Raw genomic sequence first — 144,179 nt, forward strand, 5'->3', positions numbered from 1 at the left:
CATGTCTTTTCTCTCTGAAAGTTTTGCGAATTTTGATACCACACGCTAACTAACTAAATCCTCGAGTTATTTATTTACAGAATTTTAACGAAAAATTTTTAATATTATTTATTTTAACAAAAAATAATTAAATTTTTATTCTAAACAGTCAATTCTAGTACTATTTATTTACAACACATCTTTGTTCTTTTCATTAAAACTTAAAATTTTCAAGCATTTTTCATTAGTTCCCTTTTATTTAATGACTAAATTATACTTTAATCAAATTGGAGTAATGGTTTCTCAATTAAAAATTCATTACCATTGGTCCTTCAACTCATCAAAATGTGTAGCTATGGTCATTTTCGTCAACTTTGTTAAAATTTTGTCAAAAATAAGTTATGTTGAAAGGACTAGTGCCACAATTGGGGTCCATCAACTCATCAAAAGTGTAGCTATGATCATTTTCATCAAATTCGTCAGAATTTGTCAAAATGAATTATGTTGAAAGGACCTCCGCTCCATCCCTCAAAAGGTGTAGCTACAATTGGGGTTCATCAACTCATCAAAATGTGTGGCTACAATTGGGTTAAAGTTGAGGGACCATTGATTCAATTGGGTTAAAGTTGAGGGACCATTTCTCTAGTTGAATTAAAGTTAAGGGACCAATGGTAATGGATTTTTAGTTAAGGGATTATAGCTATACGTTTTAATGAGTTGAGCAACCAATGGTAATGGATTTTTAGTTGAGAGACCATTGCTCCAATTAAGCTAAAGTGAATAGACAATTGCTGGAATTTACTCTTATTTAAATGACGAATATACCCTTGGCATTGTGACCGCACCAGAACGCAACAAAATGCTCCGTTTCGAGGTTCATAAAAGACAAAAACGAGGTTTTCATTTTCATTTTCATTTTCCCTCTACAAAAATTTCGGGGTTTTTTTCTGATCGAGTTCTCTACGTTTTTGCGCCAAGAAAGAGAGGGTTTTTGAAACGATGGTAGAAGAAGCACCAGCGTCGGCGTCGGCGACGGCGACGGCGAGCGAAACCCTAACCCAAACCGCCGCGCTGGAGGCACAGAGGTCGAATGAGGCCACCATCACGGAGGTAGCTCAGGGAGGCGCCGAGTCCACTTGCAACAACGACCGCGCGGAAGCTTCAGCTGTCAGCTCCGATGGAGATCGTGAAAAGTCGCTCGAGTTCGCCGACGAGCTGATTGAGAAGGGCTCCAAGGCGGTCAAGCACTCTAATTACGGCGAAGCCACCGAGTGCTTCAGCCGTGCCTTGGAAATCAGGTTAGGGTTTTTTATTTCCCTGATTTTCCTTGCTTGCCTTACGTAACATTCTTCGTGTTTTCTTAGAAATTGAGTATTTCGGGTGTATGTGATGCTGTAAATATTGTTGCTTTTGTTAATATTTCTTGGATTTTGCTTCCCTCATAAACCCTAACTTTTGGTCAGTTTTGATTTGTTGCGTTGCCGTCGGTAAAGGTGTTAGACTCTGTAGGGATTGTACAATTTGAATTATTCTTTTTCAATTTGCATTTCTTTCGTTAGTCAAGCCAGTGTGCCGGTATACTCATTTTCATATTTTGAAGATTTTGTATTGTGCTGTTGAGCCCTGCTAATACAACTATTTGGTTGCCAAATTGTGCATTTGTTGGAGTCCAATTCCTTTGCCCTGTTATATCGTATTGCATTTGTTTAACCATGGCTTAAAAAATTTACATATTCGCAAGATACATTAGTTAAGGTCTTAGACTCTGTTATATTGTATTGCATTTGTTTAACCATTGCATTTCTTTCATATTCATGTTGTAGTTAAATTTTTATTATTATTTGTACTCTCATAAAATCTGCATTAGTTAATTCACAGATTGCCTGTGTGCTTTTCTTAGGTGCTCCTCTTTTTCAGAAGCGCATTAGGTATGCTAATCAGTAATTACTATTGATTATGTCAATAAATCCAGGGTTGCACATTTCGGTGAACTTGCTCCTCAGTGTGTCAGTGCGTACTATAAATATGGATGTGCATTGCTTTACAAAGCTCAAGAGGAGACTGATCCATTGGGTGCTGTACCCAAGAAGGAGGACGAGTCGCAGCAAGAATCTGCTAAGAATGGTGTAAATGGTGAATCTTCCACAGCTTCTGTTTCATGTAATGCCGAACAGGATGCAAGTTTGAGTAATCAGGAGGGAGCAGCTGATGATGGTGGTATGTCATTTGTAATTATTGTTGAGTATAATTGTCGAATAGAACATTTCTCAATCATGAACATTTATGAATGATTGGGCATTGAATTCCAAACCATCTTAACTAAAAGTAAAAGCTATTCAATGTAGCTCTTTGTTTTTTGCATAAATGTTGCACATGTATGAATATGATGTCTTCATCACATATAATGTAATGAGATTCTAGTCATGTACTCCTGTAAAAATTGGCATCGTTGACTACTGTTGATACACATGAGACACTTTGTCTACCTCTCCTGGTGGCACCGTAGCTGCTCACACAGATCTGCTCCACTCCAACTCTTCAACTTCAAATCCATTGGAAAATCAAATGAGTCATGCCTTCTGTTTGGGAACAGATCATGAGTCTCATATCGTATTTTAGTGTAGGGATAATAAAATCTGTCAAGAGACACTGTTTTGCCCATTGATAAACCGGTAGAAAAAATCTAGACTTCTATCCTGTGTTTGTGTTTGTGTTTGTCATGTCTTCTAGTTTAGATATTTGAGGAAACGTAACATCATATTGTCAATGTTTTAGATAGTCATTTAGTGTGTTTAAGAAACTCATGTGACATTAAATTCCATGGAAGATATGGAGAAATAGAGTCTAAATAGCTGAGAAGGATATAAGGACATAAGTTTAGGTATACACAGATTGTATCAGATGATACTTTCTGTCCCAAAACTGATTATTGAGGATATCTCATCATTATTGTTATCATTGCATTATGAAGTTTAACAGTTCATTTCCTTTTCTGATGCAGTTTCTGGTGGAAAAGACCAGGATGAAGATGGTGAGAATAGCGATGATGCGGACCTGGCTGAAGCAGATGCAGATGAAGATGAAACTGACCTTGATTTGGCATGGAAAATGCTAGATGTAGCAAGAGCTATTGTTGAAAAACACCCGGCTGACACAATGGAGAAGGTGGACATATTATCAGCTTTGGCAGAAGTTGCATTGGAAAGAGGTATGTTATGTGCTCAGTTTAGTTGAATTGAGATCTGTATATCGTAATCGAAGAGATTCTTGAACTTCACTATAATTTTTTGGTGCATTTCTTTTGAAAATACCTTATTTGGCTTTACATTGTGTCTCCTTGTAGAGGACATTCAAACTTCTCTCAGTGACTATGAAAAAGCACTTTCCATTTTGGAGCGGTTGGTTGAGCCTGATAGCCGACGTATAGCTGAACTGTATCCTTTTCAAGATCGACATACAGCCTTTGAGTTCATAACTGTTACTAATAACAGATCCTTTTCTATATTTTTGTTTTATTTTATTTGGGTTTCTCCCGTTCCCACTGGGTAAGGGACTCATGACCTTAACTGGAGAATTCAGAAATTTTCGAATATGTTTGTGTCTAGAGATTGGCTCCGAGCCTGAGGAAGCCATTCCGTATTGCCAGAAGGCTATATCAACCTGTAGGTCTCGTGTGCGGCGGCTCATGCTTGAATCAAGGAGTTTCTCGGAGTCCACAACATCGTCGTCTGCTTCTGTATTGGAGCCTGGTGTCACGCTTACCTCAAATGTTACCGAGTCTGATAATAATGTGACGGATAAACAGGCAGAGATTGAAACACTAACTGAACTCTCTGGAGATCTGGAAAAGAAGGTTTCTAATAATTTTTTCAACCTTAATTTTAAAATTGGAAAACATTCAGGCTTATATTTTCTGATTTTTGTATTCTTGAGCATGTAGCTTGAAGATCTGCAACAGTTGGCGTCAAACTCAAAATCCATTCTCGCTGAGATTCTGGGATTAGCATCTGCCAAGGCAAAAGGGACTGAGAAAAGTGAATCTTCAGCAGTGGTGAGCTCTTCAAGGATGGGAACTGCTGACAACAATGGAGGTTTCGACTCCCCAACTGTTTCTACTGCTCATACAAATGGAGCTTCTGGAGTCACACATCTTGGTGTGGTGGGAAGAGGAGTCAAGCGAGTGTTGATGAACGCAGGCTCGGGAGAATCAAGCGCATCGAAGAAGCCTGCTTTGGATTCATCGGAAGATAAGGGTGAGGGCAACGTGTCGTGAAGGTCATGGATTCCGGTAAATGTATGGACAGAATTGAGAAATCTTGGTTAGATTCTGGATTCTAGTATTATATGCGGAGTAATTCCTATTAAAGTTTAAGCTGACTTGTAGATTTTTGTATGATGATAGACCATACTATTTAGATTTGAGATTGTGAACACCTCACTGCCCGTGTTTCCATTTGACTAAAAGTTCATGCTGGTTTGTGTTCGATTTCGAAGAAATGGTAATGTACAAGTTGGAAGGTTAGCATACCATCTCTTTCTCATACTAATCAAAGTTCTAGAAATGCTCTCTTTTTTCAACGTTCTTCCTGGTTGATCATAATCTTGCAAGCTCCATTTACTTAGGGTTTCGTCTTCAGAATTTATCATGTCTATTTACTGAAGAAAAAAGTTGTTACAAGTTCATGAATCGATGGGCGAATTTAGCCTTTATTGTTTGTGTCCAAGTAAAGTATCATTTAGTTTATAAAATTTAGTTTTAAAATTTAGTCTTCCTAGTATTACCCTTTTATATAATGTAATCAAGAAAAGTTAAAGGGAGAATGAAATGTGAAATGAAATTCTGCAATTTTTCTTTCATAGTACATAGCACTGAGTGATCTAGAAAATCAACATTTAGATCTTACATATAGGAATTAATGGATCTTGTAACGATTATATCTTATATAAAAGTCGTATTACTAAGCGGTACGTTGTACCAGGACCCAAAAGTTTGGACCTAAAACTCTTAACGATTGTCGCACTGGGCAACTAGTAGGGGGCAAAGAACCGGCTAATCGGTCAAACGAATTGAACTGGCCTGAAAATCTCGTTTTTTATTATAAAATACATTTTTTATATTTTCACGGAACAATCAGTTTGTTTTTGGTTTTCAATTTTCCCGAACCAGGCCAACCGGCACGGGTTTTCAATTTAGTCGAAGTTTTAATGAAAAGAGCTTGGGTCAACAAATATTTAACCAAAAATCATCTTAAAATGTTATTTAACAAAAAAAATTCAAAGTTTAATAAAAAAAAAATCATCCAAAACTATTGTCTACCTATTCCGTGCCCTTATCCTCATCTTCCTCGTCATCGTCCTCATCCTCATCTTCTTATCAGCACCATGAACAATTTATAGTGTTATTATTTTATTCCAATTAGATCCAATAAGGACCTACAGTCCCGGTGATGTACGTACATATCAGACGTCTGTAAATAGGGAAAAAAAATAAAAAAACCAAAACATAAAACTGTTTCTGCAAAACCCAAAACATAACACTATTTCTGGAAAAAAAATCAGATACAATGTTTGTTTTTTCTATGCACAAACAAACATTGTATCTGGAAAGAAAAGAACCAAAATCTAGAACCAGTGACTTAAATTCCAGAAACAGTCTATGTTTTAACCTTTGATTGTTTCTTTTCTTTCACGCATCAATTGTTATATTTAAGAAACATGATGCTTATTTTGCTTTGAATCCAAATACAATAAATTTTACTATTTCTTTTCTAGCTTACATTTAAGAAACAGTGTGTCTATTTCATTTGGATCCAGAAACAGTTTATTTTTACAGTCCATAAACAGTGACCCGTCGTTATTATTGAATAATATGCATACCTCAAATTTATTTTCTGGAGAAACAAACGATGAACTCCACTAACGAAGAAAATTGAAAAACAGTACCTCGAATACTTTATGAATAATAACGATGATCACTTTTCAAGGAAATAAAACAAAATATAAATTAAATAGCATGAGGATCTATATTTTTGTTTCAAGGAAAAAGAAAAAGGTCTGCAAAAGAACGATGAACTCTATTAACGACAAAAATCTGGGACTCAACCTACAAAAGTTAGGGGTAAAATCGACAAATCATAATTTATTATAGTTAGGCTATTTTTAGTTGAACTACTTTAATGTGGGCCTTGTACTAATCATTAAACAAAACTTATAACATGGTTTTTTATTAAAACTAAAATTTTTTAAGCCTTTTTCATTAGTTTTCCTAAAAATTAAATTATAGCCAAAAGCCCATCCAGCACAAATAAGAAAGATGAAACAAAAAACCCTAATCTCCAGAATCCCTAATCAAATTTTGCCACTAAAATCACCACACGGGAAGAGAGCCAACGAATCAGAGCCACCATCAAATGCCCCTACAAGTAGAACCAAAAACAAAAAATAATGGAAGGGGGATGGGGATCGGGCTAACCAGCTAAGGGGGCATTTAAAACACAACACACTGGCCCCGATTTTCTGGCATGCCAGTTGGGGTGCGGAATAGTGAAGGGAGGATTCGAATCTAATTTCCAAAACAAATGTGTTGTTTCTAGCTTTGAGCAGAGGTTGAAGGAGGGATGATATGTGAGGAGCAACCAAAGGAGAAGATGACAAAAAAATAGGTGTTGGGGGTTGAAGATAGGGGCTGCATGTTGGAACCTAAGGATGAACACTCAAGAAAACTTGTAAATAAATGTTTATTTGTGCACTCAATAGCTGGGAAAATATATGTTATTCAAGTGAAAGAGCAACAATGGCGTTAAATAACCTTACAAGAAAACTGAAAGCTAGAAATAAGCAGCTCACATTTTAACAAACCTAATAACGTGGTACACGACTAAAGTTAGAAGCAAACTAAACAACTTGTCCCTAAAGAATTGAGACTGCTAACAACTACTGAAAACAATCCTACAAACTAGGAAACCTAACCTTAACAGCTAGGAAATCTTAACAACTTCAACATCCTCCCTTAAACTGAATACTATCAACAATCAGTTTACATCTATGAGTGAGCAAACACTCATTAACTCCCGCAGTTTCAAAAACACATCCAGCTTCAATGGTTTGGTCATGATATCCGCTACCTGCTCCTGCATAGAACATTGAACCAGTTCCACGACTTCATTCTTGGTGAGCTCTCGAAGAAGATGGAAGTAAACATCTATGTGTTTGCTGTGACCACGCATCACTAGATTCTTTGAAAGCTTAATAGTAGAACTATTATCGCAATAAACCCTTCTGGATTTGCACTGTTCATGACTAAGCTGCTGCAAAATCCTTCTTAACCTAATTGCTTGACACGCACTCGATGTTGTAGCTATAAACTTAGCTCCAGTGGTAGATAAAGTACCACAGGTTGTTTCTTCGAAGACCATGAAACTTCCCCTGAACTCAACATAAAAGCATACCTTGAAGTACTCTTCATATCATCTTAATCTACAGCATAATCACTATCTGTGTACCCAATGAGTTCTTCGTTTCCTCTCTTCTTATAGAATAACCTAAAACTCACCGTGCCCTTCAAGTACCTCAACACTCTCTTCGTTACTTTAAGATATAGCTCAATAGGTCGTTCCATTAACCTACTAATTAAACTGATAACATTCATCATATCAGGTCGTGTGGCAGTCAGGTACATGAACTTCCTACAATTTGTTTGTGCAGAGTGCTATCAATTTTTATGCCTCATTCATCTTTCATCATTTTGAAGCCAGGAATAATAGGATTATGAACTCCATTCATTCTTTTAACAAACAAAGTGTGTTCATGTGGGGACTTCTCGAAACCTTCCTTCGTGAAATAGGTCTCAATGCGGTTGTACCAACCTCGATGAGCTTGTTTAAGACCATATAAAGCCTTTTTAAGCTTATATACCTTGTGCTCCTGCCCTTTTTGTTCATAGCCACTAGGTTGTGCAACGAACACTTTTTCATTCAAATCTCCATGGAGGAACGTCGACTTGACATCTAATTGGTAAACTATCAAATTATTATGAGATGCAAGTGATAATATGACACGAACTGTATCCAAGCGAGCTACAGGTGCGAACGCTTCAGCATAATCCACTCCTTATTTTTTACTATACCCTTTTGCAACCAAGTGAGCCTTGTATTTGTCCACTTCACCTTTCTCGTTAAGCTTTGTTTTGTAGAACCATTTTACCCCAATCACTTTTCCTCCTGATGGCATGTCTGTCAACTCCTACGTATTATTTCTTTCTATGACCTTAATTTCTGAATCCATAGCCTTCTTCCACTTGTCACTTTTCACTGCTTCCTCATAAAAGATGGGATCAATATCAGCAAACAAAGCTAAGTGAGCCATGTCTTCCTCCTTAAACAGACCGTCTCCCCTTACATAGTCTCTCATCCAAGCTGATCGTCTTATGACTCGTCCTTCAATGTTAGTGTCTTCTGGTTAGTAATCTTGATATGATTCCTCACTCTCTAGTACTACTTCATCAATCTCATATTCCTTTACATTGTTATCATCTCCTAGACCTTCTTCTTTATCTATTTCCTACTCAAGATCAGCCATGATTGCTTCTATGTGATTGTCGCTCCAGTCCCAAGCTTTATCTTCTTCAAAAATCACATCTCAGCATATCACTATTTTCTTAGAAATTGGATCAAATAGTCAATAAGCCTTGGATTCTTCGCTGACTCCAAGTATGATGCATTTCATACTCTTGTCATCAAGTTTAATCCTCTTACTATCAGGAACATGTAAGTGTGATAGACACCCAAAAACGCTAAAGTGTTTTACTGATGGTTTGGAACCACTCCAAGCTTATTCTGGTGTCATGTTTCTTAGAACTAGCATTGGACTTTTGTTGAGTACATGGATGGTCCAATTGACTACTTCTGACCAGAAAGTTTGTGGATTTTTTTTTCTCTGAAAGCATGCTTCCAACCATATTCATAATGGTTCGATTTTTTCTCTCTGCGACGCCATTGTGTTGGGGAGTATAGGCAGTGGTCAATGGCCCTTGAATTCCATGCATGTTGCAAAAATTTGTGAACTCGAATGAGGTGAATTCACTTCCAAGATCTATATGCAGACTCTTTATGCTTGAACCAGTTTCTTTTTCAACCCTAGCCTTGAAGTTTTTGAAAGTACTAAAGGCTTCTGATTTGTCAGCCAAGAAATATACCCATGTCTTTCTACTGTAATCATCGATAAAGGTAATGAGATACCTTTTCTTACTGTTGGAGATCGGATTAATGGGGCCACATGCCAACATGTACAAGTTGAAGAGTATGAGATGCCCTTTATGCATTCTTCTTCGGGAATGGATCTCTCTGCTGTTTCCCCACCAAACCCTCTTCACAAACCATTGCGTGAACCTTGAACTTTGGTATGCCCTTCACCATATTCTTTTGTTAAAGAATTTTTAGGCCGCTCAAACTCAGATATCCATATCTATGATGCCACAGTTGGGGTTGATCTTCTACAATAGTGTTAAAACACTTCTGTTCTTGTGGTTATGTGCGAGCAAACAAGATGAACATTTTGTTCGCTGCCATTGATGTTTCCCAAATCAGTCCTCTCTCAGGATGATAAATCTTGCACTTGCAACCTTTTATAAAAATGGCAAGACCTTTCTTGCAGCTGCCTAATGCTCAGTAAGTTGTTTTTTAAATTCGACACATAAAATACCCCAGTGATGACTTGCATGATCCCATTGACTTTCATATGAACATTTCCCTTCCCTAGCACAACCAAGCTTGAATTATTCCCCAACTTCACAAATTTTTTGAAGGTTTCATCAAGGTCTGTGAATATATCCTTATTGCCACACATATGGTTGCTGCATCCTGAATCCAAGAACCATAATTCCTCTCTGTCAGCTTCCTCGAAATCCACATAAGCCATCAACAACATTTCTTCACTTGTCTCTGTGTAGAAACATTTTGAATCCTTCCCTTTCTTAGGGCATTCCCACTGGAAATGCCTAAGTTCATGGCAATTGTAACATTCAAGGGTAGACTTGTCAGGTCCATTCCTACCTCTCATTCATCCTCTTCTTCTGAAACCGCTGCGTCCATCTCTCCCACCTAGCTAGATTTCATAAGTCACCTTCAGAGCTTGTTCATCCACCGTATGCCTGCCCATTCTTTGCTCGTGCACTAACAAGTTACTTTGGAGTTCATCGATGGACAAGATGTCGAGATCATTAGACTCTTCAATAAAGCACACCACACAGTCATATTTAAGAGTCATTGATCTCATAATCTTTTCGATGACCACCACATCTACCATCTTTTCCCCATGAATGCTCATCTTGTTGGCTATGGTGAGAGTTCGTGCAAAGTACTCATTTACTAATTCCCCTTCATTCATGTACAGAACTTCAAACTCTTTGCGAAGAGCTTGTAGTTATGCACGCTTAACTCGTGCTTTACCTTGGTACTTCTACCCCAAGGAGTCCTAGATGTCATTCGCAGTATCTTTCTTCAGTATCATCTCTAGAATTGATCGATCAATAGCCAGGAACAAGTAGTTCTTAGTCTTCAAACCTTTGATCATCAATGGTCTTCTTCTATGCATCAGTAAGATCCTCCTTGTCTGTTACTGCAAGAATCCCAATCTCCACCAAGCTCTAATATTCTTTGAAGCGCAAGAAATTCTCTATAATCATGCTTCAGTGATCATAGTGTCCATCAACCGTCGGAATTGCAGGTTGCACAAAGCTACTTTCAATGGTCATGGTGTTGTTGTTGAACGATGAAACTAGCTACAATTAGGCCCTGTGATGGGGCTCTGATACCAGATGTTGGAACCCGAGGATAAACACTCAAGAAAACTTGTAATTAACTGTTTGTTTATGCACTCAATAGTTGGGGGAATATCTGTTATTCAATTGAAAGAGCAACAATGGCGTTAAATAGCCTTACAAGAAACCTGAAAGCTAGAAATAAGCAGCCCATGTTTTAACAAACCTAATAATGTGGTACACAACTAAAGTTAGAAGCAAAGTAAACAACTTGTCCCTAAAGAATTTGGATTATTAACAACTACTGAAAATAATCCTACAAACTAGGAAACCTAACCCCTAATGGCTAGGAAATCTTAACAAATTCAACATTGCAGGATTGAGATCTGATTTACCTAAGACAAAAACGGTGAGAAACATTGAAAAATCAGCAAACAATGATGCATATATGATGAAGAAACCGAAAAAACAAAGCTAAGCTACTAAAAAGGAGAATAAAAAAGCAGAAAATAAGTAGGGATTGCCACCAACCCCATCCAAAGGAAGGGGTCAGTGGCGAGACGGAGGCTAGAGTGGTTAGGGTTTCTTTCAAGAGAAAGGTCTAGGCTCGAACTACTCCACCTTTCACGATTTTTAATTTAGTCAATTTTCCTTCAAATTCTGAGTCTGAATTTCTCTTTTTACCATCACTTGTATAGAAAAATGTCAATTTTTTGTAACCAAGAAAGCATTCATTTACAACCAAAAACATTGAAACCATAATTATTATGTTTGACATTTCTTATGAACACAAGCAGCTGATGATTATGTGAGACAGACTTGTTCTTAATTAGTTCCTACCATCTTGATGATTTGTGGGTCCATTTCCATTTGCCTCGGATGTTCAAATTGGCTACAATATCAAAAGAACATGGGATGAAGATGAAACCTAATAAAGTGATGATGAATCCTAATTATTTCTATAACGATGTGTTTCTGTTTTTGTTTTGACTGCCTTAACTTTAACCATCATAGTATAATTAGGTTGTGAGTTACCAACTTTGGCGGAATGTGAATCCTAGCTACTTTTTGCTTAGTAGCTTTCCCCTTCAAGCTTATTCTCACTACCAGAAAATACAGGTTGTCTTCACGGATGTTTGAGTTGGTAGGGCTAAAACAGTGAACATATAGGGTTTCGGAAAATCTTTAAACAATTGCACACCGTTGTAGGGCAACAAATCTGTCATCAGCCGAACTTTTGTCATGATCGGATTATGAATCCTAGCTACTTTTTGCTTTGTAGCTTCCCCTTCAACCTTCTCGTTCTCATCATGTAGTGTGTTTTGATGATTAGAAAGTCACCCTTTAACAATCATCTTCGCAAAAATTGAACCTAGTTAATTAGAAATCGCTTATTAATCTTAGTCTTTTATCAAATAAAAGTACAAGTCAAATATATTGCTAAACACAAAATTATTACATTGTTAATCAAATGACTGAACGATTTTTAATTATGTTCATTCCTCGAAAATAAACGGTTTAATAATTATACATTGTTGGAATATCCTAAAGAAGAAAAAAATAGGTAAAACCCTAGGGGAATAAAAGCATCTTGACTAAAACACATTGTAAGATTCGAAAACATGTGCCGAAATTATTCAAAATCCATTGGCTATTACTTAATAAAGTATGTCAACTACTATGCAAAGGGAATAAAGCGATGGCTTCAACGCCAAGTAATGAGGGGCATTTGAGGCAAAAAGAAAAACAAGTCGATGACAGCAAAGCAAAAGAGACTGCATATACAACCGCAATTGGATAAGATGGAAAACAAAGCAAGAAACAAACATCCACCCAATCTCCACAGAAAGAAAGAATAAAACTTGGAGTCGGGATCAAGGGTTGTTGTCGAAATCAAAATCGAAATCGAAACTGAAACGATGTGCTTCAGAGTGGAATGCAAGCAATGTGGGAAGACGTCGTGGGGAGGATGTGGGAAGCACTTGACGAATCTGTACGCAGGCATCGAGCAGGGAAAGCACTGCATGTGCCGCTCATGGCCTGGTGTTGTCGTACCAAACCAGCAGCCGGGGACGACAGCTACTCAGCAACAATCTCCGGCTTCTGCTTCTGCCTCTGCCTCAGGTATGTATGTGCCTAATGTGTTATGAAGAAAAATTAGATTATTCATATTGTATTGTGGAGTGGTGATGGTATATATGTACTATGTTTGATATAATATTGGTATGTTTGAACTAATTAAATAGGTGATGTTCTCTTATCATATAGTTTGACAATTTAACCATATGTGTTGGTACGTTGTGAATCTGAATTCAGCCTAACAACAACAACACATGTTATCTATATGTTATCAGACTATCTAGAAATATAGGGATGTTACCACCCATTGTTACTATACATAAAATTTCCCCTATGGCTTCCATGGGGACCACTTATTCAAGAAAATGTCTCAAAGATGTTGAGACATGGTAATTAGGAGGCAAGAGCAACCATAACAGTGACGCAGATGCTTATTTTTTCCCCTCGTGAATAAAATTTTTTGAACCCGTCAACAAATTATAGCTTATGCTCATCCAACAATCTAATGCCTATTTTGTATTGTTGATTAATCCATGGTGTTTCTATGTGCAGGCAAGTAGGTAGGTTGCAGTTGCAGATGTCTCCTGTGGTAGCATCAACAAATGGAGGTTTGGAATAATGGGAGCCAAAAAGCCTTTAGATGAATATCATCTTATCATCCAGGGTTTTGTTTAATTTAGATTTGGAATAATGATTGTGCAGGTTGTGGTCAAGACACATTTGACCCAACTCCAACCTGCCTTTTCTTTTCTAGTGTTTGGATTTGAATAATGTTTAGGATTATATGAAGATGATGAAGGATATTATTATGAAAAAATATATTATGTTACGCAATTGGATGTATACATGCCTGATTATATAATTCGTTACAAAATTTTTATTATTTTTAACCAACTTAATATTTTATACAAGCAATATTAAATAACGAAAAATTCGAAACTAAAACCTTGAGTTTGAATTAAACGTTGAAAACCACCTGTAAGCTCTATTGCATTTTCTTCAATTTTGGTTCTGCATAGCTTGGCATCTTATTGTTTTGTCACCTAGCATGGCAGGTTAGTTGGTGTGCGCCCAAATCGGCCTCCCCAATTCCCATCCTTCTTTATGCATTTTGCCTAATCACTAGTCACCAAACCACGTGAAAACAAAGGGCTAATCACAAGTAGTCAAACATTTGTATCATTGATTACTTCCCTTTCAACTTAAAAATCATTCAAAAAAGCAGGTAATTACTATTAAATCACTCACAAGATTCCGTCAGAAGCAAATTACTATTAAATCACTCACAACATTTAAGTGGAGGGACACTTAAATTTTTTTTTTTTCTCTCTGCTTGTATAATAACAATGACGTAAAAGTCCGTATTTTGGGCATATTGAAAAGGCTTAAATGTCAAAATAGTCACTGTGTTTTACTCAATCGGCCAATTTAGTCTATGTGTTTTTAATTTGGCCAAATTGATCCTTATGTTTGCATCTGTTAGCCAATGCAAGGACAATCTATTACAGAATCGTTAAAATTGACATGTGCTAGGCACGTGAGAGGACAAAAACGTAATTTTATGTACACCCGCTAAACATATATAATGCCCATCTTTAGAAATTGATATTTTGATCAATTCACTTGAGTATTATGGGATTTAGGACATGTCAATTTTAACTGTCTTTTAACGGATTGTCTTGAATTGGCTAACAAATGTGTTTACAAGGACCAATTTGAACAAATTGAGAACACAGTGACTAAATTGGCTGATAGAGTAAAACATAGGGACCGCTTTGACATATAAGCCTATTGAAAAATAAGGATCCAGATCTAATTCAGATTCTCTTTATGAGGATTTCGGATATCCATTTATTGTACATCGTACGGGAATAAATTATTTTAATTTTTTTATTTAAAATTAAATACAAATAATACCGGATAAAAACTAATTGCATAATATATAATAACGAACATGATTCACGAACATCAGAATTCTCAAAAAGTTCCGAAGTGAATCATGTTGGAAAAAATATCTCGAGACAGAGTCTGCTTGTCTTCCCCTTGGCCCCTACGAGTGACACATCATCACCATCTCACATTGCCTTCTAATCAAAATAAAATAATTCATTAGATTTACTCAATAAAAAACCAAAACTTTAACTAAGAAATCATGTTTAATTAGACAATTTTGATTACAATTAAAATCAAAAGATTAGTAATATTATAATGATCCGACCAATTTCAAATTTGAACACCTCTCAGTTTCCCAACGTGTCCATGAAAACATTCAATGCACCCTGCTTTGCTGCGTCTGTTTCATTAATGCAAAAGCATTAATGCAAGACCAAACAATGGTCCAAAACTACTTGGAGTAGATGTGTTGTTATAAATGCACGAGGGTTCCCTTTTTTTGGCTTTCAGACACAAATCTATGGGAAAACAGTTGGTATCATTGCTCAAAAACTGAGGAAGCTCCCTCACATTTTCAATTTTAATCATGAATCAACAACTGAAATATCACAATCAACGAGTAACTCAAGCAATTAAGAACAACCTCACTTAATAAAAAATAAATATAAAAAAAGGCCTTTTCCATGTATATCGGATAGAAGATGATAGAGGATCATATCATTGCACTGGACAAGACGGTATTGTCTCACGTAAGTTAGTTGAAACCTAAATTTTAGGGTTCGTAATGTAAAAAAAATGAACTATTCATCTTAGTAAAGGTCCACTAAATTTTAAAGAAAGTTGTACACAATGAGACAATATCCCCATTCATTTTATCTTCTGCGCACTCATGTCAAAATTACAAATACAAAAGGAATTTAATAGTAAACAAATTGTAAATATTCTGGCCTTCACTATAAAACCAAAGACTAGAGTTATCAAAGACAGCTCTTGTAGCACATTCTGCTATGACTCGTGAGGCCCGGCCAATTTGAAAGCGCGACTGCAGTCTCGTGACACTCATGCGGGTAGTTGAGAATTTGTTTCGGTCTCACCAGAAGTAGGTTGTTCTCGATTCTTATGGATTTTCCACAACAAGTTCCAAAAACTCATAATTGCTCTATCACTCTTCATTAAGAATTTAAGATAACGGCTAGATAAACTCGTTTAAAGTGAGATTAGGTATCGTTTGGTATGCAGACGGGACGGGACGGGACAAGACGAAACGAAACGGAGCTGGAGCAAAGATGTCTTCGGATGGAAACAAGGAGGAAGAAGAAGGAGACGGAGAGGTTATAATTTTGTGTTCCACGAATGTGGAACGAGTCGTTCCTGGGGGGGTGAGGTGGAACGAAAATTCACCCAAAACTCGTCCCGTGGAACAGCTCATTTCACCCGTTTTAGGCGCACCAAACGTGGGACGGAACGTCTTGTCCCACTCTATTCTGTCACGTTCCACGTACCAAACGGTACCTTATATATGAACTCTTTATCACTTTACATTTCAACATTATTTTTCATAGAGAGTATTTTTGCTCATCATTCTATTTATCACAGTTAGATAGATTTAAATTTTAAGATTCTTGTAGTAGATAAATATAAATTTCAAAATTTAAACCCATCTGACGATGATAAATAAAATAATAAACATACATTACATTAAATAATAATAAATAAAAATACATTTATTTCTGATGTTAATATTATAAAACATCGTAAAAAAACACAGGAGATCATTTAAAGAGTTCAAAAACATGAGGTTGACACCAGATTACGAAACGATCAAAATTGAATTAAAATATCACTCTATTCCATCATTTGCGCCAAAAAGCAAATAAGGCCCCGTTACAGTTGGCACGCAACGTAATGTTTGGCTAATTTATATTTATAATAGGTCGGGGTGCTCTTTTTTTAATGTCTCAAAAATAAAAAAGAGAGAATTTGCCTCAAAGACAACGTGCCTTTTCCAACGCCAACCCCATTTCTCTGTCTCAGCATTTGGAGGAGAGAGAGAGAGAGTCAGCTGGGAGTGAGTGAGTGAGATTCTTCTTCTGAATTCTGGATACCCTTTTTCGAAATTTGATCGAGTTAGCTCTATTTCTTTGTCCTCTCTCAGTTTTGTTGGATTCCAATCCCTCTCTCTCGTCTCTCCTTTTTCTTTCGTGGTTTCTGTTGTCTCTCTCCCCAAATGCTGAATTGATTCTCACAGAATATCACAACCACCCAATTTCTTCCACCCTTCCATTACCTGGTCGAGAAAATGGCAGCATCAGCGGCGGCGACGGCCACGGCGGCAGCTGAGAAATCAAGCTCCAAAGGCCAAGCATGGTGAGTTCAATGTTCAAATTCAATTTAAAAACCTCACCTTTTCGATTTTTCTGCCGGATACCCATTTGAAAACAATGCACCAATTCGCCAAAACTCACTTCAAAATCTCGTCTTTGCAGGTTCTGCACTACTGGATTACCGAGCGACATTGTCGTCGAAGTCGACGACATGACCTTCCATCTCCACAAGGTCATTTCATCAAACACCTGGAGCGCACATTCTACATTTCTACTTCTTCCACCGCCAAAAATTTTAGCTAACAGTTTCTGATTTGTTACAGTTCCCTCTGATGTCGAAAAGTCAAAAGCTTCACAACCTGATCACAGAGCAGAGGCGAACCCATCAAACCCCCACCAGCAAGTTGATAACGACGTAGACGACGAAATCGAAGAAGTCCAGTGCCAAATATCCCTCTCGGACTTCCCCGGCGGTTCCGAGATCTTCGAGATCGCCGCCAAGTTCTGCTACGGCGTCAAGATCGACCTGAGCTCCTCCAACGTCGTGCCGTTACGTTGCGCCGGAGAGTATTTGGAGATGACGGAGGAGTACTCGGAGGACAACCTTATTTCGAAAACTGAGAGGTTTCTTACTCAGTCGGTGCTGAAAAGTTTCAAGGAGTCGCTCCGAGCTCTCAAGTCCTGCGAGCGAGTGGCGCCTCTGGCGGAGAAATTGGGGATAACGCAGAGGTGCATAGACTCCGTCGCTTCCCGCGCCACGTCCGCCGATCCCACCCTGTTTGGCTGGCCGGTTGGTGACGGTGGACCCAATCGGAATACTAATGCCGATACTGTTTCGGCTTCTTCTGCTTCCAAACAGCAGATTTTATGGAATGGGATCGACGCGGGCGGCGGACGGAGAAGATCTAAACACGCGGATTCATGGCTTGAAGACTTGGTCGTTCTGAGCTTGCCTCTCTTCAAGCGGTTGATTTCCGCCATGAAATCTGGAGATCTGAGCTTGGAGATGGTGGAGACGTGCTTGATGCATTATGCTAAGAAGTACATTCCTGGAATTTCGAGAACGAATCGAAAGCCTTCGTCTTCTTCCTCAGGAGTCGCCGCCGCCACTACCGCTGCCGCATCATCGGGTTTAGCTTCGGAGAGTCAGCAGAGAGAACTTTTGGAGACCATCATCTCCAATCTTCCATTGGAGAAGAGCTCCAGACCTTCGACCGCGACTCGATTCCTCTTCGGGCTTTTGCGAACCGCCAACATACTCAACGCCTCCGATACCTGCAAGGCCGCCTTGGAGAAGAAGATCGCGTTGCAGCTCCACCAAGCCACCTTAGACGACCTTCTCATCCCGAGCTATTCCTACCTGAACGAGACGCTCTACGACGTCGATTGCATCGAGCGGATCCTCGGCTACTTCTTGAACGGCTTGGATCAGGGAAACACCGTCGGAATCGAAGACGACGACGGTTCTGGCGGCTGCAGTCCGATCTCCGTCGCTGATGCTCGTCGGAAAACTGATCGACGAGTTTCTCTCCGAAATCGCCTCCGATGCGAATCTCAAACCGGATCGGTTCTACAATCTCGCGATTTCTTTGCCTGATCAAGCTCGGCTCTTCGACGACGGTCTCTACAGAGCCGTCGATGTTTATCTCAAGGTGTGTACGCAATTCGATACAAATTAGAATACGATTTCAGAAATTAAGCCTAATTAATCATAATTAATTTAGAAATGAAGCTCAAGACGGTGTTAGTTGCAAAATATTAATCGTTTTCTCTTCTCTCCAGGCTCATCCATCGCTATCGGAACCTGAGCGCGAGAAGGTTTGCGGTATTCTGGACTGCCAGAAGCTGACGCTGGAGGCGTGCACGCACGCGGCGCAGAACGAGCGATTGCCGCTGCGCGCGGTGGTGCAGGTTCTGTTCTTTGAGCAGCTCCAGCTCCGTCACGCAATCGCCGGAACTCTTCTCGCCGCCGATGTCGCTCCGCGGAGTCGGCCAGGCCGTCGGTGCTGCGACGCGAGCCAGAGGATGAGGAGGAAGAAGACGATGATGACGCGGCGGAGGCACGCGGGGAGGAAGAGGAGAATAGAGTGGTACGTGCGGAGGAAAGTGGCGGCACGTGGCGGGCGGCGGTGAGGGAGAATCAGGTGTTGCGGTTGGACATGGATAGCATGAGGACGCGGGTGCACCAACTAGAGCGGGAATGCTCCAGCATGAAAAAAGTAATCGAGAAGATTGATAAGTCGGGTCAACCGGGGATGGACGGTTCGGGTTGGAAAAAGTCGTTAACCCGGAGGTTCGGGTGCAAGTTCAAGACCCAGGTGTGCGATTCGCACGAACCTACGGTCGTCGATACGAGAAAAGGACGGCGACACCATCACCAACAGTAGGCCCGCCCGTAGCGGATCACTTATTTTCACTGCCACGTAGATGAATGAACCTTGGATTGGATTCGCTTATTTGGTACTGAGAACTCGACTTTTGAGGCGATGTGTCTGAGAAAATATGATTATGTAAAAGCAAAAGCCGAAAAGCGATTTTACAAATGGTGCAAAATGCAAACTTTTTTTCCATATCTGCTTTTGATTTTTCGTAAAAGCAGTTTTTGGTATGACTTTTGGAAGCTGCAGATATGATAACAGCTTGTCTCTCGTCTGGGGTTTTTGTTAAGTTGATTGAGATGATGAGAGGGGAAGGACAAAGAGAGAGAGCACGCACATGTGGTTCTTGAATATTCATGACTCATGATGATTAGTTAAAAAGATTATCTGTTGGATGGTTGAATTGTGTCAAAGGAAACATTACGAGATGGAAAGTTTAAGTAGACTTTGAAGTTAGGGGGGCCATTTCTACTCATTCATCATGAGCTCAAGCGTTGGTTTTCAACCTTGTAAAAAGAGAAGAAAAATTAGGGTTTTGGTGGAATTAGTTGCGCACGCTTGAGTTGGTAATGCCCCACATCAATGGTTGGGAGTCGTCTGCATTTGCTTTGGTGACTCAAATAAGTTTTTACGATTGTTTGAGTCACCAAAGAGGGCAGTGCTTGCCCACTAGCAAACAATGGTTCTTCAAATTGTGCTTGGATAACTTACATGTAACTTTTAGAAACTTTGGCTACCTTGATACTTGATAGAGAATATGATAAACAAGAGTGTTTTTTAGTTCCTAACCAAGCATGATGATTCCTTGGGCCTAATCACTTATTAGGAACTTGGCGCAAGCACCTAGCATCGGGAGTTACGAGGATGGGCTTGAGATTCTAATCAAATTCCAGGTGGATTTAGCCGAGCAATATAGAAAATGGATAAATAGATGAATCAAAGTTTCCAATGGCGTTATGGTTTAGTGATATTCTTCTCTCTTTGTAAACTAAAGGTTTCAAGTTTACGCATTATGTGACTTAGCTAAACCGCTAAGTCTGATTTGAGGCATGATTACTAAAATTAGAATAAGAAGCAAACGTTGCACGTAGAGAAAAGCTCACAAAATTGAGGACTACACTTCTGATTGGACCAATTCGCCAAGCAAAAAAGAGATTTCACTTCTCCTAAATCTCAAGTTCGAGTCCATGGGCTCGTCATCGAGGTGAGGGCGCACGAGCGGCCAATTCTTGGACTACGTGTAGTGTTGGCTAGTACAAATAGTGCTAAGGCGGTCGATTTAAGTGGTCCTGTCACACCCCGATCCCAACATACGTTCAGGATCGACACATGACGTCACCAAATATCCGTATGTCTAACATACCCCACCTCCGGGATAGATACAAAGCATAAATCAATATTCGAATTGCGTTGTAATTTTCGTATTTTTTATGGCTGCATCTAACCTCCTCGTTAAACTGCCTATGTACCCTTAATAGGGATCAAGCCATTCGTAGTTCATCTTCAATAAACTACTATCACCACTGCAAGTCATTACTACACACATGTAAACATAGTAACCCTTATGAGACATATAGGCACATAGCTTCAGAACGTGAATTGTCAAATTGGTTTTGATTTCAGTGTAGTAATGCATATAGATATGTCTACTTATTGAGACACCCATATAACATTCAAACAAAGAAAGTAATGTGTAAACGTGAAGCACTTAATCAAAATAGTAATCACACCGAATCGGATTTGTCAAACTATTGACATATATACCAGCCCTAACTTTACCAGCCAATATCATTTAAATACAATCATAATCAATTACCATATGCATAGCCCTTTCAAATTCTGTATCAAAACATAGAGCCAATAGTACATATAAAAGCAAATAATCTAACTATGGTTTGATAATAATTAGCTGGACTGATTGTAGCAAATAAAATAGCTTGTTTTCTTCAAAGCCCAACCGATTGGATTGTAAAAATTGAGTGAGGAAGATATGCAGGTACTTTGATACATATGTAGACAAAACCACCTGCCTATATTTTCTCTTCATAACTATTATGTATTCAGTATACAGTCGTTTGGAAAACAACCAGCTTCCCGAAGTGGACTAGTTGAAATACTTTGCCAAGGGTAGTAATACAACAATATAGCTTTCTGAATAATACAAGTCTTCAGAAACAAGGCAATTGAACAAAACATCCATTGCGGCTTTTATACCATTCTAGAGTTTAGGCATTTGCATACACACACACACACACACACATACTGCTAGTTTTGCAAACAACAGATTAACCGAAAGAAATATTAATAAGAATTAGCTAAACGGAAAGGATAAAGAGAGTTGAGAATATGAACCCATACTGCAGGTTGACATCCCAAGCGAGAATGATATGAATATCTTCAACTCCCTTCTCTCAGCTCTTATTTAATTTCTAATCCCTTCCTTCCATTTGTCTTTTCTTCTCTTTATTTTTGGGTCGACTAATGGGGAGAAACCAATAAGCTCGTGAGGCTACTCGTCAAGTCTATCTACACCTCTTCTCCCGGTTCTTTCTTTCTTCCTTGGTAGTGTTTTGGTGATTAGACTTGCAGGACTCGTTCCCCATGTGTGTCATCTCAAACCGCCCCAGAAAAGTCAAGAGAAGCGGGAGTCCTCCCGTCCTCTCTCCAGAAAAAGAGAGAGATCCCAGAGATCCCCCTCCTTTTTTCCCTTCTTTCCTTTTTCTCGATCCTTCTCCACCTTCCCTTTTTTCTTCTTTCTTTTCTTTCCTTGCATCCCAGCCAGACACTAGCTTCATAGATCTTTGCTCCAGAAATATGGAGCCTTCCCAATTGAATAAAATTACCAAAATATCTTTAACTTTAAACGTTAATAATTCATTCGTTATAGCTTTGTTTCACAAACAGTTTGCGCCTACACATTCATAATATCGAGTTCTATTCGAAAATATAATTTGTGACCTTGAAAGGCCTACGAATTTTAAATAACCAATTTCCAAACTTCACTCTTCGTAACTAGTTTAATTCAAATCTAAATTCAAATAAGTTAATGTAAATTCCCAAAAAAAATAATTTAAAATCTCAATAATACCAATACGTAGATTATAACAATGAAATCCAAGAACGAGATTTCACAGGTCCACCCCTTAAAACTAGGCTACTTCAACTAAGTTTCTAATATAAATTGAGAACAAGGTTACAAATAGTGCTCAATCAGAATAGTACAGTTTCTCTCTCAATTCATCCAACCCCTCCTTTACGGAAGACTCATCCCCCTTTTATAGACATTTTTCTGAACTTTCAGACCTTATGTTCAAATATATCTCTTCCTTTACATTTAATGTGCCTACTGGCGAAGCAACATAGGGGTAAGAAGGGGCAGCCGCCCCTCCGGTCGTCGGAAATCGTCATCCCCTGGAAAATTCCTGGATTCACCACTGAATGTGCAGAATGCACATACTAGACTGGCTAGCTATCTCTCAGTTCTTAGGCCGACATGTGGCAATGAGGGGACACTAGAGTACGGCCACTTGTGTCCTTTCTTGGGATGACGTAGCCAAGCACCTTACTCAACCCTAGGTTGGTGAGAGCTTATATCTGAACACCCTATCTGTCAGCCTTTATGTTCCCTTGTCTAGGCTTGCCCTCTCTATTCCTGGGACCTCGTGCCTTAAAGCTATTAGTAGCCAACTTGCCCTTTGGTGCTTAGAAGTGCTTTATGAAAAAGCACTCAGCTTGACTACTACTAACATAGACTTCTTGAAGCACTTGACTTCCTCTTTCCTTTGGACTTGTGTCCCCATGGGTCTGTGTTCTTCTAGGCCTGTGTTCCTTTGGGGCTTGTCGGGGTCGGAAAGAATCATTTGTTAACAATCATTTTAAGTGTGTTTTAGAACCCAAAAGAACTTTTAAATTTCTTTACCTAACATGATTAGAAATACTTTTAGTGATCTGAAAATTCTTTTTACATAAAAAGAACTTCCAAACATGTCTATGTCTTCATGCAATAACGTGTGAACTCCACCTCGTCGATATTTAAGCCGAACCACATCACGCGAGTGAAGCCCAAAGTCCAAAGTCCTCATGTTCGGACAAAGCAAAGCCCAAGTGTCCTCATATCAAAACTAAGGCCCATGGGCTATGACTGCGCTCTATTCAGCCGAAATGATGGCCGATTCGTAAAACCCCCCAACACCGAAAACCAAAACCCTAACCCTAATTGAGCCCTATAAAAACAGCACATGAACTGTTTCACGGAGACCCATCGCAAGCAGTCGAAATGGCAGTCCCGTTTTCTTCCTTCTCCTTTTCGCTTCTTCATGGTCATTACTCATTAGGTTAATCATTCTGTTTTTTATTCTTCTGTCGATTGTTTGTTCCGTTTTTCTCAAAAAAATCTTCCTTTCTTTTTTGGTTGGTTTCTTCCTTCTGAAATCTTTATTTATTTATTTTTTTTTGAATTTGTTATTTGGGGTTTTTCTCAGTGATGATCAACAACGATGACGAGTCCGATCCATTCATATATAAAATCGTGACGACAAAACGAGGCATTTGTCTGAGAGATTAACACCCAATTACCATTTTTTCCATCTATTTTTCTGTTGCAAATTTTTCTGGGATTTTATTAATTTGTTTGGTTGGGCTTTTGAGAGTAGGCATGTGTGTGGATGATCCATTCGGCGTTCCCTTCTGAATTTATCTGGGTTGTGGTTGATTTCTTGGTGTTTTTATTTTTTTTCGTTTTTGCAAAAACAGGCATGGTGATGATGTGTATTTTTCTGATTTATTCTTGATGAATTAATTACCTCCTACTCATACTGAATGCCTGCTACTCAAATTTTAATTTAATTTTAAGTAAAGTTTTGATCGTTCTTTTTTTCAAAATTGGGTGAAAATTGTTTTTAGTTTGTAATTCTTTTTTAATTTTGAGTTGGTGTTCGAGGAGAATTCTCTTCCCTACTATTATAGGTCTCTTTCATCCTCTCCTCTCATATTTTTCTTTTTATCTTATTCTTTATGTAAAAAATTTAAAATAAGATGTAAACGTGATGTAATGCTTAATCTTTAAATTAAAGAGGACTGGAAAAGAGAAAAATTTAAAATAAAAGGGTAATGTAATCATAATTGTTTAAATAAAAGGGTAATGTAATCATAACTGTTTAAATAAAAGGAGACGGAAAGAGAGAGACTAGGAGGGTGATAACTCATTTAAGCATTTGAGAGAGAGAAGGATGATGAGGTAGCAATGATGATAAAACTCAATCTACAAGTCTAGTTTTCATTGAGGGAGCATCCATGATTTTGTTTCAAGCACTTTTGAGCCTCTCTATCATTTCTCAATTTTTTGTGTCTGTTTTTTCTTGTTTAATTTCTTAATTTCCCCCAAACAATACCAAATCTGGAGGATGAATGCAGAATTAATGCAGTAATTAGGTTTAGTATTGCCATGAATTCGCATTAGCAGCATTTAATTGCTACAACATACAAAATTAATGCAGTAATTGGGTTTGGTATTGCTATGAATTCTGAAAATAAAAGGATTCTGCCGATATTCAACGGAGCAGGATTCTTTACCCTCCTAATCTTTTTACTTTTCTATGCCTTCTTATTTGAACGGTCACGGTTAAACCACGATAACATCTTATATTGATTTTTTTTTATAGAGATAATAAGACAAAAAACAATATGAAAAGAGGGATGAGAATAGGAAGGTAAAGAATCCTCCTTTATATTTAACTATGAACTTCAGAAATCTTGAATAACTCAAACTTATGACAAGTGATTTTACCAATAAATACGAAACCTTTTGGAAATAATTGAAGGTGTTGAAAGAATGCCACAATCCATATTTGGAACAACTGATCTCTCTAAAGTATCTAAAATATAGATTGGATCCCTGTGATCTCAGAAATCTGCGAGCCTTGAAATTTCGAAAGTGGTTTTCTCCATTAGGGGAAAATCTTGTGGAATATGAGGAGTTGATTGATATAGTTGCAGTGGCGGTCCACCAAAGGGTCAAGTGTTATTAGGGCAATTTTGATGTCCTCCGACTCTCGGTGTGTATCATCTGTTTGACAAAATGCTTGAATGAAACGTTAAGCTGCGAACGATCTTGAACTCCTGGAATTTAAGCTGAAATATGACATGTTATGGCAAATTTTGATGGATTTCCATAGCATAAGTTGAATTGGAATGACGACAATGACAAGGGGCACTCAAAGGATATCTGAAATTTTGGATGCCTTGATTGATCTTTAGAAATTGAGCAAAAACTGAAATATCCATTCTTTTGAATGTCGGAAATTTAAACAATTCCCTGCATATTATAAAAAAAATGGAGAAGAAATTATATATTACTCACACAGCAGACCACACCTCAAAAGAACAGAAGTAAAAAAAAAAACAATCGTGAACATGGCTTCGCCCGGGTTCGAACCGGAGACCTTCAGTGTGTTAGACTGACGTGATAACCAACTACACCACGAAACCTTGTTGGCGATTCTTTTTCTAAAATGCTATTTCTTTGTACCATTAAGTTCTGTATCTCAATATCTGTTTCGGTACTCTTTCGTCTAATATGGATAATTCAGAAAGTTGAACAAGATGGCCTATTAGCTCAGCTGGTTAGAGCGTCGTGCTAATAACGCGAAGGTCGCAGGTTCGAGACCTGCATGGGCCAATTTAGTTTTTACGATTTTCGGTTTTTAAGCCTGACATTCGAGAGAGCGAATTGTTTTAAGGTGGCAGGTTCGAAACTTCTATGCTCTTCTTTTCTTTTGGGGGTTTTAATTGGATTAATGTCACATCCCCCTTCATTGATTGAATTGTTTTAGAGTCTCTAATAGTATCTTCTTGTTTTTGGGAACAAGCTGAAGTTACAGCGATAATCCTTGAAGGATATTTATTGATCACACACAGTACATGTATCTTTAAAGTTTACTAAGAAATTTTGAAAACCAAATACTATTATGACGATAATGTTGTCCTAATGTAGTTACTGCATCAACTACCTAAATCCTAAATTTAAAGATATGCATGAGCGATAGTAGTGAAAACTTCACCCTTGAGGTGGTTGATATCTTGGATGACATAACTAATTCTCCCAGAAAATTGTGTTTTGCCGTTAATTATGTTGATGAGAACTTGTATATTCCTTCCACTTGAACATGATTTAAACCCTAGATGTTAATATCTAATTGTCTATTTGCAGAATAGATCTTATATAATGATACCTAATTGAAATTGAGAGTGAAACAAAAATCTTTAACGTAAAATCTTCTAACTTTTTCATTCATTATGTGTTAGTAAACGTTAAATACGTCAAAAATTAGAACGACACTCCTACATTTTATATTGTCATTCTGGATAAGTAACCACGTACTAAGCCTAATGTAGACAAATAAAACGTTGAAGTTTAGAACCTGTGGAGTAGGAGGCCAAGGATATATGAACTTGCTTGTCTGACCACTAGTATCTTTATCCCAAATGAAAAACTTGCCACTTGGCTTCCAACACAGCCAAACCCTCTACCTTCATACCACCAATCACAGCAAGCCTTATCCTATCCATTTTATCTTACTCCCACCAACTAACTCCCCATTTGCCACACAAAAACGCTTCCAAATACTCAAATTATTGTGTGAGAGATCACAAAAAAATAGTGAACACAACCATGGCAGCCTCCCTCCAAGCAGCTGCTACGCTCATGCAGCCGACCAAGGTCGGCGTGTCTGCGAGGACCAGTGTGCAACTGAGGTCCTCTCAGAGTGTCTCCAAGGCCTTTGGCTTGGAGCCATCTGCTTCTGCTAGGCTCACTTGCTCTTTGCAATCTGATCTCAAGGACTTGGCTCACAAGTGCCTTGATGCATCCAAGATTGCTGGATTTGCTCTTGCTACTTCCGCTCTCGTCGTTTCGGTATGACATGCTAACTCCATTTCACTCCTTAGTTTCTTGCTTCATGTGATTGAAATTGTGGTGTACAAGTAGAACAATGACTAAGTTGTTTGCATTTGAACTTTTGTGAATTTATGTTTACAATATCGACATGTTCTCCATTAATTTGTTAGAATTGGATCGTCTCACCAGACGCGAGTAATATTCGTTTTAGATATATGACATGTTATGTTGTTTGGATCACAATCTGAATCGCATATCATATGTACCTATGCTCATCTAATAAGTGGGATTGAAAACCTATCAAAAATAATGCAGCATCACTTGATTTTATATAGTATGGATATAAATATCACTATTTCAATTTAGATTGACAGTTTGACAACAACTTAGGTAACGTGATCATCGGATTCCTTTTTATTATTAAGTAAGATTGACATTTGGTCATTCTTGGCCAACACTTCGTGTTTCAGGGAGCAGGTGCAGAGGGAGCTCCAAAGAGGTTGACCTTCGACGAAATCCAGAGCAAGACCTACTTAGAAGTGAAGGGAACAGGAACTGCTAACCAATGCCCAACCATCGATGGAGGATCCGAAGCATTTGCCTTCAAACCCGGCAAGTACACTGCCAAGAAGTTCTGCCTAGAGCCAACATCCTTCACTGTCAAGGCAGAGAGTGTGAGTAAGAATGCTCCACCAGAGTTCCAAAACACCAAGCTGATGACCCGCCTAACCTACACCCTCGATGAGATCGAAGGACCTTTCGAAGTTGCCCCAGATGGCACCATCAAGTTCGAAGAGAAAGACGGAATTGACTACGCTGCAGTGACAGTCCAGCTCCCGGGAGGCGAGCGCGTGCCCTTCCTCTTTACCATCAAGCAGCTTGTAGCCTCTGGCAAGCCCGAAAACTTCACAGGAGAGTTTCTAGTACCATCATACCGTGGATCCTCTTTCTTGGACCCCAAGGGAAGAGGAGGATCCACCGGTTATGACAATGCGGTCGCACTGCCGGCAGGAGGCAGAGGAGACGAGGAGGAGCTGGCAAAGGAGAACACCAAGAATACAGCAGCATCGAAAGGGAAGATAACACTGAGTGTGACAAAGACCAAGCCTGAGACTGGTGAGTTGATTGGGGTGTTCGAGAGCCTTCAGCCATCCGACACTGATTTGGGAGCCAAGACTCCAAAGGATGTAAAAATCCAGGGAATTTGGTATGCTCAGCTTGATTAGTTTCGTTTTCCTCTATGTATTAATGGTGATTCTGGGTTTCAGATTTTGCTATAAATTAAAAGGTGTTGCTCAACTCTCTTTGTAACCCAACTGAACAACAAGCACTGAGATCACTCAGATCATTATCTTCTTGTATATTATCTTGTATGTATTATCTTTCTTGTATATTATCTTTTAAGGAGTCAAACTTCTTTGACGGTAAATCATTATACGTCAAAATTTGACGTGCGCAAAAACTGTTTCTTATAGATGCGCCAGACAACGATTTGCAGCGAAAAAGTAACGAGCGATATTGATTAGAATAAATTATGGCCATCGACATGATCTTTTTACGCTAAGTGCTTTCTCATGTCCTTTTATATGGTTGGTGAGCCACACAAATTTGACATTTGGACCGAGTGGCATGCATTTGGTAGTATTCTCTTCAAGATTGTCAAACTTTTAAAAGAAAAAAAAAAAAAAAGAGTGATTATAATTCTCTGTGTTTTGTATGGCAAAACTTGAAAGTAATTATATTATATTCATATATGAAATAATATTTAAACCCTCTATGAAAGAGACCATTGAACCATGATATTTGGGAAATTATTATATATTAGATTATCTTAAATGAAAAGCAACAAACATTTAATTAAATATTAATTCTTCAATGGACGTTGTTTTCGTCTCAATTTTTATAATATTACTAGTAAAATGATGTGGTTTGGGTAAAAAGATAACATGTTGACAAAGCTAGATTCATGTAGACTTTAAAAATAATAGAGAAGAAAAACTAAATTAAAAAAAACAGTTTAGTAATATTTTTTTTGTCGCTCATAAGTAGAGGGTTAAATTTTGAATTACATGAATGATAAAGATGTATAATATCAATGTTAAGTTTGAAATCTAATTATATTTGACTTATCGTCTTCTTTCACTTGTAAATGACAGTAAAGTCATAAACCAACTAGATTGTGTTCATGAAGATTAAATACATGTTAAGTGAGAAATGAAGTTTGTCAAGTTTCATTTGAGCTTTGTACTACTTTTTGGTTCTTTTGTATCCAACATGTATTAAAATACACTCGGCAATTAATCATGCAAAATAAAACAAAGACATATAATAGCAAATTTAAGGTCAATTCCCTTACTTTAGATGCTTTGATTCAAAGAACCTTATTGGGGAAAAATAAATAAATAAATAAAGAGAAGAAAAAAAACACTATTTTTATCCACCTAATAATTTTTGGGTTTTGCCTTAATGGTTGAGAAATTACTGATACATCATCGCGTGCCAATGAAATAAGAATATATAGATAAAATTTACATATGTTTTTATTTCATTGGCGTACGAACGCCACTATGATTGTATATCTATGTCATATAGTCACTCTCGATGATTAAATTTTTTTAACTTATTTAGGATTAAACCCTAAGTAAATAAAAATATAAAATTCGCTTATAATAATAATAATAATAATAATAATAAATGAAGTGGGATGAAATGGAGGACAAGATGCCACACGCCCTACCTGCCGGAAAAGAACATTAAACTACTTATGCCCAAATGAAGGAGAAGATGCCAAAGCCAACGCCAAAAACCCACCAAAACTGCGTAACCTTTACGTCCCTCTCACTTTTCTTTTCTTTTCTCCCAAACACTCCTTTTCCTTCACAATTCACCACAACGATTCACATTCCCATTACCATTCTTCCCACCAGAGCAAGTCCTCCTCTGCCCCTTCAAAACCCAGTTCCCATATTTCCCCACAATTATTTGGAACTCCACTTTCGTCACAATTATTTGGTCATGTGGCTGAGAAGAATTGTTCTTGAATTTCGTTTACCATGAGGAGTTCTTGTTGCTGGTGCTGCATGCAATTGCAAACATGGATGAACTGCCGGGGTCGTTGGGAACCAGCGCCAGCTTGGCTCTGCGATTCGGGCAGACCATCTTCTCCACTGCCTCCCTTCTCTTCATGTGCTTGGACGTCGAGTTCTACAGCTACACCGCTTTCTGGTACTTTCGAATTCTTCGAATTTGGAGTTTCTTAGTTGAATTTCATCCGACCCTTTTGTGATTTTGACTTGTTGTTCAATACCCATGTCTCTGTTTCTGAATTTGATGGCAATTCTGTTGTGACTTCTTGGACTGGATATTGACTTTTGGCTTTGTTAAGAACTGGAAACTGTGTTTCTGTAAAGATCATATGGAGATTGAACTGGTTAAAATTTAACATATTCTATACATGCAAAAGATTATAATAATATATAGTTGGGCTTACTGATGAAGAATCTTCAGTATATGCTATTGTTTCTAAGTTTCTCCTAATTGAGCAACTAAATATGTTGGAATTTTTGTAGAGAATGAACTGTTTAGGACTCTGTAATTCACTATCGAATTTTCTATGTCGATGGGAAGGTTTACTTTGTATGTTTATTTGAATCAAACCTAGAGATTATGTTAGTTCTAGTTTTTAGCAGCTTTGAAGTCATTAGAACATTGTAGAGCATCAAAACTGCTTCTTGATAGAGTTAACTGGTTTTATGGCCCGTAAGATGTGAATCTTGATTCGAAACAAGAAACTCTTGAACCGAGAATTGGAAGCAAAATCTTTCAGCCTTCAAACATTATAGTGTAAACTCTCATGGAAATGAAAAGACTGTAAACTCTCATTGTAGAACATTGTGGTATCATCTGCTCTTAGTTGACTTTTTTTCCTTTTTCTCACAAAGCTAATTTTGCACGTCTGTTTTTGTTGGTCATTGACTTAGTCTTTAAGAATTTATGCTCTAATGATATGTCCAAAGAAGTCTACTGTGTTCACCTGTATGTGTTTGCTTCCATTGCTCCAAATGTACTTCCAATCAATAACCTCACCCTGAACTTGTCCTATTGGTGTCTTCTCGAACCTGTAAAATGTTGCCATCTCTAAAAGTCTTCTGGTGAAGAGCTAGAAATTTTAACAGTTAAGAACTTTTCAACTTCTAAAACCTAACGAATTCAAGTCACTTTTCCTGCAACGTTTGTTTCTTCATGTGCTAATCTGTAAACTGAAATGATTCTATGGTGCTATTTGAATTGTCCATTATAGCCATTATCAGATTTATGTTGTCTCGGTTATTTCACGTTTGCAAAATGAAGGAGATGAAAATGCTCAACGAGAACTCTTTTAGTAATATATAGTAGTAACTCTTACCATTGCTTGTGTTGGCGTTGCAGCTATTTGGTGACGGTAATGGGTTTGGTAGTTCCGTGGAGCATGACGTTGGTGATCGTTGATGTCTACTCTGTCTTCTTTAGATGTTTGCCTCGTCGACCAAGAATAACTACAGTAATTATTTTAGGAGACTTGGTATGTGTTTTTGTCTATAAACTTATTTATCTCATTAAGAACAAATTCTTCGTTTTCCCAACTTAAGAATATATTATGTTCGTTTCATCACAGGCAGTTGTCGTATCTCTCACTCGCTGCAGCTTGCTCGACGGCTAGTACCTCAAATCTCCTACTTTATCTTGGTAGATCCTACTGCCCCGCCAAGTTATGTACTAGATATCAGTTATCTGCTGCAATGGCTTTCCTTTCTTGGTTTCTTTCACTAGGTTCCTCTCTATTCAATCTTTGGCTTCTTCCTTCTTTGTAAAGGTCTTGCCGGCTGTTGTCATATACAGAAAATGAGCTCCGCCGAGATTGAAACAATCCTGTTATATGCAGAAACTTTTAGGAGATACAAATAGGGTCGTTCTGAGATGAAGCTTAGAGAAATGTATATTGCAAAGTTATTTTGTTGAGTCGTATTTTATGAAGAAAGAATAAGTTTTTCTAGTCACTTGTAAATGCAAGTGACACCTGTAACCATATTTGCAAGAAGCTTTTGTTGAAATATCCCATATTGACCATATCTTTGTGAAAATAAGGGTTTAAATACCCAACTCTACTCCAACTAATACTGAAGCCTTTTTTTGTGATAAATCCCCACACCTGTCGGACTGTGCAGGTGGTAATTAACAAGTTTGGGACAATACTGAAGCCTTCTTTGGCCCGTCTTTCTGATAATTTTTCATGGTATCAGAGCCAGGGACAATGATGGTGGGTCCCTTGGCCTCGCGTGTAGGGTGAGTTCCCTTGACTTCACGTCCTACGTGTGACCCACTAATTGATTCCACGTGAAGGGGTGTGTTGAAATATACTCCAAGATAGTGGGTCCCTTGGCCCTGCCTGTAGGGTGAGTTCTCTTAGCTCTATATGGTTGCCGATGTGTGAATCTTCTACGTGTGACCCACTAATTGGGTCTCACATGAGGGGGCATGTTGAAATATACTCCATGATGGTGGGTCCCTTGGCCCCATGTGTAGGGTGAGTTATCTTGGCTCTACGTGGTTGCTGATTTGTGGATCTTTTATGTGTGACCCACTCATTGGGTCTTATGTGAAGGGGCGTGTTGAAATATCCCACATGGACCGTATTTCTGTGAAAAGAAGAGTTTAAATATCATAACTCCACTCTAACTAATACCAATGCCTTTTGTAATAAAATCTCACACCTGACGAATTATGTAGGTGGTAATTATCAAGTTGGGGACAATATCGGTGTTGTTGGAAGTGGACCTTTAGCCCGTCGCTCTGATAATTCAACAGGTTTACATATGGGTCATTTGGTTTAGAACATATAACACTAACATTATGAATGGCACCATTGTGGGTTGCACTTTCTTTATATTTAACATGTTTGGTTATTAGACTGTCAATTTAAATCTTACATTCAAATAAAAATTAATAATATGGCTTTGTTTTTTAGGCGATAATCATTCGGTTATAATAATTAGATATCAAATTTAATCATGTGAGTTTGGAGATCTTCCATACAAATTAAAGGCTAGTTGTTTTTGCAACATGATATTTTTCAACCCAAACAAAAAACAAGGTATCTTGTAATTCATAATACCGTTACATTTACCTCCAAACCAAAATTCCAACGGCCATGTTCTTCACTCCCAAAAATCCGACCGTTGCTTCCCGCTTCTTTCACTCTCTACACCCCACTCTCCCTTCAAAGCCCACCAATTTCGCCCACAAATTCAAAAACTCCACTCACCAAACCCTGCACCTTCTCCTTGAGCAATGCTCCTCCATGAGAGAACTCAAACAGCTCCACGCCCAAATCATTCTCCACAGCCTCACAAACGAAAACCTCACGCTCGGAAAACTCATATCATTCTGCTCCGTCTCCGATCCCAGAAATCTCCACTACGCCCAGCTTGTGTTCGACCAAATTCCTGAACCAAATAAGTTTATGTACAATAGTCTTATAAGGGGTTACTCAAATAGTGATGACCCATTTAAGGCTTTTTCACTCTACTGCCAAATGGTTGGTTCAGGTCTTTCACCGAACGAGTTCACGTTGCCCTTTGTGCTCAAGGTTTGCGTGGGACAGTCCGCGTATTGGGAAGCCGTGGCTGTTCATGGCCAGGCTATTAAACTAGGAATTGGGTCTCAAGTTTGCGTGCAAAATGCCCTTATTGCTGTCTATAGTGTTCGTGGGTTGATCCGGTGTGCTCAGAATGTGTTTGATGATATGTCTGAGAGGAGTCTGGTTTCATGGAATTCAATGATCGGTGGCTATGCTAGAATGGGTTCGTGCAAGGAGGCTCTGTTGTTGTTTAGGGAGATGAGAGATTTGGGGGTTGAGCCTGATAAGTTTACTTTGGTTAATTTACTCTCTGTTTGTTCACAAGCTTGTGATTTGGAATTGGGAAGATATGTGCACTCTTTTATTGAGGTTAGTGGGATTGAAATTGACCAAATTGTGAGAAATGCTCTTCTGGATATGTATGCCAAGTGTGGACATTTGCACATGGCAAGAACAATTTTTGATCAAATGACCCACAAAAATGTGGTTTCCTGGACGTCAATGGTTAGAGCATACACTAAACATGGGCTCATTGAATTTGCCCAGGAGTTTTTCAACCAGATGCCACATAAAAATGTGGTTTCTTGGAATTCAATGATCTCATATTATGTCCGGGAAGGCCAGTGCAGGGTGGCTTTGGATCTATTCCAGAAAATGCTTAATTCCAGTGTGGTGCCTGATGAGGCTACCTTGGTTTCCGTCCTTTCAGCCTGCAGTCAAATTGGCGATTTGGTCATTGGAAGGAAAACCCATAATTACATTTGCAACAGCAATATTGCACCCAGTGTAACTCTTTTTAATTCCCTTATGGACATGTATGCAAAATGCGGTGCTGTTGAAATTGCCATGGACATCTTTATTCTGATACCAGAAAAGAATGTAGTATCATGGAACATCATTATCGGGGCCCTTGCATTGCACGGTCGCGGATCAGAATCAATCGGGATCTTCGAACAGATGCAAGCAGGTGGAATCTGGCCGGATGAAATCACCTTCATCGGACTGCTTTCTGCTTGCAGTCACGGTGGTCTTCTAGACTTAGGGAGACATTACTTTGAAAAAATGAAGTCTACTTACAGAATATCACCTGAAATTGAGCACCATGCTTGCATGGTAGATCTGCTGGGGCGAGCTGGACTTTTAGAAGGAGCAATGAGGCTGGTAAGAGGAATGCCAATGAAGCCTGATGTTGTCATTTGGGGTGCTTTACTTGGTGCTTGTAGGATCCATGGAAATGTGGAATTGGGAAAGCTGATTCTAAAGCAGCTGTTGGAGTTGGAACTGCATGGTTCTGGGCTTTATGTACTTCTAGCAAACATATTTGGGGAAGCGCACAGATGGGAGGATGTTAAGAACATCAGGAAACTAATAAAAGACGGCGGATCCATAAAGAGTAAAGCAGTGAGCTCGATTGAAATTGATGGCCGTGTTTATGAATTTACGGTTGATGACAAGAGACATGAAACTTCAAGCAGTATATACTCCATGCTTGATCAATTAACAGATCATCTGAGGCCTACTGGGTATGCTCCAAGTGCGATTTTGGATATTGAAGAATCATAGTTGCTGTATCTGTAAGTTAGAACCGTAACACTCTGATAATTATTTATACTTTTAATTGTTTTTATATGAAGTGATTTGCAAGTAGCCAATGCCTGCTTCTGTTTTCCATACCAAACCCAGTCGGGAGAAACTCACCTTAATTAAAAATAACTATGCTTTTAGAATTCAAGATAAAGGTTTGTTTAAATGTCAAGTCATTAGCACCGCCTGACCGAAGTTACAAGTGTTGATCTAATTTTTGGTTACTTACTTTGACAAGGTATTAGGCAATAGAACTGGAAACTTACTCCTTTGAGTTCTAAAGTTGAGTGTGTGAAAGGTAAAGATGCGAAGAAAGTAACTTGCAACTGATAATATGAAACTAAAAGTATCATTGAAATTCTAGTTGATTTAAGTAGGATATACAGCATATGATCATCATTGAAATTATAGCTAACATGAAATTTTACTGCAACTTAAAGTAGGATATACACCTTTTGACCACGGAGCAAGTAGAAATGTCTTCTACAAAAAGGTTTCTTCCTTTCAGGGCGTTGATTAAGTGTACGAAACAGAGCTTGAGCACCTGGATTTAGACTTCTCTCTAGTTTGAGAGCAAGTCAACCGTGCAGAAAGAACCTAATACCGACTGATGCATCATGGTCGTTGCTAATAGGTTACTTCGCGAGTTCGAAAATTGTAAAACGTACAATGAAAATCCTTAAAAAATACTACTGTACGAACTGTTAGGGAGTAGTGAAACTTGGAAGGATCAAGGATGCACACCTAACATGCAGGTCGCCTTGTTTTTGTTTTTAACCAGCTATGGCCACTTCTTTCTGTATTTTTTTCTTGAGAATAATAATCTGCTTTCCTTTTCCTGTCTTCAGAACTTCATGTCAAACTGCAGCTAATAGGCATATATATATGTACGGATGGGAACAACTAAAACTTCCATACAAGTTTCATTGAATCGAATGTAGGGACTACAATGAAGTATTAACAGTAATATTTTGCTCATTTTTATTCTATCCGATTGTATGTAGATTTAGTGATTTACTGAAATATTTTTGGATTAAGGGCATTATCCAATCCTTTTGCTGCAGTTCAACAAAAAGGACAAAACCCAAGATCCAATCTTGCAAGGAAAGAAGAAAGAAAGCCACATCCAATCCAAGGTATCTCATTTCTTCTATATTTTTAATGATCTCAATCGTCCTGTCGAATTCATAGGGCGAGTAGGGGACAAAAATTCTTTGTATTTGTTGAAAATTTGTTCAATTATTTAGTACTGCATTCTTTGTATTCTTTGGTTATGCAGATTGCAGAACCAATTTGACCAAAGCTCGAGTCTTTCCAAATCTTAAGGAGAGGTGGGGCCCTGACAGCCATGCATGGATAAAGTGCTCTGGATCAAGAACTTTCATGGTAATGACCTTGCCCTACTTTTTTTTATCAACTTTCTGCAATCTTCACTGATAAAAATAATGCTAAAGCGATATGTTGTCCAACCTTTCAAAATGTTCAAATCTAACATCTAGGGTTTAAGTATTAGTTAGATCGGATTCTTTTCCAGGGTTTTGTCTGAATTCATTATCCACACATAATTGAGTAGGATTTGCTTTTATCCGGTTGGTGGGGTTCATTGTTTGTGTTGCCAACATCTCTGCTTCAAAATTCAATTAATTTACCAAACAAAAGAAAATAAAGTCCAAGCCAGAAATAAAAGAACGCAAATCTCATAACTCATTCACAACAATAATTTCTTATTCGAAAATTGATCCTGAATTTGAATATATTCTTTCTTTTATATATTGAACGAACGGAGGTCCGTTTTTTATCGAAAAACAAAGAATCTGAACATATTCTTTACATATAGTCCGGCTATGAAGCACAGGTTGGAGAATGGGGAGTCGGTAATGTGTTAGTAACATCGTAGCGTGTTCTTTCATTAATAAAGAACGAATGTCTTATGTAAAGGGTACTTGTATTTATATATACATCTAGGCCTTAGCCCAAATGAAAGCAGCGCCCAAAACATATTTCCAAGATGGGCTCATAAACAGACAAAAGGGCCAGCAAAGATTTGAGAGGGAGAGGGTGGTGAGAAAGGAACAGAAAAGGTCATTTGTCAAAATAATTAAGCTTTTTAATGACAAATGATTAAAAACACAAAAGATTGTTTATTTTAAAAATAATTAACTAAATGATTAAAAAGCACAAAAGGCATTGGATGTTAGACATATTTTTTGGGGTCAAAAAGTGCATGATTGAAGCACTTATTTTAAGAGGGATACATGCGTGACTATTTTGGTGGGCAACTTGGAGGGGTGCAGAAGAACGCTAAGAAGCTTCAAGGAAAGAAGGTTTAGGGAATTGATGTGGGACATTGTAATAATTAAGGCCCATAAAGTAAGGTTGATAATTATAATAATTATAATCAAAACCAGAACAATCGTAGTAATCTTTCTGACAAACTATGGGGTTTTAGTGGTTTTGGGTTTATTAAATTTAATTAAGCATACAAGGGGGCCAAGTGGGTAGCTCTTTGTTCTAAAATGTAGGACATATTAACATGCGTAAAAAACAATTAACAAAGACCATCACAATCCACGAACTCCATTGCCTGTGTGGTATTGTCAGGGTTTGAGCCCTTTGCTGACAGTTTCATACTTAATGGTCCTTGAGACTACTCATGTCCCACATCATCGTACTAACAGAAAATTTAATAAAATGACTAAAATGATTTACGATAGACAAATACATGGTTCACTTCAATCAATTTTCATCATTAGGAACCAAACCGAAGAATCTCAGATACTATTTTGGCTAAAAAATCAATATATTATTTCATTTAATTGCCAGTAGGTGCAGGATCCATAATTGGTGATCATTTTCTCTCTCTCTCTCTTCCAATAGAACTTGAGTATGCATGCCAAAATGGAAGAAATCCTGGATTTCCTGTTTTCTTTTCTTTTGTTTAAGAATGTGTTGAAATTAAGTGTGGATTTGGATGTCTTTATATCATTTGTCATACAAGCAAATTTAAAAACTCAACTCTCTCCTCCAACCACACTTTGAAGTTTAACCCTCTAAAGATCCAAAATGTGAAAATTTTTACAATTACATTCCTTAAGTCAAAGTATTGATGTAACAATGTCCATGAAATTCAATGCCAATGGATTCATATAACATGCTTAATTGATGATAATGTATGTTGATGCAGGATTTGACATGCTATGCTGTTAAATTATGTATGTAAATTTGAATTATTTACTTCTATGCAAACTATTCAAATAATCTTCAAACTTATGAACAATTTAGATTGACCAATTCGATGAATGATAATATTGTATTGTCGTAGTATTTATATGGATATACAGATTCAAATAAAAGTCTGCTCAATGAATATTTTAGATTCAATAAAAGGGATGTTGATGACATATTGTCGTTGAATTTAACATGTTATGTTGTTAAATTATTTAATTATCTAACTTTATTATGATGCATGTATAATTTAGATTTATAGTCTGACAACGTAAGAAGGAAGATAACGAGTACTAGACAACATCCTAGTTATCATACATACGTAGTGATAGTAATTAAGTGATAGTGGCACAACAACACTAATAAACATATACAAGAATTGTAGTTAAAAGAGAGGAGGTTTGTGGATTGCAGGATGATAAGAGTCACCGGGGAAGCAGGAAAGGGCGGCGGACTTTGGAAGCTTATTAAATAAGTTTAAAAATGAGAGGAGGGCTGCATTGCGCCGGGATGCATGGATGAGCAAGCAGCAAACCAGCAACCACGTCAGCTTACGCCACCGCTTGTCTTGTCGGATACTTGATTCATTACCTTGCAATAATATATATATATATATAAAAGAAGTTTTAAGGGAAGAGATCTTTTTTTTTTTTTAAAAAAAAAAAATAGAAACATCATCTCGATCGTTAGATCTGGTTTTAATGAAATTTTATGGTTAAAATTCCGTGCCTGTGATTTAATCTTAACCATAGAATTTCATTAAAACCTCAATCACAAAATTTCATTAAATTCAAATCTAATATTCAAGAAAATATTCATATTCCTTCACCTAAAAGGCATATATATATACACACACATATATATTGTATGTACGTCATTATATTATCTACTTATTAGTTATAGCTTGCTTGTTGCAGTTTTCATGGCTACTCTTTTCCACGTGCTCTCATGCATTGCAGCGATGCACCACCTCACCCCCCCGGGGCACCCTGCCACGTTTCCATTTCTCATCATTCATGCATTCCAATTTTATATTTTTCTTCTTTTTTGTTTGTTGGAATTTTCTCTGCCCTTGGAGTTGGGCCAAATTTTGAACAATGTGCCTGCAAAGCGCCAAAGTGCGAAGAAAACGTTGCAAGTTCATCAGCCACCCACTCTCTTCTGGTCACCAATTATTCACTCATTTTGTTGTCTCTGGGAAAATACCCCATCTCTCTCCCCCCTAAACCGAATAGGATCCCCTTCTGATATTCTTGGTGAGAATTCGAATGATCAATTAATTGTATTTGTTTATCGTATATTATGTGAGAAATTATTTTAAATTTTAAATTGAATATAATTAGTATCTAATAAAAATTAACTGTACAATATATAATAAACGAACAAGATTGATTGATCATTGAATTCCTACAAAAAGAATCTGAAAAGTATCCTTGTTCCCCATAAATTACAATTCACCTGCAGATTTTGTCTGGGGAGTGGAGATGCTGGAGTGACATGAACCCTTTCACGCATGTGAAAATTCAGTGTCCAACAATTGGAGTTTTAGCAATGTGAATTGTATGTGACAGATTTCGTTTGGTTTTTTGGGGGTCGCAATTAGTATAAAAAATTCGGACCCTTCTTACTTCTGGTTTTATGTATGCGTTTCTAGGGTAAATGAGCCAAACGTATTATCTATAGAATTAGGCAGACATAAAACTTTACTACTTATAAACGAAGAAAAATATTCTTTGTCGTATTAAATATTTGTCATTTTCATATTAGTATATTAGTATACGTAAGATATGTCAGAAATGAAAAAAAAAAAAAAAAAAAAAAAACACGTACTTCTTATATTCACCCTAATACTTATCTTCACAAATATCTGCATGGTTTTTTTTTTTCAGCTTTTCTGTGTTGTTTGCAGGGGTAACTTTGTAAGGAGAAGCATTTTGTGACTTTTTCTTCCATTTAAAAAAGTACTCAAAGCTCCTTTTACCCAGTGGAATCCATCCAAAAGTAGCACATTAGCATATATAGGGCCATACACCTCTTAAAGCCTAATCTAGCATCTAAAAACCCCCAAAGTTTAAGCATAAGTGACCAAAACCTTCAAGGCTAAGGAAGGCTATATATTTCACATTAGGGGGATGGAGAGTTCGGCTAAGCCACACAATAGGCAACTTAATTTGATATCGAATTCGCCATCTACGAGATTCGAACCTAAGACCTTTCACTTACAAGTGAAAATGAATAGCATCAGACAATAGTACTGAGTCTATTCACCAGACAGTACTACTGCGTGGCTTCTAGGATTTGCTTTTAAACATTCTTTTTTGATATTTGCCTTCTTCCAATGGTTAATGGTTTTCACATTTCTATGTTCTGGTTTTAATTCCATAGCAAATAAAATCCATGATTGTAATACTCTCTACATTTTATTCTTTAAAAAGCAAAATTCTATCTGTTTCATGATTAATCATGATAAAAATTGAGATTAAATACTAATTAATTAGTTATAAAAACAATTGGTGGACCCATTATATTCAGAAAACAAACAAAATATATAGTAACTAAATCTCTCACAACAAACACAAGGGGGAAGTGGAAAATATAATTGGAACCATATATTAATATTAGTACCCCCAGAAAAAAGGGGTTGATATATAATAGTAGTACCATCATGATCATGATCATAATCATGGTTAGGTGGGTCTCCCATTCCCATAATCCCATTATCCATGAAATGGCTTGCCAAGTTTAGCAGTTCTTCCCCTTTTTACAAGCATCCTTTGACATCACTCTCTACTTATAGAAACTGTGCTAATCTCATGACCAACCCTAGTCCCTACCCTTGTAATTTTATACAACCAAGAGGGCAATTTATCTAAGGATATAAGTCTTTCATTGATCAAATAAAACAAAGAACATCACACTTTCTTAATGCAATTTTAAGTTTATAAACGCAACAGAAAGAAAATTAAAACTTACTCCACATAAACCCATCTAACCAAACGAAAAGGTAATTCTTACGAAGATAAAACCTTGCACCATGTGTTGATGATGAACTTGTAAAAGACAACGCTCGTTCGGCAAGAAGCCTTGGTACGAGACATCTCGAAGATGTTCCTATAGTCCTTTGCTAAGCGAACAGACAACAAAACCATAACGCAATACAAAATAAACTCTTCAATGTATGATTCCTCGATCATAGGAAAGATAAACTCACAAAGCCTAAGCCCTACGAGTCAAACATAACATTGTCAAGACACACAAGGTAACTATCATACCATCACATGAAGACTCTGCAATGACATGAAAACATGATTGTGAATCCCTCAAACCATTGAAAAAACCCCACAAAAGAAAGAACGCACCCATTCATTCATAGCTTGCAATCACCAGCAAAAAAATCCTGCAATGAGTTACCTCCAATAAACGTCAAACTTCTTCCACATAATCCTCACCAAGTGCACAAATCACAAAATTAACTTCTCGAGTTCAAATAACAATGGTCGATTTAAGATATAAAATTAACCAATAAGTCATATATGTTAAAAAAACCTCTCTTCCTCGTAAATAACCCCGAAGGCCAAGACCAAAAGCCGCAAACTCTCAGAAAATATTTGACAAAAAATAAAAAAAACAAAAAAACAAAAAACAGAAAATCGATTACAACCTGTCACCACCACCAACTTACAGCCTGGCTGTGGCCAGGCCCTCTGCCCACTGATCCAATAAAACAAGGCTGAGCTAAACGACAAATATCCTAAGTGGCATCCTGGTTCAAATTACGAGGCCCCACCACCCCTTTCTCTCTCTATATATTCACTCTCTTTCTTCCCAACACCCTCCGTGCTTCTCCCTCCTCCGAATTTCTCATGTTATCTCTCTAATTTCCCTCTCTAAAAATACACACCTCAAATTCTCCGCCATTTTCCAACGATCCGATTTCGACCCAAATGGGTATTTGCAGCTCGTCCGGGTCCACCCAAGTGGCCACCGCCAAGCTGATTCTACAGGACGGAAATTTACAAGAATACCCGTACCCGGTAAAGGTTTCCTACGTGCTCCAAAAGAATCCCACTTGCTTCATCTGCAACTCCGACGAGATGGACTTCGACGACGTCCTTCAGGCCGTCAGTGATAACGAGGTGCTCCAGCCTGGACAGCTCTACTTTGCCTTGCCGCTCAGCTGGCTCAAGCACCCGCTGCAAGCGGAAGAGATGGCCGCATTGGCCGTAAAAGCCAGCTCCGCGCTTATGAAGAGTGGCGGCGAAAAATGTGGATGTCGCCGGAATTCGGTGTCTCCACTGATATTTTCCGGCGTGGAGGTGAAGGATCGCCGGAGAGTGGTGGCCACTGGGGGGTCGAGGAGGCGGAGGGATAGTGGTGGAAAGGGACAGTTTGCGGCGGAGTTGAGTGCAATTCCGGAGTAGGGGTAGTTTGGGAAATAAGATGGGTAATTGTGTAAATAGATTGTAACGATCTGGATGTGATTAGTGGGTGGGTAGATTTGCTTAATTTTGTTTAGGAGTTTAATTTGTTTGTCCCCTAACCATTTTGGGGTGGTGTTACAATTTTACCCTGGTGGTTTTGAGAAAATTGAATTAAAAAAATAAAATAAAATAAAATGTTCACCATAAAAACGAGTATTTTGGTGTCCAAAATTTAAATTTGACAGAGCAGATGCATAATACTTAATTAAGTTAATTTTTGGAACACTGCGTGCGTTACACTTCACCAAATATTAGTTTATTTAGATAGTTATCTCAAATAATTAATGTGGTATTAAAAAACAATGTTGCAAATCAAAATAACTAAAAAGTAACAATCATGGAGTAGTAGACTAGTTGGGGATGAATTTCAGATCTATATTTCACATAGAACGTTCAAGGTTCGATTCCGGACATTAGTGAATCACACGATAATGACCAGAAGAAGTTAAAATGTCTTTGTGAGCTTTTCGAGTCTAAAGATGATGAACTACCGTTATGAAGCCATTAGCTGCTCTACTTTTTGGAGGAAAAAAAAAAACCCCTAAAAGGGAGTATAGACAAAAGCAAAAACCACAAGGGTACTTTGTTTGTAGGAACCAAAAGTGTACTTAAAATAATTTACTTGATGATGATTAACATAACTTTATACCATGTGTTTGGGAGAATTCAACAGTGTATACTTGTATAAGAAGCAAGCCAAATAATTTTGAACTCAAAAAAGTTAAAAAAGTTAAATTCAAGCAGAGTAATATTTGGTTTGGCTCAACTCGTTAAAAGTGTTACTTATCATCTTGCTCATTTTGCTTTACACATAGGTGATGTTCGTGCATGATTTGAGAAAGTATCGGACATTTTTTGGATCTATTACCCTCTTGATTTTTACTTAGTTGCATTTCTTATTCAAATTACATTTGCAATAGAAATAAAATCTATGATTCAAGTTTAAGGTTAATGCTTTGGGTAATTACATTTGAAACGAAGTAGTTTTAGACGCAAACCTAAGATTAATTGGAATATGATTATGATAACATAGTTTTTACAATGTGTGTAATTATATGTGAATGTACACTTTAACACTGGTGTATCCATAGACACACAACCAAAGGGAAAATAAGTTAATTAATTATCAAAGTAAATTATATAATTATTTATTTAGTTAATTAATTAATTAATTCAAAATATATGAATGATTATATCTTGGGGGAAGTTGCAACTTTCCTAAAACGGTATTTCATCTTTATATATTCACTGAACCCTTCGTCAAAGTACATCATAATTCCAAAGTATTCTTACTTCTCTAACTCATATCTTTCACACCGCATTATAAACTTCAGTGTCACGACGTCAGTTTTTTTATCTTGTCTTAACTCTTAATATCCGACCCCAATTTCCATCACATTGATGTGACACTAAAAAGTTAAGAAAACTAACGAAAAGTTTAAAATTGTTTTAATTTTAATGAAAAATGATAAATAAATATATAGTAAATTGTACTAAGAAAATGTAAAAATATGATTTTTCGTTAAAAATGAACACTACTGAAAGTGTTTCATTAAAACTCTCTGAAAAAAATTACCATGATAGATGATTGATGATCCATTATTTTGGGGTGTTTTGGGTACTTTACTAGATATTAGTAGAGCAATTACTTTATGGGTTGAAAAGCTTGGTCGTAGAAGACCACCAAAGGAGAGATAAGAAGCAAGTGGCAAAGGTGTTCAGATAATTAACAAGAGGCCGGTCACTTTTTTGACTATGGTATGGGGGTTGAATGTTGAAAATATTAGATATTTCTGTGATAGGGTTTGTGTGCATAGATGGTATAAAGATATTTGATGTCAACTACTTTATCTGTGTGTTTAAATCACTGTGCTGACGGATATAAAGAAAGTGCTTTTACAATAAGTCGCTTTTACGCGGAATCGGTACGAACTAGGAAGGAAAGAGACGGAGGATGAGGAGGAAAATGTCTAGATCAACTGGCAATTTGGCAGCTTAATCTCGATTAATTATATTCTTCACGAGGTTCAGTTATATATATAGGGACCATGCATGCAGGCTGATGATTAATTAAACAACGCGGTATTTGGTTAATTAGATTTGAAGGAACGAAAATTCTTTACAGCTGTGGTAGTAGAACTAGCACGTCGTCATTATAATTAATGATCATGCAATGTATGTGTGTTATATATGAGGGTTTTATCACGCTTTTCTTTTGATTGTTCAAAAAATTTCGAGGATAAGGACATATCTCGGTTTGGTAAGATTGATTGTTTAAAAACATAACATGTTAGGTTGCGTGGCAAGAGAATAGTTATATACTTGTATTTGAAACATGTTGACAACCCTAAAAGGTCATTAGCCGGGCGCATTCTGCGTTGTATACTTTTTGTTCATGTTTTGATCTTTTCAGATTGACAATCTAACGTGTTAGATTGCATGGCAAGAGAATATTATCTGCAAAGACATTGGCAAACCCTGAAAAGTCACTATGCATTGTTCGTCGTGCCCTCCTAAGAGTTTGGACTAGTAAAAAGCTCAAATTTTAGTTTTTGACAATGTCAAACCTACGATATAACGTGTTAAACCGACTGACACATGATGATATTAAAGAGTGTGAACAGTAAATTACTCACATTGCCATGTGTACAACATCCAAAAACTATGGATGCATCATGTTGAATATAGTACAATATAACGTATTAAACTGACTAATATATAAGATGTTGATGTAAAACGTTAAAAAATAGTAGTAAAGAGTGTGAACGGTATATATACTTACAACATTGGCATGTCTAGAACGTCCAAAACCATGCCTGCATGATGATGAATATAGTACAGCGAGACGCTGATATGTCATGGGTATCGTTTTTATTATCTCTTGGCCTCTTTCGTGGGGTGTGCTTTTTGTTTGCCATATTGTTTGGATCTGTAATAACACCATGATGTGTCTATATCTCTACTAATTAATAAAATATTCATTGTCAATTAAAATTTTATGAAATTATCAATTTAACATTCTAATTAAAACAAAACATAAATAAGAAATATGAGGTACAAAATGTAATTTCACACAACTAAATTTTTCTGTTTTTTTTTTCAAAAGCTCGTCTACATGTAATCCTAACATATCTCTAATTAAAAAAAAAAAAAAAAAAATTTCACTGCCACATTCTCTATCATTCTCTTCCTCTCTCCTTCTATTTCAAAAACAAAAATAAATTTTTCTCACACACTTTGTGTATGCCTATATACTAGTATATATAATTGTAAGGTTTTTGTTGAGCAGCTTATCAGAAGAGTTGGCCACGACAGTGAGCGTTGTGTCTGCGTGTGAGTATGGTAATAAGGGCAGAGAAGTTAAGCAGAAGTAGAGAGAGGGAGAGCGGCCATTTTTACATGGGATGTTTTGTACGTTAGTACAGGGATACAGCTGTTGCGATGTGCTTGGTCCATTTGGATCTCGTAGGCTTTGCTAAGTTTCCTTGAACACGAAGGGAATGGGTTGAAATTTCTTGGCCTCCTCTGGTGTAGGTATACGTAGGGTTTGCAATTAGGCTTATTAGTCGAAATGCTCCCAAATTGTGTCATTGAGTCTCAGTTAACCCTTCGAAATTGGTTTTGTCTCACTTTATCACCTAAAATTGACATTTTTAACTTTTTTGTCTCACTTTACCCACTTCCATTAATGGACTGTTAGATTTAAGGGTTTTTTAGACATTACATTCTTTACACATTTATTTACTTTTAGCCTACACACTAAAAAAGACTCAATTTTATTTTTGAAACTCTAATTCAAACCCAGAAATTCAACAGTTTGAAACTCTAATTCAAACCCATGAATTCAACAATGTGAATTTTTTTGTTTCAAACTGTGCACATTTGCTTTAAATGATTTTTTTTTTGGTTTGGAAAGTATTTTGGATATGATAGCTTAATGATATAATGATTTTGTTGTAATAAATATTTTTTTAATTGCAAAGTTTCGAGCCAATACATGGATGTCTTGCAAGTGAAATGACTCTACGAACAAAATGTAACCCTTATTTTGGTTGATACAATGATTTTGTTGCTCGAAAATTTTCTATTGACTGAATAATTTATTTTTTAAGATGTCCAAAATTTATGGGTTTGAATTAGAGTTTCAAAAATAAAATTGAGACTTGTTTAGTGTGTAGGCTAGAAGTAAATAAATGTGTAAAAAATGAAATGTCTAAAAGAGTTGAATTGGGTAAAGAGACAAAAGAGTTGAAAATATCAGTTTTAGGGGCAAAGTGTAGACAAAACTAATTTCAGAGGGTAAACTAAGACTTAATAGCAGTTTTACTGGGGCATTTCAACTAATAAGCCTTGCAATTATACAAGTTGCAAATATTATAATGTCCTACTTTGTTTGATTAATTTATACGTGTGACTTCAATTCACGTAGCGCTCAGTATTAAAATGTTATAATCACTAAATTAATGTAAAAAATTGTTAATTTTATATTTTTTCAACTTTAGTCATTCATTTCGCATATCATTTAAATTTTACACATTACTGTCCTGAAATGGCTAAAAAATTAAATTATATGTTAAAGCTGCAAAAACTGAAACCAAAATTTAATAAACTACACCGTTGCCAAAACCGAGCAAGAACTTATAATAATATTACCTTAACTAAAAGAAAATAGAGTGAAGTTTCCTTCTAGTGAACAGTGACTAGTCCGATGAGCACACACTTTGTGTGTGTGAACAATTTCATTTTGTTTTTTGTTTTTTTTTTATTAAAGAGTGTGATTAGTTTTTAAAATTTTAAAAAGAGTATGAAAAAATGATAGTGGGACAATTTCTATTTTATCTTAATATTACATAATTACTGTTTTTTGTCCTCTTTATGTAAATATTGTGTATCAAAAGTGAGGGTAAAATAGGAAAAATAGGGATATGATTGTCATTTTGTCAAAAGATACAAAATTATATCAAAAGTGAGGGTAAAATAGAAAAAATAGGGATATGATTGTCATTTTGTCAAAAGATACAAAATTACTATTTTGCCCTCCTCATGTCAATATTGTGTATTCAAAAGTGAGGGCAAAATTGAAAAAGGTGGGAAAAAAAAAGTTAACAAGGACTCTTCTCTAAATAGAATAGATATGTTAAATACGTGTGACGCGCTCACCAACCCTATACTTATGGTAAAAAAAAAAAAAATAGAGTGGGAAATTATGATTGATGTTAAATATACAATGTAAAATGTAAAGGAGACAAGTTCACCTACAATTGAGTCAATACAAAATTAATCCTGATTTATTACTTAACTAAAACACATGCACAAGCTACACAAGTGGGAAGGAAGACCCCAAGATGGGGAACAGCTTGAATTGTCATCATCATTCTACCAAGCTTAGCTTGTTGCCAGGGGACCATTGACCAATCCCAACAAATTATCATCATTATCCAAAACCTAACTTAATGGTCCTCAAGCAAAATCAAATAAATAAAACTAATAATAATATTAATCAAAGGTTTAATTAGTGGTCCTGATCATCAGGTTCTCGTGAGCTGGTCCAGTCAAGGTGACATATACTGATATGTATGCCTATATATGGCTATGGGTGCTTATGTTCTTCCTCGATTTGCCCATTGAGAATCCTTCTACCAACCGAACAAGTTGGTAATCGATGACGAGCAAAACTTCCTTAGGTGTATTTGATGTGGTAAGATATGATCTACATGTTGTATTTGACATAAAAATATAGATTTTCAAGTCGAGCACCAAAAGACCGATTCAAGGCAATTATTTGAATTTGTTTAAGTTTAGTAGTTGATAATGTTACGTGAATTTGTTATCTATTATATGAGTCCCTTTAGTTTTGTTCACATGAAATAATTTCGTGAATTCGAACATTGATCTCTTATATCATGTTTAGAGGTAAATTGTCTTAATCGCTTGAATTACAGACATATCATCAACCTTTAACTACCATAATTTAAACAACATTGTGAAGTAAAAAATAATCAAGAAAATTATGAAGGCAACACTTATACTTTTGGGTGAAAATGACAAAATTAGCCTTGAGCCACACTGAAACTCCCACGCGCAAGCAGCAGACAATTATGACTCAATCAAGGTAAAAAATGATCAAAATAGGTATTTATTCAAAACCTATTTCATCCATCCTCATCAAATCCTTCCCACAAGGTAACCCTCAATTATTCATTCAAATTAGGATTAATTACCTAAATTAATTGATTAATTTCCTAATTAATTAATTAATTTTCTAATTGATTGCAAGATATTATTTTGACATAATATCTTGCAATTACACCCAAAAACCACCATAAGTGGCCGGACCCCTTTTCTCTAAATATGGGCCACACCCCTATAAATAGCTCCAATTTCTTCCAAAAACCTAAGTCCAATTCTCTTGCAAAATTCTCCAAATTTCTCCAAACACTTTCTCTCTCAAATTCTAACTTTGGCATCGGAGGTTCTTCAGCCAAAACGCCCCTCCCCCCACACACACACATTCATCGTGGGCGCGTGAAGCTCTTGGCCTTGACCTAAGGTGTTAATTGTTTTGCAGGTGCATTTTCGTCCAAGAAGGAGAAGACGGAAATTTGCATCCACAAACATGACATAACTATTGGCCAAATACAAAATATATACTTTAACTCTACTGTAAAAATTAAGGCTCGTTTGATTTTAGAGGATAAAGACGTGAGAGAAATGAGTGAACTAAAAAAGGAATGAAAGAAAAACAAAATGAAAACTAAAAATAAAAAAATCGTTTTAAATTGTTTTCACGTTCTAAATTTTGTTTTCATTATTTCTTCTGTATTTGTTCTCTTGTATATATTTTTCATATCGCCAATTCAAAAAGTAAAATTAAAATCGAAATAATTATCGTCTTGTATATCTTTCTTTTATAGGTATATATTTATTATTTACACTCATCACACATAGCAACTATTGCAAGTGTGGGACATAATGGACTCCTCAAGTCCTCATCTATTAGTACAAATAGCTATTATTCGTGAAAGAATGTGCCCCATTACCACAAGTTATAGGCCTTCAAAACTACTCAGTTTCAAGTGCATGGGACTACAGGTCTGCAAAAACTCGTACTGGAAAACTAGCTAGTTGAGAACTTAATAATAGTGCGTTACTTCTGCTCGAAGAACAAGGAACAGGACGATTTGGATTATATAGAAGGGTTTTCAAATCGCTGTCCTCCACTAAAAGCTTGTCTTTTATGTGTTTGTTTGAGGGTGAGAAGAGTCCGAGACACTTGCTTTGGTTGCAAAGGAGTCGAAAGCAGTCCCATTAAGCATGCATGATATTCGATAATTTCTAGCTTTGGGAAGCTACTTATTTTGGCTTCACTCCACTCCCGACTTCAAAACTTCAACACTTTTGGCCCCCACTTTCTTTTTCCATACGTTCTTTGATTCACATGGTTTACATTAGTTTGATAGTCGAGCCATTGGATCCAGCTGTTGATCACAATAATCTTATGCCTATATGAGTAGGGTTTTTGTGAAGGTGATGTTATCTTGACATCAAATTGATATATTCGTTGATACGCTCTTTAACACATTCGGAAATCACAGTAATAGTATGACTCACTTTTATTGTGTCAACAAGTATATTAATTTTGTACGTCTGAATAATTTTATTATTTTTTGAAATTTCTGTAACGTTTCTTTTTTCTACTCACTACACATTAAAGGTACATGCATTATTTTTTTTATCTGCATTACAATTTCACCAAATGACAAGTGAAAGATAATCATAGAAGTAACATTATTTGTATTACATCTTCATCGATTACAGGACAAAAACTTACACGCCTTGCTCCTTATAATTCAACTACATAATCACCTGCTAACTACACAATCAAATAGTCTAATTTGAGATTTGAATTTAGATTTTAGAATATCTGAATTTATAATTAGCTTCGTACCTACGTTTTTTTTTTTTTTTCGCTAACTCGAGTAGTGAGTCTCAAAAAATAAATAAAACTAAACTAAAAGTTCTTGATGCAAAAATTTAAATGGGGAAAAAGCTTAACAATTACATGCATCGTGTTGCTTTTTCAATTTAAACCTTTTCTCTGTTGCTTTTTCTTCTTCCTTTTGGTTTGAGAAACTTCTCAAGTGGAATTTCTAATTTTTTGCAATCATCGCTTGGCCCATCTCAAGTGGAATTCAATAGTAAGTCCGTACCAGAATGCGGATTGCATTATAGCATAGAGGCTATTTAGATAAAATAACCTTTGAAATTTGCATAACTCATTACTTTGGTTACTGAGATTTGTAATCAATAGAAGTGGTACATGAATTTGTCCTCCATCAATTATTTTGATCATTTCATGAAAAATTATATTAAATAAAGACCAAAATGACATAAAAAGCCCTCAATTTAATAAACAATGAGCTAAATGATTTGACAAAAATTGAGCATATTTTTGTCATTTTAACCTTATTTAATAGAGATTTTTCATGGAATGACAAAAATGATTGATGGTGGACAAACTTAGGGACTACTTCTATTGATTTCAAATCTCAAAGATCAAAGTGAGGAGTTATGCAAATCTTAAAGACTATTTTGACTGAAAAGCCTAGTATGAATGCAGTTTATGCGACCTATTAGTTTGTACATATTTGACATCAAAGTAATAGTTAGTTATGCATAATGTCATCTTTTAAAAATTTAAATAGCAAGAAATAATCATGGAAGTGAACCTAAAGACTGCATTATAGTAGTGGCTTCTTAGGCGTCTTTTCTTAATTTGGATTGGATTCAAATGAATAATTTATTTTTTTAAGTTATTCACAATAAAAGTGAATTATTATTTTGAAAATATTAGATATAACATAAATGTATTTCACACAGCGTCTTGGGTTCGATTTCTGATCTTGGTGAATTGCATGATAGTTGTCAAAAAGATGCTGAAGTACCTCTGTGAGTTTTTTCCTCCCCCAAAAGGATGGATTGTAGTGGAGCAGCCACCAACTAGTCTCTTTTTAAGTGGAAAAAATAAAGTTTACTTAACAAGTAATTCATTTACACTAATTTATACTAAGAAGGAAGACAATTTAAATCCAACTTAAATGCTCTATTCCAGTGGAGTATCTAGACAAGCCAAGTATAGAGGCAGAGCTGGCAACCGAAGTGTCATAGGTTAGTATAACTCACAACTGGCAAAGTTCTATTATAGACTACCTAGTTAATGGGACACTCCCCACGGAAAAGGTTGGAGTCTAGAAAGCTCCAAATGAAGGCAACACGCTACTACATGTGGAACGGCATTCTTGTCCGAATATCCTACATCGAACCACATCTTCGCTGCCTAGCGTTTCCCGACGACCTAAAGGTTATAAGCTCAATCTACCAAGGCGTTTGTGGAAATCACTCCGGAGGCCAATCCTTAGCACAGAAAGCTCTTAATGCAGGCTACTACTGGCCTACCATGCATCAAGACACTAGGAGTTAGTGCAAAAGTGCGACCATTGCCAACACTACAAGCCGGTACCAACCTTGGCCGTTCATGCAGTGGGAAATCGACTTGGTAGGGACAATGCCACCTGCTACTAGGGCAGAGGCATGATGGTCATGGCAACCGATTACTTCACCAAATGGGTAGAAGCAGAGCCCATGAGAACCACAACTCAGACGGACATAGAGCACTTCATATGGAGGAATATCATTTATCGATTTGGCATTCCTCAATCCATCGTCACCGACAATGGCCCGCAGTTCGTGGGCAAAGATTTGGCGAAGTTCTTCCAAAAGTATGGCATCAAGTAGCATATGTTCATGCCGAGATATCTTCAAGGCAATGGGCAGGCCGAAGCATCCAACAAGACGATCCTCAATTACCTCAAGAAATCCCTCACCGACAAGAACGGAAAATGACCATACGAACTCCCTGGATGTCTATGGGCATATCGCACCACCAAAAGACGAGCAACCGGTGAGACTTCTTTCTTTTTGGCATTTGGTTCAGAATCAATCATTCCTCCCAATGTCATCGTGCCAAATATCAACACTCTACTGCCAAGCATTGAGCAGAACAGTAAGAAGATAGCCACAAGCTTAGATCTAGCAGAAGAGAAGCGCGAGTAGACCATTACCCGAATAGCAACCTACCAGTAGCAGCTCATCTCCAGTTACAACAAAATGGCCAAGATCCGGCAATTCCAACTCGGAGATTTAATCTTAAGAAAAACCTTCATCACTGCCTGCAGAGAAGGCTCCAAAAAGACGGATCCCATCTGGGAAGGTCCTTACAAGATTAACAGAGTGGGCAGCAAGGGTAATTACACCCTCACCACCATGAACAACAAAGATATCGAAAAGCAGTGGAACGTCTACAATCTAAGGACGTACCATGTATGACCTCCGCTACATCAAAACCCTGAAGAACTCGAGCAGCTCTGTAACGCCCCAGCCCTGAATTTTTTTTTTCAAGGATTGATTTTGTTGATAGGCCCAATTTCAAATCATAGTTAATTTATTTTCATTAGTCACATTCCTCTAAGTCAATGATTTAGATTCTTACAAGTTATCCATATTTTCTTAAATGTCAAAACATAACATTAAATTAACAATTGAAAACACTATCATTAGTAGCATTCTCCAAATAGTTTCCTTCACCCCACATGTAATTCATAAACATTAATCATTTACCAAAACATACAATTTCACTTCCAATTTAGAACCATTTCCTTCTCTTAGGTCAAAATTCAATCTAAATATTAATTCTCAATTATTTAATCTCACTTATTTTATGGCTGCATCTAACATCTTGTTAGACTGCCTATGTACCCTAAACAGGGATCAAGCCATTTGTAGTTCACATTCTCAATTATATTTCATAATCTTCACATTTTAAAATGACTAACACTTCATAAATTAAGTCCAAACAATTGATTCACATCAAATATATTATAAATATGGACTCAGAACATTGTAATTAGCTTAAAAAGAGCAATATCATCATCTTAGCCACGCGCGCCACTGCAAGTGGCAGTCAGCCGCTCCGACTCGCCGGAAAATTCAACTATTTTTAAAAATTCTCAAAATTTTCGGAAATGAAGATCTCAAAGAGTAGATCAAACTTTATACATGCGGCCGAGTCCAATTTGTCCAGCAAACCCCTCAAATTGGCCATGAACCGCTGGAACCCTTGTTTTGAGTGTTCTTGATTCGACTCCTCTAGTGATCCACCGCCCCAACCAATGGTTGGGCTTTGTTCATAAGGTTGAGGTATGATTATGGGTGGTGTTTATGGGTGGAGTTAGCTTCAGATCATGGTGAATTTGAAGCCAACCCGTGCACCCCTCCTCACGGTTTCTCTCACAATCCTCCAAATTTTATTACATTTTCGAACTAAGATGGGAGAATGATCGATTGGCCTTGAGGGAAGGGTCATTTTGACACTAACCTGGCCGTCAACGGTGGCCGGAGTTGGGAATTAGGTCAGGGTCGGGTCACGGTTTCACGGGTACCCGTTTCCCTGTATTTTCTCCTTTCCTTTTCTCTTGTGCCCTCCTTTCCTTTACTTCCCATTGGTCCCAGTCCCTCCTTTTTCTCTACTTCCCTTTCAATCACAGCCACACACGTGGCACTCCCATTGCTTCAGATTTTCTAGAGCATTCCCTCTTAATGCTAAAATGACTATTTCGTCCTCAAATTCTATCGTTAATAACCTCTTCGTTATAACTCCGTTTCGCGAATGGTTTGCGTCCACGCGTTCGTGAGATCGAGCTCTATTTTAAAATATAAATTGTAACCTCGAATGGTCTACAGATTTTAAATAATTAACTTCCAAACTTCAAACTTCGTAACCAATTTAATTTAGAACTGATTTCAAATAAATTAATATGATTTCTTGAAAAATAACATAAATCTCAATAATACAATTACGTGAATTATAATAATTTCCCAATTCTATCTTCATAACCGTAAATCAATTTATTTTTTATTTTCTCCACATATTCATAATTATGAATATATTTCATATATTTAAGTATTCAGGGTATTACATTTACCCCCCCCCCCCGGGTTAAAATAAATCTCATCCCTGAGATTTCAGCCTCCGAGTTACGAAAAGAAAATAGAAATATTCCCACCATTCCTTTAGTAGTGAATAAAATCGTAATCTCAGTCTACGATTTGATTCAGGCTCCAAAATAAGCACTAACGAATGTTAACTGTGATTTTCACTCATATTCTCATATTCCCATTGGCAAACCATTTACCATTATTCACTCACGATGCTTTCTCAAAATTTCTATTCACAATCACTAGCGTTATCCAACCTCAGAAAAGTCTTGCCATATTCAACGTAAAAAATAAGTATCATACATCTCAGCCATAACCATCATCGGACCAAGAAATATCAAAAAAATGCAAGCCATACTAATCAGTGGCTAAGTAATTACCACACCCACTGGGTAATAGAAGGAAATTTAAAACTATGCCCGCAATACTGTTAATCTTGAACGAAATGAAAATTTATTCTAGTGATTTCATTCCCTTCCACTATTACACTAGATTACTCATGATGATTTTAAAATCTTACCTTTTTTACATCTTCCTTTCATTCATTTCTCTTTTTAAATTACTTCAAAGTGCAACCACAAATCTAATAAAAGAGTGACTTGCACTTCCAGAGTATCATTCACATTTCATCAATCAAGAGAGAAATTTAAATATATTACACTCGCATGGCCAACAAAACTAAACCTTATTTATCCTATACCACGAGAATACGTGTTCGTCATCAGTTTGGTTCACAATAACCAATCCAACAATGACAATTCATAATTGTGACAACCAACTAATCAAAATTGTAATTACAAACTTCCCCAACAATTCTTTGCATTGAATATAAAAACTTAACTGGAATACGTTTATATTAAACAAATCCAAAATCCCATTCCATACTTTTATTTATGACACTTGTAATTCAATATATAAAGAATATCCATGATTTTTCCACCATTCCACTTTATAAATGGACAACTCATAACCACAATTTGTACTTTCATTCCCGTTCAATAAATCATCAATACGTTAATAAGTATAAGGTTTCCAAACATAATTATTATTGCCAACAAGACTAATCCTTATTAATCACATAGTCATGAGAAAATATGCTCGTCATCAATTTTGTTCAAAATATCAATTCAACAATGCCAATTCGTAACCGTGATAACCCAAAATTCTACCAAAATAACCAATAAATTAATACTAAGATTAGGGTAAAATATATGGTATAATATGGACTCATTATGGGTCACTCGTGGAGATCCACACATCGGCGACCACGTGGAGCCAAGTTGGGTGAGAGCTCACCCAACACGTGGGGCCAAACAGGGACCCACCCAATCATCGGCAACTGCGTGGAGCCAAGTCGGGGCTCACCCAACACGCAGGACCAAATAGGACCCACCCAATTGCGTGGCAACATTGGCCTACGTGGAGCCATGTCGGGACTAACCCATCCTTCAGGCCAAAGGGGACCCACCCAATCACGTGATAGTACGAGCCCGTCCCCTGGCTCTGATACCATGTAGAATTTTTCAGGTCGGCAGGTCGAGGGCCCACTCCAACAATACCAATATTGTCCCCACTTTATCACCTGGCCAATCCATTAGGTGTGGGTTTTATCACAAAAAACCTCGATATTAGTTAAAGTGAAGTAATTCTATTTAAATTGCTTTTGTCCTTTACCTCTGGCTGACGTGGGATAATGGGATTCCAACATTTCTGATCATTCGATCTAGATGGCTAGAACATTCGGCTTTATATGAATATGATATTGAACTGAAGATTGAAGTGTCGAATTAGGTTTTTTTTAATTGCCTTTGGTTTTGGTTGAGTCAATGGTTGTTAATTTGATCAAAATTGTATTATGTTGACTCTTTTTTCCTTTGTATTATTTAGAACAGTTATGGATAGGTGTTTTAAGAGAAAATCAATAGAAGATGCTCCTTCACCTTCTATGACAAATAAAAAGTGACATATATAGCATACTGACAAATCTTCCTAAAGATCATAGTCTTCGACTTCGAATATCATAACATGATCCAAATATTAGAGATCAAGTATGAAGATCTTATTTGCAGAGGGAATTGTTTCAACCTCAAAGCCATCAATTTCCATATACATCATTTGCAGGAGTACAACAAATTATATTTCTACATGCTTTTGCATAATGATTTTTTTGGATTGAAAAGAATAGAAGTTTTAAATAAAAGCTGGTGGAGACAAAAGAGGGATAGACAATATTCCTTGGTGTACTTGTTCGTCAAATTAACATTAATTTTACTTGTTGCGACTACTTTTGTTGAAAGAGTTTTTTCGATGATGAATATTGTGAAGAATCCAAATCGTAATAGGATGGGAGATCAATGGAGAACAATAACTTGGTTGTATACATTGCGAAAGATGTATTTGATTCTATTGATAATGATGTTGTGATACAATGTTTTCAAAATATAAGAACACGTTGTGGACAATTATAAATGAAAGTACAATCAATTTTTAAAGGCTATTTTTTTATTCCACCGTTGTAAACTCCTGGTTTCACAACTAGTGTAAATTATAGCAATGGTCCCTTAACTTTAACTCAATAGGAGCAATGGTCCCTCAACTAAAAATCCATTACCATTGGTCCCTCATCTCGTCAAAACATACAGCTATGGTCCCTCAACTAAAAATTCATTACCATTGGTCCCTCAACTTTAATCCAAATAGAGAAATGGTTCCTCAACTTTAACCCCACTTAGAGTCATGGTCCCTCAACTTTAACCCAATTGTAGTAATGATCCTTCTAACGTAACTCATTTTGACAAAATTCTGACGAAGTTGACGAAAATGATCATAGCTACACGTGTTGAGGGACCTCAATTTTAGCAATGGTCCTTCCAACTTAACTTATTTTGACAAAATTTTGACGAAGTTGACAAAAAAGACTATAGCTATACATTTTGATGAGTTGAAGGACCAATAGTATTGAATTTTTAGTTGAAGGACAATTGCTCCAATTTGATTAAAATTGAGGAACTATTGCTACAATTTACTCTCACAACTAAAAGCAAATGCTCACCAATCAACATATACCTAACCGGCTTTCACGTCTATCATATGGTCCTTGTATGAAAGTTGGAAACGTGAACACCTTTTCATATATGCTTTGGTAATGCTCGCATGAAATATTTATAAGAAAAGCTCATGTCATTGTCATGCGACTAATACTCTGTTTCTAGCCCTACTTATTCCACTCTAAAATTTTGAAAAGAATGGTCTCAATTTCCTTATCATATAACTCAAAACTTCGGTAGTGAAACAAAAGAACAACATCTTGTGGTAACCCGATTTGAATGAACCAAGTTAAAATATTTGTATTTTGTGTGATTGTGATTTTACGATTTGTTACTTGTTTGACCAACTTTTGTGTATCTACGTTTTCATGCATCACATCGTTATTTTTCATCAAGGGATCCATCCCAAAACATCCATCATAGTGAAATGAAGAAAACTAAAACAATCGGACAAGAAAAACGCGGTCATTGTCATATATTAACTAAAACGGATGTGTTTCCTCTTATCCACTTGAGCTTAATGGACTTCTCTTTTCCTAGTTTAAAATAACTTATTGCTTGTATTATTTATGTTTTAAAAAGTCCTGATTTCAAATTGTCAGAAAAGCATCATAGCAGTTACTAAAGAAATTATGATTGTGAAATGAATATTGATAGAACCATATTAAGATCCTTGTGATACTCTTTCTTTTCAATATTGTATGGAATACTCTTCGACTTTTATGAACTTTTTATTTCAATATTGCATATAAACTTTTAAGTTTAAAATAGTAATTAGGGAAGAGATTGAGCTTAAAGCCTTGCATTATAATACCATATTTTTTTAATGAACATGAATGTAATGTTTAGGGTGATTATGGCTCACCACCACTTAAGTGCAAGCACAAATGCTCAAAAGTTTTTAAAAGAAGAAAAGGAGCTCCAGCCGGGCCAAATTTACTTTCTGCTACCACTGCATCCCAGAAGCCGGTCTCTCTGGCGATCAAGGCCGGCTCTGTGCTAGCCAAAAACGGGGGTCGCCTAATTTCCAAGCTCAGTTTTTACCGAATTACTTATAATTAAAGTAAGTTGAGATACTCTTCATATAACCAATTAGTTTTATGGTAAAAGTTGAAACCTTAACTTTTTTCATATTCCAGTCCACACTAATCTGTACTAGAGAAAGGAAGGAAGGTTGGAACATGCAATGTGAGTTAAAGGAAAAAAACACTTGTCTCGCGTTCAAACCCTAACCATCGGAACAAATCTTAACTCAATAAGACGACGTCTCTTATACGTCATGTATTAATCTCTTATGCAATACAAATTCATGCATCTGGGTGAGGCTTTAAAAGTCACCACTGTCACAAGGCGTGGGTGCGAAAAATGTGGTCTTGTAGGTCGAAGGTATAAATTCAGGTCACGGTTTAAAGAGGTTGACGACCTCCAAACTTCAAAGCCATTAGCCACAAATAGAAGTCAACGCGCCCACGTGCATTGACGTGGGAAATTTATGTACCGTTTGGTCAATTAGGTACATTCATGCTACACCAACAATCACTTTACTATTCAACCATAAACCAACTCGATCATTGACTTTCTTGGATGAACAATCAATACTCCTTCTAAATCTTTGGCTAAAATGAATATACCATGACTGAAGTTGAGTCAAGTCAATTTTATAAAGTCTTGCCGCTCTAAATGATACTTGTAAGGCATAATAAGCCGGATTGTTGTCAAATTCAACAAATCTAGAATAAACAATTATATATAAGGTTTGTTATACAAAAAAGTTACAAGTTAACCAAACAACAAACATGCATTAGTCCAATTTAATTGAAACTATAACATCACACATTTCCGAAAAATTAATTAGACAGAAATGTATATGTTGATCACGATTGAGAAGAACCCTAAATCCAAACTCACCTTCCACACTCCTCACTCTTTCACACCCTGAGAAGTGCAAAAGGCCATTTGAAGGTGGATTGGAGCGTGTTTGTGAAGTGGTTCCATTTGTACTTACATACATAAAAAGGGTAAACCAAACTTCATTTCATTCCGTCCACCAATTCACAAAAAAAAAAATTACTATACAAGTAACAGATATTGATATCAAATAATCATATGTAGCACATCAAAATAAAGAAAAAATAATGGCCCAATTTCCCTTGGTTGTAGTAGTAGCACTAGACATATGCAGCTCAGCCCATGGCGCCACTTCAGCTACCGCCATAGACTACGTCGAAGCCCACAACCTAGCAAGAGCGCCCGTCGGTGTCGGCCCTTTAAAGTGGAGCGAATCCTTGGTAACAGCCGCTACCCGAGTGGTCATCCACCAAAGAGACAATAACCGCTGCGACCTAGCAGCAGACCCAAAAGTTTGACTTGCTCCGACACCAAGTATGGCTTCAACCAGTTTTGGACAACTGTCAGGACGCGGACGGCGATGCCCCGCATGGCGGTGGAAAACTGGGTGGAGTAGAAGCAGTACTACGACCGCGACAATAGTTCGTGCGCACCAAATCATGAGTGTCGTTCGTACACGCAGGTTGTGTGGAGAAAGTCCTTGGAGTTGAGGTGTGCTGAAGCCACGTGTGTCAAGGAGCAGAAGAGTGTTACTGTTTGTTTTTATAATCCTCCGGGAAACTTTGAAGGGGAGAGTCCCTGCTAGCTATTAGCCAAGAGACGTTGATTAATTAGAAAGTAAAGAATAATAATGCATCACAATTGACAATTGGGAGAGAGGTCGTAAGTTTCATCCATGCATATGCCTTCAGGTTTGTCAAATTATGCCATCTCCTAAAGCTTGAAGGCAGACGTGAGACATGGATACAAATTGAAAGCAATTAATTATGCCTCAAGTTTATCCAATCACTAAGTACCTAAAGTAGTGCTAACAATTTTTGCACTAACCTTTATATTTGGACCTTTTCTTATTAATAAAATGTATTTTTTTTCCACACACAAAAAAAAAAAAAAAAAAAAAAAATCTTTTAGTGCTTTGGGCTATCAATTTATTTAAGACCAAGTCTTGTCGCAATTAAACTCACCTTCAAGTCTTCATGACTCAAAGAGATTTGAAGAACTCAAAAATTATGATTTCTTTCAAGCAGCGGCGTATTTTTTTAAGATGTAGCTTTAGTTCCTTATATTACTTAGATTAAAGCTTATATTACTTAGATGTAGCTTTAGTTCCTTATATTACTTAGATTAAAGCTTATAAAAGAGAAAATTCTAGCATTGTTTAAATTTTTTTTTAATACATAATCCTAATAAAACACTTGAAAAATTGTGAGTTTTGAAGAACCATGAGGGAGGGAGGGAGGGAGAGAAAAATACAGTTCTTTCAGTTGTATCATAGGAGTAAAGGACATGCTATTATATATTTTAGGAGTGGACCTTAATTATAATTACAAATACGCAATCCTACATGCGTCCTTTATAGCTTAAGGGCATTGTATATATAATTGAGAACAACAGAGTGTGTGGCTAATTAATTTGACGGAAATTAACCTGTCATGTGTTGTGTGCTGTGCTGATCACGTAAACGTAAAGTCATGTATTCATGTTGGTTGTCGTCTTAACTTAACGAATTCCTTCCATCAAACTCAACACGTACAACACAAGACTTCTAGGGTTTCTATAAATAACTGTACGACAACTGAAGATTGTTTACATATAGAGCACATCAAATCATCATTAAGAAGAAAAAGAAATGGCCGAATATCCTTTGGATGTAACACTCCTAGTGAGTAGTGACTCTAGCCATATGCTGCCTTAGCTCCGCCTCAACCTGACGGGCGGCAGTTCCTGTGTCAGATCCCACAAATGCGGCGGCAAGAAAGTATCTGGAACCCCACAACCAAGCAAGAGCCGAGGTGGGTGTCGTCAGGCCTCTCAATTGGAATGAGTCCATGGAAAAAGCTGCAACCCGGCCGGGTGGTAAGCCACCAAAGAGACAGCAAACACTGCGACCTGGCAGAAGACCCCCGCAGTCTCCGGCTCGAACTATAACTCCAACCAGTTTTGGTCGGCTGTGCGGTCGCGGCCAGTGACACCTCGTTTGGCTGTGGAATCCTTGGTGTCGGAGAAGCAGTATTACAACTCATGCGTGCAGAATCATGGGCGTGGTTCGTACACGCAAGTTGTGTGGAGAAATTCTTCGGAGTTGTGTGCTGAGGCCACGTGCAGACTAGTTTAACTCTTTGTTTTTATAATCCTCCAGGGAACTATGAAGGGCAAATCCCTTATTAGCAGGAGGGCTGGAGGGGTTAGGCCATCTCTAACCGAAAGCTGGTCAAATGACTCGTTTTAACCCTCTGGTCCTCCAACAAATTAATATTTTAATAAACTGTGCATGATCATATTTCTTACTATCTTTAACTGAGGGTCAAAGGGCCAAAGGGCCAAAGGGTCATAGGGCTCGTTTTAGTCCTGTCACAAAAAACCGTCTCCAACAGAAGGTCAAAGGATTATAGTATGGAATGTGAAGAATTGAAATAAAATGAGGTAAGATATTATGAAATGGTGAAAAATATGTGAGAAATTGTGTAAGAAAAAAATAAAAAATAAAAATAAAAATAAAAAACTGGGCTGGGCATAAAAAACAAAAAATGGGTTGGGACAAAAAAAAAAAAAAAAAAAAAAAAAAAAAAAAACCTAATCCTTAAACCTTAAAGTGGGCTGCAAATGGAAAAGAACAAAAAAAAAAAATGAAATTTGGCTAGCAAGCAGGCTGGCTGAAGATGGCTAGCCAGTTGGCTTTTTGGTCTTTTTTTGTCTAGTGGGGTCCACGAGCCTTTTGGCCTGGCTCTTGGTTGGAGACCATTTTTGGGCTATTTTCGGCCCTCTGAACCCTTCGGTTGGAGATGGCCTTAAGTATTACAGAGAGTCTGATATCAGGGCCTCATGTGCCACTAATTAAATAAAGTTATAGGTTGGATGCTATAAATCTTTTGATTTATAGCCTTTGAAATACATGATGGTGATAATTAATATGTACTTATTCTTATAAGCTTCATTTATATTATTGGCTATGTTGCCTCAAACTATTTCCAAATGAGATGTCAAATATGTCAAATAGAATTAAAAGACATTTAGGTGTTCTCCAATGGATATGCCAAATATGATATACAAGTTGAGTCATTTGACTCATTGCATTCTAGTTGTCTTTTTTGACAGCAAACAAAGAATGAGTCAAATATTTTTAATTTAATTTTTTTAATTCATGAGTCCCATTAGCAACTAATGGAATAAAAACTAAAGTTAATTTTGATTATTTTTTAGGGTGATTTTGTATAAAATCAGTACAAAGTTACATATTGACAATAGATCAACAATATTTGTGTTAGTTATAAATAGGTCAATTATGAATTGTGGCACTTAAATGCATTTAAAATAAACAAAAATTACAGAATTTACCATTATAGCTCGCACCCACTTCAACTGACACCTTAATTCTATATTTTTCATATTTTGGAATAGTTCAATACGGATCAGACACTTTAATGCAGTGTTTGTTTGCTGATTCTGTTTTTTACACTTGGATTAAGACGCTGCATTGCAGTGTCCATTTCCTGGTTTTTTTTTTTTTTTTTCATCACTCATACGCTTTCTATGCTTCATTCTTTGAGCGACTATTTATTCTTACGTTTAGATTCAGACACTGCAATGTAGTGTATGTTTCCCTGCTCTGTTTTTCTTTTTTTTACATTTTGATTCAGAAACTACAACACAGTGCTTGTTTCCTAGTTTTTTTTTTATTTTTTACATTTTGATTAGATAGTACAACGCAATGTCTGTTTCCTGGTTCTGTTTTTCTTTTCTTTTTTTACATTTTGATTCGAAAACTATTATGCAGTGTCCATTTCTTGGTTCTTTTTTTTTTTTTTTTTTTCTTTTTAACATTTTGATTCAGATACTGCAATGTAATGTTCGTTTCCTGGTTCTGTTTTTACATTTCTATTCAGACGCTGCATTGCAGTGTCTGTTTCCTGATTCTCTTCTTCTTCTTCTTGTTATCATTTCCATATTCCATGGAGTCTATCTCGACTCGTAAAATTACTTTAAAAAAAAAAAAAAAAAAAAAAAACTATAAATTTCATATCACATAACTCTGGGCCTAATAAAATAATAAAATACATATTTGACACGTCCATTGAAAAAGATAAGAATTTAGCACTTGTATTCAATTTGCCATATCAGCCATCATATAAAATCTTGACATATTATTTTTTACATCTCCTTTGGAGATACTCTCACACCTCAAGGTTTAGGATTAATGGCTGTTTAACATGGCATCATTATTAGAGTTTTTTTTTTTTTTTTTTTTTTTTTGCGAGTAGTTTTTAAGTCCGATCCTTATTTTTTTGCCGATCACCTTTATCTCAATAATTTGAGAAGTTCAATTCTCGTTCTCTACTTCTTTGTTCATTTGCATTTGCAAGATGTAGAATGAAAATGAGGTTTCATCTATATGTTTATTTCTCATATCTTCTATTTTATCTCTGCCTTACAAGATATTTAAACTTTCTTAGTTCATGTTTGTCTAACAATTACAACCAATTATAATGATCACCTACCAATTAGCACATCAATCATAACTTATGTGATCAATTCATAAAGTCGATAAATTTTGGTACATGCATTCAACATTACTCCCACAAAGAAGGGCCAACGAGTAACTTCATTCCTTTCACTCAAAGGTGTCCCTATAAATACGTAGACACCAATTAAAGATTTGACCACATCAAATACCAGATCAAAGATCAAATGGCCCATCATCGTCCTAGCAGCCCTGGCTCTAGCCATGAGTTCAGCCCATGTTGCAGGGGCTCAGGCGCCAAGCTCCAACACTTCAGCCAGAGAATACCTCCAAGTTCACAACCAAGCCAGGGCAGCCGTGGGTGTTGAGCCGCTCAAGTGGAGCGAGTCTCTCGCCAATGCAACAAGCAGGCTAGTGAGGTACCAAAAGATCAACCAAGCCTGCAACTTTGCCAACCTCACCAGTGGCAGCAAGTATGGAGCCAATCAGCTGTGGGCAAGTTTGGCAGTCAGTGAGTCCAACCATTGTGGACACTTGGGTCAAAGAGAAGGACTTCTACAACCACAGTGGGAACTCTTGTGTGCCAAATCACAGGTGTGGTGTGTGCACCCAGGTGGTGTGGAGGAAGTCTTTGAAGCTTTGGTGTGCTCAGGCTACTTGTGTGAAAGAACAGAGCAGCTTAAGTATTTGCTTTTATAATCCTCCTGGGAATGTTATAGGGGAGAGCCCCTCCTAGGGGAAAAATAGTTCCCTTGTATCTGGGATGTTACGATGACAGAATCTCAAACCAATTGGACTACATGTCATCACAGCATTCGAGGTGTCGGTAAGTTATTCAAACTTAGAGAGAAGTTGAAGTAGAAGCTAGTTTGAGTTTAGTTTTTGCAAGTGATGTGATCTATGATCTTGAGGGGGTTGATTAGAAAATAATGTGTTGTACTTAGAGTGTTTGATGTAAATTAGGCAAACGTATTGGGGTCTTTGCTGCTAAATATGTAATGTAACACTATGGTTCTCCAGATCTCTTTTCTCTTTGTTTGTGATTTGTTTTGTGTTTTGTGGGTTGCAGAATACAGCTGCATCTCTGTGAGAAATATATGATGCAGAAAACTGCTAATAAACACGTGACTCTCATGTGCAGAGTTCATTGACAGTATAAAATGCTTAGAGACAAATTCAATCTACATCACTAATCCATTTTACTATTAACAATGATGGTTGAAGGGAAACAAAAGATATATTTACAGTGCACCATCTCAATTCATTCACAACATTGCAGATACTTTGCTTAGCCTAACACAAGATAATGCAGAAACAAAATGCTGCAGGGTTTACGCCCTTCTATTCTCCAGCCATCACTTCTTTGTGCTTTTTTTTTTCCGGGTTCATATTCTACTTTGTACAAAAAAGATAGACTGAATTCTTCTACCATAAAAACCTTAAAACTGTTGCAGATTACTTGATGAATGTATGGGACCCTGTGCAAGTGTTCACTTCACCAGCTCTTTAGAAATCAGATACCGAAAAGTGAAATTGTGAGGAATATACTCAATGCTCTTGCGAGGATTCCCAAGATGGACTTTCTTGACAGTCTTCCTCAAAGATTCAGGCAATGTCTGTTGGATCATCTCCAAAACGCCAATCGGACACAAACCTGAACTCTTTGCAAATGCCTCTACAATCTTTGGCAGAAGAATTTTGTGGTCCTTGCGCACTCCAAAGGTAGCTCGAGTATACTCCTCCTTTGCAGCTTCCAGATCTTGATATACCCTCTTGGGTGTGTACAAACGAACCTGAAAAAGATCATGGCAGGTTCATACAATAACTCAAAAGACAAAACATAAAAAGCTAAGTGCAGATCAAGGTATTCAAATATGCAGGTTCGCTTTATTATCATTCTCTTTTTTGGTGTAATGTGGAGAATTAAGCCTCAAACAAATTTTTATTTTTGTTTGGTTACAGTGCAGAGAATCGAACCTTAACAAAAAACTAGTGTTAGTTTTGCTAGTTTAAAAGAATAAGCAAACTGTAATTCTGATGCAGCAAAGCTTAGTATTTATGAATTAATGGTAGACATAAAATTTATAAAGGAAGAATGAAGTTAATGAAGTACCGCAGGATCAGAATGGCTTCCTGAACACAGTGCGAAGTGTAGAAGGGGTTCCGGATGGTCAATTGCATATGCTTGCCGTTCATCTCCTGTCTTGAATTTCGTCCTTGGAGTAAGTAACAAACGAAGCCACTGCAAGCAGAGGCATACCATTGTAAGTTTGAATCCCATACAGATATTAAGTAAAAACAAGCGTTTCATAACCCTTCACAGTGCACGTGCATGTGTGACTTAGGATCTACCTGTCCTGGGCGAGACATTCGGCATCCAAGGATAGAGCTCTGCATTGTGTCTGCACTGATTGTGTGGCCTCCAATGTTGTAAGCAGCCTGGATAGCAAAAGGAACCTAGTAAATCAAAGCCAGTGCTCAATTTTTCCCCCTAAGTAAAGCCAGTGGAACTATTCTTACCTTCAAAAGCAAAAATACTCTCTTTACATTGTTTTTAGGAACCCCATAAGCCAAATACGCCTGTCAGAAACAGAATACTGATTACAATCCAGTAACAAACATACAAAGAAGATCACAATGTAAAACCAGTATATTAATTATCAAAGATGGTGAGAATTACATGCATAACCAATGTATTGTGTACATTAATCCAGAATGCTAACTTCTCATCATTTTTTAACTTTCTTGGATCTACTTCCTCTAAACGACTGATAAGTGACCTGTAACAGGATAACTCCATAAGCACAATGATACTGTCCAGAGAATATGGAATTTAAATCAGATCGGTACGTAAAGGCTAACCTGAAATGTTGTAGCAAGTGCTCGATATCGCCTAGTTTTTTACTATCTCTATAAATCCATGGCACTTCAACCATGGTGCTGTATGGCCCGCTAAACTCTTTAAGTCCTTCAACATGAAAAGGATTGTCCAATCGTACATCAAAAGATGAATTATTCCTACATCGTGGACTCCACATGTCACTCTGATCTCGTGGAGAAAATGCACTTGTTGATGACAAAGATGAATTGGGAGATGAAAGGCCATTATGTGACAAGGGTGGTTCCATAAGCTTGCAGTATATGTTGGACATGCACTTGATCATGTCCTCTGAAAGCCTGTTAGCTGTCTCTGGAATATGATCAGAAATGCGTGTACCAAGATGCTCGCCAGACTAATTAAATTTGACGAAGTATTCTGAGCATACTGGAAAAACAATTGAAAGTCATAATCCAGATAAAGCCTCCAAATTGCCATACATACCATGACAGAAGTTAAACCCTCTAGAGTTAGGTTTCCTAAATTTGTCACTATTACATGTGTATCACCACAAACAAGGATCTTCTTCAGTAAAAATGGTGAAGTAAAGCAGCTTACGCCATGATGTGTGGTGATAGAAAATAACAAGAATTTTTAGGGGATCAGACTTTAACAAGAAAATGGTAAGAACAATGCACGGAAGTTACCTCCATCATAGACAATGGTTGCGAATGACAGGAACGCAAAGCTTTCCCCAAAGAATCTTCTGGAGAAGTTCTACTTAGGAATGCAGAGCGTTGCGAAAGTTCGGAGTGGCAACGGTGAACACTGGAATCTAATGGTTTCTCTTCTCCTCCAATTTCATTGAAATCCCTTTGTGAATTTTTGTGAACAAGAGAAGATATTGCTCCAACTGCCAAGTCTTCCCTCTCCAATGGCATATCAGGTTCGGAAACTTCCAGGAACCTGCTTCTTGGGGTTGTTAGAGTTGGTTTTAGTCCTTCATCCTTCTTAGATGGGGAAACAGAGGAAAATTGTCCATCAAATGCTTTTCTATACAACGAGAGAAGATATTGTTCCAAATGCGTGACTTCTAATTCTAGCACAGCAATCTCCTTAATCAATTCTGTAGCTGGCTGGAGTTACATAAAGCAGAGTCACGATGTCAGATATAATTTACAAGATTAGTTCAGAGAGTGCGACAGAATATGACAAAAGTAGAGCATGTATGTAGTTATGTAATTATCCATGTTAAATATTTCATCTACATTAAAATAGAAAAAACAAACAAAATTTTATATCAAGACAGAAATAAGCTACCTTAGGCATCACACTTTCATTTGTGTTATGATGGATGGAAGACTTATAACCCAATGCGTTTTCTAAAGCATGACGGACCTCGAACTGATCTTGTAATCTTTTCTCAAGCTGTAGAATCTGTGTACAAAATATTTAAAACAACATCAGTAAGCAAAGTTCAAGCTGGAGCCTTCTTGCACATAATTGGTTGGATATACTAATTTAGAATCTCCTGAACCTAAATATAAAGATATACAAGTTTGGTATACCTCTTGCTTTAAAGAGTTGTGCACTTCCACGGTAGGAGGTTGTTTCTTCTTGGTTGTTGTACCACGGCCCTTGAACTGTCCCATATCCTGGTTTTAAATATAAAGTTATTTTTCGACGCCAGAGTTCAGAATTTTAATGTGCAAAATAATTATCCGTCTATTCAATTTACCTCAATAAAGAATATATCAAAGACATAACAACCCTATATACGAACTTTTAGTTAAGATTAAATATCTGGAAAAATAAAAAAAAAAGAAGGAAAAATTAGAGGGGCCAATTTTTAATGTTTGAGCTGGCAGCCTGGCACTAAACTTAAGATCTAAAGACTTATTGTAATAGGTGGTCAGACAAACAATAAGCTTTTATCTTACCAGCTTTACACGGTCTGATGCTTCACCGGAACTATCCAAATCATCTTCCTCCACCCTTTTCTTGTCAGGAAAGCTGGCAAATGCATAAGTGTGAACAAAAGGAACGAATTGATATTGGCTGAAGAAGAGAACATTTGACGTCTTTCATTCCACACATAGGCCACCGCACACATGATTTGTTTATTTACAAGCATACATGATCTGTCCATTACTCCATTTACAAGCCCAAGCTTAAGGTATTCTCCTCAAAGAAGAGGAACAAAACTTTTCGGGTTCAATATCCTATAATACTCATGATTACAAACTTTAAGAGGAAAACGAAGTTGGGAAAGATTTAGAGAAAACGGAGAAAATAAATTTGGCACAGGAGAAAAAAATTCAATACCCTCAATTGCTCATGAAAATACAAAGATTTTGGGGAGGGAAGAGCTATAAATTTCTGGGAGAGAAACAAAAGATGGTGATAACACCTGAAATCCCAAACAAAAAGCACCTGAAAATCAAGGGTCTCAATGAATTAAAGCATTCTCAACTAATATCCCTCCCTTGGGCTCCGAATCTCGTATCAATTAAAAACAATCAAGGCTTCCATCCATGAAGAATAATTGAGCAGCTAAGTAGTAACAGGCCAAAGTGGAGGGTTTTGTTTTTTGGTCTGAATCCAAAAAAAGGAGGTTCGTAGAAATTGACAGTGTTGTCACTTGAGGAAAAATTCTTTGCAGCTGTGAAAGATCAGATTCCCAGTTGTCGCAAATAATCCACCTCACAAGTTTTTCCAGTTCAAGAATTTCAATAAGTATGCATAGTAAAATAAGGCAAAAGTGTGAGAACAGTGACTGCTTGATAACAAAAGAAAAATGTACTTAGTAATTAGAAACCAACCTTTTTGAACGCTTGTGTTGTTTCACTCTTAATCCCAGCACTTTACCTTCACCGCCGCTCATCCCTCCGAACCCCATTAATCTCTGCAAAAACCATCCGAAAACACAACGGAAACTAATTTCAGTGAAGAAATTTCAACACAGAAAAACAGAGGAAAATGTAATTTTACCACTTACCCGCCAGCCCAAAACTGGAGAAAATTTTCTCAAACTCCTCTAATCAGACTGCAAAGTCCAAAGCTTTAACTTTCCCACTTGCATTTTTCACCTTCCCGGAAAAACCCCACAAAGTGAAAACTTGCTGCTATCAGAGTCTGGAAATTGCAGAGCTGAAATGGTGCCTAAAACCCAGAAAAAGCGTCTCGGAAATAGACGACCCTTTTGACCGGGGAGCTTCCCTGTGAAGATATGGCTGTACTTTTTGAGCTTTTTTCGCAATGGAGGGGAGCTTTGGCTTTCGCTTTTCGTTAAAAGAAGGAAAAACCAGGCCGTGGGGTGTTTAGTGGGAGAATAAAAGCCGGCATGGACTTGTGGCGGTAGCAATGGAAGACCCCTGAATGTCAAAGGGTTCCAAAAGTGGACAACTTTCTTTCTTTCACTCAGCCAGAGGACAAATGGGAGGGTGATAAATAGTGGCTCTGACTCCGACTCTCGATGTATTGCGTGCGTGAGTGAAGATTTATAATGTTTTATTAATTGTGTGCCACTTAATAAACAGTCTTAACAGTACTTTTTTTTTTTTTTAAAGATCTTATGATCAAATGTTATAAATAAAAAGTTTTATATTAATTTATTTCGGTATTTTCAGTGTAAACATGTCATTTTATTGGAAGTTTTAATTAATTTTATTGGTGTGTCATAAGTATATAAGTCAAATAACAACACCAAAATTTCAACATTCTGTTCTCTTGTTGTGAAGCAAGTGGGAGTTGGTGACCGCCCCTCCACTCTTGTCCCCTGCTGATTGCTCCATATGGTCACTGGCCTAAGACTCTGGCATGACCTGCATATGGAGCATTGCATGCCATTGCTATGCATAATATTACAAACGGAAAAAATACAAATGGCAATAATCATAATTATTTGTTATACCGGTTTGGGTTTTTCATTCTTTTCCCAATTTTTGATCAAGGGATGATGGTGAGAGGGGGAATAAGATTTGGATAATGCTAGAGAGATTAAATTTTGAGACAAAGTTTTGAATACTAAAGGACATGAAAGTTAATGATTGGTTGATTACTTAAATGTTAATAAACATATTTATTCATATTGGTAACACATCATTTAGTTTGCAAATTTAGCTTCCTTAGCATTACTCATAAGATTTTAAGTGCAAAGATAAGTACTCTTAAATACATGTGGTAGAGAGAATGGGAACAAATAGAGAATTTTATATACATAAATTAATTAGTCTTAATCACTATAGATTAGAGAAATGATTTTCACACTCTGTTTTCTTTCCTACACGATAATTCATGAATATAACCCAGGTTTTCAAGAAAAATCAATTCCATGTTATTTTAGGGTTGAAGTAGTTCTATAAGTCCACATAATAAATTGTAAATTTAGAAATTCAAAACTTGTGAAATGAAATTTCAGCATGGCTCAAAAGGTCAATGAGTAAGTCCATGCGAACTAAGACAATTGTGAGCAAAACCCAAAAATGGGTTGTGTCCAATAACGACTGGGTAACAAGTTTTTTGGGTTTTAGAAGAAAAGCAAATAAAAGAGAGCCTCCATCAAAAGGGATGAAGGGTTAAAGTATAAAGGAGACATAGGATGCTGGAAAAGGAAGAAGGACTTGAGAGGTTTCTCTTTGTCTAAATCTCTTTTGAGGAAAAAAACAGGAGGATTCCCTAACCGTCCTTCAGCGTCAAGAGGAAAAAAACAGGTGGATGCCCTAACCGTCCTTCAACGTCAAGGGAACTAACGTTTGTCACAGAATCCACAGAATAAATTAATGCTTAATATTATATTTAAAGCTTGACCTTTTCCAATTTCTCCAATACCAATACAAAAGAAAAAGATGAAATGGCCAGTGTGGTAAGGTGGCCAGTCTCTCTCTTTCTGTCGTGAAATACTGAAATTCACCTAACTGGGGAAAAGAAAAGGGCAAGGAAAAAAGGCTTCGTTTTTCACGGCAACGAGAGATACTCTCTTTATTTATTTATTTATTATTTTTATTATTATTATTTTTTTTTTGCCTAAGGGATGAGAGAAAGTGAGAGAAAGGTTTTGTTTTAGTAAAAACCTTGCTGTGGATTGTTTTCTGGGTGCCTTTTGTATTGAGACTGCAGAAACCAAAACCCTAGGGCAACTGCATGAGGGTAGAAAGTATACTCTAGACTCTAGCTCGGATCACGATTTTTTTATTTTAGACTGAAGTAATGGATTTAATTAGTCCAAAAAGGCCAAAACCAAGACATAAGGAAGTTAAGGAGGAAAATAAAAATTGCAAAAAGATGGAAAAATCCAAATTTACAAGCATTTTGTAGGTTTTTTACTTCTTTCAATCTGCACTTGAGCAATTATTATCAATGAGTAATCACATCAATCTATGGTTGGTAATGTCTAGTTGGTTGGTGAACTCTACTGTGTGAAAGACCACTATTTGTTTTAATCCACAAAACGATTTCCATGATTGATCGTTGATGGTAAAACAATAGACGCATAAGTGAAAAAATGAGTCTCAATCATATTATGAAAGTGACTTTCCCACGCTCATTTTTTTTCCTTAACTTGTTTGTTTATTTCTAACCTTCAAATTCAACAAATCAAGAACAGTGTGCATAAATCATCTCTCTTTATTATTAACTGTCTTATGCTTGGTTTGATCCTTTTTTATATTATCTTTGCGTGGGGATTCTTCATTTGGGGTTGAGGGTATACAGAGTCTAGAGACAGAAAATATTGTTTCCTTTTGGATCCATCTGCCATTTTAATCTCCATTTTTATGGAAAAATATCCTTTTTGAATTTCTTTCACCAAGGTCACTGGATCAAGTGATCCGGACCTTCCAAATTTCATCCAACGATCCATCTGTTTTGACCCCTTAAAAGTTGTGATAATTTTTTGTCGTTGGATGAAATTTGAAAGGCTCGGATCACTTGATTCGATAGCTTTGGTGAAAGAGATCCGGAGATGATCTCTTTCCCATTTTTACTAGAATTTAAAGCTTTTGTTTCCAATAAATAAACAAATGAAACTTCTATTTTATCTTATTATCAACTGTTTATGCAAGTCAGTTGGATGGTTTCTCAATGCCAAAAATATTAGAACCAAGAAAAAAATACATGTATTCAATTCAAGAGTAGGAGAATCTTTAGTTTTCAAATCAAAACTGACAGACATCCTCCATGGAAATTTGGATTTATATGTTGCATTAATAATATGCTTTAGTTTGTGGACCACGAAAATGACATCCTTGCTACAAGGATCAAGGAGTGTAGGGTTCAGAGTTCCATGTTACTGAGATTTCTCTCAGAATGCTGTTGCTTATCCAAATAATTAGGTTAAACAGACAATTTTCCATTGATTTTTAAATCAATAAAACATCTGTCATATAGCTAATTTAAATATATTTTAACAACTTAATTAGGGGACATAAACAAAACTTACCTGCAATATACGCTAACCAAGATGTCAAGCATGCATGAAATGCAACTTGACAAATTAGAAGTGTATGCGAATTCTGAGTATTTGAAATTCAAAAGAAGCTCTTAAAATCAGAAGGAGAAACCTGCAGCTTCCGAGTCAGGATGGCTTTGTTCTTGTTTCTTTCAATATATTTTCCAATTTTTTATATGAAAATGTTAAATAAATTCCAGATTATATAGAAAAATACAAGAACTTCATCAGATGTTTGTGTTCAAACAAATATATGTTAAGCAAATTCTTGACTGATGGGAAATGTCTGTTTTCATTCAGTTAATCATTCAACAATAATGATTAATTCAATGCCACTGTTTTTTTTTTCATATTATATATTGATGCCAAAATGGGGTCTACATGTAAAGAAGGAAGAATGAAATGATTCACATGGGAAAATTCTTACTGTATGTCTTTGATTTTATGAGTGGTCCGATAAAACGGAAAGATCAAAAAAATGAGTAATCTTAAACAAGAAAAGGACTCTCAAAGGTGGTATGTATTGTTAAAAAGATAAAGTGCGCAAATCCTATAGCCAAACATAAAGCAACCAAGAATCTATGTTTCTTTATCTGCTGCTGCTGGATCATCTCTATCACTAGCAGGGACTGGTCACTGAGTTGTCTTGAGTTGGCCAAAACTATATATAGATCCATATAAAATGTCCTTCGGTGTGCATCGCACTCTTATCGTGTCACCAATTCGTCCATTGTGATGTATCCACGTGCAGAAAATGTATCTTAAAAGTAATGTGATACGAACAACCTTACTAAAGGATTTTTGGTGGAAGAGACATTGTGTGTAGTAATGAGAAATGGGGAAGAGGATTTTATTTTTTATATTTTAGGGTTGAATTAATTTGTTTTGGGTTGGGGAAGGTGAAGAAGAATCCCACTAGTGGGACAGAAAAAGCAAAACTTTCCAAAGACATTTGGACAAGGGAGTCAATGCCAATCATAATCAGCAAAAGGCATCTCTCTTTCTACCTCCTAGTTTTTGTCCCTCACCCTCTGTCTCTCTTGTAAGGTGGATGGTCCAACACCAGAAGGTTAATGGGGAAGAGTTTGCGCGCCAACTTGATCCTGATGCAATTAATAATTTAATTATGCTTAGAGAAATCATTGTCTAATTACACACTATAACTCTAACATCTAACAACACAAAAATGATCTTCAAAAAGTTTTTAGTTATGAGAGTTTTCAGGTGCATTAATATTTAACCCTCTACTTCTCCTAAATACAATCCCTCAAAATAACTACTATAGCACGTTTACGTAAGGATAATCGGAATAAAGAAAGGGAATTGAATTCCGATTACAGAGTATTCTAATGTTTACTAAATATTAAGGAATCAAAAAAGTGGTGGAGCCCACACGAAACAAGGAATCCAATTCCTGAAATTAGAGGAACGGGATTCCTTGATAGATGAGGTATTTGAATTCTCAGAGGGTAAGAGAATTGGGAATGCATCTTTTATTCCTATTATGCCCTCACTTGTTTCTAATTATCTCAACATTGCCCTGCATTCGACACTCATTATGCCATCTTTTAATAAATAAATAAAACCTATTTATACATTTTCATATAGATAATTTTATTATATATATTTAATTAAGAATTTAATTTAATTAATTAGTATGAAAATAATTTATTTATGTAAGGGCAATTTAGTAATCAACCTAGTTTTCATTCTGATTGAAGTGAATTAGTAAACAACTTATATGGACTGAACATTATTCCTGCCATCTTTTAATAAATAAATAAAACCTATTTATATATGTTTATATAGATGAATTTTATTATATAAATTTAATTAATTAGTATGAAAATAATTTATTTATGTAAGGGCAATATAGTAATCAACCTAGTTTTCCTTCGATTGAAGTGAATTAGCAAACAACTTTATATGGACTCAACATCATTCCTACTTCGATTCCAAATAGTTTTAGTAAACAGTTTCAACAAGAATCTGATTCTGATTCTACCTCATTTCCATTACTCATCAATCCAATTTATCCTCAATTCAATTCCTCTCAATTTAATTACGAATTAGTAAATGCGCCCCTATTGTCTACCATTGGCCTACTAAGTCACTAACAGCACCACCACACAACTCTGCAACCTCTACATGTCATTACAAATAGTAACTCCAAAACATGACAGAGAATACAAAATTTTGTAACATTTTTTAGCAGAATTTTCTACCACTTATGGATGGGTTGGTTCATACATTTGGCAGATGTTAATGACAAAGGCACTAGGATTTTGTAAATTTATTTTTGCAAAAATTCAGTTAATTGTGTCATTTAGTACTACAGTCTAGTTGTAACATCCCACATCACCCAGGGGAGTGGATCCTCTAAGCCTTATATGTATATTCTCATCTCTACCTAACACGAGGCCTTTTGGGAGCTCACTGGCTTCAGGTTCCATAGGTACTTCCGAAGTTAAGCGAGAAAGGGGCCAGAACATTCCCATGATGGGTGACCCATTGGGAAGTTCTGCTCGCGTAAGTTCTCAGAAACAAAACCGTAAGGGCATGGTCGGGGCCCAAAGCAGACAATATCGTGCTACGGTGGAGTCGAACCTGGGATGTTGTGGGGGCCCAGGCCGAGATGTGACAATTTGGTATCAGAGTCAATCCTTGGCCGGAAGTGTGCCGATGAGGACGTCGGGCCCTTAAGGGGGTGGATTGTAACATCCCACATCGCCTAGGGGAGTGGATCCTCTAAGCCTTATATGTATATTCTCATATCTACCTAGCACGAGGCTTTTTGGGAGCTCACTGGATTCGGGTTCCATAGGAACTCCGAAGTTAAGCAAGAAAAGGGCCAGAGCATTCTCAGGATGAGTGACCCATTGGGAAGTTCTGCTCGTGTGAGTTCCCAGAAACAAAATCGTGAGGGCGTGGTCGGGGCCCAAAGCGAACAATATCGTGCTACGGTAGAGTCGAGTCCGGGATGTGGTGGGGGCCCAGGCCGTGATGTGACACTAGTGGTATTCCTCTACTTATAATGAGAGGTCTTAGGTTTGATTCTTGCCAAAAGCGAATTTGAACCACATTATTAATGGCTCATTGTGAGGTTTGGCACACTCTCTTACCCTTTTAGTGTAGATAATATCGTTTGTTAAAAAAAAGTCAACTAATTGCACCCAAATGATGTACCAAGCATATATACATACATACATACATTAGTCAAATAACCAGTTATAATGCATATTCAGAAATTTTAGGGGTGTTCATTGGTTCAAAATCGTTGATTTTTAGCAAGACGCAATTCAGATTCGATTATTACACACTTATTTTTTCTTTATGCAGTGACTTATTTTTTGTTTTTGACGTGTACAAATTAAAAAAAGAATCAAGAGACATGAATCTTAATGAGTGTGTATATGCATAATGATAAAACTAATGTGCTAAAAATCATTTCTGGATATTATAATATGATACGGACACACGTGATGCTTACATGTACCTACTCGACCATTACGATGTCTTTTTCTTTGTTGAGTCTTTGCTTAAAGTATTTGTGCAACCGTCGTCCCGATGTGCATTCATCATGTGTATGATCCATCGATCTAAGTTTATTTTAAAGAGTTTGATGATCCAAGTTTAGTGGCATTTTTTTTCTCCCTTTTATATATTGTAAAAGAAAATTCAAGTTTGACCTCCTCTGTTATGTTGATTTTTAAAAAGAATAATACATGCATTCTCCACAAAAGAAATGCACAAATCTCACTTTGCAAATAATGTGTTTTTACCGTATCACCCAAACTATTAAATTTCTTAATTAACATTCATAACGACATCCAAGTGTATAGTCTAATATTATAAATTGTACGTAATTAAATATTTTCTACATTTTGAAACTTCTATCACAATGATGTATGCATGTGCATCATGCATGTCTCCATCTAATCTTATTTTAAGAACATTAGTTGAAAAAATAGAATACTAATAATTCACAAATGAGGATTTTATTGAAAAATATAGAAAGAACAAAAAATTAGGCGACAAACCCAGTTACTATACACTTGTATACATGACATCACAAAATAAATACTCTCTCGATTCATACACAAGAGGAGGAAAGAAAAAGCAAAAAATTAGGGCACAAACCTAGTTATTATACAGAAGTACTGGCCCCCCAAATCGGTAATTTGACTAGTGTTAAAAACTCCCACACTTGTAGCTACAAGCTAGGTTGCAGATGAGATACCATGCATGCACGTAGAGATCTCAATGATAAGCACTACCAAATTTTCTTAATGCACATGCATTTATCATCAACACAATCAACACTGTAGAAGCCGGTGGCTACGCATGATGAACGACAATCGCCGACGCTATTAGTATCGGGAATCCAATGGCTCTGGATGTGACTCTGAACATGCTCGTCACGGTTATTCTTGTTAGTCTTATTCTTGTGCTTTGCCTAATGATTCTTAGCGGTCTCACTCTGCTTCATCTGATGAAGCTTCTTCTCTGCCTGAGGACTATCACGTTCTTGCTTCTTACCCTCAACAGCCATTGGTGCCATCTCTGCCAATATTATACATCATATACAAATTACGTCAGGTAATTCCAATACACACACACACACACACACACACACATACATATACAATAATACATTCAAATTACATATGATAGAAAGATACCAGTAACCATGAGAAGAGTAACAAGGACGAGGGAAACAAAAATAATCGCATGGAGCAAGCCATCTTGATGAATATTTATTAATTACGAGAGAATGATAATTTTGAGATAGAGATTTTGATCGATGCAAAGGAGTATAACCTTGCAAGGCCTTTCTACAGAGTTTGTGCAATGGATTAGGCTATCTCCATCTCAAGGATAGAAATCTCATAATACAGCCCCATATTTTCAACTGTTCATATATACACATGAAGTTAATCAGTTTTTTCCCACAATGGTAAGGACCTATCATCCCACCCCCCAACTTTATAATTTGTTAAACTTTTAAATTTCATCTTGTTTTATTTTTAGGAAAATCAAATTTAGAAAAGAAAAAAAAAATTGAAGAGATATTTTTGAGTTGGATATCATTGAGTTCTATATCACAATATTATTCTAATATAGTATGAACTATCTATTTGGATGTCCTACATAGTGAAGATCTAATCTTTTAAGATTTTTCTTTTCTGATTTCCTATGACACGCCCGACCTTAATATTCTCCCAAACAGCAAGGTAGGCACGTGCTGGCCGACCCCTAAAGGTGACGAAACCATATTAGGATGCATGAGAACTAACAAACATAAATAAAACTTATAAGTTTAACTATAATGAATATGCAATTTATGGAACGTGTTCAGAGCATACAGCTAAATTAAGACACTAAAAAGGAATAATATAAAATTGAATGAACAAAAGGATGGGTCCTACACTGAGAAGACTTAAAGATGCCGATGCAGGAATGCCTTAACGTCGAGATTGTACGCCTCGATTCTAAGTCCTGAGGGGGCGCAAAACAAAACATGAGTGGACCAAGTTAATATATATAAGTAGTACAAAAACAGTTATTCAATAACGTACTAACCCCCAAATGTTTATGAAGATTTAATAGCATAATAAGTAATACGTTTTCCGAAAGCCCTAACATGCTATAAAACTTTGAAAGACATATATTATATATGGTGTGTGCTTATGAGTGGTATATATATAAAGCATATACATAGATATTATATTTCATTTGCCCAAAGGCATGTAGAACACTTATTCATTCATCAGAAGGTTCTACATCACTGCATGCGTAGGCAGATCATTCCCCCGTAGACACTACATCTCTCGGTTGAAGCCAATATAAGTATCTTTCGACCCATAGGCCCCTACATCACCCGACCGAAGCCAATATAAGTATCTTCCGGTCGAAGCCATCTACAAACGCCTGGCCAAAGTCAATATAAATATCTTATGGCCGAAGCCATCTACAAACGCCCGGCCGAAGCCAATCATATATCTCCCTCCCGTAGGTACCAACCAAATGCCTCGGCCGTAGCCAATATAAATATCAATCGCCTGTAGGCTCCTACAGCACCCACCCGAAGGCATATAAGTATTAATAGCCTGTAGGCAAAACATACGCCCATATGCAAAACATACGATTTCTAATATATATAAATATATATCCTAATTGGAGTTCGGTAGCTACAACGTCATATCATAAAACATATTTGTAGTATATAGTCATCAATCATATATACTACGAAGAACGTCAAAATCGATAAAGGATGGTATTCCAAAATATTCTCAGTAAAGTATGATATCTCATAAAGTGTAAATCTAATTTACTCATAAACGTTTCGTAAAACATATCCATTAAATCATGTTTTTCATGTATGCATTTCTAATAGTAAAATATGCATTTTAGAATGGGTCCACTCACCTTACACTGTTGGTGAAGAGTCGTGCAAACAAGGGTGGACGAAAACGTCATACACAATTACACCTAAGCACATAAAGGTACCAATTAATAAAACTCTAGCATAACAATTGAATTTCGAGAAAACAGACGTTATAAACAGATTCACGACGTCGAAAAACATAAAGGGGACCTCAGGCGCGTGTGCTCGAGATAGGTCGCTGGAAAGTTCACCGGTGAACGGCGGCGGAGGCGCGTGTGCTCCACACGCCAGCACAGGCAACCCTTCACACACACTTACACGCCACTTACGCGCAGCCTTGGGTTCTGGGGTCTGATTGGGTATGGGCTTGGTTCCTAGGCTTGGGCTTTCTAGGGTTTAGGCCTGAGGTTCATTGGGCCGAAGGCTTGAGTTAGCATAGCCCAAAGGCTTGGGTTTTGGGCAGGGTTCATACAGGTTTGGGCTTAAAAGTTTAGCCCAAGGGTCTAGGCTGTACAATGGGTTTTGGGTCTGGGTTTCAGGGTTTAATGGGTTGGGCTTGATAGAGCACATGGACTTGGGCCCATCTCAAGGGTTTGGGATAGCCAACTGGGTCTGATGGGTTGGTTTTGTGTACGCGGGTCGCTAGACCTAATGGAAGGGAAGACCGAAATTTTGGTCGAGATATCTCGAGCTCTGATTAAGCTCAAATCCCAACTAAACATTACAACCCAATACATAAAATTAAAGCCCGTGAAATAATGAATCGAGTTATACCTTTCTCGTGGCCAGCCGTGGTTGTATCTCATAGGAATATGCCTGCAAAGGTAAGTTCACTCCTCGAAAAAACTGGGTTTAGCACCCCCAAGGTATCTTTGTGCTATCTCATTGTTCCAACACATAACCTAGGTTAGAATTAGGCCAAAAGAACGAAAATAGAGAGATTTCAAGTGTTCTGAGACTTACCCAAATCAAAGGGACGAGGAATCTCGCTGAAGCTCTCTATTTCCAACTTCTCTCCGATTGGAGTGCAGGTCCATGAATGGTTCTATAGATTTAGGCTCGGGAGGGAAGATGGGACAAGGTGAGTAATGGTGGCAGAGCTCGTATGAGTGGCAGGTTGGTGACATGGGTGGTCCATGGGTGTGCTCAAGGGAGAGGAGAGATAGCTTCGGGAAGAAAAGGGACAGAAAGAGTGAGGAGAGGAGAGAAGAGAAGCTGGGGGACAAAAATCAAGGGTGGGCCCCGCGTTGCTCACCAACCAATCCCATAAAAGACAAAAAAAGAAAATATCTCCTTTGAGTGTGAAATTACCATTTTACCCTAACGTTCCGAAAAATCTGAGACGAGTTGTTACATCCAATCTCTCTTATCTTATTTTGTCTGATTTCCTACACATTTGTTATGATCAATTCCTTCTTTATAAGTCGAAGGAGTTCTAGGCAAACACACACCTCTTTCTTAAATCTCATACTTTTGCTTAACACACTTTCATTTTTTTAATGGGTTCAAGTTGTGACAAGAGAATTCAGATGCTAGAAGTATTCAATAAAGAGGAAGACCACCATCAACATGATGTTGTTGTTGTTGTTGTTGCTAGTCAACAGACATTGTTAGAGGCTAATAGGCATCCAAAACATATGGCAGTTCGGTTGCTAGTTATGAAGTTGTTGATCGTGAAAGAAAAAATTGGCATGAGAACCTCATGAAAGACTACTTCATCCCTCACCCTATTTTTGGAGCTTCTAAATTCTATAGGTGTTTTATAATGAAGCGAGAACTTTTCTCCACCATCATGCAAGTTGTTGTCGGACACAACCAATACGTCTAAAAAAGGGATGTTGTAGGCCGACTCGGTCTATCACCTGAACATAAGCTAGCAAGTGTCTTTTGACAGCTTATATATGTCCTCCCAACTGATTCCACAAATGGATATACTAGGTGTGGAGAATCCATAGCTATTGAGGCTCTGATGAAGTTTTGTAGGGTCCTTTTAAAGATCTATGTAAAATGGTACCACCAATGCCCAAATTTAGTTGACATTCAAAGACTACCAATAAAGGGTGAGTGCCTGGGATTCCCAGGCATGCTAGGGAGTCTTGATTGCATGCATTAGGAATGGGGGAATTGCTTTTCTGATTGGAGTGGCTAATTTACTAGTCACCATGATAGGCCGATTGTGGTTCTTGAGGTTGTGGCATCTTACGATACTTGGATATGACATTTTTTTTTTTTTGGATCCGGATCACTCAACAACATCAATGTGTTAGAGAGTTTGATAGATAGAAATTTTGGTCTATGCGAGGGAGTAAACCTTGCAAGGCTTTTATACAAAGTTTGTGCAATGGATTAGGGTCTCAAATTAAGAGCTTGTCTGTGAAGAAAGCTTTGTAATCAGCAGAAATAGCAAGATATCAGTGGGCTCACTCGGCCTGCAGATGATTGCAATAGCCCAATGGGCTAAATAACAGTTTTGTTTGTTTGGGCTTCTTGCTCCCACTTTATGCAAAAAAAAAAGTAAAAAAATTAAAAAAGTTGGATAATCTTGATTTTCATAAAGTTGTTGCTGTCATGTTGTGGAAACATTGGGAATTCAGATGCTCTTCAAGTGATGCAATTAGCAATTAACATGTGGTCTTGAATGTATTCCTCCATGAAAATACAAATTTTATTCAAATCTATTTGTTTATTTTTTAGCTTTTTAATCAATTTGGAAAATAGTCTATCTATCGTATAACAATGATAATCTAGAAGACGAAAACAAACCCGTCGAATCTAAAAAAAATATACAATAATACTTCCTGTGAATCTGCAAGCTATGACATACGTTGTATTAAGGTGGAATGACTCCATCTAGCTAGCCTTTCTTTCTTCTTCTCTCAGTCTTGGCCACTACATCCACTGCCACAGAACTTGTACTGCATAAGTAAAAATAAAATAAAATAAAATAAATACAAACAAGGAAAGGTACTTACTTGAAGAAATGTAGCATGAGTGGTTAGAGGTCACGTGAGAGGTGAGTTAGGAGTACTAGTACAATCTACAAGTGAACTGCCCACCCAATTAACTTAAGTGAAAGCAATATACATGACCCTTTACTTTGGTTTGGTTTCTTATCCTTTTCTAAAAACCATCTTAGAGCTTGCTTAAGATGGTTATAGGAAAAGTTAAAAGAGCTTTCTGATAGTCAAAAATGTTTTTTACTACGGCTATTAAAATAAAAAATAAAGGTGATTTTGTGTCATAAGAAGCACTTTGTGAAGAACACACTCGTAAAATGATTATTTAGGATAACACGTGAATTATTAAATAAATTTTAACATCTATCTATTGAAAACACTTCTAGCAAAAGCACTAGTGGTCTTTGTAGAAAAATTATTGTGGCTGATGGGAGTACCACTTGGTATGTTGGCATGTTACTATTTGTAAGTGTTGGACTGCTTCAAGGATTAGGATCTTCCTTTTCAACTCAATGTGTTCCCGATTCAAACTCTTCCCCATTCCCTTTAATATAAATTATAGAGTATAATATTGTATGATTGAAATAAGATTGAAATATTAGTAAGTGTTAAATTTTGAGTAAACTCGTTTTAGTTGTTCAAATTCTTGAAGCTCTGTCTTGGTTGTTCTCTCTTTTTATTAAAAAACCTTCTCAAGTTAATGATAGTTATGATTTTGATAAAAGGAATTTGTAGTTTTACGAGATCATAACGCGTAGTATCAACGTTACACGAAAGATCTAGTTGGCATTTGTGTTATATCTAACACTTCATTCAATATATTTTTAAGTCCAAAACACATAGACTAGATTTTAATTAATACTCTTTCGGTGAATTATTTATGGAATGATAATCTACAATCTTGTAAGAAGCGAGCTTACCGTGTTGTTAACAATTAACATATTTCTTTTCCCATCCCTCAATAAGGTTTTGGATCCTTGCCGAATCCCTTCCCTGGAATCCTAGGATCAATGTACGTAGACCGTTGATAAAAAATCGTGTGGCCACAATTTTTTTATTTTTTATATTTTTCATGCAAAACGAAACTGCTTTACTTTTAAAAATATAAAAAATATTTAATTGGGACCGCACGATGTTTGATCAACAGTTCACGTGCGTTGATCTCTATTATCCCATCCCAGGGGATCCCGCGAGGATCCTAATCCCCTCAATAAATCACTCTCAAATTGCATCGTAAAATATTCAACTAGCTCTAGTCAAGTAACTTTTTACTTTCAGTTATTGAAAGAAGTCTTAACTTCTAATATATTATCCCTCGTTCTTAACGAAAAAAGTCAATGTAAAAGAAAGAAGTTACAAATTGCCAATACCAGTTAGTTACTTCATGAGTTAGCATAACTTCATCATCATCACTTATGCGTTTTCTGTGAGAGCAAAATGCCATGAAAACGTTAAGGGGAATGCTCTAGAGAATGAGCACATTTTTTCACTTATAAATAAGTATTGTTATTATAAAAACTTTACAAGCGGAACCATTTAATCTTTTTATTTTCATTTGAGGATTATCTCTACAAAAAGTCATTCGAATTGAAGATGCCAAAATAAATCAACTGTCTACAAGTGTACGTACCAAGTAGCATATTCATGAGGAACCGTTGACTTATTTGATACATTTGGATGACTATATCTTCGATTTGAATAATTTCTTTTTGCAAAGTTGATCTTTAAACGAAGCTTAAAACAGCAAACAGTTCAGATTATGAAATTTATACGACAATAATATATTATTTGTGAGTGAAAAATGAGTTCATCCCAAGGAATGTAAGTATTATCCAAATGGTAATCAATTTCTCCTCTAGCGTTCATCCAAGAGTCATATGGTTAAATACCTCCCACTACATTTGCCAGAAAATAAAAGAAGAAGGATGGAATAGATCTCCATTTTTTCAACCAGAAAAAGAAAAAAAGAAAAAAAAAAGGACATGAATATTTTAGTACAAAAAACATTTTTAACAAAGAGTAAAGAAAAATAAGTGGTGAGTTGGCATGTGAATGGAGTTTTTTTCTTAATTTATTGAGTTACAAGTTGAGATTTTCAACATTGAGTTTGAGTATTTCTCTTTTCGATAGTGTACTAGATTAGACCCACTTCTTACTTTTCATTTTAATCAAGGGTTTGAGGGAAAATCTTATCTCAGACGTCCAATTCTTGAAGCAAAATTACCCTTGCACCAAAACAGAAACACAAAGAAAAAAAAGGTGAAAACAAATACAGAAAAAAGAGAGAAAAATAGACAAACATCTGCAAAATTTCGAAACCCAGATAAGATTCATAGCACTTACTCTGGCAGTGACCCCAAAACCCAAAAAATAGAAAGAAAACAATAGTAAATTCTATTTGTTTTGTTGCTTTGGTCATCTGTCGAGAAAGAAGAGAGTAAAACGAAGCAAAAGCAGCGTGCCACGATACGAAAACAACCTATAGAAGCGCGCTTCCTCCCCCACAGAAAGAAGCCCCCTCCTCCCGAGTCTCCCTAATCTCCCCCCCCAATATAAAACCCACCATTTTTTTTTCTCTCTCAACAATTTTCTCTCTCTAAAATATTCACACAAACATGAAATTGGGATTTTAGAAGCTGCCCCAAAAACGCACAACCCAGTTGTTGTCTCAGTCGGTCTTCTTTTTTGACAAAAGGGTAGGGCTTCTTTTTTTCCATGAAATTGTACCCCACACGTCTCTGTTTCTCTAATCTCTTGATATCTATATCTTGGTATTTTATTTGGTATTTTCTAATATTTTTTTTCTTTCATATTTTAGGCCACGGGGACCTGCAACATCTATAAGCCCCCCTTTCACTCACTAGCCAAAGATTTGCCAGATTGAGAGAGGGATAGAAAAGATTGTTGCTTTTACCCAAAAACCCATCAACCCATCAACCCAATTCTTTTTCTTAACACAACGACTCAAACTTTCCCCAAAATCTCACCCAAAATCTCACCCAACCCAAATGGGAAAATGGTGATCTTCCTCCCCCTTCTTTAAAGGTAAGCTACATTACTCTCTCTCTCCTCTCTGTAAATTTGGCCATGCCCATCTCTATGTATGTCACATTTTTTTTTTCTTTTGTTTCTTTTTTGCTGACTAATTATATGATTATATCTCACCCCTACCACAAACCTATTACCCTAACCCTCTTGCTCTAACATTTTGACTCCAACTTTTTAACATGGTAGGGTAAATATAAAGGCATGAACTTGAACCATTTCTTGGGATTTTTTTTAGCTGTTGTTTTCAAATGGACATGTTTGTGTTATGTTTTTGGTACATAATTTATGTTATGTTTCCTTTTTTTTTTATTGATCTGTACCCATCTGCATGTTCACGATCCGTACATGGGTTGTCCGTTGTGGATTTTTCTAGGGTTTTGCCATCAGAATGTTACCAATTCGTGGTAAAATCCGTGGCTTTTACCAAATTTAAGTTCTGGGTTTAGTGAATTAGGGTTTGTTCCTCAGAAAGGGGCCAATTTCACATGGTGAGCTTGTTGGTTGGTTGTCAATTATAGTGTGTTGCAGCTTTTTTCTGGGCTGCTTTTTGCAGTTGGATTGTGGGTGTGATTATTTTTTTGTAGAAATTAAGGTATTTTAGATGTGTAGGGCATCATTGACTGTTGGTTCGATGTCACATGATTTCTCACTTGAGGAGCACCGTTGCATTGCCCTTTGGGTATATTATATGGATTACTATTTCTTTAGTACATTTTACTGAAACTTCATTTTATTGAATAATTGGATATGTGAAAGTTGTTCTATGTACCTCTAGAATATGCTTCTGCTGCAAACACATTTGAAGACAACTGGAGCATTTTCGACGGCCGATTCTGTTGCTTTTGTAGAATCATAAATTTATTTGAACTAACACATGAAGTTGCAAAATTGTTATCCTAATTTCCTTCTTTGTGGGGTGAGGTGTTACTGTGAATTTTTTTTGTTCTTAGAAGAAGAATAATAAATATGTTATTTTGCTCAATATAACAAGTAATTAGTATTATATTATTTTTCTATACATAACAAGTAATTTACCGTTCTTGTTTTTGTTTTTGAAATTGAGAACATGGGATTTAGTTTCTGGAAATTGCTTGCTAGTTGAAAGTAAACAACTACCATATAAAAAATGCATGCATATGGAATTAATGTTATTTTCCAAAGCGTATTTCTATTTCTATATTTTAGAATTCTGCAATGGTAGGGGGTATAATTTTAGTTTTCATTTTTTTATAAACAATAACGGACGAGGGGGGATTCAAAAAACAGGACCTCGGGTGTAGGGCTAAATGGCTACAAGCCCCTTGCGGGGGTATTATCATAGTTTGGTATCTTTTTTATCTATGTGCTATGATCATTGTTTTAAACATTTTTTCTTAGTGATATGAGTTTGTCAGTAATTTGCCTTGGTATCAAAATAAAATTATCTTTAGTTTATTGATGTATCTGGAAGTTTATGTAGTTTATAAAATACCATTGAACCGATATGGATTAAGTTAGTCAGTTGCCTAATAATATGGTTCAAACCGAGGGTGTGATTTTGTTTTGCTGTTCTAGCAGTCCTTTGTTATGAATAAATTGAAATGCAAATTTAAAGTCCTCAAAGAAGGTGAAATACATATCATGGCACTTGCCATCTAATGGGAATACGAACATTTCTTTCTTCTGTCTTACTGCATCATGTCTCTTCTTAATTTCTTGATTGATCCCGTTGACATGATTGACATGGTATTTCAAGCGCTGATATAAAACCATTCATTATGCTATGTTGGTCAGACCAACTAAGGCCATTGTGGATTTGTCAAGATTGGCTTTAGGTTTTTCCTCTGGTCATATATTTGTAGAGACAAGCCTAAACACATGTATGCACACACATGTGCTCATTGTGGCTGTTGCAGCTTTTTATTTTCATCAGTTAATTAGAAGTATATTTTGGATTTTGTTTTCTCAATTTGGTTCATCATCGAATATATCCCTGACTCTATTTGTCAACTGGACCTTTGTTTGGACAGAAAGGTGGGTAGGCAAATAATCAGTGATAGCATACGCATCATATGGCACCAGTATTTTTAGTGTAGTATCATGGAAGTGCTCCCTTGTTCTACCATTCGTGTTGGACAATCTGATTGCCCTCAACAGAGTTCATCAACCCCTTCTGTCTATGACGGCGAATCCAACTGCCTTGAACATGAAAAGAAAGTGCAAGCGGCAGATGACATATTGCCAAATGTGGAAGGACCTCAATTAGGAAGACAAGGTGAAGTTCAAGAGGCAGTTGATGAATTGCATACTTCTGAAGGATGTCAAAATGGAGCTTCAGTTATTGATTGTTGTCAATTGGAGGGTCAAAAGTCATCTAGTGGCTCGCAAGATTTTGATGATGATGACGTAAATGCACAGAATTACAGTGAACCCTGCGTAACCTCTGATAACAGTCATATGATTGTAGACAGCAGGGAAAGTGCTTTGCCAAACAACAGTAGGGAAGGAGAGTCATCTCTGTCAGAGTCTGCATGGCTAGAAAGTGATGAATCTGTGGCACTGTGGGTCAAGGTAACTTTTGTTTCTTTCACGTTCAACATTACTTTGTTTTCATAACTTAAAACTTTTATTATGCAATTTCTCGGGCCTGATGCATATCAAGTTGGTTAGTCTCATTATCTTTACCCATAGGTTTGGCTGCTCAATTTTTCTTTGTTTTTCTCCTCAGTGTTCAGATATAACATTTTCCAGGATCACATTCTATCAATGCAAGCTTTTGGTTTAGATACTTCAATGTGGCAAAGCGGGAGGTCCTGAGTTCAAATCTTTATTATTGCAATTGTCCAGTAATGGCTTTCTAGAAATGGACAGAGGCCTAATTTCAGCTTTTGGGTCGGGATACTTTTAATTTCTTGTTATGTGATATAATACTTGCGAATAGAAATTGTGAGGATGTATAGATCCTGATACCCTTCCCCATTTTCCTTTGCTGACTGTAACCAAAACTATAAAGATTGAAACTGGTGGAATAAATTAACATTGCTGATTTCATTTTATTTTGGTACCTCTCTATTTGTCCAAGTATAGTGGAGAGGGAAGTGGCAGACAGGAATACGGTGTGCAAGAGCTGACTGCCCATTATCGACTTTGAGAGCAAAACCAACTCATGATAGGAAAAAATATTTTGTGATATTTTTTCCACACACAAGGAATTATTCTTGGGCAGACACACTACTTGTTCGTTCCATCGATGAATTTCCACACCCTATTGCATATAAAACGCACAAAGTTGGCTTAAAAGTGGTTAAAGATTTGACCATAGCACGTCGGTTTATTATGCAAAAGTTAGCTGTTGGAATGCTGAATATTGTTGACCAATTTCATACTGAGGTATGCGATTTTAATTGAGATTCTCATGCTCTCTACAAACTTTCGTTTTCCATAGTTGGAGCTACCAACTTATTGTGTCTTTAGTATCCTCTTCTGCTTTGATGTTATTCTCTTAGATATGTCAACTTGCGTAGGCTTTGATAGAGACTGCTCGTGATGTGGCTGTCTGGAAGGAATTTGCTATGGAGGCTTCTCGTTGCAGTGGCTATTCTAATCTTGGAAAGATGCTTCTGAAGCTGCAAAGTGTAAATTGCTACATCTAGTGATACTTGAATTTTTAAAATAGGCAGAAACTGTTTCTTTTGTCTTTTTTTATTTTTTTTTTATTCATTTATTTTTAGCATGAGCTAAGGCATTGTCTGTAATGAAATTTAACTGCTTTTTTTTTTTCCTTCAACGTTGACTATTGATGATGAAAAAAAGACCAATTAATCTTCTAATAAATATATATCAGGTTCTTCTGACTTATTTTGTGTGTCAAATTGTATTTCTTCTTGTAGTTGTCCTTAATCCATAACTTTTGGGAAGAAAATTGATTAGCTTTAAAGTCGGTGTAGAAGGAGCCCCTTGGAAATTGATTTAGCATATTTCTGCTGATCTTGTCATCATCACTTTTACAGTTTTACTTGCCAATACTTCAAGCTCGGAAAAGATTTATCTGTTATTCTATGTGCGCACTTGTGTTTGTGTTTTCATGCGTGTGTTTTGCATATACTATAAAGTTTTCGTGTTCTTACCATGTTATATTTATAAGATTAACCTATATTTTCAGACTATTTTTTATTTTGAAATTTTGTTCTGCTCTGAAATAAATTACTTATTTATTTCGTATTTTGTTTTTCTTCTGATTAGTTATTAAGAAATGCCATTTTATTTTCCTTTACAGATGATATCACAGACCTACCTAAATTCTGAATGGCTAGAACGTTCATATAACTTTTGGGTGCAGCAGTGTCAGAATGCGAGTAATGCTGCAACCATTGAAGTACTTAAGGAGGTATACATTATAATTTTTGCTGCTCATTTATGTTGTATGTTCACTGGTTGAACTGTGGTAGTACAATAGTACAAGTTGTCATGCATTAGATAGCCGTAATTTCAAAGAATAGGTTTCAACCTTATATTGTTTCCTTCCATGTTGTGTTGGTATATATATTGCATGATTTTTCTTAGGAGTATTTTTACCGTTAATTTGTTTCCATTTAATCAGTAAGGCTCCCGGTAATGGAGCTAAAGTAAGTTGCTTCTTTCCTCTTGTTTTAGTTTTTGACCATTCAGTTAAAATTAATTTATGTACAGTGCATGGTATACATATGCTCGGCAGTTGTTTTCCACTTTTAATTGAGTGGTGGACTGTTTGTGTAAGAAAAGTTGCATAGCTGTTTGTAACTTTGTTTTGGAATATGTTACCATTCCATGGAATTTGGGTGTGCTCACTGTAAATGTTGTTATAGCTATTTATTTCATTGTGATAGGGCATGAGTGAAGACCACTCAAACTTACTTCCGGTGCCTCTTACATATCTGTTTGTAACTTTGTTTTGGAATATGTTACCATTCCATGGATTTTGTTTTGAGATAATTTTTACAGTTAAAGTCATTTGATCAAGCTTTTGGCTTTATGTTTCCCTTTCTGGTTCAGGAACTAGTTGACTCTATTCTCTGGAATGAAGTCCAGTCTCTCCAGAATGCACCATTGCAGCCTACATTGGGTTCCGAGTGGAAAACATGGAAGCATGAAGTTATGAAATGGTTTTCAACCTCTCATCCCACAACGAATAGTGTCGACTTTCAACAGCAGACTAGTGATGGTCCCTTAACCCCAAATCTCCAAGTTGGCTGGAAAAGGCCAAAGCTCGAAGTTCGTCGTGCAGAGGCAAATGCTTCCCAGGTGGAATCTAGGGGATCAGATGAATCTATAGCTATTGAAATTGACTCTGAATTCTTTAATAATCGAGACACTTCAAATGCGGCTACATTAGCATCAGAACCCTATAAAAAAGAAGATATGAAAGATATAGCTGCACCAGCAGACACACCTGGGCGAGTTGCTGATAAATGGGATGGAGTATTAGTTGAAGCTGGTAATTCTAAGTTCATCCAAACCAAAGATGTGGAAATGACACCAGCCAATGAAGTTGCTGCCATAAGATCTTCTGAGCCTGGAAGTAAAAATCGACAGTGCATTGCTTATATTGAAGCCAAGGGAAGGCAATGCGTGAGGTGGGCAAATGATGGTGATGTTTACTGTTGTGTACATTTGTCCTCTCGTTTCATGGGAAGCTCTACCAAAGCTGAAGGGTCTCACTCTAGTGATCAACCACTGTGTGAAGGCACAACTGTCCTTGGAACTAGATGTAAGCATCGGTCTTTACAAGGCTCTTCATTTTGTAAGAAGCACAGACCAAAGAATGATATGAAGACCATCTCAAATTTTCCAGAGTATACACTTAAGAGAAAGTTTGAGGAGAACATTTCTAATTTAGAGACTACAAACTGCAGAGAGATAGTATTGGTGGGAGATGTTGAAAGTCCTCTACAGGTAGATCCTGTCTCAATCGGGGCTGGTAATGCCTTCCGTGAAAGAGGGAGCTTATTTGAGAAGTCCGAGTCTCCTGCCAAAGCTTGTAATACAACAGGAGAGCAGCGCTGCATAGGGTCTTGTTTCTGGGATGACAGCAACCCTTGCTTGGAAAGCCCAAAGAGGCATTCATTATATTGCGAAAAGCACCTCCCAAGCTGGCTCAAACGTGCAAGAAATGGTAAGAGTAGGATAATATCAAAAGAAGTTTTTGTAGATCTTTTGAAAGATTGTCACTCAGAGGAGCAAAAGTTTAATTTACATCAAGCGTGTGAGCTCTTTTACAAGCTCTTTAAAAGTATATTATCTTTAAGAAACCCTGTTCCTAAGGATGTGCAATTTCAGTGGGCCCTATCTGAAGCTTCTAATAATCTTGGCGTTGGAGAAGTATTCACAAAGTTGGTTTGCTCTGAAAAGGAGAGACTTAGAAGGATTTGGGGCTTTAATGATGATGAAGATGCACATGTTGCTTCTTCTGCCATGAAAGAACAAGCTCTGTTGCAATGGACTGGGGATGACAACGAACAAGCTATTAGGTGCAAAGTTTGCTCGCAGGAGTTTTCAGATGACCAAGCACTTGGGACTCACTGGATGGGCAATCATAAAAAGGAAGCACAATGGCTGTTTAGAGGTTATGCATGTGCTATCTGCCTGGATTGTTTTACTAATAAGAAAGTCTTGGAAACTCATGTTCAGGAGAGACATTGTGTGCAATTTGTTGAACAATGCATGCTTTTCCAGTGTATTCCTTGTGGAAGCCACTTTGGGAATACAGACGAGTTATGGTTGCATGTGCTTGCAATTCATCGTGATAGTTTCAGGCTCTCAAAAGCTCCACAGCCTGTCCTGTCTGCTGGTGATGTTTCTCCAAGGAAGTTTGAGTTATGCAATTCAGCTTCTGTGAAGAATAACACTGAGAATGTAAGCGGTCAACGAAAGTTTGTTTGCAGGTTTTGTGGGTTGAAGTTTGATTTACTTCCTGATCTTGGTCGTCACCATCAAGCTGTTCACATGGGACCAAGTTTAGCCAGTTCTCTGCCTTCAAAGAAGGGGATACGTTATTATGCTTATAGATTAAAATCTGGGAGACTTAGTCGCCCTAGATTGAGAAAAAATTTGGCAGCAGCATCATATAGGATCAGGAATAGGGCAAATGCTACAATCAAGAAACGTATTCAAGCATCAAAGTCACTTGGTACTGGAGGAATAAATGTACAGCGTCATGCAACTGAGGCAGCAAGTCTGTCTAGATTAGGGGACTCACATTGTTCAGCAGTAGCAAGAATTCTGTTTTCTGAGATGCAGAAAACAAAATGTAGGCCGAGTAACCTAGACATCTTATCTGTTGCTCGCTCTGCTTGCTGCAAGATCAGTCTCAAAGCCATGCTGGAGGGACAATATGGAGTCCTGCCAGAAAGTTTATATCTAAGGGCAGCCAAGCTCTGCAGCGAGTATAATCTTCGGGTAGATTGGCATCAAGATGGCTTTATTTGCCCTAAAGGATGCAAAGAATTCAAGGAATGCTTTGTGTCTCCGGTGATGCCTCTTCCAATTGGTACTGTGGGGCATAGATCTCCACCTTCATCAGATCCTCGTGACGATAAGTGGGAGGTGGATGAGAGCCACTATCTTATTGATGCACATCACTTGAGCCAAAGATCCTTCCAGAAGGCTCTTGTCTTGTGTGATGATATAAGCTTTGGACAGGAATTGGTCCCGGTGGTTTGTGTAGCAGATGAAGACCAATTGGATTCTTATCCTGCCCTTGCAGGTGGTTCTAATGACCAAAATGCTGGTCATTCCTTGCCTTGGGAGAGCTTTACCTATATTATGAAGCCCTTGCTTCATCAATCCCTGGGACTCGATAGAGAGGTTTACTTTTTTTTACTTTTCAATCTTTGATCTAATATCTTTCAGTCACTGATTTTCTCAGCATTGCATGTATGCTACATGTTTAAATATGCATCACTCTCACCTGGACCACCATAATTGTAGTAAAGGTGCAAATAAAAGGAAGACTTTGACCAAAACTTTGGATGCAATGAGCCAGTAATATGAAAAAGAACCGCAATGACGACATTTAGTTAGATGCCATCTGACCGGAATAACGATTTTCTTTAAGAAGACTATATCTTGCATTGGTGCCATGTGAAAAAAATGGGGAGAATGAGATTTATTAATCATGACCCTCATTAGTACAGGAAACTAAATACATAACCAAATAACTTAATTTTGAATACTAGATTACACCCCTAAACAAACCTGGAACCAAATATTCGAGCTGACTAGGATCCTAGTTACAATATATTTTTGTTCTCTAATAGTATGCATTTACTATGACTTCATGATGAATACGTTGCAGTATTTTCTTTTTCCAATTTTTGTTGGCATTTAACATGTTTTTTGGTCTATTTCATTGCAGAGTTTGCAATTGGGGTGCGCATGCCCGCCTTCTACATGCTGTCCTGAAACATGTGATCATGTTTACCTTTTTGATAATGACTATGATGATGCAAAAGACATCTACGGGAAATCCATGCGTGGCAGATTCCCATATGATGAGAGAGGTCGAATTATCTTGGAGGTAATGCTAATCAAAATCTACCACTAACCACCAGTCTCATCTCCTCTAATTTCAGTACATGTTTAAGTGTTGACCCCTGATCACATATGATGGTCGTATGCTCTCCATTGTTGGAAGTCTTTAACTTCTTTTTCATTTTACTTGATGGCCATTTATACCCTGGAAAACATAAATATGCCGTGTTGTTGATTGTGTCGCAGACAAGCACATAAAAATGCATTACTTGGATTTGGTGGTTTTTATAAACACAGGATCTTTTCTATATGGAAGATTGTTTTTTCTGTCTTAACCGTTTGCTAGAGAGAAAAAGAGCCTGAGATAGTTCCCGCATAGACCGTCATATTCTCTCTCAATCTATATGCATGTATACATAGATATATTCTGGATTTGAATGTGGCACAGGTTCTTGGAGGGTAGTGCCATTCCACTGCCCCCACAGTCTTTATTTAAAAAAGCAAGAAGGGATTCATATCATGCTCGACTTTCACATAATTTTCATTATCCTATTTTTAATTGGTGGGAACATAAGGTTGACTTATTGCTCTTTTGAAATCTTGCAGGAAGGGTACCTCGTTTATGAATGCAATCAGATGTGCAGCTGCAATAGATCTTGTCCTAATAGGGTTTTGCAGAATGGAGTAAGAGTGAAACTGGAAGTCTTCAAAACAGATAAAAAGGTAGTTTATTTTTCTTTCCTTATTTTTTCCTCCCTAAGCTAAAAAGGATAGGTAACTGAAAAGTTAAATGTCGGTTTTTGATGATTTTCAAGAGTTGTATTGACTTCAGTACCCAATTGCAGGGATGGGGAGTCAGGGCAGGTGAAGCAATTATCCGCGGCACATTTGTTTGCGAGTACATTGGCGAGGTTTTAGATGAGCATGAAGCAAATGAGAGGCACGACAGGTTTCGGTTTAGTTCTGATAGATACACCTATTGTTCTACTCTACTTTTTAGTTTTCGTGCCATATTTTGAATGGTCCATTACGAATGATCAGGTATGGAAAAGATGGTTACGGCTACTTATATGAAATTGATGCTCATGTTAATGATATGAGTAGATTGGTCGAAGGACAGGCCCATCATGTAATTGACTCAACTAATTATGGAAATGTTTCAAAATTCATCAATCATAGGTAATGAAAGACATTGCTGAATTATCTTTTATCCATATATTTTTATTTGTTTCTCGGGCAATGCGAGTGCCTTGTGATATACTTGACATATGCTATTCTTTTGTAGCTGCTCGCCTAATCTTGTGAATCACCAAGTTCTTGTGGAAAGCATGGATAGTTTGCGTGCACATATTGGTCTCTATGCGAATCAAGATGTAAGCACTCTCATTTCTTCTCGTAGAATGATTTTATTTGTGCATGACGCATTAGTAATTATCTCAGAAATTAAGATTGAGAGTGTTGTGATGGTTACATGGTCAGTTGCTAAGTTATCCTTGCTATTGGTATACTCAACGGTCAATTGACGATGGCATTTGATGTACAATTGATGATGGCTCTCTGCAACTGATATGCATTACTGTGCTTAAAGTGACTACTGTTATTCTTGATAATTCTACTGTATGTGAGCAGATAGCGTTGGGGGAAGAAATAACATATGACTATCGATATAAACATCTTCCTGGAGAAGGACATCCATGCCATTGTGGAGCTTCCATGTGCCGGGGGCGACTCTATTAAGCCTTGAATGAGAATAATCTCCTGCAATCTCAGCATACGCTTGACCGCGCTTCAATAATGAAAAGGCAGTTTGTGAAAATAGAATAATCTCCGCGTCTCCCAGTGGTGAGTTCTCAGTCATTGCCGTTTATGATCCAACCGTTGATAATAAAACGGATCTTGGATCCAGCTGAAAGTAAAATTGACTGAGTCGTAACAGTGACACAAGGGTTTATTCAGCTTTGGATCTGCTGCTAATTGCAATACATTGTGTGATCTTTTCAGCAGGTAGATTTTACCAATGTTTGTTCTTTAGTGATTCGTTGAAGAATCGAGGATGACAAACTTCATCGTTTCCCTTTGTTTCAGTTTTCTTTTTCACTTTCGCTGATCCTGTAGCAGCTTTGGATTAGCTAACTGTGGATGGATTTTCTTTTTTCTGGTAGAAGTTATTGGTTTTGTAGTGATGGAATGCTTAAACGGTCAATTCTTATATATTTCCTATTTGTTGAAATTATTTTTTCTCACCCAGCTTCTTCGATTGTACTTTCTCCCAGAGTTCTTGATTCTTTTACTGCAGTTTTCATACTGTATTGTTCTCATGCGATAACATATAAGAATATGATTTGGCGTGAGAGCGAGAGATGCAAATTTGAGATGTAAAAACTACATTTACATTTCGCTTCTGTTAGCTAGCGCTGCAGTTATGATGTTTTTGACTTGTTTAGGATTGCTTTTTTTCTTTTTCTTAGCGCTTTTACTCCCAAGTGCTATTATATATACAAATTGAATATTTTGTTAAAAATCCTAGTGCTTCCTGAAGAAGCATATGTGCATCAGTGCATGTGTTTTTCTTGACGGTTAGAAGCAATCCCAAACAGACCCTTAAACATCGATGCCAATGAAGTGGAAAATCATTTTAACTGTTTAATTATGCATTCAGTTACATGTTTCGAATCTGCCATGGTTATCGCTTCTGCTAAAGAAAACAGGCAAAAACATGGCATTGGCTGCTTGCTCTTTTCCTGAACAGACAAAAAAAAGGACAAAATCACCAACAAAGATTCCATGTAGTTTCATGCTTTAATGCATTGTTTCTGTGTATGGTATCACATCTTCATTTCAACCTTCTAGGACCACAAAAAAGACAAAGGGGAGTCCAAAGCTAAATCCCACCAAAACTGCTATTCCTGTTTAAATCACAAATCCACCAAACCAACCACCACGTGTGGTTTCCGGTTTCCCCAAAAAAAAAAAAAAAAAAAAAAAAAACCCATGATTAAGTAATTCGTCCCTTAAGCTTTGAAGTCATGCTGAAGCCCTCTAATTAATAAAGATCTCAGCTCTTGGCCATGTAAGTTCAGATATTTTTTTCAGTAAGTTCTACCATACACATGCCCGGTGCATTGGACGATTAAATTTACATGGTTGAATTTTGACAGTTTTAATCTAGTCATTCAAACACCGATGCATCTCATTCACAACGTATTATAGAAAAGTGCTTTTTTTTTTTTTTTATTTTTAATCACCAACACAAGGGAACTTAAGATACATTATGCTCTGTTTGTTAACCTTTCCATCGTCAGCAGCATGCATGCAGCTGGACCTTTTCCCTCATTAGGTATTAGGTATAAGACTTTCATCTCACACAAATTAGCTTTAGTTGTTAATTGGTTAATTTACAGCTCGACACCGATCAAATTCAAACCCACCACATGATTAGCCATATTCCATGGTGGGCTCAACTTACAGCAAGGCCATCTTCCATGGAATTTCTTTTGGTACCACCATTGATCATGAAAACGTGCGCTCACTTTCTTCCATTTTCGCATTATTTGTAAACTCCCCTGATCCTCGCCAAGCAGAGAGCTTTGGGTTGCACCATTTTTTTTTTTTTTTTTTTTACTCTAGCATTGCATGCATGATATCTATGTATACAACACACACACACACACACACACAAACATATATGCTAGAATGCACAGTTGACAACACACTCCATAGCTTTTTCTTTTTGATAATTACAAAAACCTAAAAGAAATAAAAAGGGTCAAAATTAAGTCAAAAGATTTTCAATTTTTGTTTGCATATTTGTGGGGGCTCCTTGTCAAATATTTCTTATGTGATTCTTATGTGAATATGTGCCACTTGATTGTGATTCTTATGATGATCCATATCCCACTCTTTTTATAAAGTAAATAGCAACAGCATAAAAGCAAAGAACAAAAGTAAACTAGGTACATTGTTATGGAACATAAAGAAGAAAAGGAAATTCCCGTGGGGCACATTTGAATTATGGTCCTTCATTTCCCTAAACATGTACTAAAATGGGCCACCATTAGTTTTAATAAAGAATAAAATTAGGTTTTATTTTAAATTTGCAAATCAATTCATCTATGCGAGATTGCAACGAGTTTGTAGCTAAATTGTTAAAGAGTTTCATTTCATGTACTAGAGAAAAACTTACATACAACATGTTTGTTCTCTAGCTTGGTGTCTTGATTCAATAATGAAATGTTATATAGAGATAAACATAGCATACATTTTAATCAATCAAGACGCACAATAAGAGTGAACTTATTTTATAAAGTCCTTTCTTTTGCACTAATGCCCTGAGTTAGATTCTCCCTTTCATAATATTGTTTGTAACAAAGAAAACAAAAACTATTAGTGAGAGACAATGCGGTTCGAAAGAGAAATGCTAAAGAGATTCTTTCAAAGCAAGTCCATCGGAAGACAATCTCCTAGGCCATTGGGTAATCCAATCCCCCAATCTCTCAAAAAGTGCTCTAGCCCTACCCGATTAATTGGGTTCCAGGGGAGCCCGACACACAACCCAGGCCCAAATTGCCTGACCCAGTGATTGGGGGGAATGACGTCAGGTTGTCGCTAGCCACATTATTATATTTTTTTTTTGCTTCAGGCATGTGTGGTTCACGCGCAACTTCAGACACGTGCGTCAGCCACATTAATAATTTTTTTTTTTTTTTTGGATTTGCACAATGTTTCTACCTACGGTCCAGATTTTTCTAGCAAAAATAAAATAAAAATAAAAAGAAAAAGAAAAAGAAAAATTTGAAACAATATAATTTTACTTTTGGGCCACATGGCACAATATGGGCTATTGGAGTACAAAATAAGGTAATCCAACGGTCCACTTTAATTAGGTTGATAAAAATGATTAAAAATACAGAAAAATAATTCAGTGGCGTTACTGGGCAATTTACAAAAATTGTACTTTAAGATAATAACACGTGGCGTGACGAGATTGGTTAAAATCATATCCGAAATTACAAATAAAATTATCTTTTTTTTTAATATTTTAATACTCATGGCATAGGGTATACAATTTAGAAGTGGAGATGCATTTAAACATTTATTGTAACTAAAGACAATTACTATGCGGTTGGGGCATTGGGTTGCCTATAGGTATAGCCCATAGTGTATTTTAGGGGTGGAGTATCTCTCAAAGTGGGACTCCTTCGTGTACTCTCTGCTACATAACAGTTTAACATCAATTATTGTGTCAACATTATAAAATATTATGCCAAAAACATAAAGTGATAGAAAATTCATGAATAGTCTTATTTTTAAGAAAGTCTTCTTAACATTTCTCGAAATCTTTATTATGGGTTATGTGTTGGCAACTTGGAATAAGGAATTGGTTTCAGAATCTGATTTTATAGGCAACCTATTTTATACTTCAAGCTATCGTATAAATAAACCTTGAGTTTGTATTGGAATTCGCTTTTCGGAATTAATTATATATTTATTAAACTTGGCTTTCCGAGGTTTCGTAAGTCAATTATTGACTAGTGTCATGTGGGACGGTTCAATTTACATCAACTTAAAACCTCGTTATGGCAATCTCTTTTTATTTGATTTCGTTTCTTTTTTATATGATACATATTTCATTCTATATTTTCTTTAAAATCATTAAACTCTTTTTATATTACAAACGATTTTTATACTAAAAAGTCATCTAAACTATAGTAATGTAGATGATTCAAATTTGAGTAAATGTTGAGCCATTTGTACAAATAAAAGAATACATAAAGTTAAACATAAAAACATAAGAAGTAGAAAATTTTCATTAAAATTGTTTGTTTGGAAATTTTTCAAAAAATAAATCGTAAATAAAATAGTAGTCAAACAAAGTCAACTAAACTCAAGTCATCAGTCACTGAACTTTCATTTTTTATGTAACATTTGGCAAACATGTGCTCTTTTTAGGAAAGAGATTTTCTCCGGAGCCCTTCCATCAAGCAATCCGGATCCTTAAAATTTAATTCAACAACTACAAACAATGATCCACTTTATAAGTTATAATAATTTTAATTGTTGAATTAAATTTTAAAGGTTTGAATTGTTTAATAAGTAAGACTTGATGGAAGGGACCTAGTACCCTCTTTTCACCTTTAGTCAAAGATCAATTTGGCAGATACAAATTTCAAAGATCCACTTCAGTCTTTGGATCAATGTACACATCAACTCAACAAGAAAGCGATGCTCCTGACAAAGAAATATATTCACATTAATAACTTTTGTAATAAGAATATTATTTTATTTAACATAAGAGAAATTGTTATAGGCATTTCATAAATTCAAAAAGCCTATAAAATCCAGCAACGTTCCACTTCCAACAAAGCCAGCACAAGGAACAATATTGAACAGAGAAAAAGTTGCAGCCAAAAAAATAAAGAACACAGAAAAGAGTAATAGAAAAATGATGAGAGACAAGTGTAAGGCATGCCTGTTTGGTTACTGAGAAAGTATTTTCTAGATAGAGGGGAGAGAGAGAGAGAGAGAGAGAGAGAGAGAACATCTGCATCTGCATTTGCAGCAGAGAGATAATCATCATCAAAAGTATAGCCTGTTGAAGTATAAAAACACAACCCATGAACCATCAATCTCTGCAGGTTTCTACTTTTCTTCTTTTTCTTTTTGTTTTTCTTTCTATTATATTTTTTTTATTCCTTTTGGGTTGTGGGCTTTCTTAGCTTTACTAATTAAAGGCTCTCTATTACTAATCATTCCTCCCTGCAACTATCTGTTCACTGGTTCCCTTGATGCTTGACACCGAGAGCTCCCATTCATTCACTTTAAAAATAAATATTCAGAGGGCTCTCAGATTAACCAGTTCTTGGTGAGTTCTCTCTTTTGGGTTTCAAATTCTTTTCAAATTGGGGGAAAAAAAATCCATCTTTATTCCATTTTGTTAATTGTTTGTGGGTTTTTGTGTTGGATTTGATCTGTGGTTTCTGTGCTTTTGAATCCGTTTAGTGCCCTCAAACTTTGTTCTTACTTTTCTGCTGTTTAATTCTTAAAAAGATTGCATCTTTTGTTTTTTTTTTTTTTTTTTCCAGAGAAATCGCTGGCTGGGTCGGTTCAGTTTTCACTGAAATGCAATTCTTGCTGTGGAGTAAGTGATTTCTCAGTTTAGGGTTCTTAGCATCAACCTCGAAGTCTCACCTTTGTACCTTTCATGCTTGTGAGTTTACATTGTAATTAGATCCTTTTGAAGAGGAAGAGAGTTTTGGTTCCAAAACTTTGTATTGGGGATTTACAGCAATGTGCTAACTGTAATTGCTGTAAGTTCTTGTGAAATATGGCTGAAATTAGACTTAAGAGGGTAGAACAAGGCCAAGTCAAGATTAGAAATGTCCCAATTGCCGTGACGCCGGAAGGTTTTTGGTGCTGCCCTTCTCCTGTTGTGTTTCAAAAGAACCTAAAAGCTCACAATTCCATGCACAAACCGAAGCCCTCATCACCACCACCACCACCACCCAAGGAAGCAGCTCACAGAAAACAAACCCCACTGAGTGAGAAAGAGCTAGCCTTTATCCCGTCGAGATCAGCGAGTATTTCTGATGGTCTACGGGGTGTTGGTCCTGAGGCGCCGGATGCGACGGTGGTTAGTGCATCTATGGTTCCGGAGAGAGTGCCCAGGCCCAAAGTTGAAAATTTGCCTAGGAAGGTAGCAATTGAGTTTGGTGATCCTGGAACTAGTGATATGAAGGTGGTTTTACTTGGAAAGCAGGGATTTTGCGTGAAGTTGAGCGTTCACAAGAATGTTCTTGTTGAGCATAGCAACTTTTTTGCTGATAAACTTTCTGAACAACAGCCTGGTTCAACTTGTCTTAACATGGAAGATTGTGATGATGTTGAAATATATGTTGAAACCGTTGGATTGATGTATTGCAAAGACATGAGGCAACGGCTTGATGAAACAAAGTGTCTCGCGTGTACTCCGCATTCTAAAGGTAATACGCTGAACTGTGTAATGCATGATTTATCTCACTTCTGTGGATTGCAAAATTGCTGTTTTTATTGTTGGTTATGCGTTAATGCCAGATACAAAACCAATTACCTCAGTCTTTCTGCTACTGCTCTTCATTATTTTGATATATTTTGCGTTGGTTATACTTTTCATACTCTTATGTGTATTACTTTTAGGAGCTCCAGCCGTCGGGTGGAATCACCAAATCCCTCCTGTTTCGGATATATACTTGTTACAAATTTTCATGTCACTTATAATATTAATTAATACAGAGTGTATATGACGGACATGGAGTTGATATAAGCTTTATTGCACTGTACTGTGGCTTATCATTTAATCATATTGTAGAAATCTTTCTCCCTTTTATTAAGAGAAATAATAACCATACACCCTTTTTCTACCCCTACCAATGTTTTAAAAGGCTTGCCTCTGTTTTGAGGGAGTGGGTGGAAGGCGTCGCTGGAGCCACCTAAGCGCGCCTCAGGGGATTTTTTTTATATTTCCCAAACCCAAATTTTGGGTAGGGTGTTAACTGCTTCATGCCTCTTCCTTGCACAATCATCTCTTTGCCTTTTTTTTTTTCTAATTTTTATTTTTTTATATAATGGATGTGTGTGCTGTCTGCATGCATTGTTATGTGTGCTCATTGTGCTTTTCATCCTCTATTATATATATAATATATGTATATATATGTGTGTATATGTATTTATAATATATGTGTGTGCTCAAGGTGATTATTGATTAATAATCTTTTTTTTTAATGTAATATATGTGTACGCTCAGTGTATATATTAAAAAATTTAGGTTCCGTGAGGCTTCGCCCACACCTCATGCTTTTAATACATTGACCCCTACACACCCGTGTTTATTCCTATCTACTATTTCCATTTGATTTATTCAATTCGATAGCCAGAAATAAAAGGGGGTGTGTAGGAGGAGAAGAGGGGTGTGCCTTTACTAATGCCTTTACTAATGCCTCCACATGTTGATTCTTTATATCATGATGCTTCTTTATCTGTTGTTTTGTTCTCCGTCCAATTGGATTTTGGCAGGTCATTTTGGTATTCTCTTTAAATGACTATCCTTCTGGTTAACAAATAGAATGAAAAAGAATAAGAGGAAAGCGAACAGAGATTCACTTATTAGGGTTAGAAAGCATGTTTATTGCACGAGAAATGTGTACATATGCACCTCATACAAAGCTGTATATATTTGTTCAATGTTAAAAAACATGACCTTCTCTGAGAAAGTCGAGGGATATACGCTCATCAGGCTTCTTTTGTAGTTAACTTGAGTAATATCTATCCGCACATAATTTTCCATGCACGAGAATTGTTTTTTAAACATGTTTAGACAGAAAAAAGGTGCTTCATCCCTGCACAGTGGTGATTAGGTAGATTTTGTAAGTGGCCTTTGCAAACTGTTTGGTTATATCGAATCTAAAATGTGGTTGGTCACTATCGTGTGATATTTTTTTAGCTTAGGATTGTGGCATCTTCCATTTCAGCACCCTATATCCATTTTGAGATGCAGATTGATTGTTTTATCTGAATGGCCCTTCTTAATCATATGTGATTAGCTAGAAAGTTTGGCTTCGTTAAGTTCATCGATAGGGATCAAATTGCTCCATGTTTTGGAGCGTTCATTAAGTTCATTTAGCCTATGGCCGCTGATACTAATAGGGTTTATTTTTGACATCAGATTTGATTGTTGTTAAGATGGTTCGAAAAGTGGGTAAATGAACTCTTATAATGCAAAGAAGTAGAATCGTTTAGATTATCATATACCGTCATTCGGTAGGTTTTGTATATCTCTCGTCAGCTTACCTGTATTTTCATTTTTCATCTTGCCTCCCTATATACCATCTGTATGTCATAATTTAATCTGAATACACCGAAACCTAACCTGAATCTTAATGGCACCTTCTTTCAGATTGCAGAACTACTTGGCTTCAACTCGTGCATGCAGTCATGTTTAGAGTACTTGGAAGCAGTCCCGTGGGTTGGGGACGAGGAAGAAGAAAAAGTTGTCTCGTCAGTCTTGCGACTCCAAAGTGAGGGTATTGGGGTCACTCCTGTACTGAAACGAGTCTCGTCCGACGTTTCTAAACCCCAAAAGGACACACTTTCCCACATAATTGGACTTGTTCTTGCAAGCAATGAGGAGAGAGGCAGGCGTGAAATGAAATCCGTAGTGCTCAAGCTCCTTAAGGAGAACAACAGTGCCTCAAGCTCTCAAGGTTCAGCTAACGTCTGCAATGAAACACTATATAACTCGTGCAGAAGCTGTGTGAACTTGCTGTTGTCCCTATTCAAGCACGCTGCAGAGCCAGAGTCTTCTGATAAACCTGTCGACAACAAAGAACCTGTGGTGAAGCAAATAGCTTTGGCAGCTGATAACCTCTCATGGTTGCTTGAGATTTTGGCTGACAAGCAAGCCGCAGACGAATTTGCAGTAATGTGGGCTAGCCAGCAAGAATTGGCAGCCTTACATACGAAGCTGCCTATTGTATCTCGTTACCATGTTAGCTGTATCACAGCAAGGCTGTTTGTTGGCATTGGTAGAGGGGAGCTGCTGCCATCTAAGGATACCCGTCTGCTGTTGTTACAAACCTGGCTGCAGCCATTGATTGACGACTACAACTGGCTGCAACATGGGTGCCGGTCATTTGACAGAAAGGTTGTTGAAGAAGGAATTGGTAGGACAATCCTCACTCTGCCTCTAGAGGACCAGCAAAGTATTATGCTTTCTTGGTTGGGAAGTTTTCTCAAGGCTGGCGACAGCTGCCCGAATCTTCAGAGGGCGTTTGAAGTGTGGTGGAGGAGAACTTTCGTTAGACCATACATGGAAGGACAAGGTAGTTCCGCCCAGTAAGATAGCTCATTGACCTCACAGTAGACGTAAAGACTACAGAAATACTGTAACCAGTGGGAGTAATGTTTGTAAAATTAGTGGTGTGCTCCATAGTATGTGGAAGAACAGAAGAAGGCTTGGAATATTTCTCATTTTCTGAAGGCTAACATGACATATTTATGTGTGAAGTCAAAAGAGTGAAGTACTGGAGGATTTTTGAGAAATTCCTGGAAGTGAACTGCTTTATGTGATGTAAGAAACTGCTTTTGTATTGGTGATGTGATGTGGGTTGATTGTTTCATGTGGAAATTGTTGAAAGATAAGAGTTACTTGGACTTGTTGCCTCATGTGATCATGTATAATGTACCAAGTTTAATATTATCAAGGGCTTTAGATTATTTATAAATTTCAAGGTCGGTGATATTAAACCAATTGGTACTTTGTATGATCAAACCGCTTATTCTTCATTTCATTTTTAGAGGGAAGAATTATTTTTCGGGGATATGGTCGAACGGTTGATAGCTTCACTCTCGAAAACTGGTATAGTTTGAAACAAAGAACTATCGAGGGTTCTGTTCGTAAAATTTGTGAACAATATCAATTGATTCGTAAAATTTGGCCCATGAACTAAAGAATTTGTGAGTATTGGTTCCTTGAACTTATCACAACGTAGAGCAATAGTTTTTTGAAATAACACCCTTAGGCTAACTCCAACTCATCGCCTAAAACCTATAAAAAGCTAGATTTAGCCCAAGATTAGTGGTGGAGCCCCCACTCACATGGGTGTATCTCCCACTTGTCTACCAATAACATTGAGCCCAACGACTCTTTTGGTTGATCAACAACTCACATTCAAATGGGTTGTTGGTTATCTAACGGTTTACATTTAATTTAGTTAATATTTTTGTTTTATATTTATAAATTTATTGAATCCAACTATTAAAAGAATTATAAAAAATTATTTAACTCAAAATTCACCAAAAAACTCTATAAATACCTATATAATTGTTGAAACATCCACACAAAACTCACTTTTTATCTACAATTCTTCCAATTTGTCATTCTACCATCTTCCAAAACCATGTTTGCTCATGTGTCTTGTGTTTATACATCTCTATCATGTGTTTCATATTCTTCTATAGTGTTTCATGAGTTTAATGTGTCGGTTTAGTAATTTTTCAATATTTATCGGAATTTAAATATTTTTAGGTTAAAATATTCATTAAATAAATTTAGGATATAGTCTACATAATTTTTTTTTGAAAAGTTAATTTTAAAAAAAAATTAGCCTAAATTTATTCTTCAATAATCTGAGGCTAAAATTTTAGGCCGGAATGGTTGGAGCAGAAAATTTGTTTCTGGGTTAAAACCTAAATTTTCAAAGCTAAAAATTTTAGATTTTAGGGCAATGGTTGGAGATGGTCTTAGAACTTCTTCCCCCTTATTGGCCTTTTAAAGTCCTTTAGTTTGGATGTATGTTGTAATGGTGTTACTCCAAAAGACCATTACCTCATATTTATAACACATTCGACGACATCTGCACGGATTTTTAGTTCATTAATCCAAATTTCAATTAGGTCCTGAGAAGCCATATGCGTGATATGGCCCATTTGTTTATACACCTGATTTTGCTATTTTGCTGCTTTAGCCCATGAGAGGCCAGGTCTCAAAGATCAGTCTTTGTTAATTGACTCCCCCAGTTCTAATAGCCCACTATTCTAGTTCCATAAGCAATAATTCTAAATAAATATTTTGTATAAAACATATACGTGTTTCATGAGATTGAGCAAGCAAATGCTTATATGCACTGCAGAAAGTGCTCCATTAATTGATCATTTCCCACACACATGCTACTATGCATACTCATTTGGCACCAAACTTGACCAAAAAACAAAAATCTCAGCTAGTACTCAGATGTTCAGGTTTTCTTTTTCTTTCGTGTTTTGTTTCAAATAATAATAATAATAATAATAAAAAGAGAATTATAAGAAAAAGGTAATGCGAGAGGTGAATTTTTGCTATAGATGTGAAAGTAAGTGCTCTTTTTATCATTGAAGATATAAGTTCCCAGTTAAGTTGATTCAGTTGGTAAAGGCATGTTTGTGGTTAATCTTCAATCCAAGTTCGATCCCTGTAGTCAAATGTTTTCGTTGTTGCATTATCTGTAAATTCTTATGTAAATCCATATCAGTGGCAGCTGACAGTTAGATGCCAGACGTAAGTTCTTCTAACTTGAGGTTGTAGGTATAGTGGTATACCCTGCCGTTGGTGGTGAAAATAAGCCAATCTCCCCCTAACTTTTTGTTAAAAAAAAAAAAAAGATATCAGCCCCCACATGCAGTCAGTCCACAGAGAGATTTTTCAATGTGATCGGAACACGGAGTGGTACACCACGTGTCACTATACAAATGATGAGATATGTGTGTTAAAAAGTTAATAACTTAAATATTAAAATTTTTCACCACTTATATAAAAACAAGTAGTGTACCACTCGTGTTCTAGTAACAATGCAAAATTTCTTCAGTCCGTAGGTTTGCATGCATATAGAATTGACTTTTCCATGTAATGCAGTAAATTTCCAACTAAGAGACTTGCAATTTGTAGGACTACTTGGGGCTCCAGTACCTGTTGCATTTTGCAGGTAGTGCTAAAATGAAACTGCATGAACCATTAAACTTTTAACTTTCCCTTGGTATCAACTTACTATTACATATTGGGTTTAAGTTCATCATCTATCTATATATTCTACGAAGAACAATACTTAGCTGCTGAAAATTCAACAGCCACTTCTGTTTTTATCCAATTAAATTTGGACATGTGTCTAAATAATTAAAATTGTAAGCACAATTCCAAATCTGATTTGGTGAAAGCAGGGATGGCTGCTGAATTTTCAGCAGCCAAGGATTATTCTTCTACGAATGACTTGCAAACAAATTAACTCGTCAATACTGCTAAAGAGTAAAACCAGAGCAGGATTTCCGCACTCTCTTTTTTTTCTTCCATGCACTCATGTTTATTTGTAGTTTTGCATTATCTAAATCAAAAGAGGGTCACGAGACATAAATAAACATGAGTATACAGAAATCATTTCTCAAAAACATTTTTGTTCGGAACAATCAAATCAATCCAACTATTGAACCCAAAAATGAAAAACACTCATTTCAGCTTCCTCATCAATTACAGGGATCGATCTTAGGATATCATCGGGCTTTAAATGTTCAGAGAATTGTCTTATCTGATTCACCAGTGGTGGTACAAGAAAAACCCCATTGGATTCCTTATCGTCTAGTTGTAACCAAATAAAAATGGCACTGCTGCACCACAACAACGGCTGTGGTCCAAATACAGTACTGCTGGATCAGGATTGAATGTTCTCCTGTGATTTTCGAATCCTCTGTTCCAGGCCACCATATCATTCAAATTTAAAACAAACCCATTCACACCATAATTTCTCTAGCAATCAAGTTATTTTGCACTCCTTTGGGCTGAGGGAGTTACACTAGATTTCGAGTTCATTCATATATTGATGACATATCCTTAATTTTTCTTCATCTTTCATCACCCAATCAAAATTTTTATAAGTATTTTTTCTTTCGATAATGTTCTCTTATCAAGTTTATATTTGAAATCGGACAATCTACCATTTTAACGACCAAAATCTAGAAAGAGAAAGAGCCACTAAGAAAAAGCTAGGCAAACAAGAAAGAGGGAGAGGTTAGAAAGAGGAAAATTGTGTCTAGCATCTGGTAATCTAAGTCTTGCATTTTTTGGTTGGCTCGATCGTGTTAGCATGCGCTTTACTAATTATTCCTCCCATTCCTTTAGTCTTATTACTTGAATCTTAAGTCGCGGTCATGTCTCACTCTTAGTATAAGGATTGGTTTCATGTTTCTTCCCAAATCTTTCATTAGTTTCGGGCTCAATCAAACTAAAGCAAATATTTTCAATTATCAACAAGATTAATGGCTTATATTCACAGTATGACAACTTAACAACCTGACAAAAAAACATTTTCTCTATTTTTGTTAGGAAAATGATAATACACATATTTTCTCTTCTTATACACCTCTGCTTAATCACGTTCCTTGTTTTCCTTTGATTTAAAAGTAGATTTCAACCCAATTGCATTAGAATATTTTAGGGAAAACCCATTCATCTTTTGACTATCATTTAATGTTAAAAATTTACCAAAGTGAGTTTATGAGGTCAATTAATAGTTATGGTTCTCATCTGTCATGTTGTTTCATGCTTATTTTACCCTCTACAGTTTTTTTTTTATTTGGTCAACATCATTTTTATAATTTAATGTTATTTATGTGGAACAAATTAATTTTTGGGTTTAAAAGTTATTAGATTGGAGTCTTATATTTTGATGATGTGGATGTGTTTGATACTAAATATGTAGGTAATGTATTTTGGTTTGATACCAAATGTGTAGGTAATGTGGATTTATAAGTTTTGATACCTATTTCGGAGGTGATGTAGATAGGACTTGCTTACCTATTTATAAGGTTTCGATTAACTATGCATGCTAACTGCCTATGTATTGAGTGTTTTTAGGCTTTATATTTTGTTTTTTTCAAGAGAAATTTTATTGCACATAAACAATAGGGTTATGACTGACAAATTGTTTCTTATGGATTCAAGTCTTAATGGTGGCAATGATGAAAGCTTAAACATTCAAATGTATAATTAGCTAGACTAAATAATGCAATAATGCCTATGCACCATGGTGGAAATTCGATCTCCACCGATCTTCTTTCCCTAACATTTAACAATTTAACCCACTAACGCTATCGTTTGTAAAATAATAATAATAATAATAATGCATTTAATTAAGATTTTAAAATTTTTATTTTTATTTATCTAAAAGGGTATGAAATATAACTAATAAAACATTCAACCCTAACATACTCAATTCAATAGCCAACGAGGGTTGACTCGGTTAGTAAGGTCCTAGCCTTGTGTGGCACCCCACCAAGGTTTGAGTTTCACTGCCAGCAATTTTCGTTAGTGCGAAATCTGTAAATAAATCCATACTGATGGCAACTGGCAGTTAGGTGTCACTCGTAAGTCCTTCAAGCTTGAGGTTGTGGTCTGCCCTGGTGCTAGTGTTGAGAGTAACCAACCTCCCCCTAAATTTTTAGCAAACAAACAAAAATATTCAATTCAATAGACTTCAATTAGCAAAAGCAAGTGTGTAGGATACAAAGACAGTATGTGTTGAGATTGAATCACACATTGATGAAAGGAGAGACCTTGCATGTACTTATAAATAGTTGGGATACTCCTATATTGCCAATTGGTTTTATGGTCTCAAAACTTTCATAAGAGTAAGTTGTCCTATGTGTGAAGCCCAACGGCCACACGTGCTTCATATCACTTAATTCTCTTGTCTACATGTTAGGCTTAAAAATTCGCTACACGTGATAGGTCGTGTTGAGGATGAATCTCACTTTGATGAAAGAAGGGATTGCCACACATGAGGAGACGTATTGAGAATAAATCTCAAAATTGATGAAAGGATGGACTTTGTATGTTCTACTCCTCATACTACCAATTGATTTTATGGTGTAAGCTCAATTTTGTTCAACATTTTGTTATGATAGAGACATGCACACAAAGGTAATAATGGACCCAATCCCAAATTAAACTTAATTACGTGTCCAATCTCTCTATTTCCTAAGGTGCCCACATCCTAGTTTTTGGTTGGTGGCCAGTCCGATTTATCATCTCAGGTGGCAGATGAGTTGGACAAGTTACATCATTTAATTTCAATTTTTTTATTAATTAAAACACTTAAATAATCTTAGGTGGCAGAAGAAGACTCTTTGTATACCACAATCATCATTTAATTAACAATCTTTTTATTAATTATTGATTAACATTTTGAAATTAAATGCTAATTAATTTAGATGATGTGGCTATCTACTTCAAATGCTACCTAAGAAGGTATACAATTGTAGTATAAAAATATGGTAAGAATAACATTATTGTTTTATAATAGACATAGATGGTTAGGGTTAGGTCCACCCATTGATGTCCTGCAAAATGCAGTATTGTAGCTGTACTCATATGGAAGCGCAAATGGGGCCTTTTAATTTAATGAAAAACGAAGAAAAAAAATTCAAATGCCCTGCATACAACTTTCGTCTGTTTGTTGCTTCACATTGAATTTGTGATTAAATTGGGTGACCAAACAAGACAAAGAAACGATATTCTGAAATGTATGGATGTATGCAATTGCAAACCCTATTAATTAAAGATTGCTAGTATAGTTGAGTGTGGTAGGCCTTAAAAGCTTCTGTCTGTCTGTCTGTCTGTCTCTCTCTCTCTCTCTGTGCTGTCGCTCCAGGAGTGTTAATGAACAGTTTCACAGACTTACAGGCGTGGAGGACCCCTACCAGAAAGCAACCTTTATAGCTTATAGTGCATGCATCATGCATGCATTCAAGCCAAGGTAAAAAAAACTTATATTTGAATGAACGTTTGATCCAGAACATTCATCGTATAACTTTTTCAGTCTAATTTATTAATTTTAAGATCCGATATCTATTGCGAAGTTTTAGATTTCAGCAACCCTCAGAGGATTCGTTCTGGTGTCTCATTCAGGTACCAGAATCACTGTTTGATTTTGACAACTATCTTGATAGTAAGTTAAGGTGAAGGGAGTTATCCTCCTTGTTGCAATTGTCCGTGTTATAGTGACTGTCAACATTGATATTGTTTCCAACCTAACAGTTTAGCTTGTGTGAAGTTTTATACAAAAGACCTCAATGCAATTAGTAGTTGAACATTCAATATATATTGTGTTTGATTTAAGGTGGAACTTTACATTCTTTAGCCTATGCTTCTTGAGGATAAATATGTTAATATATAGCTCAACCACGTGCACCTACATGATTGTACTTAAACTATATCACATGAGAGTGGAATTTATGGTAATTTGCTGTAGACCGCCGATGTCTAACTATCAACTATTTACATACACGCAAAACCAACTAACGTTAGCATTTCTATTCATAAGCACCTTTATTGAGACCTGAAATTCAGTACCAACAAATTTTAAAGCAAAACACCTGATGAGCTGCTTAATGGAGTTTTTTTCCCCTTGTCATACCATACAATATAATGGTCACACCAAAGATCAATTCCAATTTAGTTCTTGTTGACTAGAATAGCAACATCACTTGATCGTTGCGGCACAACAACATAGGAAATCAAACTGTAGGTCGTATTGTTTTCAGTTTGTTACATATTGTTTCTGAAAGAAAAAGCAACACATTAGGTGAAGTGTACTTGTTGCTTTTGCAAATTCTTGTTTGGGATTCAAGGAAGCGTAGTTTTGGTACTTGTTATCAGGTAAATAACAAAACCTACCAATCTATCACATCTACGAGCATTGTTGGAGACAAAATATATTGACAAGCTATTGCGATGTAAAACAATGTTGCACTATATATTCGCCACTGAAGAACACAACTTTCTTAGCTTTAGGTTGTGGGGTTCAAAGTACTTTCTACTCTTCACGCACAGTACTTCTTAAACAACCAAAGCATCACTGTACACTTACTGTATTCAACATATCTTTGGTCCTTTGGATGAACATATTATATTTTGAGAATCGTTTGAACCAAACCAAACAGAATCCTTAATTTGCACTCCAAATATATATATATATATATATATATATATACAACATTGATTTTCAATTTTGTAGTTGGAAAATTTTCTTATTAGTTCAACACCATTTCGGCACCAATGCTAAGTAGGCGCTTAATGATTTCCAAAGTAAAAAACAGCAAAGGATTTCTTTGGTACCAGAAAAGATTATTTGACAATACATGATACATTGTCGATATTTGATCATTGTCTATTTATTTGACATTGTTCAGTTAATATAAACTACATATTGACAATGTACCGTACGATCGAATTAAAGTACCGGAACTTCATAGGGTAATACAACTTCAAATGCCACACTGAAAACATGATAAGGAACCCCTTGGCTAACCAATTTAGATCAAAGACATAGTAACGTCGATGTTGCATGTACAATTAAGCGACCCTTGAAATGACCATTGATGGAAAATAACACAACATCCATTTATAGCAATTTACTCCGAATTTGAAGTTCAAAACCTCCCACCATAATGCAGCTCAATATATATATATATATTAGAAAACTCAGTTTTCACTTCCTTTTGCCAATCATAGTCTAATTCAACCTTCAATAGTATGTCTATCAATGTTTGAGAGGGGAAATTCAGACAAACGTACGCAATAAATTGTTTACCCCATCTGAAAGGGGAAATCAATCAAGGAAAGCGTCCTGAAACTTGGAGCCACACTAGACTCTACAGACATTGCCACACCTAGTCAACGTGACAAAATATTGACATGCCTTCAACTCAACTTTACGTCTACGTGCAATTCCCACACCATGTGGTTCTACACCACTATTTCTAGTTTTGGCTAGGCATAACATTTACAAATCAATCATAAATATATTGTTTCTGGTGAATACTCAATCATAGAGGATGGGTTGTTCACGGAGACAAGCAAGCAAAAGATAAATTGAGAATATAACTTTCACACATTCATTTTCTTCTTCTACATGCTACTGCCGATTTTTCTGCATTGATTTTTCCTTTAACCTAGTCAATTCATAAGTAAAAAATAAACAAGAGTGTGTAGTGAGAAAATAAGAGTATGCGAAAACCACTTCCCTAGATTAATTAATAAACCCAACTCATGATGGGATCTCTCATTCATATTGTTTAAAATAACAAATATACATGATCACCATAATTCTCCCTTCATTAACCAATTTATATGATGGACATATAGTGCAAAGTAACTCTCCTTCCTCTTCTCAAAATATGATTTAATTTCATGATATTATTCTAGTAAATACCTCCTATTGAGGTACAAGATCTAATTAAAGTTTTAAAAAGGAGAAATAGTAATTGCAAAAACCATCTACTATGCAATTACAATAGACCCCACTAATTACATAATGCTACTTTTCTCACCATGTATCTTTCTTCATAGAATGGATGGAAGGTTATATATATAAAAGTAAAAAAAAAAATATTGAAAAAAAGATAAAGAAACTAATTAACTGTTTTTTCTTTTCTTTTTACTACGTTCTATAGTCTATAGAAGTTTGATATACTAATCAATAAAGAGAAGTGGTTGGTTAATTCCCTAACAGCCCCCGAAGTCTCTAATGGAGAAGAAGAAGAAGTCTTGTCGGGCATATTGTTTCCACCACCACCACCAGCGTGACGGAGCCCTAGAGTGAGTGACACGTCACCAGCTGCCGTGGTGGTCCCGAAGCTTATAAGCGTCGTAGAAGAATCGATATTACTACTATTTTGATGATCATGATGAGCTGCAATATTTGCATTAGCCGAGGTGGTCCCGTAACTTCGACCTGTGTCATCGGAAGCTGCGGGGGGGAAGCACTGGTACGCAGGAGGAGCCACCGCAGTGGAGGTGGTGGTGGCCATCATAGGGTGGTGGTGCTGCTGCTGCTGATGCCTATTGATTGCTACGAGTGAAGGGTCGTTTTCAGAGGCATTGATATCGGATCTTTTGCTTGCTGGCGAATTTGTTGTTGTTGTTGTCGTTGTCGTTGTAGGCGTTGGAGTTTGTGCAGCGAGGCCAGCATTGTTGTTACGTTCTCTCTCTTGATCTGCTGCTGCACTAGTAGCTCCTCCTACTCCTCCTTGTCCTACTTCTTCTTCTTCATTGGCTTCTTGCTGGTACATCTCTTCCACCATGGGTTTCCACAACCGAACCCTAGCATTTATGAACCAATTTGAGACCTGCATTCAAAACCAAAACACTTTATTTTTAGGTCATGCATCAAAGTTATAAATAAAAATTAATCCATCTCTCAATTTCATAACAGTCAAACCACGGGTCTACATTATGAGAAGAATTTATATAAAACGAGTTCACCACCAGCGTGTCGTCCGTTTCAGTAAAACATAATAAGTTTCTCAGTACATGCCATTGCCTTATTAAATAGAGAAGCCACGTGGCAATAAATCATTTTATGTAACTTGTTCTCACTACCACTGCTTCTTGATCACTATATATGATGCCAATATCTTGCTTAGAAACTTAGCAAGCATGTGAAATTACAACCCTAAGTGTGGTGGGCAATCTGGCAATAAAAATATTTATTTTGGCAGGATAAGAAAATAAAATTTACATCTTTTTTCTCAATATAAAGTTGAGAGAACAACTATATAACTATAAATTTTGACATGTTATAAGATTTTTGTAACCAATATCATATTTTGGGTTTTCATGCAAACCATGAAAACCACATTTTTTTTGTCAAATAAACCAGATTGAAGTGAAGAAAAAAAAAACATAATAAATGCAAAAGATACTACCACGTAACATTGCTAAAGTTTACGATGTTTAATGACCTAGCTAATGATGAAACAAGAGATGAAGTTGCCATAGTTAATTAAAGATTATGAATAGCTTTGATTTCCTATGACCAATTTAAGTGGGAACATTTATTTTGTCTTTTAACTTAAGGTTCTTAAATGATAAGATGTGGTAGGGAAGGTGTCATTTGGTATGAGTGTGTGTGAGAGAGAGAGCGCGCGAGAGAACCAAAGCTGCAAACTCTCATGTCTCATCTGTTATGTACTTGCATGGCAAAGCCTTTATTGTCTGCTGGTGTGGGGTTGGTTTTCACTGTTATCAGATTATGTCAAGGCGTTAAAAGAATCCACAGTTAAAAGAAGAAAGAAAGAGGCAGAGAAAACGCATTGTCTTTCTTCAATAGAGAAGCGTAGAAGGCCGGATAAATAAAATCCAATCCCATGTAAGTCCTTCTGAACCTACTGCTGGTCCCTTCCCTCCCATCTCGTCTTTCTACCTAGTTACCTATCTTTTCTTTCTTCTTCGTTAGCACGATGGTCTATACATATGCATGTTTATATACAGGAGCCTTTTCATAGCAGGGTTTCCGTTATAATGTGGCAGAAATGAAATGATATTTAAATATCATGTAGGGACAATAAATTTAACTATAATACCCTCGTATATTGAAGAAAAAAATGGACGAAAAAGTGAAATATATGAGGTAATGTCTAGTGAATACATAGTTTGTATAAGAGCATCTTCAAAAGAAGTACCCAGGTTAAATTCGATATGTCACATAGGAAAAATGCATCTTCAACGATCTAGCAACCCAATTAGCTAATTGAAGAATTAGCAACTGACCTTGTAGCAACCCAATTTACAAGGTCAGTTCCTACTTCTTCAAGTTAGCAAATTGGGCCGTGCAATATTTTATTTGAAAGTATTATTTGGTAAAAACTTTGAAAATAATTTTTTTTTTTTTGTCAAACGATAGATTTTTGTTAGATTAGATGTTAAATTAGTTATCAACAGAATTTGAACCCACACCATCATGTAAGGACTCAACACCTTTCTATATTGTAGTAAAGGGTCACTTGCAAGTTTGAAAATAAATTTGAGCTCCATCAAATAAGATAAAGTCAAGTTTTAAACATTTTAAAATGAAAGATGAAATTTGAAGAGTTAATTGGAAAGACAAATTTTTAAAGAAAACTAATGAAAATGGTTTGAAAACTTTGAGTTTTAACTATAATGACAAAATAAAGAGTAAATGAATGATATCATAATGGATTTTTTAGTGTAAAAATATAATTTTTGTTAAAATAAACAGTACGAAAAATTTTTGTTAAAATCCATAATTTTTAAAGTAGCATAAAAGTGTTAAATGGATCAGCAAAGGAAACTTTTAAACATAAGTTTCCTTTTGAGATGCTTTACTTACTGTTCAAGATGAAGCCAAAACTAAAATAATTACCTGATTTCTGGACAGACCAGTCTGTCGAGCCAACAGATGCTTATCAGCATCGCTTGGATACCTGAGAAAGAGACCAGAAAGGAAATGACATCAGAGTCCTTGTCTGAACAGTATAAAGAGTCTCACATCCTCCTCACACCTCTAAGCCAACATGAGGTCAAAAAATATTTCTCCTTTCGCTCTCTGCATGGGCGTGAGAATCTAAGACAAGAAGATATCCAGTCTCGATCGATCGCTACCTAGCTCAGCTCATCTGCGCTGTACCTGGACTGTACCACCACAACAACAAGACGTAACAGACTAGCTACCACGTACAATCTCGTCTCTTTTCTCTTTCTCTCTAGCCTTTTTATACAAGACAATGTGTTTTCTAAGAAAGAGAGAGAGATAATGCTTTAGTGAATTAATGCATTACTTTTTCCCCAGCTTTTGGCTGACCATGCACCATCCCAGGACACTGCGTATAATTACGAACCCCTTTTAACAGTAATCAGAATAGACCTGTACGTAGCTTGACTTAATATTTAACTAATTAATAAAGTGCATGGCAACCCCGCTCTAATGGTACTATCATATATCAAAGACTTACGTTACTTCGACTCGTTTCGACCAAACAAAACATTACTTAGACTAATATAATAATGTTTCAATACTATACTAGTGTTTTGAACCAAAAATCAACCTGATCAACAGTCCAACAGCAGAATAAAAAGCGTATCATGCAAGAGAGCATTTCCATATATGATATCTCTAGTAATGATATCTCGACATAAAACTAACTATGTTGCTGAGGTAGAATCTGATACAGATGTGGCTCACATGGCACATGCTTTTATATTAAAAAATGCATCAGTGTAGTCAATTTTGTGTGTTAAAATATTATTATTATCTTTGATAGAGTGTTTACTTGATTGTGTGCATTAAAATAAGAGTCTCCTAAGTAATAGTTGATGGTCATTTTCACAATTATATATCATAATATGAAGTAAAGCTAAAAGAGTATGGTAAAAGGTAACGCACGGGTGAAGAAAATGCTCAAAAAGCCAGGCTCTCAAGATGTTGACTGAGCGTTCCGGCAGGCCTCGTTGGGGCCTCCAAGCTTCTTGTTCCATCATGCCCATTTGATGAAATGCTCTTTGCTGCCTTAGGCTTTGCTCTAGCAGCTTCAGCCTCGGGGTCTCTCCTTTTGTTATTCCTGAGGTCCCCGCACCATCTTTCTCTCCAATTAGCTCACAGCTGTGCTTCAACTGTGCCGTGATCGCATCCTTTAGGCACCGAAAATGCCGTGACATGGCCTTTTGTGCTAGAGCTGTGTACGGCACCGCTGCTCCGAAACCCATCACCAGATCGAATGCGTTTACCACCATCTGCATTTGTTCGCAGTAGTGATTGTACCTTCGATCCACCTGCAATCATGCACATGTAATCAATATTAACTATACATGTACGTATTCAATGCAAATGTCTGAATTACTATCAAGTCACAATCTCTTGAGGGCTTAAATGTTCACATTTTTAAGAAGTTGGAGTGACTTGATGGCTTGAAATAAATGTAGAAAACAACCAAATAAAAAACAAATAAATTAAATAATGTAAAACGTGCGACATAATTTAAAGATTCATGTTCACGGTTAATTAATCTTCCTCCTCAACCAACAAAAAAGTTTTGACCAAAGAAGGCAACATGTTGATAACTAAGCAACCTTAGAAGCAGATAAGAAGTCTAAATCATGTTAGATTAGAGAAGGTAGTTACGAAGTGTAACAAAAGAAAACGAGAAGATGACTAAAACAAGAAAGATTGAGTACGAGAAAATTAAAACATGAGATATGAGTGCACCAGTCAGATCAAATGAGAGAGAGAGAGAGAGAGAGAGAGAGAGAGAGAGAGGGTCTTCTTATTCTCAGAGTATTATAAGCCTAAAAAAAATTGAGAAGGATGGTTTTGATCTTGATTAAAGAAGAGAACAAATGCATATATCAAATTAGTGGTACAACAAAAAAATTGGTTGGTAATGGCAACTATAAGAATATCTTTGGTATATACAAAATTGACACACTTACTCATCCAATTTATAATAGAACTAAAACGGAAATAAAAACAGGGTCAACTAAGTTATAATATCAATAGATTGCCCAAGAAATTACTATGAACAGTATGATCATAAACTAGAAAGGCACTGATATTCATAACTGCCTTCCTATACGTAATATGATGATGTGAAGCTAAGTATAAACCATTTCGATCATTGAAATATATTATCATTTTAATGTAGTGTTTAAACCATAGACTAGCTACCCTCGACCCTATGAAAGAGAAGAAAAGCCCTACTACACCAGCCGGCTTTTTTACCTATTTTTTTAAAGAAATATATTTTTTTAAATAATTGTAAGTGGCCGGAATTTTATTTGTTTATCCGGTGACTTGGGAGAAAAAAAATTTGGGGTCCTTAATAAAAAAGCAAAAGTCTTTGGAGAGAGAGAGAGAGAGATTACATGCCTCATCAAGCATGGACAATAGTTTGACTTTCCTTCGTTGATGTTCAATCCTATCAGCGGCTGACAACGGAGGCACATCCTTTGATGAAGATGAAGAGGTACCACCGCCACCGCCACCGCCACTAGCTTGATTAGAACTAGGGTTTGTGGTGGTGTTCTGCCTACCACTTGTACTACCACCAAACTTGTTCTTCTTGAGCTGACCCCTCCCTACACTGCAAAACTCTTCCAACAATTCTTGGGCAGCCTTCACATACTTGGAGTTCCTCAACACGTTCACAACTCCGAAGGACGATGACGACCCGAAACTGACGTGATGACCGCCTACAACGCCGCCTTGCTGCAAACTATGCAATGCCTGATGATGATGGGAACCCAAATTCTTATACTGAGGATTAGACCCTTGATGTTGATGATCTCCTTGATTATTGTAATACAGCAAGCCACTCGCACTATCTGATCCCATCCTGAATTCCTCAGCCTTTGCTGCCTCCAAGTGCTGCAAAGAAGTTGATAGAGACAATGAAAGTCCTTGGCCTTCGACAACCCCACCAATTTCACCACCGCCGCCAGCGGTATTGCCTCCTGCTTCATGGCCTTGATGACTCTCAGGGACCCAAGTGAATTGACCAAAGCCCCCTCCACCGGATGCGGCAGCAAACCCTTGGAGTGAATTGGTGGTGGTGGAAGGGTTTGGAAGCAACATGTGAAGGGTGGAAGAAGTGGTGTGAGAAGGAGGAGGAGAAGGCGATCTTGGTTGTGATGGGTTCATTAGAAAAAGCTGCATGGCTGCCGCTGAGTCTGCATTAATTGTTGAAATCTGATGATGGTGCTGATTTTTTGAATCTCCCAATGGTCCCAATCCACCACCACCCACTCTTCCGTACCAGTCAGCCGCAGCAGACACTGCTGCAGCCTGCTGCGGCCGAGGTATCATCCGATAATTGGCTGACATTGGATGCTCTAGCAGTTCGGCGGCCCCAACAGGGCCACCGCCTGGAGGGTAATTGAACATCTCAGACAACATCCCAGCGGTTTCGTATGCTGGGAGGCCACTGGATTCTTCCTCGTTTAGGCCAGCCAGTGGCGGCGGGGGAGGGGTTTCGAAGCCTTGCACCCTCAGCTTTTCCCTCCGGATCTGCTGTGCCAAGTGGTGTTGCTGCTGCTGCTGCTGCTGTTGTTCTTGGTGAGTTGTCATAGCCGATCTCTCGAAGCCATTGGAGAAGGTGAAGATGCCTTGGTGGTAGTCTTGGGACATAGAATTAGGAGGATTGGAGTAGTTTTCTGAATCAATTGAGTGGTGACGGTGATGAAGATTACCCTTTGGTGGCGGTGGTGGGAGTGGCGGTAAAGTTACTATGCCCATATCATAAAACTAGTACTGATCTTCTTCCTCATCATTTTTATCTCTCTCTGCCTCCCCTTGTTGGCTTTATAGTCACTTCCCTCTCCTTTCACACTTGATTTACTGTTCAATTCAGCATGAATTTGTCAGACACAAGCAAATAACAAACAATACCCATCATGGAAGAGTACTTTGAGTACTCATTAATTCATCAAGCTGATTAAATATATCACTATGAGAAGAATTATTATAAACAATATATATATATATATATAGAGAGAGAGAGAGAGAGAGAGAGAGAGAGAGGAGAGAAATGATAAAATGGTTACTACTACCCTTTGTTGTTGGTGTTCTTTTTTAATTTTTGTGTTCTCTTTTCATCTATACTTATCATTTTCAGCTTTGTTCATCATCATCAAGTATATTTATATACATAGATATATATACCTCGAGGAGTTGCAGAGTATGAAAGGATGTAAAGCTCTCAGACATCGTTTTCCCTTCTGTGGTATTGAAAGCTTCTTGAATTCCTCTCTCTCTCTCTCTCTTGTTTGTGTTGTCTCTCTGTCTGTCGTCTCTGTCTTTCTCTTTCTCTCCTTTTCTTTCTCCTTTTTTGCTCTTTGCAGTGATTGTTTATGCAATCACCTTCAACCCTTCTGGAAAAAAAGAGGCGATAGCAAGAGAGGGAGTATATGTTTGCTAATATAAAAATGAAAATGCTGGCTTTCTTTCGGAGACTCCTCACTATTTAATATATCTCTCTCTAATTAACCAATAAACGCAGATATAGCTTATTAGCTCCAAGAGAGAGAAACAAACAAAAAGGAGAAAGAGAAGCAGTCGCTGTTGTTCTTCTTCATCGACTCTTCTTTTCCACACCATTATTTTATATTTATTTATGCTTCTATTCGCCTAATACTTTTTAAAATCATTAATATCATTACATATCAAACCAAGTGGGGAAAAAGAAAAGACATTCTCTCCATATCTCTTATTTTAAAGCTCTCGTATCAAGTGATCTGGATTCTTAAAATTTGATCAAACGACTAAAATTATTATAAATTTTAAAAGAAACCTTTGTTTTTAACTATTAAATCAAAATTTCAAGAATTCAAATCACTTAATTCAAAGGCTTTAATAGAATAGATCTGGAGAGGATCTCTTTCCGGAAAAAAGGATGAAATTAATTCATTTAACTTTTGTTTCCAATGACCCTAATGTCCTCACCTTGGAATGCAGTGGTTGAGGTTACTTTCGTCCACTAAAAAAGTGGAATCATGGTTGTTAGGGAAATTGGTATAAATAATTATTTATCAAATTCTTGTTAAAATGATTTGTTTTTTAATATGTTGTCGGTATTTAATTGATGTATCGACAATATAAGATTATTATGTTGTTGATCATCATGTTATGAAGATTTGATCAATATTTTAAGTTTGATGGGTTTGAGTAATTGAAATTTTATTTTTGATTAGTTTGGCAACTTTCCTTATGTTTTATGTTGATTAGAGTTAGACTATTTTGTCAGAGTATATGTTTTAGGGATGTGTTGTTCACATACTATTTTTTACTTCACATATACATGTTCTATTGCACATAAATTCGAGTCTTCTTTCTTGCAAATTATAGTATATTAAAACATGCTTCAAAAATAAAAAATTAAAAATAAAACACAAATTCTAAGGGTTTTCTAGTTATTTTATGTATTTTTTATATGACTAGAATACCCTTTTTAGATGTCGGCCTACTATTGTCATTTGATTGTTTTTTTGGGGGGGGGGGGGGGGGGGGGGTCGTCTTTTGGAAACCAACGCAAACTACGGAATAAAATAAAGATAAGGTGAGTAGAAAGTCATCTCAACGATCCAAACTACCACCATCCCTTGATATGTCCAAATGACCATGATACCCATGTCAATCATTATCTTGCGTAGGCAAGGATCATTAGTTTGGTAGGAGCATTTTGGTCACTTTGAGTGATAGGCCAATGCATTAATAACCCAACCATAGTAAGACATCGATAGATGCACATACAAAACTGAGTGAAGCAGAAAGTGAACAATGGCACCAGTTTACTATCATATGCTGTCTCGTGCAAAAATATAAAGAAATGTGTCAATATTTTTTACATATTTATGTCTTATTGATACGAAACACTACTATAATAGTAAGCTTGCACTATACAAGTTGTTTCTCTCAAAACAAAGAGGAAGATATCGGTTTTATTAATACAGAAATCGTGCACGCAAAGGATGGGTGGCACGTGCGAGAAGTTGGGTAATTTTGGGTCTGACAATCACACTTAACCGCTTCATGGGATTGGCAATGTCAAGATGGCAAATTCGATTACTGTTTTGGCGTAACCTTGATCTTCACAGGTGTTATCTGTGCTTTATCCTTTTTGGTGTGAAGACTAAAGAGTAGTATTATCATGTCTCATGTACTACATATCTATTCATACATATGTGTGTGTGTGTTGTAATTATTGAATTCTATGTTGAGTTGCGTTATATTTGAAAGCGAAATTTTGAGTAAAAATGTTTCGGAAACCCTAAAATTGGGAACGCCAATACTGATTTGTAAGAAGTGGAATTCCTTAGAGCAACTCTACCGTTGCAAAGGCCCCCTTAGGGAAAGTCACTATTGAATAGCCTCCAATGAACAGTAACTGCCTTTTGCATCTCCATCCCTACACTGAATAGTCCTAGCAATAGGCAATAAAATATTAGTATTTTTTATTTTATAAAATAATACAAAATAATTTTATTTGTAATTTCGGATATGATTTTTAATCGGTCTCGTTGTACCACGTGTCATTAAATAAGAAATTACAACCCAAAGTATTTGAGAAAATATAAATTATGGTGTAAGTTGGAAGATAATGATACATATTTATAGAAAAATTAATTTTTTTTTTCGGATTTTTTTATTAATTTTTTACTTTTTTTATAATTAATTTTTTACATTTTTATTAATATTTTATATTTTTATTAATTTTATATTGTGGTTGACATCAGCCATTCATCACTTGGGCCTCAGGCTCTCAGGCTGTGGATTCGCGCCTGGCCTGTCCACCAGGCTTTCCCCTAACCCCATTGCCTGCATGGGCTGGAACTGATTGCTGGGGCTGCTGGAACTGATTGCTGGGGCTATTGCCTCATTTCTGTCGCCTGTCCATCGTGCCAAATACACCGGTGGACTTGCTCTTAGAAGGAGATAGAAAATAGAAAAGGGTGAATCGAAATCAACATTTTTTCAACCAAAACGGGCCTCGAATTGTTAACGATGAAAAGTCAAATTTATTTCCTGCAAGGGTATTTCAATAATCAAGTTAGTTCTAATTCTGATTTTTTATTTAATAAACACTTTGTTAGAATTTAGCCTTATTTATTACGCTTTTTAGTTAAAATGGTCTCTAAGATTGGTATAACTCTTCACTTTGATCCTTGAGATTTTAAATTGATAGAAGTGGTCCTTGAGTTTGTCCACTGTCAATCATTTTGGTCATTCTGTGAAAAACCTCTGTAAATAAAGAGAAAATGACAAAAATACCCTCAATTTAATTAGCAATGAGCCAAAATGATTTGACAAATATTGAGGGTGTTTTTGTCATTTTCTCCTTATTTAACAGATTTTTCATGGAAGGACCAAAGCGGTTGATGGTGGACAAACTCAATGATCAATTTTATCAAATTTAAATCTCGAGGACCAAAGTGAGGAGTTATGCCACTCACATGGACCATTTTGGCTAAAATGTCTCCTTATTATTCTGATTTTTGATAAAATAGTAAACACTTTAATGAGAATCATGTTTCCCCTTCATGCTTACTCTAATTATTTCGTAGTAAATATACTCTTACATTATGTTTGGATGAAGGAAATAAACTTGGAATTTGGGTAGAAGTAGGAATTTATAAATTGGCATACACCAATTCCCTTGTTTGGATTCATAAACATAGAAATTTAGAATTTTAGAGTAAAAACAAAAAAAAGGAATTTGGGACCTTCAATTCCCAAGTTTAAATTCCATGTAAATATGTGTCATTTCTCAATTTCTATGATTAAGAGTTTAAAAATAACAAATTCCGTATTTTAGGTTAACCAAACAAGAAAATTTACAAATTCTAGAAAATAAAATCCCATCATTTCAATTTCTATCATTTTAAAATTCTTTAGTAATCTTAAATTTCTTTATCCAAACATAATGTTACTTCATTATTTCGATTTCATAACTAACCAATGTCAAAAGGAAAATTCATTACTTTTTTAAGATGTAGCATTATTATTATTCCGATTTCGGAAGCTTTCCGCTGATCACAGACTCAGTAGTATAGGCACCACCGTCAGGGTAAGCCATTGCGATTCCAACTCCACCGATATCTTAAATGTCATCATTGATCGTGGAAGGGATTTCAGGGGTTTGGGGATAAGTTCACGAGCTAAGGCAAACCTGTAAAATCTATTTTTCAATAACTGATGGATGATTACTAATGACATTTTGAGTAAGTTTCGTGCGTAATTTTAATCAATACGTGAATTTAAAAATACATAGTGAGTCTTTAAGCAAGGATGTGCCTTCAGTACATTAGAGACAAAAATATATATCTACAATGATTCTCTTTCCAACTTCCAGATTCAACAAACGATCCCATAGAATACTTTTTTTGTTGTCCTATATGTGGTGTCCTTCTTTAGGCATGTATTCATTACATAAAACTTGAACAGTTTGATAGAGAGATGTTCTAGTCGTTTAGAACATGTTTGCATGTTGGTGAAACCAATAAGTTATAAATTTCTTTCAATAGCAACTTAGCAAAGCATGCGGTTTTAATTTGGCATGTGAGGGTGCTTTTCGTCTGATGTTGCCATCCAAAACGTGTGTTTATTTCGGCTAATTTTTCTTTTTACTGACCAAAATCTTATTATAATCCGAAATCCAATATCTTTGTTTCCTTTATCCTGGGAGTTCTGTTCCCAATGATTTTCCATGCGTATGATTAATCAGTTCATGCTAAAAGTGATGACTAAACTTTAAATTAGACAGATACGCCAAAGCTATTACGAAGCTAGCTAAATGTAGTAATGCTAGGGAGACTATCTGTTTAAATTAAATTTTGTGAATCATATGAAATAGTTGTTGATGATTAGATTATTACTTAAATATTGATTAATATGTTTATTTTCTATTAGTAGCATATCACATAATTTGTAAATTTAGTCTAAAAAATTAGACTATGAGCATTAATAGGCTATTTTTTTTTTTTTCAAAAACACTGCACTTATCACAATATTTTATCGTTTTCGATAAATAAGATAAAGGTGATTAGTATTCTTTCTCACGCAAAACACACAGACTCTGCTTTAATATAAGAAATGGGAGTAAGAAAGTACATCTCCACTCATTTGACTTCATTAATTTTGGCCAAAAATAAAATAAAGAGAAGAAGAAGAACTTAGATTTTGAATATCAAAGCTGTTGTCTTTTACGTGCAGCACAACAATCTGAAGAGCTACTTTCTGAATGCTTATTTGAGAGTGTTTTTATTGAAGTGATTTTATTCATTAGTGTTTTTGGTAATTTAAAAGTTTAATTAAAAATCCTTTAAGTTATTTTGGCCCTCTCATAAGTCATAACAACTCTCAAACGATGTTTATCAATTAAACTCAGGGCACACAGAAGTTTTATAGTGATTGGATTGCGCCAAAAATTTTGATTTCAAAGTTGGGACATTTTTAATCTACTTGATCAATTACTTAAAGGGAATTGTTATTAGCACTCCAAAAATCTCATTCTACACTCCAAACTTTCTATATTGGGAAAGAAAAATACATTTATAAGAAGTGTAGAATAAGATTTTTAGAGTGCCAATAACACTTCCCTTACTTAAATTGTTGATATAATATTTTTTTTTCCTTTTCTACATTAAACTTAGGGCACACAGAAAAATACATTTAAATTGTTGATATAATTTTTGGAGTGCCAAATGTAGCGTTAGTATGTTAAATTGTTAAAAGTTAGGAAGAGAGATCAATGGAGATCAAACATGCACAGGTACATAGGCATTACATTGTCAATATAATTGGCTAAAACCATTTCTCTCTAGTTTTAAGACATTCTTAATTGTATTAATTAAGTTTCATCCAATAAAACTTGTTTCTTATTCCTTCAAATGAAAGTAGCTAGCTTGTATTCTAATTCAAATTACAATGGAAAACGTCGGAACTGTTCTCTGAATTTCTTACTACAAAATTTAGACGACTTAAAATATACTTAACACTCATTAAGTAGAAGATTAAAAGGTTTCTTTTCCAACTGCGAACCGGATTGATAATTGACACCCCAACTAGCTAGCTTCTCCTCCCACCTGTCGTCTTTTGGGGTGATGTCACGTGAATCCACCTTCCCTCTCCTATTCCCTCTCACGCTTGATTTATTGTGTGCATGGTTGATACCCTAGCCCTACTTCCTCATCAATAAAAAAAAGACCCCAATCATTCATCAAGTCACGTGCCAAAGTCGGCTATGCACGCGTACATGTACTTTTATATATATTTACTAAAATATCATACTTAAATCCTACATGTTTAATGTTTTACTTGCATGCAACTTGCCGGTTGCCATACCTAAATGCACCACTTTTGTCCTCTCAATTTGCTTTATTCTCTTAAGTTCACGTTCAAGTGGTAAAGGGTAAGAGGAAGACTGGAGAGAATAGAAGCCACCCCTTTGCATAGGTGGTTGTGCAAGATTAAGGGTTGGTTATGGTTATGGTTATGGTTCTGGCTTTAGTTTTGGCTTTGCTTTTGTTTTACAAGAAAAACAATATCAACCGCAAACCCTCTTGGCCATCCAACAACCACACTGAATCGAAAAAATAGTGTGTTGACAATTGAAAATAAAAAGGAAGAATTCTAATTAGTTCGGATAGCAAGAATCTTGTGATCAATTACATAAGATAAGTAAGAGCATCTCATACATTACGGATGTTCCTAAACTTGCATATGTAGAGAGTTGAGTAATTAACCACAATCTAAGAGAGATGTTCGTTTAATCTTATGACAGGGGCTTCGATTATATATGCCTACATTTATTTAATCTTATGACATGGCTTCGATTATATTTGAACCTACAATAATATCAATTATTCGACTGTAAGACATTTCAATATCAATTATAAACTTTCTTCAGCAACAACATTGAATTCGAAATTATTGGAATTTTGATAAATTGGGATGATTCTAACCATTTATACTTGTGAGACTTACAAAATAGGAATTTCCAAGATCAATTTGATGGAAGTTGAGGTTCTACAATAAAATCAACCTCTCGCTAGGGGTTAATTTCCAAGTCAAATACGTGGACAACCCAAATTAGGTGACGTGGAGAATATGTGGCTATTGGCATTTACACGTGGATCAACATGTGCTTTGATACCATGAAAGAACTTGAGGTTCCATTATAAAACCAATTGATAATAAGGAGAGTGGCCCAACTCCTTATAAACTCTTGCAAAATTTAGTCCTTCACAGATGTAGGACTCTTTGTCCTTTCACATTCTCACACAATATAATCGTGCATACGTGCTTAATCCTTGAAAGCTAGATAGCGCATCTTTTAATATAAGAAATACTACTATACCATCAATATAAGCGACTGCTTTGTAACTAATATCTTGTACAAGAGAAATATAAATTTTTGGTTGGCTTTAACTAAGCTTTTTTTCTATCTCATTTCAAGCAACAACCTTAAAAATACTCCCATTTTCCACAACAAGCACACTCTAACATGATAACATCAAGCACCTAATATTGTTTTCATGATGGAGAAAAGCTAGCATCGTTTGACAGAGCTCCTCCAACTACACTGTACCAGCTTATCCAATTAAATCTTGGAGCTACTTAATTGTAAGGGACCAAAATTTATGTGATGTGTATGTATCCTCACTTGAAGCTTATTCTCTCTAAAACATATATACCCCACAAGTTCATCATCATGTATATATACATACATATAAGCATCTCTTTCTAGCTAGCTCATTCATGAACTATGTATATATTTATGCTGTTATTAATATAATGAAAAAGAGTGATCGATTCATCACGTACGCAGGTTGATCCTGCGTGCACAGTGCACATCAATATGTATATATAATGTAACAAAAAATGTGGAAGTTCAGAATGTGTATGTTGCTCACATCTTTTAATTATTTTAGGGCAAGATTTAATTTGTCTATCACATTAACTAGCTTGTCGAGCCATAATGCATGCATGTGTTATTATTTGCAATTTCTTGAAATATACGTAACGCAAGGTGAGCAGTGTGATTCAGATTGATTGTTTCTGGCTCTAAAATGAAACTTTTCTCTTGGTATTATATGTGACGATGTGGAACAACTCTCTACATTCACATATTATATGTTGTGATAAATTAATTAATAAAGTTTGAACAGTGTCTAAGTAAGAAAGTTTGATTGGTGTATGTGGTCCAATATCCTATTAGATAGAGTGTTGAATTTCTATCCATGCATCTTGAGTTCGAAATTCTCCCCTCCTCTAAATTATTGTAATAATTTCTAACTCTTCCCCTTCCCTTAATAATAATAATAATAAAAGAAGGGATTTTTCATCACATTAAGAAAATATGACTATAGTAATTATACTTAATCATATGATCATTAGGGAACACCAATTTTCTATAGACTAATGCTAGTGAGGTCACATATTTATATCATATTAGTGTATTATATGGTGTGACAATTTATGCATGTATACAACCAACATCTAATTAGATAAACTCATTAATTGACGTGACATGTACACATCACTTGGCACGTCAAATAGTAGTTATATTTCAATTCGAAACATGTAGAAGTCCAAACAAGTCACAAGTCATACCTTAATTAAGATAAAAATCACCCTTTCATTTGAAACTACTGAACAAAAATTGTGCATAAGTACATTAATTTGTTTGTTTTTGATAGTTAGATCTGCGATTCTATGTCAATACCAAATGCTTAATATCTTCTTGAAGATTTCATTTATTTATTTATTTTTCCTTTGGATCAGTACAGCTACAGCTAGTTAGGTACAACTCGATCTGCACGTTGTTCAAATATTTTAGCAGTTACTACACATGAGCATCCCAACACACCAGCATCCCAATCGTAATGCCGACAGTGTATGCTGATATGTGTACATGCTTCATTTTCTAATTCCTAACTTATATATGATAGATTGCAACTATCTATGCATTACACCGCAACTACAAAGTATCCAATAACTAAGATAGTGACATTGCGTTACAGTACTAGTATTAGTGGATATGTTTCAGATTTTATGTAGCAGATAAATATTACTACAACTAATTTAAAGGCTAGTAGCAAATACAATAAAGGCTACCTTAATTATGGGATGAAAAATATATATATATATATATATATATATATATGTATATATATATATATTATGGGATGAAATTATGTACTTGACATTTTGGTGTTAATCTTGTACTTAAACTGCAGCGTTTTTGGACTTTCATATAAGGGAGACTTTGGATGCGCTATTTAGCTATGAATATTCTTTGATTGAAACCTTGTTGGTTTTTAATTTTTGATCAAGGTCCCTGAAATTAATGTGATAATTTATTTGAGGGACTAGTTCCTATGGGGATTCCCCTTGGTCTAATTCCACGCCTTATGACGAAAGGGGAGTCGGCGTGGCGTAAAGTGAAGATTGAGGGAAGTAGAGCAAAATTTGACGCAGTTTCGACCCCTGATGAGGAGTCCATATGTCGATTCAAGTTAAAGAAGAAATAGGACTTTTGTTCAATAGGGATGTACGTTACTATATTTTTTAAATTAAAAATTAGAAATTTTAGTTGTTTATATAAATGAGATTTTAAATAAAAAAACCATAATTTGTGGGATTAAAAATATTAAAATATAAATATACTATTGTGTGTGTGTGTGTGTGTATAAACATGGGTACATTCATCAAAATTAACCAAAAAAATTATTGTATCAAAACATGGGTACATTCTTGAAAATCACAAAAAAAAAAAAAAAAAAAAAAGAAGAAGAAGATATTAGGCTTAATAACATTAGTAAATTTCTTCAATTAAACTTGACATGGATACATTTTAAAATCAAAGAAAAAAGAATGTACCCATATAAGTTTAAAAATGGATTAAAAAAAATTGAATAGATTTTATATAAAAAAAATGGTACATTTTACATATAACAAATTGGTATATTTAAGAATGAGTACATTTTAAGATTAAAAAGTTTTACATGAATGGGTACATATAGCAAAAAAAAAATATATATATATATATATATATATATATATATATATGTGTGTGTGTGTGTGTGTGTGTGTGTGTGTGTGTGTGTGTGTGTGTGTGCGCGTGCAATTAATACAAATAAACTTTAAAAAATATGGGCACAAAAAAGAAATTAATATATGGGTACAAATTAAAACTGAAAAGAAAATTGGTACAAATTAAAAAATAATTATAAATTAAAAATGGGTACAAACTAAAACTAAAAATATATGATAAAAATTTTAGTCATAAATATAAATATACTAATTGTAACATTTTAAACATTAAATGAATATATTTAGAAATAAAAAAATATTTTATTATTGAAATAATTAATGATGTTATTAATACCAAAGACCTTGATCAAAAATTAAAAAGGAATTTTAATCAACGAAATAGCAAAAGAAAGGATGAGAACCTAATTTCTCCTTCATATAATTACCTTCTCAAAGCAATTCTAGTTCAAATTCTAAACCTAAAACCACATCCTTATGTACACAAGCACAAAGTTAATATCAAATTTAAAAATCAGCAGAGAATCTCAGTACTTGACATTAGGCCTTATATCAATATATAGTACTTAGCTTGTGAGCGTTCAAGTTTATGAACTACACAGAGAATTCTAGTCACTAAAAACATTACTGCTGTAGTAGCAAGAATCTGTTGTCTTCAATCTTAATGAATTTTTACCTACAAAACAATCAACACCTTTGATGAAAAAAACCAAAGCCTCACGAGCTAGGGGTTTGGCCAATGGATCTTCGATGCCTAAGTTAGTTCCTCTAAAAAGAGTGAGTTTTGAGTGCTTGTATGCATAGCAAAAAACTTACCAAAATATGGTAGTGATGAGGTATTTATAGGGAGGTGGCAGACCTAGATATAGAACTTTGCCCTACATGTGACGACTTCCTCATTCATCCCACATATGACATAACCTTGGTCAATGGAAGTTGCCAAGTGTAGGGAAAAACCTACACCTAGGCCAGCCACCTCCCTATACATACCTCAACTCCACCATATTTTGGTAAACTTTTTGCTACGCATACAAGCACTAAACACTCACTCTTTTCAAAGAAACTAACTTAGGCATTAGAGATCCACGGGCAACCCCCCACCCCCACCCCCTCATGGGCACGTGAGGTTTTGATCTTTAATCAAGGGTGTTGATTGTTTTGTAGGTACAAATTTCTCAAGACTAAAGACGACTGATTCTTACTACCACAAATTGGTGCTTTCATTGAGAGAAGGTCCACGCATCACCTCCAGGATTTTTAAGATTATTTTTGGCTCCACAAATACCCCCACACCTGCTAGCCTGCAAGTAGAAAATGAGTAGGTGGAGAAATCCCAAGCTGCTTAGGTGAGTTGAGAGTTGTTTCCCAATTTGATGTAGATCTCCCACTTCTCTCTCGGACAACATAGAGGCCTAGCAACAGCCATGCCTCTCTCCCTCGCCCTCTTTCAATTAGGCTCATAGATAAGAGATAATATCTTGGGATTCATCCTACAGATACAGATAACAAAACCTTGGCCAATGGGAAGTTGCCATGTGTAGGGAAAAATCCTACACCTCGGGCTACCTCCCTATAAATACTTCATCGCTCTTTTCAGAGAAACTAATTTAGGCATCGGAGATCTACAGGCCAAACCCCCCTCACCTCGTGAGCACTTGAGGTTTTGGTCTTTGATCAAAGGTGTTGATTGTTTTGTAGATTCAAATTCATCAAGATTGAAGATAGCAGATTCTTGCTATCAAACATTAGTGCTTTCATTGAGAGAAGGTCCACTTGTCGCCTCCAAGATTTTTGAAATTATTTTTGCCTCCACAACCGCCATTTTGATCCAAAAGGTTTGAGCAATTTTTATTTTAATTTCTTTAATTTTTAATTTTTTTATATATGTCAAAGAGGGAGCTAAGTTATGAACTAGTCTTCTATCGGTAAATAAAGTTGAGGTTCTAACTTATTAGTCAACAACTAGGTTGTCATACTGAGCCATTGATTATAATACAATTTTTGAAAATAACATTAGCTCTTTACTCCACAACCTAAACTTTGTGAAGTTCTAGATCTAAGTTTTATTTTACAATACCAATGCAACATTTGGGTCATATTAAATTTAATACAGCCTAATGTTGGAGAAGTTTTTGAAGATATGTTACAAATTCATGTATTATAATATAGATAAATAACGATTTATATGGTATTGTGCAATATTAATATTAATAAACAAACTTGAACTGGAACATGATGAATTTCTGCTAATCTTAGGCGATACTTGTTTCAGAATTCAGACATGTAATAAAAAATGTATTTGTTGCTTGTATAAACAAAAGTTAATGGTTATCTTTGCTTATGTATAATAATTACTATAAGTTTTTCTGCATGTAGATTGAGTTTTTGTACACGAAAGTCTATTTGTCTGTAGCAAATGTGGGTTATGTCACTTGGACATAATACTCTTCTCATTATTTTGTATTTAAATTCATATTTGTTTTATCGTAAACTACTTCCGAAATTAATAAAAGATATATTTGTCTACATGCAGTATATATATCATTACAATTTAACTTTTAGTTTTGAGATTATTGTGTGCGCGCAGTGGCCCAATGACTTCCAAAGGATTGCACATAGTTAATAAAGGTTTGGGAGTGACCTTTGTAGCCATAGGAGCACATTTCTCAGAACCATCTCCATCATAATACGGACAGCGTATGCTAATATGTCCTCCTTGAATAGCTCAGTGCAAAACTTATTAATCGAAGATAGCAACTACACCGCGCCAAAACTGTGCTCCCACTCACTGGTCATTTGCAGCAACTAAACAAAGTCACTATTTTATTTATGGAAGAATATTTATCAATTATCATGTGCCACTTTTTATATTTTATCATTGCAAATTGGATGGTGACCTTGTGGTATCCAGTGGGCGAAATAATAATTAATGGTATTTTTTATTATTGGTATTTGTAAAGATATAAATATTTTTTTTTTTTTTGAAAAAAATTAGTATCCGATCCCTAGTTACTATTGTTCATTGATTGAGAAATTATCAGTTTTCAAATTTTGAATGAAGTCTCTAGCATTAATGTGATATGAATTACATGTTTATTACATAATTTCTTAAAATAAAAGTTAGTAATTGATTTAGGGTTTTAATAATCACACCTCAATTAAACTCCAAATTAATTTTCAATTCAAACATTTTCAAAAAAAAAAAAAAAAAAAAGAAGATTAGAATAAGTTTGTACCCATTAGTTTTTTACAAAAACATTTTGAAATTTTTAATCTTAAATATACCCATTCATATAATTTTCAATTTTTTTTTAATCTTAAATATACCAAATTGTTATATGTAAAATGTACCATTTTTTTAATATAAAGTGAACCCAATTTTTCAATATAATATCCATTCAAAATTTTTTAGGGAACTTTAACGAAAAGCTTCAAATACTGTTCACTTTAACGAAAAATTACATTTTTACACTAAATCAAATACTGTTCACTTTAACGAAAAACTACATTTTTACACTAAAAAACTTTAATGAAAAGCTTCCGGTACTGTTCACTTTAACGAAAAACCACATTTTTACACTAAAAAGTCAATCCTGGTACTATTCACTTTACCCTTTATTTTGTCTTTATCGTTAAAATTCAAAGTTTTCATGCCATTTTTATTAGTTTTCCTATTTTTTTAATCCATTTTTAAACTTATTTGGGTACATTCTTTTTCCTAGATTTTGAGGATATATCCATATCAAGTTTAATTGAAGAAATTTACTAATGTTATTAAACCTAATATCTTTTTTTTCTTGTGGTTTTGAAGAATGTACTCATGTTTTGTTTTGGTACAATAATATTTTTTTTGGTTATATTTGATGAATGTACCTGTCACATCCCGACCCGGGCAGGACCACTTTCCGGGCCCGCTTAACCACCGTAGCATGATATTGTCCGCTTTCGACCCCCAGCACACCCTCACGGTTTTGTTTCTGGGAACTCACACAAGAACTTCCCAATGGGTCACCCATCCTGGGAGTGCTCTTGCGTGCTACTCGCTTAACTTCGGAGTTCCAACGGAACCCGAAGCCAGTGAGCTCAACGATATTGTCCGATTTAGGCCCCCAGCACACCCTCACGGTTTTGTTTCTGGGAACTCACACGAGAACTTCCCAATGGGTCACCCATCCTGGGAGTGCTCTCGAGTGCTACTCGCTTAACTTCGGAGTTCCAACGGAACCCAAAGCCAGTGAGCTCCCAAAAGGCCTCGTGCAAGGTAGGGATGAGAATATACATATAAGTGTGACATCCCACATCGCCCAAGGGAGTGATCCTTAAATGTATATTCTCATCCTTACCTAGCATGAGGCCTTTTGGGAGCTCACTGGCTTTGGGTTCCGTAGGAACTCCGAAGTTAAGCGAGAAGGGGGCTAGAGCAATCCCATGATGGGTGACCCACTGGGAAGTTGCTCGTGAGTTCCCAAAAACAAAACCATGAGGGAATGGTAAGCCCAAAGCGGACAATATCGTGCTATGGTGGTGGAGCGGGCCCGAGGTAGGTGGATTGTGACATCCCACATCGCCTAGGGGAGTGATCCTTAAATATATATTCTCATCCTTACCTAGCACGAGGCCTTTTGGGAGTTCACTGGTTTCGGGTTCCGTAGGAACTCCGAAGTTAAGCGAGAAGGGGGCTAGAGCAATCTCATGATGGGTGACCCACTGGGAAGTTGCTCGTGAGTTCCCAAAAACAAAACCGTGAGGGAATGGTAAGCCCAAAGCGGACAATATCGTGCTATGGTGGTGGAGCGGGCCCAGGAAGTGATCCACCCCGGACCGGGATGTGACATAAGGATCATTCCCCTGGGCGATGTGGGATGTCACATACCTATATTTACATATATGTATATGTGTATACACACAATAGAATAGGGAGTATACTTTTATATTTTATTATTTTTAATCACACAAATCATGGGTTTTATTTAAAATCTCATTAATATTAAAAAATACAATTTTTAATTTAAAAACAATAGTATCTTACATTATTACATTAATGTCATGGACTTTAATAAAAAACTAAAAACAGACACGGCTTCAATCAAACAATATTGATAGTTAGAGATCGCATCCAAAGTGTCCTTTTTTTTTTTTTTTTTTTTGCTCCAAGCTAACAAGGCTCTCCGCTTTGTGAGTGTTGGAGGGAAGGAAAGAATGCCTAATATATGTAGCCTTACCCTTGTGTTACAAAGAGACTGTTTCTACGATTCGAACCTGTGATCTTTTGGTCACAAATGAGCATACATGTATTAAGACTTCTATCAGAGATAAACTAAGAAAGAACTCAAAGAAAAAGAAATGGAACTAGATACTAGAATACTCATTGATTAATTAAGCATGCTTATTACAATATTCAGCTTTAATATATTGACTGGGTAGTTGGATCTAATACATTTGAAGAACTCTCTTTGAACTCTTTTTAAATAAAGTGAAATTCAGTTGGTGTCTAAGTGTTTGTTAATAGGGTGATTGATAGGTTTGAGTCTTAGCTAGGGTTGAGAGATAGTGACAACTATGCATTGGTGTCTACTAATTGATGGGACGGTAACAAGTAGTATTTTTATGATCAACTTTTAATTTGTTTGATTAAAATGGATGATTGAACGGTCTCCAAATCAAATGTTTTTTTTTAATGATCCTTAGACGATGATAAAGAAACAAATGATTTAGATTTTGACGCTTGTACAATAAAATAATATCACGTTAGTAATTGAAGAAGGAATTAATGAACTATTTACATTAATGAGTCAAGTGGTATCCAAAATATGGAAAGTTAATTAGTTAGCCGCTTAGTTTATTATTATGGAAGGGTTATTTTTGGTATTTTGTGACTTAGGGTTTTCTTATAAGTTAAGGATTTGGATTCCTTGCCTATTAGGATTAGGGTTAGTTCTCTGTAAATAAGATGTTCAGTAATTCCGTTAAAACAATTACAATGTAATCTTACAGGCCATAAAGCCGTCTCGACGAATTTTTTGTGTTCTCTTGTTCTTTTTAGATTTTTAGTTAATGAGTAATAGCCATACATTACCAGAAAATAGGGCTTGCCCTACAAAATTTTACCCGACGAATCAAATTTTGTCGAGCAAAGAGACTTTAACTGACGAAATTTTTTAGTTAGTAGCGCAAAGATGGTCAACATTTAGGATTTGCTCAAAACCTTTAAGCGAGGAAAAATGATTGTAGGGCAAGTCACAATTTGTCGGGCAAAATTTTGGCGCGAAGAGAGAAAAAATGGCGCACAATATCTGACGGTTTGCCCGACGAATCGTGTGTTTGTCAGCTAGGTTGACTTTGCCCAACAACACTGTTCATGAGATAAGTTCTATTATGGGTGGGCAAAGGCCCACAATGATGTGTAAAAATATCCACAGACACAATCATAACTCGACGTTTTCTTTATACTTGCTGACAGAGTGGTTCGTCTGGCAAATCCCTATTCATCAATTACAAGTTTGTGTCTACTTCTTTCTCTTCAATACCTTCCTCCCATCCTTCTCCCCTTCTTCTTGACTTCAATTCCCTTTTTTCCCACTACCCAAACCCTACCCTTTCTCCACTTTGCACAAAGTCCCCAAGTACCTCATGATAAAGAGAAGCAGCAAAGGCATGGCTAGTTATGGGAAGGGATCTAAGGAGTATTATTGGTAGTAAAAATTAGAGTAGTAAGTATGAGAAGAGCAAGGAGTGGAAGTTAATTGTGGTGGTTCCCAACAACTATAAGAATTCTAATGGTAATATTAGAACTAGTAGCTCGAAGGGATATAAGGATCACCGTCTAAAGTACTTGAGTAAATTCTATGTGTCGGAGAAGGTGGTGCTGAATAACTCAGATGTCTTGCATGTGGAAGAACATGGAGATGATACCTTTATCATAATTAGAAATATCCCCAACGAATGCATCAGGCAATGCAAAATCGGATTTGTCTGGTATCAAACCATTAGCTTATAGCATTTAAATTTCTCTACTTTTCCTAGTTTTTTACTTCTTTTTGTAATGAGTTCTAAAGTATCTATGGCTGAGCTTTTTTTCATGAAAGACTACATTGTACTTAATGAAGTATAGAATAAACTCTTAAGTATTTTGGAATCCCCAACAAATGCATGAGGTAGTGTAAAATGGGATTTGTCTTGTATCATAGCATTTGCTGATAGCATTTAATGCATAAGTGATGACAAGTATAAGCAAAGTCCAATTTTCATCATTTCAGGGATCCCATATCTAGATATGTGAAAACAAAACCCTAATCTCATCTTCAATCCATACCATTGGATTCATCTCCACATCTACTTTATAAACACTTCTTCCTCCATTTTTCAGCTCACTCAAATTCACTATTCTTAAAAAATCTCAATCCACAATCCAACCGTCAAGCGTGTTTGCATATACTTCGAGATCTCCTACGCCAAAAATTACACAAAAATACGTTTGCAGATTAAGTAATGGACAAATCGTTCGACTGGTTAAGAACGAAAAATCACAATTTAAAGTCGTTTTAGTTTCGATTTTGTTGATTTTTACAAGCCCCAAATTATGAGTAAAATCACACACTAAATTTACTTGATCATCAAATTTGATGATTTTTTAAACTGTTTGAACTTAATGTTTAAAAGTAGAGATTTATTTATTTATTTATTTATTTTAAAGTTCGCAGGACGGAATAGTTGTATTTGTCGGGCCAACTTTCCATATCCCTTCGGCTGAAGTTTAGTATCCATCGGGCAAGGTCCAAAAAAACCCTTTAAAAGTGTTCTTCAAAATTGAAATTTGCCCCCAAAATAGTAGTAACCCGATGACATGTTCCAAAAGTTCGTGAGGTAAACTCTATTTCTCACTGACGTTGCCCGACAGATTTCTTGTGTTTGCTCGACAAAAATTTAGGGTTTTGAACACGTGTTAAAGTTTTAAAAAAGGCTTTGCCCGACGAACCTTGTATCAGGCAAAGGTTTAAAATGTTATAACCCTAAGAACCTTCTCATTTTTTCCTCCTCGTGTCGTGCAACTCTTAATTCCTCTCTGCAATCTCTCTCTCTCTCTTAAATCCTTGTCTCTCTCTTAAATTCTCATCTCTCTCTGTCTCCTATCTCTCAATTGTAGTATGTATGTCTCTCTCTCCTTTTTTTTTCTTTTTTTTTTAATTTGAAATTATTAGGATTTGATTATGTTATGATTAGTGGATTGATTATGTTAGGCTTTGATTTGAAATTGTAATTCATTAGCATGTGATATGATTTGGAAATATGTTGTGATTTGTGGGTGGGTTAGGTATGAGGACGTGTACGGTGGTGGGGGTATGGGTATGGTGTGGGTTTGGTTGGGGTACAAGTACGGTGGGGGATTGAGGATTGTATGGTGGTGGTTTTAGGTGGGTACGGTGGTGGCGACAGAGGATGGCAGGACGGGGTAGTGGGGTAATGGTGTTTTGGTGGGGGGGGGGGTGGGTGTGGTGGTATTAAATTTGAATGGAGCATTTAATTTAGGTTGTTTAAATTTTAGGAAATATGTGAAATTTTTTTAAACAAATAAGAAATTTTGTGAAATTTTAGAAATTATTTGAAATGTTAGGCAATTTTAGAAATTGTTTAAAATTTTAGAAATATGTGAATTTTATTAAACATAGTAGAAATTATTTGAAATATTAGGAAATTTTAGAAATTATTTGAAATTTTAGAAATTATGTGGTTTTTTCCCACAGATGTCTTTGTGCTTGGTCACTAGTGTCCGTCGTTCTGCCTCTGCCTCTGCTCAAAGCGAGTGGTTAACCCTTAGTGCCACTTCGGTGGCAATTGGGACCTAGGAGGCCACCACTGAGTTGACTGCCAGCGCGAATACGTCTACATCATTTACCCATGTTGTTCGATATGTCAGGCGACTTCACAACTACAGTCGCCACCAACATATGGCAGCACCTGCCCCCATGTAATCCCATCTTTCTTAAGGTAGCGTAGAGACCGATTTGGCAGTCGTGGAAGAGGTGGGATGTAGACCTTTCCACAAGCTGTTGGCGAGTAACTGGATCACGTGGGTCACACAGAAGCTAATCCAAGTTGTATACCTCCTTAGGCACCGCTGAGCGAGTGCCTAAGTCAATAGTTTGTTGACTCACAACATCGGTGCCATCATTCGCACCAAATGTCCCATGGTCATCGATTCCTGGAAGACGCACAGCCCCCCGATCCATGTTGAGATGAACCGACCACTTTCATTAAGTATACAATAACTTTCTTAGTTTATTAAAAAAAATTCCCTTATATTGTAGGCCTATTTGATTGAATGATCTAGGGTTAGAGAGAGAGAGGGGTTCGGCAATATTAAGAGAGAAAAGAGATTGATTTAATTGTGAGATGTCTTTGATTCACCCCATTGTGCCTTTATTTATAGTAGTAGGTTGGGTAAAAACCTTTCCCTTTAGGATTACAATATTGAATAGGTAATCTACTCCTAATAGGAATATAAGATACATTCCCAGATTCCCTAGGATTTACACAATTACATTCATATTCTAAATATGACTGCAACACTCCTTCTTAAGTGTGTAAATACTCAACAAACCATTGCATCAGATCTTCAGCAGATAAGGTAAAATAGTTGATGAAGTCATCGGCACAACGGGTGATCGCGAGTCTCAAATTTAAGTGAAGTATGCATTTGTAGTAAAACTCACAAAACCTCCATATGGTAAAACCCAAGGCATGGGGAAACCCATAGACTAAGGAGAAAAGTGAGAAGTATGCATAATGTCTAAAAACGAACGTCAAATTAGACGAAGGTAGTAAACTCAGCGGAGTATAATCATCTCAGGATGGGTGCCTTATTAAAACCTTGTTAGGTAGCAAAAACTCAGTGGGAAAAATGCTTCTAATCGTAGGAAAAAAGAGTACATTAAGATCATGTGAGTATGCTTCTAGATACTCCTCCTGAGTTAGACATAACTTCTAAATAAGAGAACTACAAGCGATTCAACTCAGATAATTTACACATACCGATTCCTTGGACGAGCTTCTGAAATGTAGACTTGGGCAGTGACTTGGTGAAGAGATTGGCCAGGTTGTCCTGGGAACAGATTTACTTGACTTCAATGTTCTGATGCTACTGCTGCTAGTGCGAGTAAAAGAACTTCGGTGCTATATGCTTGGTGTTGTCTCCCTTGATGTATCCCTTATTCAACAGCTCGATACATGCTGCATTGTCTTCAAAGATCGTCATTGGAAGGTCAACGACTAATATAAGACCACTAGTGCTTCGAATATGTTCCATAACTTCTCTCAGCCAAAAACACTCACTGCGATGCTTCATGCAGGGCGAGAATCTCAGCATGGTTAGACGAAGTCGCAACTAGCGTTTAATTGGTAGACCTCAAAGCTATAGCGGTGTCTCCAACGGTAAAGACATAGCCCGTTTGAGAATGTGCTCTATGTGTGTCAAATAGATATCCAGTATCTGCGTAACCAACAAGGCGAGAATCAATTCGAGGGCCACAGGGGGCGGCAACACTTGGAGATTCGCGGGTATAAAACAAGCCCAAATCCGTAGTACCTTTGAGGTAGCGAAAAATATCTTTAACACCATTCCAATGCCTGCGTGTGGGCGCATTACTGTATCTTGCCAAAAGATTCACAGCGAAAGAGATGTCAGGTCTAGTGCATTGAGCCAAGTACAATAAAGCCCCAATTGCACTTAGGTAAGGAACTTCGAGTTCCAAAATCTCTTCATCATCCTCATTTGGACGGAAGGGATCTCGTTTAGCATCTAGAGTCTGAACAACGATGTGAGTACTTGAAGGCTTCGTTTTATCATCATTAAAACGACGTAACACTTTTGGGTGTAGTTCGATTGATGTATTAGGATTCCATCCGAACAATGCTCGATTTCTAGGCTTAGACAATATCGAGTTTTCCCAAGATCATTCATCTTAAATTCTGATTTCAAGTGTGCAGCAATTTCCTCAAGTTATGCGGGAGTCTCAATAAGATTCATGTTATTAACATAAACTGCAACGATTGCAAATCCGGAATGTGACTTCTTTATGAACACGCATGGGCATAGTTCGTTGTTCACATAACCCTGACTTGTCAAATATTCACTCAGACGGTTATACCACATCCGCCCGAATTGTTTTAGTCTGTAGAGTGACCTCCTCAACCTAATTGAGAGAGTGTTTCATGGTCTATAACTATTTGAACCAGTCAATGGAAGTCCTTCTAGAACTTTCATGTAGATTTCCGTATCTAGATCCCTATAGAGATATGCGGTTACCACGTCCATAAGTTGCATATTCAAATTTTCAGAAACTACTAAATAGATTAGGTATCAGAACGTTATAACGTCCATTACGAAGGAATACGTCTCCTTGTAATCAATCCCTAGGCACTGAGAGAAGCTTTGCGCTACGAGGCATGCTTTGTTTCGCACTATTTCATTCTTCTCATTACGCTTCCTCACGAAAACCCACTTGTAGCCAACATGCTTCATGCGTGGTGGTGTAAGAACAATAGATCCAAACACATTACGTTTCGCGAGCGAATCGAGTTCGACTTGGATTGCTTGTTTCCAGTTTGACTGATCAATTTTATGTCGGCATTCATTGATGGAACGTGGTTCAATGTCATCGCTAATCATGATGTCAGTAGCTACTAAGTACAAGAATGCATCATCAACGATCATCTCATTCCTATTCCAAACCTCATCCAATACTGTGTAGTGGACCGAAATCTCACGATTCTCGGGAAGCTGACATGTTTCATCTGAAGTATCACCATAATCTAGAATAACCTCATGCGTTGGAACAGATGAGTGAGCGATGGTTGGATTCAAACTAGGGTTACTAGTTAGTTCCTATTTTCCTCTTCCGGGGTTGTGAATCCTTTGAACCAAAGGGTTTGCCACACTTCAGGGTCGGAGCAGATGATTGGCTAGCCACCAATATACCTGGCCGCGTGGAAGGTACGGCTTCCCCACCTTTGGGGACTGCCCAGCCTTCCTAGGCAAGTTGTTGACGTACGCGAGGTACATCTATCCTTGCAGGTATGTTTACAATGGGTATATATGATATTGTCACCTTACCTAGATCATTAAAAGCATCATGCATACTTTGAGGAAGATCTATAATTCGACGCACCTCAATTTCAGACTGGGCAGTGCGGGGATCTAAATGAGACATAGTGAGAGCATACCAGGACAATTCGTAGCGTTCTACGCGAACATTAGCATGCTTATCTCCCCCTAATGACGGGGAGACTATCTCATCAAAGTAAC

At 36.4% G+C, this 144,179-nt stretch overlaps 11 protein-coding genes, 2 long non-coding RNA genes, 4 other non-coding genes and 1 pseudogene across 34 annotated transcripts in view; 13 read left to right on the forward strand and 5 right to left on the reverse strand.

Moving 5' to 3' along the window:
• Positions 1-58, reverse strand: part of LOC103967605 — a 671-nt gene extending 613 nt beyond the window's left edge. The window contains exon 1 of the mRNA XM_009380875.2: positions 1-58. This exon is cut by the window's left edge and continues 613 nt beyond it. Coding sequence (XP_009379150.1) covers positions 1-3 — 3 coding nt within the window. The 5' untranslated portion in view covers positions 4-58.
• An 861-nt stretch (positions 59-919) lies between these two features.
• On the forward strand, positions 920-4,501 carry LOC103967604 (NASP-related protein sim3). The gene is made up of 6 exons (XM_009380874.3): positions 920-1,277; positions 1,952-2,196; positions 2,981-3,187; positions 3,323-3,413; positions 3,559-3,832; positions 3,920-4,501. Exons 1-6 carry the CDS (start codon positions 979-981, stop codon positions 4,250-4,252), a joined length of 1,449 nt encoding a protein of 482 aa, XP_009379149.2. The 5' UTR covers positions 920-978; the 3' UTR covers positions 4,253-4,501.
• Positions 4,502-16,541: 12,040 nt separating this feature from the next.
• LOC103967608 (BTB/POZ domain-containing protein At5g66560) lies at positions 16,542-19,601 on the forward strand. Its single transcript, XM_009380876.3, is given in 7 exon segments — positions 16,542-17,074; positions 17,194-17,263; positions 17,355-17,432; positions 17,435-18,499; positions 18,501-18,683; positions 18,814-19,005; positions 19,008-19,601. Coding segments are annotated over 7 exon segments (2,067 nt in total). The 5' UTR covers positions 16,542-17,006; the 3' UTR covers positions 19,419-19,601.
• A 4,283-nt stretch (positions 19,602-23,884) lies between these two features.
• LOC125473259 lies at positions 23,885-23,970 on the forward strand. The gene has a single exon (XR_007255137.1). It is a non-coding gene; the product is annotated as a small nucleolar RNA SNOR75 (small nucleolar RNA).
• A 188-nt stretch (positions 23,971-24,158) lies between these two features.
• On the forward strand, positions 24,159-24,227 carry LOC125473257. The gene has a single exon (XR_007255135.1). It is a non-coding gene; the product is annotated as a small nucleolar RNA Z105 (small nucleolar RNA).
• Positions 24,228-25,821: 1,594 nt separating this feature from the next.
• On the reverse strand, positions 25,822-25,895 carry TRNAV-AAC. Its single transcript has one exon. It is a non-coding gene; the product is annotated as a tRNA-Val (tRNA).
• A 116-nt stretch (positions 25,896-26,011) lies between these two features.
• TRNAI-AAU lies at positions 26,012-26,085 on the forward strand. Its single transcript has one exon. It is a non-coding gene; the product is annotated as a tRNA-Ile (tRNA).
• Positions 26,086-27,077: 992 nt separating this feature from the next.
• On the forward strand, positions 27,078-28,694 carry LOC103967609 (oxygen-evolving enhancer protein 1, chloroplastic). The gene is made up of 2 exons (XM_009380877.2): positions 27,078-27,321; positions 27,774-28,694. The coding sequence occupies exons 1-2, from the start codon at positions 27,079-27,081 to the stop codon at positions 28,527-28,529; spliced, it is 999 nt and encodes a 332-aa protein (XP_009379152.1). The 5' UTR covers position 27,078; the 3' UTR covers positions 28,530-28,694.
• A 1,392-nt stretch (positions 28,695-30,086) lies between these two features.
• LOC103967610 (CASP-like protein ARALYDRAFT_485429) lies at positions 30,087-32,101 on the forward strand. Its single transcript, XM_009380878.3, has 3 exons — positions 30,087-30,528; positions 31,732-31,864; positions 31,958-32,101. The coding sequence occupies exons 1-3, from the start codon at positions 30,398-30,400 to the stop codon at positions 32,000-32,002; spliced, it is 309 nt and encodes a 102-aa protein (XP_009379153.2). The 5' UTR covers positions 30,087-30,397; the 3' UTR covers positions 32,003-32,101.
• A 1,184-nt stretch (positions 32,102-33,285) lies between these two features.
• LOC103967611 (pentatricopeptide repeat-containing protein At2g22410, mitochondrial-like) lies at positions 33,286-39,264 on the forward strand. 11 transcript variants are annotated; one of them, XM_048575776.1, is made up of 5 exons: positions 33,287-35,493; positions 35,944-36,258; positions 36,352-36,466; positions 36,568-36,639; positions 36,783-36,853. In XM_048575776.1, the coding sequence occupies exon 1, from the start codon at positions 33,491-33,493 to the stop codon at positions 35,480-35,482; it is 1,992 nt and encodes a 663-aa protein (XP_048431733.1). In that variant the 5' UTR covers positions 33,287-33,490; the 3' UTR covers positions 35,483-35,493; positions 35,944-36,258; positions 36,352-36,466; positions 36,568-36,639; positions 36,783-36,853. The 11 variants fall into 11 exon arrangements, with proteins under 11 accessions (XP_048431729.1, XP_048431730.1, XP_048431733.1 ...); XM_048575779.1 differs by having other exon boundaries at positions 36,352-36,440; positions 36,783-36,850; XM_048575772.1 differs by lacking the exons at positions 35,944-36,258; positions 36,352-36,466 and adding an exon at positions 39,143-39,264 and having other exon boundaries at positions 33,286-35,442; positions 36,783-36,889.
• A 3,284-nt stretch (positions 39,265-42,548) lies between these two features.
• Positions 42,549-43,365, forward strand: LOC103967612. Its single transcript, XM_009380882.3, has one exon. The coding sequence runs from the start codon at positions 42,673-42,675 to the stop codon at positions 43,147-43,149; it is 477 nt and encodes a 158-aa protein (XP_009379157.2). The 5' UTR covers positions 42,549-42,672; the 3' UTR covers positions 43,150-43,365.
• A 10,011-nt stretch (positions 43,366-53,376) lies between these two features.
• LOC103967613 lies at positions 53,377-65,846 on the forward strand (annotated as a pseudogene).
• Positions 65,847-66,018: 172 nt separating this feature from the next.
• Positions 66,019-71,171, reverse strand: LOC103967614. The gene is given in 13 exon segments (XM_048575595.1): positions 66,019-66,629; positions 66,950-67,078; positions 67,189-67,275; positions 67,357-67,416; positions 67,517-67,616; positions 67,699-68,065; positions 68,068-68,101; positions 68,362-68,790; positions 68,975-69,091; positions 69,223-69,309; positions 69,595-69,667; positions 70,477-70,559; positions 70,649-71,171. Coding segments are annotated over 12 exon segments (1,863 nt in total). The 5' UTR covers positions 70,554-70,559; positions 70,649-71,171; the 3' UTR covers positions 66,019-66,326.
• A 6,877-nt stretch (positions 71,172-78,048) lies between these two features.
• LOC125473032 lies at positions 78,049-81,662 on the reverse strand. Its single transcript, XR_007254953.1, has 5 exons — positions 81,454-81,662; positions 81,265-81,367; positions 80,532-80,594; positions 79,532-80,174; positions 78,049-78,665 (listed from the first exon to the last, which is right to left on the reverse strand). It is a non-coding gene; the product is annotated as an uncharacterized LOC125473032 (long non-coding RNA).
• Positions 81,663-85,607: 3,945 nt separating this feature from the next.
• On the forward strand, positions 85,608-97,225 carry LOC103967615 (histone-lysine N-methyltransferase SUVR5-like). Of its 8 annotated transcripts, XR_007254970.1 has the most exons (14): positions 85,608-86,143; positions 86,266-86,492; positions 88,505-89,045; positions 89,562-89,864; positions 89,999-90,109; positions 90,751-90,861; positions 91,506-94,316; positions 94,867-95,028; positions 95,589-95,705; positions 95,828-95,937; positions 96,024-96,161; positions 96,268-96,355; positions 96,612-96,824; positions 96,987-97,225. XR_007254970.1 is itself a non-coding variant. In XM_048575298.1 (13 exons), the coding sequence occupies exons 3-13, from the start codon at positions 88,575-88,577 to the stop codon at positions 96,717-96,719; spliced, it is 4,530 nt and encodes a 1,509-aa protein (XP_048431255.1). In that variant the 5' UTR covers positions 85,608-86,143; positions 86,266-86,492; positions 88,505-88,574; the 3' UTR covers positions 96,720-97,225. The 8 variants fall into 8 exon arrangements, 7 of the variants coding, with proteins under 7 accessions (XP_048431255.1, XP_009379162.2, XP_009379160.2 ...); XM_048575298.1 differs by having other exon boundaries at positions 96,612-97,225; XM_009380887.3 differs by having other exon boundaries at positions 85,609-86,143; positions 95,828-95,922; positions 96,612-97,225.
• Positions 97,226-101,206: 3,981 nt separating this feature from the next.
• LOC125468258 lies at positions 101,207-102,104 on the forward strand. The gene is made up of 2 exons (XR_007255037.1): positions 101,207-101,617; positions 102,065-102,104. It is a non-coding gene; the product is annotated as an uncharacterized LOC125468258 (long non-coding RNA).
• A 130-nt stretch (positions 102,105-102,234) lies between these two features.
• Positions 102,235-106,263, forward strand: LOC103967618 (BTB/POZ domain-containing protein At3g50780). Its single transcript, XM_009380891.3, is given in 3 exon segments — positions 102,235-102,918; positions 102,920-102,961; positions 104,911-106,263. Coding segments are annotated over 3 exon segments (1,596 nt in total). The 5' UTR covers positions 102,235-102,306; the 3' UTR covers positions 105,853-106,263.
• Positions 106,264-114,800: 8,537 nt separating this feature from the next.
• LOC103967617 (BEL1-like homeodomain protein 2) lies at positions 114,801-122,392 on the reverse strand. The gene is given in 6 exon segments (XM_009380888.3): positions 114,801-115,073; positions 115,076-115,664; positions 117,701-117,761; positions 118,721-119,106; positions 120,200-121,666; positions 121,991-122,392. Coding segments are annotated over 5 exon segments (2,433 nt in total). The 5' UTR covers positions 121,565-121,666; positions 121,991-122,392; the 3' UTR covers positions 114,801-115,041.
• Between the last annotated feature and the right edge of the window lie 21,787 nt (positions 122,393-144,179).

Source organism: the organism of the source record quoted next, unplaced genomic scaffold, assembly GCF_019419815.1.
Source record: "Pyrus x bretschneideri cultivar Hongxiangsu unplaced genomic scaffold, Pyrus_bretschneideri_v1 Contig8, whole genome shotgun sequence".
NCBI classification, from domain to species: domain Eukaryota; kingdom Viridiplantae; phylum Streptophyta; class Magnoliopsida; order Rosales; family Rosaceae; genus Pyrus; species Pyrus x bretschneideri.

What these genes read in the sequence shown, in the direction of transcription:
- LOC103967611 (XM_048575772.1), top strand. Translation starts at nt 33,491, where the DNA reads ATGTTCTTCACTCCCAAAAATCCGACCGTTGCTTCCCGCTTCTTTCAC. An exon ending in GATCATCTGAGGCCTACTGG is followed by an intron (nt 35,443 to 36,567) that starts GTATGCTCCAAG and finishes CTTTTGCTGCAG; the next exon opens with TTCAACAAAAAGGACAAAAC. An exon ending in AAAGCCACATCCAATCCAAG is followed by an intron (nt 36,640 to 36,782) that starts GTATCTCATTTC and finishes TTGGTTATGCAG; the next exon opens with ATTGCAGAACCAATTTGACC.
- LOC103967604 (XM_009380874.3), top strand. Translation starts at nt 979, where the DNA reads ATGGTAGAAGAAGCACCAGCGTCGGCGTCGGCGACGGCGACGGCGAGC. An exon ending in AGAAGTTGCATTGGAAAGAG is followed by an intron (nt 3,188 to 3,322) that starts GTATGTTATGTG and finishes GTCTCCTTGTAG; the next exon opens with AGGACATTCAAACTTCTCTC. An exon ending in AGCCGACGTATAGCTGAACT is followed by an intron (nt 3,414 to 3,558) that starts GTATCCTTTTCA and finishes TGGAGAATTCAG; the next exon opens with AAATTTTCGAATATGTTTGT.
- LOC103967612 (XM_009380882.3), top strand. Translation starts at nt 42,673, where the DNA reads ATGGGTATTTGCAGCTCGTCCGGGTCCACCCAAGTGGCCACCGCCAAG.
- LOC103967615 (XM_048575298.1), top strand. Translation starts at nt 88,575, where the DNA reads ATGGAAGTGCTCCCTTGTTCTACCATTCGTGTTGGACAATCTGATTGC. An exon ending in CTGTGGCACTGTGGGTCAAG is followed by an intron (nt 89,046 to 89,561) that starts GTAACTTTTGTT and finishes GTCCAAGTATAG; the next exon opens with TGGAGAGGGAAGTGGCAGAC. An exon ending in GAGAGGCACGACAGGTTTCG is followed by an intron (nt 95,938 to 96,023) that starts GTTTAGTTCTGA and finishes ACGAATGATCAG; the next exon opens with GTATGGAAAAGATGGTTACG.
- LOC103967609 (XM_009380877.2), top strand. Translation starts at nt 27,079, where the DNA reads ATGGCAGCCTCCCTCCAAGCAGCTGCTACGCTCATGCAGCCGACCAAG. An exon ending in CTTCCGCTCTCGTCGTTTCG is followed by an intron (nt 27,322 to 27,773) that starts GTATGACATGCT and finishes TTCGTGTTTCAG; the next exon opens with GGAGCAGGTGCAGAGGGAGC.
- LOC103967610 (XM_009380878.3), top strand. Translation starts at nt 30,398, where the DNA reads ATGGATGAACTGCCGGGGTCGTTGGGAACCAGCGCCAGCTTGGCTCTG. An exon ending in TACAGCTACACCGCTTTCTG is followed by an intron (nt 30,529 to 31,731) that starts GTACTTTCGAAT and finishes TTGGCGTTGCAG; the next exon opens with CTATTTGGTGACGGTAATGG. An exon ending in TAATTATTTTAGGAGACTTG is followed by an intron (nt 31,865 to 31,957) that starts GTATGTGTTTTT and finishes GTTTCATCACAG; the next exon opens with GCAGTTGTCGTATCTCTCAC.